Genomic DNA, 142,400 nt, shown 5'->3' with positions numbered 1-142,400 from the left:
TCGCAGATTGCTGCTGGCTGCAGCGAAGCTGGACTGCCTCCTGTCTCTGGTCCCCCGCAGCTTATGGCTGTTGAGTGGGGACCCCTGTTCTCTGGCTTCTCCCTGGCTCGGGAGGCCGCCCTAATCCACTGTAAAGTGGGTGACCATGCTTTCTTAGGCTGGGTCACCCACTGAGACCTTCTGAGGGGTGTCTCCGGAGCTCCCTGATTTCTGCTACTGGACCTGCTCTACAGGGGTCCCAGAACTCTCCTTTCCTGTTCCCTGGCTTAAACAGCTTACTCTGAATATGAATGGCTCCTCCCCCCACACAAGCCACAGTGCTTGCCTGTGAACTCGTGCCTGCTGTGGGCTGAGGATTCCTATTCTCTTCCCGCAGTCTCATCTCGCTCCTCTTTACTTCTATAATTTGGTACTTTAGGAATTCTACCTCGTTCCTTGCATGGCTTTTTCCCTCGCTAGCTTCTTGGGTGAGGTGTGTGATTTCCTCCTGTAGCCTCATCTCACAGTCCCTTGCCTCTGTGACTTCCTGCAAAAGGCGCTCGATAAATGACTGGCATTTTGTGACCTCTAGTGTGAGGCGTGCATTCTCCCGCACCCTCATTCCACTAGCTCTGGCCTCATACACCTCTCTGAGGTGTTCTACCTCGGCCTGGCATTTTTCAAGCTGTGACTCCCGATCCTTCGCCTCTTCAACCTCCTCCTGCTCCCTCTTCTCACCCTTTCTAACCCAGCCACCTATACCTTGATAGGTCAGCCTACGCGCTGCTGCCAACATCCGCAGGGCTACCCACATACTGAAAACAACGAGAGAAACAAGAGCTGATGCTTTCTCCAGATCCAGACCACTTATTAAATCAAAAACTGCCTCCACTCCTACCTGGCTCGCCATTGTAAGGGTTTGGGGGCTTCTTTCAACCGGTTTAAAGTAATTTTCCTGGTCTTGCAGGACCAATTCCAATAAAACCAAGTTTATTACAGCAGTTACGAATCGCTACCCCTCCTTTAGTTCTGAGTGGAGGAACTTACAATTAATGATATTAAAACGGAACAAGTGGTTTGGGTGAGAGAAAAAAATCAAGTTTTATTACCTAAGTAAACTACAATCAAAATATTAAACTATCCCACACGCACACAGTAATTACAGTGAAACTATATAACAGGGGGTTGCAGATGGCGAAAACGAGGGATACAATGGCTACAATGTTATTTAAACAATCTTAGCAATACCCTTAAATCACCACCCCTTAACTCCTGTTAGGTTGCTTTGTTGAGGAGTCAGAACATTCTGCTCACCTGTGGTCCAGCGAAGTAAGAGAGCGAGATAGCTTCTCAGCCGCTATCTTTATACCTGGTGAGGCCCCTGCCGTTCTGCCTTGCAAGGGCTGTGTGCAAAATTCCCCACCCAAGGAGTCCAATACACAAGAGAAAGCTGTGATTGGCTAACTCAAAGTGGTTAGACTGGGTTAATGTGTCTTCCGGAGCTCCCTGGGCTGAAACAAAAGAGAATGCAACAGCCCTATTGTCCAGAATGCTAAGTGATTTAGACCCATTCAATGTACAGAAGTCTCTTCTGCAGTTTAGATGTATCCACTCGATATACAAACAAATGCTAATAGCATTCAATTGCTTTGTAAACAAAGCATTGTCCTTTGTCTTCATTGAACCTTACTTTCAGACACAGAAAGCTGCATTCCAAGCCTCTTTTGTCTTCGGCCATGTGGTGCGACAGCCATTTTTATCCCTGGAAATTTAAAATTGATCTTCAGAACTGTAAATTATTGCGAATTCTTACATCGGTGCCTTGAACAGTGCAACATCATCTGGGCAAACTCCAACAATCACCACAAGGGGGAGTAGGGCAGATGTTAGCAGCAAAAAACAAGCTGACCTTGTTCTGTGATCCAGGAATAATTGAACCTTCCAAAGTACACGAAGTAAGATGGAGCACACTCCCGACCTCGCTTTTGTCACCTCTGATAATGGATGAAACTTCAGAGGGAGGTGATGGCGGCGATCCCGAGCTTGCAGCAAAGATCAGTGCAAGTGACAATAGCGGCTGCTGTCCAACCCAGGACAAAAAAGTACCTGCCGAGATTCAGCTTCAGAAAGTTTGAGTGGGAAGGTCATAACTCTGAATTGGACGAATCCATCTGTAATATTAATCCGACACACGAGCAATATTGAGAATCTGTCACCCTGGTGTGTAAGATTTTCCAAAATTACATCCTAGCAGATATGGGAAATATATACAACTGAGCATCTGGAATAAACAATCAAAAATATCAGAGTTTCACTCAGGATAATGTGTCGTATGGCAGGTTGTCAGCTTGACATAGAAAGAAGCGTCATGGGTTAATTGGTACAGAATAAGAGAGAGAAAGAGTGTGTGGGACAGAGAGAGAATGAAAGACGGATAGAACGAGATAGGGAGAGACGAAATGAGAGAGTCAGTGAAAGAGAGAGGGGAGACAGAGGGAGAAAGAAAAATTGAGATTGAGAGACAGAGAGAGAGAAAAACGAGAACTATATATATCAGAGACAACTCTGTGCAGAAGGAACAGCCTTTGCAAGATAAGGTAGGTGAAGTAGAAATAATTCACTGTCTTCCTGCAGAACCGACTTTAGACAAGAGACTCTTAGGTGAAAATTATATGACATGATTTTAGGAGTGTATAATTTTTAAATAGCTAAGCAGCTGGGGGATCTCCATGGATACAGAAATATACTGTAAAGGTACTGCCCCCGAATCAGAGATAAGAGATGTGAGGTGCTGTCCAGTGACCCTGAGCAGGTTGAGGTGGACCTTCTGCTTGAACCGCTGCAGTCCATGTAGTGATGCAGCTTCCACAGGGCTGTTAGGGCGGCACTTCTAAGGTTTGGACCGAGTTACTATGCATCAAATGTGACGGGATAATTTTTTCCCAATGTTACCAATATTTTGTAATGAGTCAAACCAATTCAGTAATTTATTTATCTAAAATATGCAGCATTATACAATATTGCTAAAATTATTCACCACATTTATCATTCACTAAACCATTAATTGATTCAACAATTGGATCAGTGTTTCAATGATTTATTAATTATAGTCCCGCCTTACTTAGAGTCACACTTTAAACAGTGGTGACACTTAAATAACAAATGCACTGGTTACACAACGATTGCAGTCAATTACACTTGTTTCTGTTTCCAAGTTCAATGAAGGGAAACGAAGAGAAGAATATCCACCACTCTGAGAATCCAACCACCAATGTCGTCAGTTAAAAATAAAAATATCTTTACTGCTGTGCCGTAATGTTTCTATTTCCCCAGCTCTCCGTTCCTTCAGTCTCCGGGCTCACTGTCCATGCAATGTCCAGAATATAACCATTAAAGCACAGAACATTATATTATCAATAAGTATATCGCAAAAGGAAGAGGGAGGACAGTTAGGGCGTGATATTCCCAGAATTTCTGAAACTGACCCGTAATCTGTAAAATAATCACCTCCGGACAAACGCAGCAACTGAGCAGACCCGCAAGGAGAGCAGTAATACAAAGGGACACGGACTTATACAATCAATAATCGGTTACAATGGCTCACCGGGAACTCCACGGGCGGCAAGGATAACTTCAGAAATCACTTATACCAGTTACACTGAAAATGGACACGCGATTAATGGAACTCCCATTGCAGAAATGATGATGACTTGGGAGCTTGACGCACAGTTACACAGGGGCACAGGAGGAGGTCATTCAGCCCCACAAGCCTTTTCCGACATTGCATTAGATCCTGGCTGATCTGCACCTTAACTCCATTTACCCGTCTTGGTTCCAAATCTCTTGATACCCATACCATAAAAAGTTGTATCCATCACAGTCTTCAATATTTCAATTGACCGAACATTGACAGACTTTTGGGAAAACGAGTTCCAGATTCCCACTGCCCTTTGTGTGAGAAAGTGTTTCCTGATTTCCCTCCTAAATGGCATAGCTCTCATTTTAAGATCATGTACCTCGTTCTCCAATCTCCACCATAGGAAACAGTTTCTCTACATCAACGTTATCGAATCTCTTTATCATTTTAAATAACTCGAATATAACACCCCTCAACATTCTAAACACAAGGAATACAAACGAAGTTTCTGCAACCTGTCCTCACAATTTAACCCTTTAAGCCCCGGTGTAATTCTGGTGAACCTGCGCTGAACTCCCTCCAAGACAAATACATGTTTCCTGTGGTGCGGTGCCCTAAACTGAACCTCGTGCTCCAGATGGGGTCGGACCAAGGTTCGATATAAAACTGAAGCATCACTTGCTCACTTTCTAATTTAAACACGTTTGTGAAAAAAAACAAAATCCCATCAACATTTATCCCTACTTTGTGTCTCCTTCCTCGCAAGCAACTACCGACCCGTCTCACAAGGTTACCTCCAATTCTGTGCGATCTCACTTTTGTTAATAATTTCTGTGCGAAACCTTAACTGAAGCAGTGAAATAACTGACTCTGTATTACAACTTGAGAATATGGGGACCAACATTCCATTGCATCGTGTGCTGACGATATTTACAGTTAAAATTACCCCCGCTGACAGGACATTGAATGGAGATAACAATTGGAGCTTTTGCTGGACATTATAAGTGCATTATGATCTCAATGAACATATCACCCAAGGAAGATGGCGGGCAGGGAGGATGTGATATTCAATTAAATTCTGACATTGATTTGGAAAAAGCAAAACAAATTCTTCAGAAGGAACAGAAAAGGTATCGGACATGTACAAAGACCAGTTACATGCATACACCCTGATTCACAAAGTCAGTAAATTCATAATAAGTTAGCGGGAACACCAAATATCGCTTGTAGAACGGGAACATGGCAAACAGATATACAATACATTCCACTTTATTTATCTCTGAGAAATGATGGGAACTCTTGGTGCGGGACACCGAGCCACAATGGATCCTGTGAGCTGTAATATTCAGAGAAAGACTTATTAAGACAAGAGCCAAGCTTCCAATGGGAGCATTAGGCTGCATTGTCCCTGAGATTTGTGAGAGTCAGTGGGACAGTGAGACAACTCACTTCACTATGTCCTTACTGAGTAACATCTTTAAACAGACCTGGCTGAGTTTTAAAACCAATAGCAAAATATTGGAGTTTGATACCGATCACATTTGTTCAAAAAGCAACCTGGAACTTTTGGTAGCAGCGGGTGTTGGGAACTCATTCCACTGAATGTGAGATTTCAGTTTCCCAGCTGAAGGGGAGAATTTGATTCCTTGTAACGTAAGAGTTAAAATACACCAGTTTCATACCCAGGGCTCAGTCACACTAAACTATGAATCTGAGCTAGAGGAATGTTACACAGACACAGATTACAGGGCGATATGATCAAAGTGTTTAAAATGATGGAAGGATGGGAGAAGGTAGATAGAAGCAGATTGATTCCAACAAATGATGGGGTCAAGAACGAGGCGTCATAGATACAAGATTGAATAGAAGACATTCGGAACATTTGGAAAAGAGAGCAGGAGAAACTTCTTTACAAAGAGAGTAGGGACTCGGTGGAATTCAGTTCCAGAGTTAGTGGTTGAGGCAGAAGCTATGCTCAGTTTCAGAGTAGAGTGGATAGGTGGATGGAGGAAGAGGAGATGAAGGGATATTGGGGACAGGCTGGGTAAATGTGTTTACAAATATCTTCTAACTGTAAGGATCAGAAGGGAACTAAATATAACTTGGTAGCGAGCAGCGGCTTGACCCGGCAGACAATCTGGCTGAGAGTTCAGCCGGTGTTATATCAACATGCAAGTGTATGAGCTGAACGATAAAAGTGTCCGGTTTGTATAAAGGGATCAGAACCCGGCTTCTGATCGGTGATCTGGGTAAAATGCGGGTGATGGAAGCTGAAACGGATTTTTCAAATGGGGACAAAGCCAGGACAGTTTCACAGAGCGCCGTTGCTTTGTTTCAACCGCTCTCTCAGTGCATTGGATTCCCGGTCTGAGCTGCTGGAAGGGATGTGGCAGGAATGAGCTGCCCCCCCACAGGCTGAAGGCAGCACAATGCCCGCCCGGTGGGTGAAGAGGAGTCTGAGAACAGGCTAGTGACCGGTCAGGGGAGAAGACCAGGGGGAGAGTCTGTGTCCCTGCATGGAGCAGAAACCCACCCTCGGCATGGATTGTGATCACCAGGAACAATATCCAGCACTTTGCTGGAAACAGACCGGGAAGAGCAGGGAGATTCTGATTAATGAGACTGAACAAATCCCTGTGCTGACTGTCCGGATTCCCAGGTATATGTCCAGGAGCAGCCATCAGTCGACCGGTCCCCAGCGGGAGTCAGAGGGGGAGAAACTGGAGCATTTTACAGCAGAGTGAATGTTCAGTAAAATATAGACCTTGTCAGGTATTACCGAATGTAGCCAGAAAAAAGGGGAGGAGAGAAAATCCGGCCGGGCATGAAAACAATGGAATTAAAATATTCCATGGAATCACACATTGCACGAGTTCTCAATTAAAACGGAATAATTGGAAAGACATTAAATGCAGAAAATAATCTGCAGTTTTTATGGGGTTTAAAGAATCTTAAAAATACAAAACATTATCAGTCAATGAACGAGGTACAGCGGGCAATACAGTCGCTGAATTTCTGCCTTTCAATTGACTTGTGAAAACATTGAGAAAAGGACACTTACCGAGATAAGAGCAGAAACAGAGTTAACCCTGATTCACAACTTTAGTAATGGAATATAATCTCTTACCGAGGATTCCAATGGCTGCTATAATCGGATAGTAAATCATTACTGTCTGTATATCTGGTGGTAAGATGGTAAATGGATACACGATGTACAGAACTCTCATTCTGTCTGAGAAGTGATGGTGACTCTTGGCACTGGACACAGGGCTCAACTGAGTCTGTGAGATGAGAGTCTAAGGGAAAACCATTTATAATTGAGGGACACTTCCCGTGGGATCAGGAAGCATCAGGAGTAATGACGTTACTTCCAGTCATTTGGGCAGCGCGTCAACTCCCTTCACTGTAATGTTTGTGCTGCGCTAATTAGACACAAATTGATATTGCAAGTGTTTTGAAATGAAACCGCTGAAAGATTGGAATAATATTTTGCTCACATTTCTCTCTGTCAATGTACTGAAAGCCGGGCTCTGACGGCATCGCTGCAACACCTTAAACAGAAGCAGCTTCAGATTCCCCTCTGTGACGTCACACGGCTCACTCCTGACGATGCACCAACTGAATTCCCCCAATTCTCAAACATCTTTCGATGTTTACACCGCCCCCGGCGCTCCAAACTCAGCCCTTTGAATGTGGGAGTTTAGGCTGGCAATTGAATGAGGAATTTTAGTATTCAGGACGGGAAGAGGTCATAAGAACATAAGAAATAGGAGCAGGAGTAGGCCAATCGGCCCCTCGAGCCTGCTCCGCCATTCAATAAGATCATGGCTGATCTGATCCTAACCGCCAATCCACTATCACAGAACCATCTCCTGAATCTAACAGAATTAGACACACGAAATAGGAGCAGGATCAGGCTACACGGCCCCTGGGCCCGCTCCGCTATGCACAGGGCCATGACCGATCCGAACCTAGACTCATGCCCAAATTCCTGCCCGCTCCCCGTAACCCTTAATTCCCTTTGTCCTTTGTCTTCATTGAACCTTACTTTCAGACACAGAAAGCTGCATTCCAAGCCTCTTTTGTCTTCGGCCATGTGGTGCGACAGCCATTTTTATCCCTGGAAATTTAAAATTGATCTTCAGAACTGTAAATTATTGCGAATTCTTACATCGGTGCCTTGAACAGTGCAACATCATCTGGGCAAACTCCAACAATCACCACAAGGGGGAGTAGGACAGATGTTAGCAGCAAAAAACAAGCTGACCTTGTTCTGTGATCCAGGAATAATTGAACCTTCCAAAGTACACGAAGTAAGATGGAGCACACTCCCGACCTCGCTTTTGTCACCTCTGATAATGGATGAAACTTCAGAGGGAGGTGATGGCGGCGATCCCGAGCTTGCAGCAAAGATCAGTGCAAGTGACAATAGCGGCTGCTGTCCAACCCAGGACAAAAAAGTACCTGCCGAGATTCAGCTTCAGAAAGTTTGAGTGGGAAGGTCATACCTCTGAATTGGACGAATCCATCTGTAATATTAATCCGACACACGAGCAATATTGAGAATCTGTCACCCTGGTGTGTAAGATTTTCCAAAATTACATCCTAGCAGATATGGGAAATATATACAACTGAGCATCTGGAATAAACAATCAAAAATATCAGAGTTTCACTCAGGATAATGTGTCGTATGGCAGGTTGTCAGCTTGACATAGAAAGAAGCGTCATGGGTTAATTGGTACAGAATAAGAGAGAGAAAGAGTGTGTGGGACAGAGAGAGAATGAAAGACGGATAGAACGAGATAGGGAGAGACGAAATGAGAGAGTCAGTGAAAGAGAGAGGGGAGACAGAGGGAGAAAGAAAAATTGAGATTGAGAGACAGAGAGAGAGAAAAACGAGAACTATATATATCAGAGACAACTCTGTGCAGAAGGAACAGCCTTTGCAAGATAAACATAGACATAGAGATAGGAACAGGAGTAGGCCATTCGGCCCTTCGAGCCTGCTCCGCCATTCAATGAGATCATGGCTGATCTTCGTCTGAGATCATAGCTGATCTTACCAGTTCAGTACCCCGTCCCCGCCTTTTCTCCGTAACCCTTAATCCCCTTAGCCTTCAGAAATATATCCAATTCTCTCTTGAAAATATTTATTGAATTAGCCTTCACAGCCCTCTGTGGCAGGGAATTCCACAGGCTCACCACTCTTTGAGTGAAGAAATTCTTCCTCATCTCTGTTTTAAATGATTTGCCCGCTATTTTTAGACTGTGGCCCCTGGTTCTGTGCTCCCCTGCCATTGGAAACATTCTCTCTGAATTCAGCCTGTCCAGGCCTGCCATAATTTTATATGTTTCGATGAGATCCCCTCTCAATCTTCTAAACTCCAGTGAGTACAAGCCCAAACTATTCAATCTCTCCTCGTAGGTCATTCCCGCCATTCCAGGTATCAGCCTGGTGAATCGCCGCTGCACTCTTTCCATGGCAAGAACATCCTTCCGCAGATGGGGCGACCAAAACTGTACACAATACTCCAGATGCGGTCTCACCAGCACCTTGTACAGCTGTAGTAAGGTATCCCTATTCCTATACTCGAACCCCCTTGATATGAAGGCCAACATACCATTTGCCTTCTTAATCGCCTGTTGCACCTGCATGCTCTCCTTCAGTGACTGGTGCACAAGAACACCCAGGTCCCTCTGCACTTCCCCATCTCCCAATCTATTGCCATTTAGATAATAATCCACCTCCTGTTTTTACCCCCAAAGTGGATAACCTCGCATTTATCCACATTATAGTGCATCTGCCACGTATCCGCCCATTCCCCCAACCTGTCCAAATCGCACTGTAGCCTCCTGACATCCTCATCAGAGCCCACCCCTCCTCCTAGTTTAGTGTCGTCAGCGAATTTGGAAATATTGCATCCAATTCCCTGATCCAGATCATTTATATATATTGTGAACAGCTGGGGTCCCAGGACAGATCCTTGCGGCACCCCGCTGGTCACTGCCTGCCACTCCGAAAACGAGCCGTTTATTCCAACTCTCTGTTTTCTATCCGCCAGCCAGTTCTCTATCCACGTTAATACTTTGCCCCCAATCCCATGAGCCTTAATTTTGCATGATAATCTTTTGTGTGGAACCTTATCGAAGGCTTTCTGGAAGTCAAGGTACACCACATCCACTGGCTCTCCCCCATCTATTTTACCAGTTACTTCCTCAAAAAATTCCAGCAGATTAGTCAAACACGATTTACCCTTTGTAAATCCATGTTGACTCTGTCCGATCCTTTCCCCATTTGTCAAGTGCTCCGCTATTTTATCCTTAATAATGGACTCTAGCATTTTGCCCACAACCGATGTAAGGCTTACTGGTCTATAATTCCCTGCTTTCTCTCTACCCCCCTTTTTAAATATTGGGGTAACATTAGCTACCCTCCAATCCATGGGTACTGTTCCTGAGTCAATGGAGTTCCGGAAGATGATCCTTAGAGCATCTGCTATCTCCAGGGCCACCTCCTGAAGTACCCTAGGATGTAGTTTATCAGGCCCCGGGGATTTGTCGGCCTTCAGTCCCCTCTACTTACCCAACACCATATCCCTAGAGATACTAATTTCTGTCAGCTCCTCCCTATCATTAGTCCCTATGTTTGTCGATATTCCTGGGAGGTTATTTGTGTCCTCCTTTGTGAATACAGAACCAAAGTATGAGTTTAATTGGTCTGCCATTTCCTTATTCTCCATTATATATTCTCCCGAATCGGACTGCAAGGGACCCACTTGGGATTTTACCAGTCTTTTCCTCCTGATATACCGATAAAAGCTTTTGCAGTCTGTCTTTATGTTTGCTGCAAGTTTACTTTTGTATTCTATTTTCCCCTTCCTGATTAATCCCTTTGTCCTCTTTTGCTGTATCCTGTACTGCCCCCAATCTTCCTGTCTGGTGCTTTTTTTTGCCAGTTGATATGCCCTTTTTTTTGATTTTATGCTGTCCCTAATTTCCCTCGTTATCCACGGTTGAGTCACCTTTTTAGGTTTATTTTTATGCCAAACCGGTATAAACATGTTCTGGAATTCTTCCATTCTATCTTTGAATGCTTGCCATTGTCTATCCACTGTCAATCCCCCCAGAAACACCACCCAATCAATCTTACCCAATTCCCGTCTCATACCCTCGTAATTCCCTTTATTTAAGTTCTGGACCTTAGTCTCTGATTCAATTTCCTCACTCTCCATCTCGACTGAGAGCTCGATCATATTATGATCGCTCTGACCCAAGGGGCCTCGGACAAGAAGATTGCTGATAAGTCCCTTCTCACTGCACAATACCCAGTCTAAGGTAGGTGAAGTAGAAATAATTCACTGTCTTCCTGCAGAACCGACTTTAGACAAGAGACTCTTAGGTGAAAATGATATGACATGATTTTAGGAGTGTATAATTTTTAAATAGCTAAGCAGCTGGGGGATCTCCATGGATACAGAAATATACTGTAAAGGTACTGCCCCCGAATCAGAGATAAGAGATGTGAGGTGCTGTCCAGTGACCCTGAGCAGGTTGAGGTGGACCTTCTGCTTGAACCGCTGCAGTCCATGTAGTGATGCAGCTTCCACAGGGCTGTTAGGGCGGCACTTCTAAGGTTTGGACCGAGTTACTATGCATCAAATGTGACGGGATAATTTTTTCCCAATGTTACCAATATTTTGTAATGAGTCAAACCAATTCAGTAATTTATTTATCTAAAATATGCAGCATTATACAATATTGCTAAAATTATTCACCACATTTATCATTCACTAAACCATTAATTGATTCAACAATTGGATCAGTGTTTCAATGATTTATTAATTATAGTCCCGCCTTACTTAGAGTCACACTTTAAACAGTGGTGACACTTAAATAACAAATGATCTGGTTACACAACGACTGCAGTCAATTACACTTGTTTCTGTTTCCAAGTTCAATGACGGGAAACGAAGAGAAGAATATCCACCACTCTGAGAATCCAACCACCAATGTCGTCAGTTAAAAATAAAAATATCTTTACTGCTGTGCCGTAATGTTTCTATTTCCCCAGCTCTCCGTTCCTTCAGTCTCCGGGCTCACTGTCCATGCAATGTCCAGAATATAACCATTAAAGCACAGAACATTATAATATCAATAAGTATATCGCAAAAGGAAGAGGGAGGACAGTTAGGGCGTGATATTCCCAGAATTTCTGAAACTGACCCGTAATCTGTAAAATAATCACCTCCGGACAAACGCAGCAACTGAGCAGACCCGCAAGGAGAGCAGTAATACAAAGGGACACGGACTTATACAATCAATAACCGGTTACAATGGCTCACCGGGAACTCCACGGGCGGCAAGGATAACTTCAGAAATCACTTATACCAGTTACACTGAAAATGGACACGCGATTAATGGAACTCCCATTGCAGAAATGATGATGACTTGGGAGCTTGACGCACAGTTACACAGAGGCACAGGAGGAGGTCATTCAGCCCCACAAGCCTTTTCCGACATTACATTAGATCCTGGCTGATCTGCACCTTAACTCCATTTACCCGTCTTGGTTCCAAATCTCTTGATACCCATACCATAAAAAGTTGTATCCATCACAGTCTTCAATATTTCAATTGACCGAACATTGACAGACTTTTGGGAAAACGAGTTCCAGATTCCCACTGCCCTTTGTGTGAGAAAGTGTTTCCTGATTTCCCTCCTAAATGGCATAGCTCTCATTTTAAGATCATGTACCTCGTTCTCCAATCTCCACCATAGGAAACAGTTTCTCTACATCAACGTTATCGAATCTCTTTATCATTTTAAATAACTCGAATATAACACCCCTCAACATTCTAAACACAAGGAATACAAACGAAGTTTCTGCAACCTGTCCTCACAATTTAACCCTTTAAGCCCCGGTGTAATTCTGGTGAACCTGCGCTGAACTCCCTCCAAGACAAATACATGTTTCCTGTGGTGCGGTGCCCAAAACTGAACCTCGTGCTCCAGATGGGGTCGGACCAAGGTTCGATATAAAACTGAAGCATCACTTGCTCACTTTCTAATTTAAACACGTTTGTGAAAAAAAACAAAATCCCATCAACATTTATCCCTACTTTGTGTCTCCTTCCTCGCAAGCAACTACCGACCCGTCTCACAAGGTTACCTCCAATTCTGTGCGATCTCACTTTTGTTAATAATTTCTGTGCGAAACCTTAACTGAAGCAGTGAAATAACTGACTCTGTATTACAACTTGAGAATATGGGGACCAACATTCCATTGCATCGTGTGCTGACGATATTTACAGTTAAAATTACCCCCGTTGACAGGACATTGAATGGAGATAACAATTGGAGCTTTTGCTGGACATTATAAGTGCATTATGATCTCAATGAACATATCACCCAAGGAAGATGGCGGGCAGGGAGGATGTGATATTCAATTAAATTCTGACATTGATTTGGAAAAAGCAAAACAAATTCTTCAGAAGGAACAGAAAAGGTATCGGACATGTACAAAGACCAGTTACACACATACACCCTGATTCACAAAGTCAGTAAATTCAGAATAAGTTAGCGGGAACACCAAATATCGCTTGTAGAACGGGAACATGGCAAACAGATATACAATACATTCCACTTTATTTATCTCTGAGAAATGATGGGAACTCTTGGTGCGGGACACCGAGCCACAATGGATTCTGTGAGCTGTAATATTCAGAGAAAGACTTATTAAGACAAGAGCCAAGCTTCCAATGGGAGCATTAGGCTGCATTGTCCCTGAGATTTGTGAGAGTCAGTGGGACAGTGAGACAACTCACTTCACTATGTCCTTACTGAGTAACATCTTTAAACAGACCTGGCCGAGTTTTAAAACCAATAGCAAAATATTGGAGTTTGATACCGATCACATTTGTTCAAAAAGCAACCTGGAACTTTTGGTAGCAGCGGGTGTTGGGAACTCATTCCACTGAATGTGAGATTTCAGTTTCCCAGCTGAAGGGGAGAATTTGATTCCTTGTAACGTAAGAGTTAAAATACACCGGTTTCATACCCAGGGCTCAGTCACACTAAACTATGAATCTGAGCTAGAGGAATGTTACACAGACACAGATTACAGGGCGATATGATCAAAGTGTTTAAAATGATGGAAGGATGGGAGAAGGTAGATAGAAGCAGATTGATTCCAACAAAGGATGGGGTCAAGAACGAGGCATCATAGATACAAGATTGAATAGAAGACATTCGGAACATTTGGAAAAGAGAGCAGGAGAAACTTCTTTACAAAGAGAGTAGGGACTCGGTGGAATTCAGTTCCAGAGTTAGTGGTTTTGGCAGAAGCTATGCTCAGTTTCAGAGTAGAGTGGATAGGTGGATGGAGGAAGAGGAGATGAAGGGATATTGGGGCAGGCTGGGTATATGTGTTTACAAATATCTTCTAACTGTAAGGATCAGAAGGGAACTAAATATAACTTGGTAGCGAGCAGCGGCTTGACCCGGCAGACAATCTGGCTGAGAGTTCAGCCGGTGTTATATCAACATGCAAGTGTATGAGTTGAACGATAAAAGTGTCCAGTTTGTATAAAGGGATCGGAACCCGGCTTCTGTTCGGTGATCTGGGTAAAATGCGGGTGATGGAAGCTGAAACGGATTTTTCAAATGGGGACAAAGCCAGGACAGTTTCACAGAGCGCCGTTGCTTTGTTTCAACTGCTCTCTCAGTGCATTGGATTCCCGGTCTGAGCTGCTGGAAGGGATGTGACAGGAATGAGCTGCCTCCCACAGGCTGAAGGCAGAACAATGCCCGCCCGGTGGGTGAAGAGGAGTCTGAGAACAGGCTGGTGACCGGTCAGGGGAGAAGACCAGGGGGAGAGTCTATATCCCTGCATGGAGCAGAAACCCACCCTCGGCATGGATTGTGATCACCAGGAACAATATCCAACACTTTCCTGGAAACAGACCGAGAAGAGCAGGGAGATTCTGATTAATGAGACTGAACAAATCCCAGTCCTGACTGTCCCGATTCCCAGGTATATGTCCAGGAGCAGCCATCAGTCGACCGGTCCCCAGCGGGAGTCAGGGGGAGAGAAACTGGAGCATTTTACAACAGAGTGACTGTTCAGTAAAATACAGTCCTTGTCAGATATTACCGAATGTAGCTGGAAAAAAGTGGAGGAGAGAAAATCTGGCCGGGCATGGAAACAATGGAATTAAAATATTCCATGGAATCACACATTGCACGAGTTCTCAAGTAAAACTGAATAATTGGAAAGACATTAATTGCAGAAAATAATCTGCAGCTTTTATGGGGTTTAAAGAATCTTAAAAATGCAAACAATTATCAGTCAATGAACGAGGTACAGCGGGAAATACAGTCACTGAATTTCTGCCTTTCAATTGACTTGTGAAAAACATTGAGAAAAGGACACTTACCGAGATAAGAGCAGAAACAGAGTTAACCCTGATTCACAACTTTAGTAATGGAATATAATCACTTACCGGGGATTCCAACGGCTGCTATAATCGGATAGTAAATCATTACTGTCTGTATATCTGGTGGTAAGATGGTAAATGGATACACGATGTACAGAACTCTCATTCTGTCTGAGAAGTGATGGTGACTCTTGGCACTGGACACAGGGCTCAACTGAGTCTGTGAGATGAGAGTCTAAGGGAAAACCAATTATAATTGAGGGACACTTCCCATGGGATCAGGAAGCATCAGGAGTATTGACGTTACTTCCAGTCATTTGGGCAGCGCGTCAACTCCCTTCACTGTAATGTTTGTGCTGCGCTAATTAGACACAAATTGATATTGCAAGTGTTTTGAAATGAAACCGCTCAAAGATTGGAATAATATTTTGCTCACATTTCTCTCTGTCAATGTACTGAAAGCCGGGCTCTGACGGCATCGCTGCAACACCTTAAACAGAAGCAGCTTCAGTTTCCCCTCTGTGACATCACACGGCTCACTCCTGTCGATGCACCAACTGAATTCCCCCAATTCTCAAACATCTTTCAATGTTTACACCGCCCCCGGCGCTCCAAACTCAGCCCTTTGAATGTGAGAGTTTAGGCTGGCAATTGAATGAGGAATTTTAGTATTTAGGACGGGAAGAGGTCATAAGAACATAAGAAATAGGAGCAGGAGTAGGCCAATCGGCCCCTCGAGCCTGCTCCGCCATTCAATAAGATCATGGCTGATCTGATCCTAACCGCCAATCCACTATCACAGAACCATCTCCTGAATCTAACAGAACTAGACACACGAAATAGGAGCAGGATCAGGCTACACGGCCCCTGGGCCCGCTCCGCTACGCATACGGCCATGACCGATCCGAACCTAGACTCATGTCCAAATTCCTGCCCGCTCCCCATAACCCTTAATTCCCTTTACTTCTAGGAAACTGTCTATTTCTGTTTTAAATTTATGAAATGATGTAGCTTCTACAGCTTTTTGGGGCAGCATATTCCATGGACCTACCACCCTCTGAGTGAAGTAGTTCCTCCTCATCTCAGTTTTGAAAGAGCAGCCCCTTATTCTAAGACTCTGCCCCCTAGTTCTAGTTTCACCCATCATCGGGAACATCTTCCCCGCATCCACCCGATCCAACCCCTTCACAATCTTATATGTTTCAATAAGATCGCCTCTCCTTCTTCTGAACTCCAATGAGTAGAGTCCCAATCTACTCAACCTCTCCTCATATGTCCATTCCCTCATCCCCGGGATTAACCGAGTGAACCTTCTTTGTACTGACTCGAGAGCAAGTATGTCCTTTCTTAAGTATGGAAACCAAAACTGTGCACAGTATTCCAGGTGTGGTCTCACCAATACCTTGTACAACTGAAGCAATACCTCTCTATTTTTATATTCTATCCCCTTAGCAATGAAAGCCAACATTCCATTGGCCTTCTTAATCACTTGCTGCACCTGCATACTAACCTTTTGAGTTTCGTGCACCAGGACCCCCAGATCCCTTTGTACTTCAGTACTTTCCACTTTATTGCCATTAAGATAATAACTTTCTCTACGATTTTTCCTGCCAAAGTGCATAACCTCACACTTTCCAGTATTGTATTCCATCTGCCAAATCTCTGCCCACTTACTTAGCCTGTCTATGTCCCCTTGCAGGTTTTTTATGTCCTCCTCACTCACTACTTTCCCTCCCATCTTAGTATCATCTGCAAACTTTGATATGTTACACTCGGTCCCCTCCTCCAAATCGTTAATATAGATTGTAAAGAGTTGGGGACTCAGCACTGACCCCTGCAGAACACCACTAGTTACTGATTGCCAGTCTGAGAATGAACCATTTATCCCAACTCTCTGCCTTCTGTTAGATAGCCAATCCTCTATCCATGCCAGAATATTACCCCCAATCCCGTGATTTTTTATCTTAAGCAATAATCTTTTGTGTGGCACCTTGTCAAATGCCTTTTGGAAGTCTAAATACACTACGTCCACTGGTTCCCCTTTATCGACCCTATACGTTACTTCCTCAAAGAACTCCAGCAAATTTGTCAAACATGACTTCCCCTTCATAAAACCATGCTGACTTTGTCCTATTAAATTATGATTATCCAAATGTCCTGTTACTGTCTCCTCAATAATGGACTCCAAAATTTCACCTAGCACAGATGTTAGGCTAACCGGTCTATAGTTTCCAGCCTTCTGTCGACTGCCCTTTTTAAATAAGGGTGTTGCATTAGCAGTTTTCCAGTCTGCCGGGACCTTTGCCGAGTCCAGGGAGTTTTGGAAAATTATTAGCAATGCATCCACAATCCCGACCGCCACTTCCCTCAAGAGCCTAGGATGTAAGCCATCAGGTCCAGGTGATTTATCCGCCTTGATTCCCATTATTTTACCGAGTACCACTTCCTTAGTGATTTTGATTGTGTTTACTTCCTCCCCCCCTTTAGCCCCCTGTTTGTCCAGTGTTGGGATATTCTTAGTGTATTCTACTGTAAAGACTGATGTAAAATATTCATTCAGTGTTTTTGCCATCTCCATATTTCCCACCATTAATTTCCCAGTCTCATCCTCTAAGGGACCAACATTTACTTTAGCCACCCTTTTTCTTTTCATATAACTATAAAAACTCTTACTATCTGTTTTTATATTTTTTGCTAATTTACTTTCATAATCTATCTTCCCTTTCTTAATCAATCTTTTTGTTATTTTTTGCTCTCTTTTAAAGTTTTCCCAATCCTCTATCCTCCCACTAGATTTGGCTACCTTATATGCCCTTGTTTTTAGTCGAATACTATCCTTAATTTCTTTACTTCGCCACAGATGGCTGTCTTTTCTTTTACACCCTTTTCTTCTCAGTGGAATATATTTTTTTGGAAGTTGTAAAATAACTCCTTAAATGTACACCACTGATCATGTATCGTCTTACCCTTTAATCTATTTTCCCAATCCACTCTACTCAATTCCACTCTCATACCTTCATAGTCTCCTTTATTCAAGCTTAGCATGCTTGTTTGAGATCCAACCTTCTCACCCTCTAATTGAATATGGAATTCAACCATGTTATGGTCACTCATTCCAAGGGGATCCTTTACTAGGACATTTTTAATTAATCCCATCTCGTTACACAGGACCAGATCTAAGGTTGCTTGCCCCCTGGTCGGTTCAGTTACTTACTGCTCAAGAAACCCATCCCTAATACACTCAATGAACTCATCCTCAAGGCAGCCCTGCCCAATTTGATTTGTCCAATTAATATGATAGTTAAAATCCCCCATAATTATAGATGTTCCCTGTTTACAAGCCTCAACTATTTCGTGATTGATACTCCGTCCAACAGAGTTGCCACTGTTCGGCGGCCTATAGACTATGCCCACTAGTGTTTTTTTCCCCTTATTATTCCTTACCTCCACCCAAACTGTTTCATTTTCCTGGTCTTTTGACCCAATATAATTTCTCTGTATTACAGTGATTCCTTCCTTAATTAACATAGCCACCCCACCTCCCCTTCCTTCCTGCCTGTCCTTCCTGATCGTTAAATAACCTGGTATGTTTAATTCCCAGGCATTGTCACCCTGCAGCCATGTTTCTATAATGGCCACAAGATCATACCCATATGTAGTTATTTGTGCCATTAACTCGTCTATTTTGTTACGAATGCTATGTGCATTCAGATAGAGAACTTTCAAAGATGTTTTGTGACACTTAGTTCCTGCTTTTGCCCTTTTTTTTACTTTACCTTTTACTCCATACCTTCTGCCCCTTCCTGATACGCTCTGGTTTTTAATTTCCCCACTGCTACCTAAGTCTATGACCTTCTCTGTTGTCATTTTTATTATTTGCTCTCTATGAACCTCCCCCCCACTAGTTAGTTTAAAGCCTTCTCTACAGCCCTAGTTATATGATCCGCCAGGACTCTAGTCCCAGCACTGGCCAAGTGAAGCCCTTCCCAATGGAACAGCTCCCTCCTGCCCCAGTACTGGTGCCAGTGTCCCAGGAAGCAAAACCCATTTCTCCCACACCAGTCTTTGAGCCACGCATTTAACTCTCTAATTTTATTTGTCCTAGCCAAATTCGCTCGTGGCTCAGGTAATAATCCAGAGATTATTAACCTTGTAGTTCTGCTTTTTAATTTGGCCCCTTGCTGCTCAAACTCCCTCAGCAGAACCTCCTTCCTTGTCCTATCTATGTCGTTGGTACCAACATGGGCCACGGCAACTGAATCCTCCCCCTCCCACTCCAAGTTTCTCTCCAGTCCAGAGGAGATGTCCTTGACCCTGGCACCGGGCAGACAACACAGCCTTCAGGACTCTCGCTCTCGGCTGCAAAGAAATCTATCTATCCCCCTAACGATACTATCCCCTACCACTACAACATTTCTTTTAACTCCCCCCACTTGAATGGTCCCCTGCTTCACGGTGCTGTGGCCAGGTTGCTCATCCTCCCTGCAGTCCCTGCTCCTGTCCCCACAGGGAGTAAGAACCTTGAACCTGTTGGACAAGTGCAAGGGCTGCGGCTCCTCCAACACTACCTCCTGGATCCCCGTACCTGCCTCACTTCTAGTTACACCATCCTGACCCTGGCCACGGACTACATCTGAGTTAATTAATCTAATTGGTGTGACTACCTCATGATACACAGAGTCCAGGTAACTCTCCCCCTCCCTGATGTGTCTCAGTGTTTGAAGCTCGGACTCCAGCTCTTCAACACAGAGCCGGAGTTCCTCGAGCAGCAACACTTACTGCAAATGTGATCACCGTGAGCATCAATTGTGTTCACCAGCTCCCACATATTGCAGCAGCAACACATCGCCTGATCTCCCATTCTATGTAATTAATTACATTTATTAATATTATTCTTAAATATCCTCTGCCCCGATATTAGATGGTGAATATCACACCTCATAAACTATAAACCAAAGAGATTTAAGCTTAAAAGGGAGAAATACTTACCAACCAATCACTTACCCGCTTTCTGGTGACATCACACTTGGATTACTTTTTACCTCTCTCCTTCCAGACTGGAGACTGGTGAACCTACCTGGGTCTCTGGGACTTTTATAGCCCCGCTCTGCCGCTCAGGATTCCCGCCGACGCTGTGAGGCCTTACCTGGTCTCTTGGGTTTTTATAGCCCCGCTCTGCCGCTCAGGATTTCTGCTGACGCTGTGAGGCCTTACCTGGTCTCTGGGACTTTTATAGCCCCGCTCTGCCGCTCAGGATTCCCGCCGACGCTGTGAGGCCTTACCTGGTGTCTGGGACTTTTATAGCCCCGCTCTGCCGCTCAGAATTCCCGCCGACTCTGTGAGGCCTTACCTGGTCTCTGGGGACTTTTATAGCCCCGCTCTGCCGCTCAGGATTCCCGCCGACGCTGTGAGGCCTTACCTTGTCTCTGGGGACTTCTATAGCCACGCTCTGCAGCTCAGGATTCCCGCCGACGCTGTGAGGCCTTAGCTGGTCTCTGGGGACTTTTATAGCCCCGCTCTGCCGCTCGAGATTGCACCAACACCTGGAATAAAATAAATGTAAAATCTCAGGTACAAAGATGTAACCATGGACACGGGCTCGAATAATCCTCGGTTTCACTGAAATCCACATTCTATAAAGGTTACAGGTGATGTAAAAGCAGAACCCTTACAGTTTTAAGAGGGATAACCCGGGTGTAGCATACTGTATAATATTGAAATAGGTTGGGCCACACTTGGAGCAGAATCTCTGTGGAAATCTCTTTCCCCCAGGATTCGGTGGGCTGCGCTGGGGTTTAGAGTTTCTGCTCAGTTCATTATTTTCTATTATTATCCATTCCCGGAGGTTTAACTTTGATCTTTTCAGTGATATTATCGAAGGTCAGGCCATGGAACACAGGTGCATTCAGACCAGGAGTAGGTCATTCAGCGTCTCGGGCCTGCTCCGCCATTCAATTTGATCATGGCTGATCTGCAGCTGAGCTCCGTTTCCCCAGCTTTGCTACTTATCTCTTCATATCCTCACCTTACAACAATGTATCGATCACAACCATGAAAGCTCCAGATAATCCCGAGCATGGGTCAGAGTTTCAAATTCCCACCTGCAATCGTGTGACAAAGTGCATCTTGATTTCGCTCCTGAATGACATAAATCTAATATTAAGCGTATTGCATAGAATTACATATAATATACAGCAGAGAAACAGGCCATTCAGCTCAACTGGTCCACGCTGGTATTTCTGCTCTACCAGTCTCCTCTCAGCCCATCACCATGGCCTTCTAGTCATTTCACCCTCATGTGTTTATCTAGCTTCCCCTTAAATACATCTGTGCATCTCGATTCAACTAATGATTTTGGTAGCGAGTTCGACAATACATCCCCTTGTTCATGATTCTTGCACCAGACGCAATTGTTTCCCGGTATCTACCCTATTGAATCGTTAGACATTTTGAGCACCTCTTACAGGTCAGCCCGCAATCTCCTTTACTCAAGGGAATGGATGCCATATTTTTGCAACCTGTCCTCATGATTTAACCCTTTTAGCTCAGGTAAATTTCAGGTGATTCTGCGCTCCACCCACTCCAAGGCCGATATATAATCAGTGAGGGCCTCGGGAGTCAGGAGAAGAAAGGAAGACTGGAGAATGTGATTGGTGGGGGATATTGTGGCCTCGTGTGAAGAGAAGATCAATGGGGGTCGAAGGATGGGGAGACTAGAGAATGGGAGGTCAGAGAGAGGATAATGGGGTCAGCCAGAGGGGGAATGAGGGTCATGACAGGGAAATGGGATTAGGGAGAGTGGGCAAGAGGGTCAACAGCAGGTAAATGGGGTCCGAGAGAGGGGGGAAGAGGGTCAGCAGCAGGTAAATGGGGTCAGAGAGAGGGGGAACAGAGTCAACAGCAGATAAATGGGGCCAGAGAGAGGGGGAAGTGGGTCAACAGCAGGTAAATGGGGTCTGAGAGAGGGGGGAAGAGGGTCAGCAGCAGGTAAATGGGGCCAGAGAGAGGGGGAAGAGGGTCAGCAGCAGGTAAATGGGGTCCGAGAGAGGGGGGAAGAGGGTCAGCAGCAGGTAAATGGGGTCCGAAAGAGGGGGAACAGAGTCAGCAGTAGGTAAATGGGGTCTGAAAGAGGGGGAACAGAGTCAGCAGTAGGTAAATGTGGTCAGAGAGAGGGGGAAAGAGGGTCAGCAGCAGATAGATGGGGCCAGAGAGAGGGGGAAGAGAGTCAGCAGCAGGAAAATGGGGTCAAAGGGAGGGTGGAGGAGGGTCAGCTGTAGGTGAATGGAGTCAAAGAGAGGGGGAAGAGGGTCAGCAGCAGGTAAATGGGGTCAGAGACAGGGGGAAGCGGGCCAGCAGCAGGTCAATGGGGTCAGAGAGAGGGAGAAGAGGGTCAGCAGCTGATAAACGGTGTCAGAGAGAGGGGAAGAGGGTCAGCAGCAGGCACATGGGGTCAGAGGGAGGGGTGAAGAGGGTCAGCAGCAGGTTAATGGGTCAGTGACAGGGGCAAGAGGGTCAGCAGCAGGTAAAGGGGGTCAGAAAGTGGGGGAAGAATGCCAGCAGCAGGTAAATGGGGTCAGAGAGAGGGGGAAGAGGTTCAGCAGCAGGTAAATGGGTAAGAGGGGGGAAGAGGTCAGCAGCAGGTAAGTGGGGTCAGAGAGAGGGGGAAGAGGGTTAACAGCAGGTTAATGGGGTCAGAGGGAGGGGGAAGAGGGTCAGCAGTAGGTAAATGGGGTCAGAGAGAGGGGGAAGAAGGTCAGCAGCAGGTAAATGGGTCAGAAAGGGGGAAGAGGGTCAGCAGCAGGTAAATGGGTCAGAGAGGGGGAAGAGGGTCAGCAGCAGGTAGGTGGGGTCAGAGAGAGGGGGAAGAGGTTCAGCAGCAGGTAAGTGGTGTCAGTGTGAGTGGGAAGAATGTCAGCAGCAGGCAAATGGGGTCAGAGAGAGGGGGAAGAGGGTCACCAGCCGCTAAATGGGATCAGAGAGAGGGGGAAGAGGGTTAGCAGCAGGTAAATGGGGTCAGAGAGAGGGGGGAAGAAGGTCAGCAGCACGTAAATGGAGTCAGAGAGAGGGGGAAGAGGGTCAGCAGTAGGTAAATGGGGTCAGTGTGAGGGGGCAGAGGGTCAGCAGCAGGTAGATGTGGCCAGAGAGAGGGGGAAGAGGTTCAGCAGCAGGTAAATGGGTCTCAGAGAGGGGGTTGGGGGTCAGCAGCAGGTAGATGGGGCCAGAGAGAGGGGGAAGTGGGTCAGCAGCAGGTAAGTGGGGTCAGAGAGAGGGGGAAGAGTGTCAGCTGCAGTTAAATGGGGTCAGAGAGAGGGGGAAGAGGGTCAGCAGCAGGTAAATGGGGTCAGAGAGAGGGGGAAGAGGGTCAGCAGCTGATAAATGGGATCAAAGAGAGGGGAAGAGGGTCAGCAGCAGGTACATGTGTCAGAGAGAGGGGAAGAGGGTTAGCAGCAGTTAAATGGGTCAGAGAGAGGGGAAGGAGGTCAGCAGCAGGTAAATGGGTTCAGAGAGAGGGGGAAGAGGATCAGCTGCAGGTAAATGGGGTCAGAGAGTGGGGAAACTCCAGAGGGCTGTGGATGCTCAGTCGATCACCATCTTCGAGACTGAGATCGATAGATATCTGGGCACTAAGTGAATCAAGGGATATGGAGATCGGGAGGGAAACTGAAGTTGTGGTAGAAGCTCAGCCATGATCTTATTGAATGGCGGAGCAGGCTCGATGTGCTTTATGACCTACTTCTGCTCCTTTTTCTTACGTTCTTATGAAACGTGGCAGCCAATTGGTGCACTGCAAGCTCCCACAAACGGCAATGTGATAATGACCAGGTAATTTGTTGTTATGAGTGGATTGAGGGATAGGTAAGGCCTCACAGCGTCGGCGGTAAACCTGAGTGGCAGAGCGGGGCTATAAAAGTCCCAGAGACCAGGTAAGGCCTCACAGCGTCGGCGGGAATCCTGTGCGGCAGAGCGGGGCTATAAAGTCCCCAGAGACCAGGTAAGGCCTCACAGCGTCGGAGGGAATCCTGAGCAGCAGAGCGGGGTATAAAAGTCCCAGAGACCAGGTAAGGCCTCACAGCGTCGGCGGGAAACCTGAGCGGCAGAGTGGGGCTACAAAAGTCCCAGAGACCAGGTAAGGCCTCACAGTGTCGGAGGGAATCCTGAGCAGCAGAGCGGGGTATCAAAGTCCCCAGAGACGAGGTAAGGCCTCACAGCGCCGGAGGGAAACCTTAGCGGCAGAGCGGGGCTATAAAAGTCCCAGAGACGAGGTAAGGCCTCACAGCATCGGCGGGAAACCTGAGCAGCAGAGCGGGGCTATAAAAGTCCCAGAGACCAGGTAAGGCCTCACAGCGTCAGCGGGAATCCTGAGTGGCAGAGCAGGGTGTAAAAGTCCCAGAGACCAGGTAAGGCCTCACAGCGTCGGCGGGAATCCTGAGTGGCAGAGCAGGGTGTAAAAGTCCCAGAGACCAGGTAAGGCCACACAGCATTGGCGGGAATCCTGAGCGGCAGAGCGGGGCTATAAAAGTCCCAGAGACTAGGTAAGGCCTCACAGCGTCGGCGGGAAAGCTGAGCGGCAGAGCGGGGCTATAAAAGTCCCAGAGACCAGGTAAGGCGTCACAGCGTTGGCGGGAATCCTGAGCGGCAGAGCGGGGCTATAAAAGTCCCAGAGACCAGGTAAGGCGTCACAGCGTCGGCGGGAAACCTTAGCGGCAGAGCGGGGTATCAAAGTCCCCAGAGACCAGGTAAGGCCTCACAGTGTCAGCGGGAAACCTGAGCGGCAGAGCGGGGCTACAAAAGTCCCCAGAGACCAGGTAAGGCCTCACAGTGCCGGCGGGAAACCTGAGCGGCAGAGCGGGGCTATAAAAGTCCCAGAGACCAGGTAAGGCCTCACAGCGTCGGCGGGAAGCCTGAGCAGCAGAGCGGGTATAAAAGTCCCAGAGACCAGGTAAGGCCTCACAGCGTCGGCGGGAAACCTGAGCGGCAGAGCGGGGCTACAAAAGTCCCCAGAGACCAGGTAAGTCCTCACAGCATCGGCGGGAAACCTGAGCGGCAGAGCGGGGTATAAAAGTCCCCAGAGACCAGGTAAGGCCTCACAGCATCAGCGGGAAACCTGAGCGGCAGACCGGGGCTACAAAAGTCCCCAGAGACCAGGTAAGGCCTCACAGCATCCGCGGGAAACCTGAGCGGCAGAGCGGGGTATAAAAGTCCCCAGAGACCAGGTAAGGCCTCACAGCGTCGGCGGGAAATCTGAGCGTCAGAGCGGGGTATAAAAGTCCCAGAGACCAGGTAAGGCCTCACAGCGTCGGCGGGAATCCTGAGCGGCCGAGCGGGGCTATAAAAGTCCCAGAGACCAGGTAAGGCCTCACAGCGTCGGCGGGAATCCTGAGTGGCTGAGTGGGGTATAAAAGTCCCAGAGACCAGGTAAGGCCTCACAGCATCAGCGGGAATCCTGAGTGGCAGAGCGGGGTATAAATGTTCCAGAGACCAGGTAAGGCCTCACAGCGTTGGCGGGAAACCTGAGCGGCAGAGCGGGATATAAAAGTCCCAGTAGACCAGGTAAGGCCTCACAGCGTCGGCGGGAAACCTGAGCGGCAGAGCGGGGTATAAAAGTCCCCAGAGACCAGGTAAGGCCTCACAGCATCGGCGGGAATCCTGAGCGTCAGAGCAGGGTATAAAAGTCCCAGAGACCAGGTAAGGCCTCACAGCGTCGGCGGGAAACCTGAGCGTCAGAGCAGGGTATAAAAGTCCCAGAGACCAGGTAGGTTCACCAGTCTCTGAACTCGGAGGGAAGGAGAGAGGTAAAAAGTAATCCAAGTGTGACGTCACCAGAAAGCGGGTAAGTGATTGGTTGGTAAGTATTTCTCCCTTTTAAGATTAAATCTCCTTGGTTTATAGTTCTAAGGTATGATATTCACCATCTAGAATCGGGGCAGAGGATATTTAAGAATAATTATAATAAATTTAATTAATTACATAGAATGGGAGATCAGGTGATGTGTTGCTGCTGCAATATGTGGGAGCTGGTGAACACCATTGATGCTCACGGTGATCACATTTGCAGTAAGTGTTGGCTGCTCGAGGAATTCCGGCTCCGTGTTGAAGAGCTGGAGTCCGAGCTTCAAATACTGGACACATCAGGGAGGGGGAGAGTTACCTGGAATCTGTGTATCACGAGGTAGTCACACCAATTAGATTAATTAATGCAGATGCAGTCCGTGGCCAGGGTCAGGATGGTGTGACTAGAAGTGAGGCAGGTACGGGGATCCAGGAGGTAGTGTTGGAGGAGCCGCAGCCCTTGTCCAACAGGTTCGAGGCTCTTACTCCCTGTGGGGACAGGAGCAGGGACTGCAGGGAGGATGAGCAACCTGGCCACAGCACCGTGGAGCAGGGGGTCATTCAAGTGGGGGGAGTTAAAAGAAATGTTGTAGTGGTAGGGGATAGTATCGTTAGGGGGATAGATAGAGTTCTTTGCAGCCGAGAGCGAGAGTCCCGAAGGCTGTGTTGCCTACCCGGTGCCAGGGTTAAGGACATCTCCTTTGGGCTGGAGAGAAACTTGGAGTGGGAGGGGGAGGATCCAGTTGTCGTGGTCCATGTTGGTACCAACGACATAGATAGGACAAGGAAGGAGGTTCTGCTGAGGGAGTTTGAGCAGCTAGAGGCCAAATTAAAAAGCAGAACCACAAGGGTAATAATCTCTGCATTATTACCTGAGCCACGAGCGAATTTGGCTGGGACAAATGGCTCAAAGACTGGTGTGGGAGAAATGGGTTTTGCTTCCTGGGACACTGGCACCAGTACTGGGGCAGGAGGGAGCTGTTCCGTCGGGACGGGCTTCACTTGGCCAGTGCTGGGACTAGAGTCCTGGCGGATCATATAACTAGGGCTGTAGAGAGGGCTTTAAACTAACTAGTAGGGGGGAGGTTCCGAGAGAGCAAATAATAAAAATGACAACAGAGAAGGTCATAGACTTAGTTAGCAGTGGGGAAATTAAAAACCAGATCGTGTTCGGAAGGGGCAGAAGGTATGGAGTAAAAGGTAAATTAATAAAAAGGGCAAAAGCAGGAACTAAGTGTCACAAAACATCTTTGAAAGTTCTCTATCTGAATGCACGTAGCATTCGTAACAAAATAGATGAGTTAATGGCACAAATAACTTGTGGCCACTGCAGAAACATGGCTGCAGGGTGACAATGCCTGGGAATTAAACATACCAGGTTATTTAACGATCAGGAAGGACAGGCAGGAAGGAAGGGGAGGTGGGGTGGCTATGTTAATAAAGGAAGGAATCACTGTAATACAGAGAAATGATATTGGGTCAAAAGATCTGGATAATGAAACAGTTTGGGTGGAGGTAAGGAATAATAAGGGGAAAAAAACACAATGGCCTCCGAACAGTGGCAACTCTGTTGGACTGAGTATCAATCAGGAAATAGTTGAGGCTTGTAATAAGGGAACATCTATAATTATGGGGGATTTTAACTATCATATTAATTGGACAAATCAAATTGAGGATGAGTTCATTGAATGTATTAGGGATGGGTTTCTTGAGCAGTATGTAACTGAACCGACCAGGGGGCAAGCAACCTTAGATCTGGTCCTGTGTAATGAGACGGGATTAATTAAAAATGTCCTAGTAAAGGATCCCCTTGGAATGAGTGACCATAACATGTTTGAATTCCATATTCAATTAGAGGGTGAGAAGGTTGGATCTCAAACAAGCATGCTAAGCTTGAATAAAGGAGACTATGAAGGTATGAGAGCGGAATTGAGTAGAGTGGATTGGGAAAATAGATTAAAGGGTAAGACGATACATGATCAGTGGTGTACATTTAAGGAGTTATTTTACAACTTCCAAAAAAATATATTCCACTGAGAAGAAAAGGGTGTAAAAGAAAAGACAGCCATCCGTGGCTAAGTAAAGAAATTAAGGATAGTATTCGACTAAAAACAAGGGCATATAAGGTAGCCAAATCTAGTGGGAGGATAGAGGATTGGGAAAACTTTAAAAGACAGCAAAAAATAACAAAAAGATTGATTAAGAAAGGGAAGATAGATTATGAAAGTAAATTAGCAAAAAATATAAAAGCAGATAGTAAGAGGTTTTATAGTTATATGAAAAGAAAAAGGGTGGATAAGTAAATGTTGGTCCCTTAGAGGATGAGACCGGGAAATTAATGGTGGGAAATATGGAGATGGCAAAAACACTGAATGAATATTTTACATCAGTCGTTACAGTAGAAGACACTAAGAATATCCCAACACTGGACAAACAGGGGGCTAAAGGGGTGAAGGAGCTAAACACGATCAAAATCACTAAGGAAGTGGTACTCGGTAAAATAATGGGAATCAAGGCGGATAAATCACCTGGACCTGATGGCTAACATCCTAGGGTCTTGAGGGAAGTGGCGGTAGGGATTGTGGATGCATTGGTAATAATTTTCCAAAAATCCCTGGACTCGGCAAAGGTCCCGGCAGACTGGAAAACTGCAAATGTAACACCCTTATTTAAAAAGGGCAGTAGACAGAAGGCTGGAAACTATAGACCGGTTAGCCTAACATCTGTGGTAGGTAAAATTTTGGAGTCCATTATTAAGGAGACAGTAACAGGACATTTGGATAATCATAATTTAATAGGACAAAGTCAGCATGGTTTTATGAAGGAGAAGCCATGTTTGACAAATTTGCTGGAGTACTTTGAGGAAGTAACGTATAGGGTGGATAAAGGGGAACCAGTGGACCTAGTGTATTTAGACTTCCAAAAGGCATTTGACAAGGTGCCACACAAAAGATTATTGCTTAAGATAAAAAATCACGGGATTGGGGGTAATATTCTGGCATGGATAGAGGATTGGCTATCTAACAGAAGGCAGAGAGTTGGGATAAATGATTCATTCTCAGACTGGCAATCAGTAACTAGTGGTGTTCTGCAGGGGTCAGTGCTGGGTCCCCAACTCTTTACAATCTATATTAACGATTTGGAGGAGGGGACCAAGTGTTACATATCAAAGTTTGCAGATGATACTAAGATGGGAGGGAAAGTAGTGAGTGAGGAGGACATTAAAAACCTGCAAGGGGACATAGACAGGCTAAGTAAGTGGGCTGAGATTTGGCAGATGTAATACAATACTGGAAAGTGTGAGGTTATGCACTTTGGCAGGAAAAATCGTAGAGCAAGTTATTATCTTAATGGCAAGAAACTGGAAAGTACTGAAGTACAAAGGGATCTGGGGGTCCTGGTGCACGAAACTCAAAAGGTTAGTATGCAGGTGCAGCAAGTGATTAAGAAGGCCAATGGAATGTTGGCTTTCATTGCTAGGGGGATAGAATATAAAAATAGGGAGGTATTGCTTCAGTTGTACAAGGTATTGGTGAGACCGCACCTGGAATACTGCGTACAGTTTTGGTTTCCATACTTAAGAAAGGACATACTTGCTCTCGAGTCAGTACAAAGTAGATTCACTCGGTTAATCCCGGGGATGAGGGGATGGACATATGAGGAGAGGTTGAGTAGATTGGGACTCTACTCATTGGACTTCAGAAGAATGAGAGGCGATCTTATTGAAACATATAAGATTGTGAAGGGGTTGGATCGGGTGGATGCGGGGAAGATGTTCCCGATGATGGGTGAAACTAGAACTAGGGGGCATAGTCTTAGAATAAGGGGCTGCTCTTTCAAAACTGAGAGGAGGAGGAACTACTTCACTCAGAGGGTGGTAGGTCCATGGAATATGCTGCCCCAAAAAGCTGTAGCAGCTACATGATTACATAAATTTAAAACAGAAATAGACAGTTTCCTAGAAGTAAAGGGAATTAAAGGTTACGGGGAGCGGGCAGGAATTTGGACATGAGTCTAGGTTCGGATCGGTCATGGCCCTGTGGGTAGAGGAGCGGGCCCAGGGGCCGGGTAGCCTGGTCCTGCTCCTATTTCATGTGTCTAACTCTGTTAGATTCAGGAGATGGTTCTGTGATAGTGGATTGGCGGTTAGGATCAGATCAGCCATGATCTTATTGAATGGCGGAGCAGGCTCGAGGGGCCGATTGGCCTACTCCTGCTCCTATTTCTTATGTTCTTATGTTCTTATGTAACTTCCCTGCTCTTTTTTGAAATAGTGCCGTATGTGATATTTACGCCCACCTGAGAGGGCAGACGGGGCTTGGGTTTAACGTCTCAACTAAAACACGGCAACTCCGGCAGTGCAGCACTCCCTCAGTGCGGCACTGGAGAGCTCAAGATCTGAACCAATATCTTTCTGATTCAGGGTGTCATCAACTGAGCTACGGCTGACACACGGCCTCCCTGAAGGCTCGCTTCATTGTATCGAAACGAAGCTGGAGCTTCCCGGATTGTTGGAACCGACAGATTGCAGGTGTCCTGTTGAGCAAAAGAATGTCTCTGAGAAGAAGGTGAAGCCAATTGGGTAAATTAAAGGAAGTGGTGAATCAGTGACCTGCCAGACACCCAATCAACGAATGATGGATTGAACCAAATATAGGAAAGAAGGAACACTACACGTACCTGTTGGGTAATTCTTCAACATCGTAAAACCATCCCAAATAATTCTCCCAGTGTCCTGGCCGGTATTTCCACCTTACGGTAATTTCACGGAAACTTTGACTATAAATCAGAAAATAGTCAGAAGAGGGCAGCGTGAATCTACATTGCAGCTGAATGTATTGTCATGTATTGTGTTTAAAGTTACCTCACACTATTTATAAAATGGGGCGTACAGTTAAGATGAAGTGGGACCGTTGGATGTGGATTCAACTGTGGCTGCTGCCTAACAATAATTGCCTTCAGTGTGTACAGTGAGCAGAAAGGAATTGCTGCTGTTTCTTCACATTTCCCATTGCACTCATTGTCATTCTGCTTTAACAGAGCGAGCTTGGATCTCCGGATATATTTAAACAATAAACCTCGGGGCTGATAGAATGATAATACAATAATATGAACATCACGTGTTTTCAATGGAGAAGTGTTTTCCACCTGCCGTGGGGAGAGAGTTTGGTGAAGACAGCGTTGGGTGAATCTGCTAAACTGAGTGGTGATGGGAAGTTGGTGAGAGTGGGACTTCGGTGCAAAGGGGGAAGGAGCTGCTCAGTAACTTAAATCAAGGAACAACAGTAAATACACAAAAATAGTCTAACTAATTAGATCTGGAGATAAAATTAAAATTAACTAAGTTCAGGATAGCAACATTAAAGGAATCTGAATTGCATTAAATAAAAATCGGATGTACATCATTAATTAAATAATAAGTAGGAGTAAGGGGTGCTAAACTAATATATATATAGAATAATAGAATAGAATCATAGAAGTTTACAGCACTGAAGGGGCCATTCGGCCCATCGTGCCAGTGCCGGCTCTTTGAAAGAGCTGTAAAATTTGAACCCAGACCCCATCGTTTTCCTCTTAACCCTGGAAATCAGTTCCCTTCAAATACAGGTCCATTGTAATCAAGATCAAGGGGAGCTGAGACCCGTTGCCTGCAATCCTTGTGGCAATTAGCACTTCCAGAAAGTTTCCTGTGTCCTGGACAACCACGTGTGCAGGAAGAGCCCCAGATGCTCGAGCTCAGGGTTTCTGAGACTGAGGAGCGGTGGGCGTAACTGCTGGGCATTCGGGAGTCTGGCAATTCCCCGCAGAAAAGTTGCAGGAGGTGGTAACCTCGCAGCTACAGAGAGTTCAGGTGGGGAGTAAGTGGGTGGCCAGCCGGCAGATTAGGAAGAGGCAGGCCCTGCAGGAATCCCCCGCGAATCTGGCACTCTCAACCCGGTTTTCCGTGCTGATACTGGTGACGGTGATGACACCCCGGGGGAGTGCATCCCAGGGCAAAGAGCTTGGTGAAGGGAGAGTTGGGTGAATCTGCTAAACGGCTTCGTGGGGCAAATGGCTGCACAGGGGGGCGCAGCAAAACGAATACATTCAGTAGTCCTTGGGGATTCGATATTCAGGGGGATAGATACGCGTTACAGCATCCGTCATCGTGAGTCCCGCAGGGTGTGTTGCCTCCCTGATGCCAGGGTGATGGACATCACTAGTAGGGTGCATAACATTTTGAGAGGGGCAAATGAACAGCCAGCAGCCATGATCCAAGTTGGAACCAACGACGAAGATAGGAAACGGGCTGTGGTCCTACAGACAGATTTTCCAGAGCAAGGGAGGAAGTCAAGCTGCAGGATGAAAAAGGTACTAATCTCTGGACTACTCCCAGTGTCACGTCCTGGAGTGTATATGAGAAGTAAGATAAGACATGTTTACGTGTGGCTGGAGAACTGATGCTGATGTGATGTGTAAGACTTTCTGATTGTCTGACAGCTTATAGAGTTCAGACTCGTGGAACAGACAACACAAAACCCAATGAATCTGTGAACCTTCTTTTACTGAAAAATCTACAAGAGGTTCCAAGTAATTACCAGAATACAAACTGTAATCAATTCATGAACTTATCACAAGCAAGTATCTAAAATCATTTACTTTAAGCTCATAATAATTATAAGCAAAACCACATACTTACAACACCTGGTTGGGTATTGGAGCCGGGGGTCCGTGGGTGAATGGTTGGGCATTGGATTCGGGGGTCCGTGGGTGAATGGTTGGGTATTGGAATCGGGGGTCTGTGGGTGAATTTTTGGGTATTGGAGCCGGGGGCAATGGATGAATAGTTGGGTATTGGAGCGGAGGGGCAGTGGGTGAATGGTTGGGTATTGGAGTCGGGGGTCCGTGGGTGAATGGTTGGGTATTGGAGTCGGGGGTCCGTGGGTGAATGGTTGGGTATTGGAGTCGGGGGTCCGTGGGTGAACGGTTGGGTATTGGAATCGGGGGTCCGTGGGTGAATGGTTGAGTATTGGAGCCGGGGGCAATGAATGAATGGTTGGGTATAGGAGTGGAGGGGCAGTGGGTGAATGGTTGGGTATTGGAGTCGGGGGTTCGTGGGTGAATGGCTGGATATTTGAGCCGGGGGGCAGTGGGTGAATGGTAGGGTATTGGAGCCGGGGGGGGTGCTGTGGGTGAATGGTTGGGTATTGGAGTCGGGGATTCGTGGGTGAATGGTTGGGTATTGAAGTCGGGGGCAGTGGGTGAATGGTTGGGTATTGGAGTCTGGGGTCCTTGGGTGAATGGTTGGGTATTGGAGTGGAGTTGCAGTGGGTGAATGGTTGGGTATTGGAGTCGGGGGCCCGTGGGGGAATGGTTGGATATTTGAGCCGGGGGGCAGTGGGTGAATGGTGGGGTATTGGAGCCGGGGGGAGTGCTGTGGGTGAATAGTTGGGTACTGGAGTCGGGGGTCCGTGGGTGAATATTTGGGTATTGGAGTCGGGTGTACGTGGGTGAATGGTTCGGTATTGGAGCCGGGGGTCAGTGGGTAAATGGTTGGGTATTGGAGCCGGGGGCAGTGGGTGAATGGTTGGGTATTGGAGTCGGGGGTCCTAGGGTGAATGGTTGGGTACTGGAATCGTGGGTCCGTGGGTGAATGGTTGGGTATTGGAGCCGGGGGCAGTGAGTGAATGGTTGGGTATTGGAGCGGAGGGGCAGTGGGTGAATGGTTGGGTATTGGAGTCGTGGGTCCGTGGGTGAATAGTTGAGTATTGGAGCCGGGGGTCCGTGGGTGAATGGTGGGGTATTGGAGTCGGGGGCGGGGGGCAGTGGATGAATGGTTGGGTATTGGATCCGGAGGTCATGATTGTCTATTGGAGCCGAGGGGGCAGTGGGTGAATGGCTGGGTAATGGAGCTGAGGGGGCATTGGGCGAAGGTTTGGGTACTGGAGCCGGGGGCAGTGGGTGAATGCTTGATTACTGGAGCCGTAGAGCAGTGGGTGAATTGTTGGGTAGTGTTACCAGGGGGCAGTGTTTGAATGCTTGGATACTGGAGCCGGGGGGGGGGCATGGATGGTGAAGTGGGGGGATGGTTGAGTATTGAAGCCGAGGGACAATTGTTGCGCATTGGAGCCGGGGACAATGGTTGTGTATTGGAGCCGGGGGCAATGGTTGGGTATTGGAACTGGCGGCAATGGTACGGTATTGGAGCCGGGGTCAATGGTTGGGTATTTGAACCGTGGGCAATGGTACGGTATTGGAGCTGTGGGGGGAGCAGTGTTTGGGTATTGGATCCAACGGGCAGTGATTGAGTATTGTAGCTGTGGTGGGAGCAGTGGTTGTGTATTGGATCCAGCGGGCAGTGGTTGAGTATTGTATCTGTGGTGGGAGCAGTGTGTATGTATTGGAGCCGGGGGCAATGGTTGGGTTTTGGAGCTGGGGGGCAATGGTTGAGTACTGTAGCCGGGGGGCAATGGTTGGGTATTGTAGCTGTGGAGGGAGCAGTGGTTGGGTTTTGGAGCCGTGGGGCAATGGTTGGTTACTGTAGCTGTGGTGGCAGCAGTGGTTTTGTATTGGAGTCTTGGGGCAATGTTTGGGTATTGTAGCTGTGGTGGGAGCAGTGGTTTTGTTTTGGAGCTGGGGGGTAATGGTTGGGTATTGTAGCGGTGGGGGGAGCAATGGTTGGGTATTGGAGCCGGGGGCAATGGTTGGGCATTGTAGCTGTGGGGGAGCAATGGTTGGTTTTGGAGCCGGGTGGCAATGGTTGGGCATTGTAGCTGTGGGGGGAGCAGTGGTTGGGTATTGGAGCCGGGGGCAATGGTTGGGTATTGGAGATGGGGGGCAATGGCTGGGTTTTGTAGCTGTGGTGGGAGCAGTCGTTGGGTATTGAGCTGGGGGGCACTGCCAGGTGCAATAAGATGACCATTAGTTCCTTGGCTGAAAGTGAGGAAAAGATGCAACTGCAGCTTAAGATAACATTGCTAAAGGAGACCCAGATGTTCGAGGACCATGGAGGGGAGATTCGACAGGTTTTGTTCTCAGTGATGGAACAATGAACATAGAATGCAGGACAGAATTAGTGCACCATCGAACTGGATGGTCAGGCTTCAAGTGACGCCTCAAAGGGAGATGCTTGTAGCATGTATGGTGTATTCCTTCTTTCCCCCATACAACAGGGATTGGGTGATATCAAGAACAACCTAATCCCCAATAAACAGCTGGCAGAATGGAAGGTGTGGACGTCATGCTTTCCATAGTGAGCTCAGGAGGTTGGACAGTGTCTGGGATACGTCTCACCCATGCCATGTTAAACTTAAGGGTCTGGGAGGGATCATTCCTGCCATGACAATACAAGCGACCCATGGATCCATAAAAGTATGGTCAGTAGAATCAGTTCGGAAACTGGAGGAGAAATTGCATAATGAATATCATCCCTTCCCACCGTACCTGGAGCAAATAAATGAATGAAGGACAGCACCAGACATGGCAGGATGTTCTTTACTCAAAGGATGTGTCGATATCACCTGGGAGAAGTTAATGAAACACTATGGGGGTTTTGTTTGGAATAAAGAAACAACAAATTGCACCATGTCTGGAACAAGCTGGCACCAGAGATAAGCTAATGCTAGATGTGTCGCACAGGGGCGATATTGTGTCGCTTCGCACCTCAACCTCCCAGTCACTCACTCCTCTTTCTGCTTTGAACCGACCCCGGTCACCAAGATAGATCATGAGATCCTGATACCAGTGACCAAGCATGATGTTACTAACATCACAGTGCACGGTGATACGCTCTCAGACACTGACAAAATATTGATTGGATTTGGAGATTCGCTGGACGCCCCACCACCATCCCACACACGACACTAAAACTAAAAGAGATTATAGAACGAAGTGATATCTCAGTAAAACACCTGCACCAACTACACCAGGAAAATGAAAACCTGCTAACAGAGAGAGAGGGGGTGGGAAGGAAATCACGTTGGGAACAGGTCAATATCATCTCGATACACCCGTTGGTCAGAATTATTTCACAACTGTTAGTTATTTTCCAATGCCGTCCACTGGACCCGGTCATCATCCTTTACATATTGCTTAGACAAAGCCTTACACAATTGAAGAGGAAAAACAAGAAGCCGGGTCAGCAGAGAGCTCTCCCAAGCCTGGAGTGCGGGGGAACTCAGGAATAATTATCAACCAATCAAATAAGACCAAAGGAACCGTTGGAGCCGTGCGGACATGTTCGCAGTGCTGACATCAATGTAACAGTAATCGACTGCAAACTCCAAGCAGATCAACGGTAAAGACAGAAAGAAAGTTAATTGGCTCAGAGTGATTGATGAAATTCTGGGTCTAAAGGTGGGAAATGTTTGAATGATTTAAGATGATTTATGTTAGAATGCTTTAAGATGATTCACTGGTCCAACTATTCCAGCACCCTTTCACTTAGGTTTGCATTATTATAGCAACATGGGAGATCGAAGCAGATTCAATGGTAACTTTCAAAAGTGAATTGGAAAAATACTTGACGGGCAAAAATTTGCAGGGTTCTGTGGAAGTGCAGGGCAGTGACTCTAATTGGACAGATCTTTCACAAATCGGGCACAAATCTGATGGGCCGAATAGCCTCCTTCAGCTCTGTGTCACTCTAGGATGCTCAATCCTCTGCCTCGGTGTGGTTTATTTAGTCCTGTGGGATACAAATAGTAATGTTCTTGACCAGGTGACTTCAGATAAAGACATTTAGCAAAGGATTGGGAAAATCAATGGACTGTGGAACATTCAATGGATCTTGAAACTCACGGGTTGGCGGACCTGCTTAATTATTACAATCCAACATCATGATGGGCTGCTCGGAACAACAGGAGGTCAACAACTTTTATGAAGACACGGACAGGGGTTGAACCCGCACTTCTCGCTTCACAGGAGTGGTGCATTACCGCTTGATAACACAGCTTCGTATCCAAAGCACTGATGTTACTTTTTCTACAGTGAAATAATGCGGATGCTGGAAATCTGAAAAGCAAACTGAAATTGCTGTACACACTCAGCAGGTCAGGCAGCATTAGTGGACAGAGAAACAGAGTTAGTGTTTCAGGTCGATAACATTTCATCCGAACTGGGAGAAGTTTGAGATGTGAGCAGGGAAAGGGGGCGGGGAGGAAAGAACAAAATGAAAGGCCTCTGAGAGGGTGGAAGGCAGGAGTGATTACATGACAAAAGGGAAAGGGGATGGGAATGAGCCACGAAAAGAAAAAATATGCGCCGAGAGGAAGTGTAAAAGGGAAAAGCAGAATCATTACCAAAAGCGACTGTCCAAAAAAAATGGGAGCAGTGTTTAGAATGTGAAATTACTGAGCTCAGTGTTGAGTCCGGAAGGCTGTAAAGTGCCTATTCGAAAGATGAGGTGCTGTTACTCGAGCTTCCATTGAGCTTCATTAGAACAGTGTAGGAAGCCGAGGAGAGAGAGGTCAGAGCGAGAGCTGGGCGGGGAATTAAAATGACCAGCGAAGAGAAGCTCAGGTTCATGCTTGCAGACTGAATTGAGGAGTTCTGCAAAGTGATCACCCAATCTATGTGTGGTCTCCCCAACGTAGTGGAGTCTGCGGCGAATACAGTTTACTAAATTGCAAAAAGTACAGGTAAATCGTGGTTTCACCTGGAAGGTGTGTTTGGTTCCCTGGACAATGAGAAGGGAAGAGGTAAAATGGCCGGTTTTGCATCTCCTGCGCTTGCACAGGCAGGTGCTGTGGGAAGGGAAAGGGGTGGTGGGTGAGAGATGAGTGGACCAGAGTGTCGCAGAGGGAATGGTCTCTTCCGAATGCTGAAGGGGGATGATGGGAAAGATGTGTTTGGTGGTGGGATCACGCTGGAGGTGGTGGAAATGGCGGAGGGTGATCCGTTGAATGTGGAGGCTGGTGGGATGAAAGGTACGCACAAGGGGACCCCTATCGTGCTTCTGGGAGGGAGGGGAATGGGTGAGAGCCGAAGTGAGGGAAATAGAACGGGCACGGTCGAGGGTCCTGTCCACCGTGGTGGAGGCGATTCCTCGGTTGAGGGAAAAGTAAAACATATCGGAAGGTGGCATCATCAGAAGAGAAACTGAGAATAAGAAATAAGAATCAAGGTGGGAGGAAGTGTCGTCAAGTTAGCTGTGGAAGAAGCTGGGCTTATTTGGTTGATGTGAGTGGTTTCAAAGGAGAAGTAGTTCAATGTATGTTCAATACAAGTTCAGCCAGGCGGAGGAGGGTGCTAGTGATAGGGATTGTGTTGGTCTCCATTCAGGGAAGAAGCCGTCCTGCTGGAGGTGTAGAGGGAATAGATGCCCATAGTGAAAAGCAGGAAACTGGAGAGTAACTGATGTTATATTTTTCCACAGCAGCATTAAAATCAATGGCATTATCAATGGATTTGTATTTTGATGTGAAAGGAATTTGTTGAATTGTGTACAACTGTGCATTGCTGTTTATATCACCAGGATGGCCGAGTGGTTAAGGCGTTGGACTTAAAATCTAATGGGCGTTTGTCCGCGTAGGTTCGAACCCCACTCCTAGTAGATGCTCAGGTAATGGAATTGAACATAAAAACTAATAATATTTTTGGTTTGAAAACGCTTATGATCTCTGCAAGGGATTGTGCCATATTTATAATTCACCCTTCAAGACAGCGTTTCTTCATTTCCAATTGGTGTTCTGAACATAGGAACAGGAGGCCATTCAGCACCTTGAGCCTGTTCACCATTCACTGAATTCCTGTCTGAGCTGTGTCTTAACTCCATCCATCAGCGTTGGCTCCAAATCATTTTAACGCATGTCTAGCAAAAACCTACCCATCTCAGATTAAATTATTAGTTGAGCTGGCATATACTGCTATTTTGTGAGAGAGAGTTCGACACTGCTACCAATCTTCGCGTGAAGAAATGTTTGCTAACTCCTTTCCCGAATGGCCTTGAAGTAACCAAATTACTATTATACTTTAGTTTTTTAGGTCAGGATATGTATAATGTAGCACCAATGTACAAGGTGGAGATAATGAGTTAATCCATACCCTGAGTTAAATGATATATGGGCCTGTATATTGCATTTACCCAGCTAAGCTTTAAAAATATGGTTAAATGACTTCGAATGCTGAGAAATTAAACTGCAGGGCAACTCGTGGGAAGATTAGTGGAGGATGTCTGTTCGGCCAGGTGAGGCAACACATACGAGATAACACACCTAAGAATTCGTTTGTTGTAAACTCACAACAGGGTTCCATTACATCAAAGTATGGTGGGACTAATCAGAATGTGCTTGCTTTGCAGAAGTAACCCGAGAGAAGGTCAGAATCTGCGCTTTGCAGAAATTGAACGAGGACTGTTATCTTAAGAAAACATGCAACGAGCAAACCACCTGACCAGAGACAAACGGACGGTTGTAAAGCAATAGATTAAAATGAGGCCACAGTCACCGATAATAGGACTGTGCATTTATAGGTGGCAGGAAGGATTAAATGTCACGGTTTATAATTGCCATTTAGCAATAAATGTGTATATGCTGATAAGCTTTGCACCCGCCCCTAGGGCAGGGGTTTGATTTTTGTACAATTGTGAACGTTGCTGGGATATCGGTGGAGTCGGATTTAGACAGCGATCTGAAAGGTTCTCCACAGGCCTGCGAGTAAAGACCGTTTTGAACCATAACTCTGAGTCTGTCATCTTTTCCGGGGATGGTGTTAGCGTCGAACTTGCATATCACTTGGTCCACAAAACACCTACAACAGGCCTGCCTCTGATTTTATGATTATGTCCCCTTGTCCGAGACTCCTGCAACAATGGCAAAAAAGGTTTCTCTCTATCTACCTTATCAACTTGTTTCTAAATCTTAAAAACGTCAATCAAATCCCCACAACCTTCTATATTGCAGGAAGTACAAGCCCAGTTTATGTAATCTCTGCTCATATTTTAACCCTTGGAGCGCTGGTAACGATCTGGTGAATGTGCACTTCACTTCCTCCAAGGTCAATCTATCCTTTTTAACAGGCAGTGCCCAGAACTGTACACAGAAATCCAGATGCGGTCTAACCAGATCTTTGTATAGCTGTAGAATAACTTCCTCTCCTTTATATTCTAGCCCCTCGTTATAAAGCTTAACATGCTATGAGATTTTTATAATTATTTCTGTACCTGACTGCTACATTTTAGTGGTCTGTGTACATGAACCCGAAATCCCTTTGGAACTCCACTGTTCCAAGCTGTACACCATGTAATTAATTCTCTGATCTACTTTTTTGGTCTAAAATGAAAAACGACATACTTACCTGCTTTGAAATCCACCAGCCACTGTTTCGCCCATTCACTTAATCTATCAATATATCTTTGTTATTATATGCTGCTGCCTACACGACTTACCGTACCACCAACCTTTGCATCATCGGCAAACGTGGATATATGGCTCTCTATTGTGTTTTCTAAGTCATTAATGACTATAGAAGGAACCATTTATTTAATATCAACATTTATAAACGGGCCATGATGCGACACCCTGGCAGGGTCTGTGGGGAGAGGAAGGTAGGGTTAAGGTTTCAGCTAGATGACCATCTTCACCTATAAATAAACATCACGCAAGTGTTAGTAGTTTTTAAAGAGTAAAAAAGAGAACTTGCACTCCTATTGCACCTTTCACGACTTTGGGACGTCCAAATTGCTCACCAATGCTCAGTTTGAGTCCCCACAGGACCACTAGAGTCCAGACCTCATTACAGCCTTGATCCTAACATGGACAAAGGAGCTGACTTCTAAAGGTGAGATGAGAGTGATTGCTCTTAGCATCAAAACAGCTTTAGACCAAGTTTTTTTTATCAAGGAGCCCGAGCAAAATTGAAGACAATGGAATCTGTGGGGGGACGGGCACGGGGTGGGGGGAACCGCCACTGCTGGAGACATACCTAGCATAAAGAAAGATGCTTGTGGTTGTTGGAGGCCAATCATATCAGCACCGGGCCATCACTGCAGGAGTTAATCTTCACCTGCTTCATCAATGACCGTCCCTCTATCAGAAGATCAGAAGTGTGGAAGTTCAGCCATGATTGCACAGTGTTCAGTTCCATTCTCATCTCATCAGATAATGAAGCAATCCTGGACTGCATGCAGCAAGACCTGGGCAACATTCAGGCTTGGGCTGATATGTGGAAAGTAACAATCGCCCTACACAAGTGCCAAAGCTTCTTCTACAGTACCTCCCAAAACCGCGATCTGCACCTCCTAGAAGGACAAGAGCAGTTAGTGCATTGCAATACCACCACGTGCAAGTTCCCCTCCAGGGCATGCACCATCCTGACTTGGAAATATATCGTCATTTCTTCATTGTCGCTGAGTCAAAGTCCAGGAGCTCCTTCCCTAACAGCACCGTGGGTACCTTCACCTCACGGACTGCAGTGGTTCAAAAAGAGGCTCATCACAACCTTCGCAAGGACAATTAGGGATGTGCAATAAATGATGGTTTTGCCAGCGACATCCACATTCCATGAATGGCGAATTTAAAAAAATTGCTTTAAAGAAAATTAGGTCCATTTTGAAGCATGGTCACTGCTTATAATTTAGGAACGACGGACTTCGACTCTGGTCAAAAGACTTATCCAGCCTGTTCCCACTTTCCAGCTATTGGTCCATAGCCTTGCAGATTATGGCACATCAAGTGCATATCCACGTACATTTCAAATATGGTGAGTGTTTCTGCCTCTACCACCATTTCATGTAGTGAGTTCCAGACCACCATCACCCTTTGGATGAACAAAGTTCTCCGCAACTCCCCTCTAATCCTTCTACCAACAACTTTAAATCTATGCATCCTTGTTATTGACCTCTCTGCTAACTGAAATAGGTGCTTCCTATCCACTCTAGCTCGGCCCCTCATAATTTTATGTACCTCAATTAAGTCTCCCCTCCGCCGCCTCTGTTCCAAAGAAAATAACTCCAGCCTATCCAATCTTTCCACAAAGCCAAAATTCTCCATTGCTGGCAACACCCAGAGGACAACAGAGGACACAGATTGAATGTAATTGGAAAAAGAATGAGATGGGAGGTGAGGAGATTTTTTTTTACACTGCGAGTTATTATAATCTGTAATGCTCTGCCTGAAATGGTGGTGGAAGCAGATTCAATAGTAACTTTCAAAAGGGAATTGGATAAATACTTGAATTGGAAAATGTTGCAGGTGTATGTGGAAAGAGCTGGGAATAATTGGACTGCTCTTTCAAGAGCACGACGGGGCAAATGGCCTCCTTCTGTGATGTATGATTCTCTGATTCTCTGAAAGGATTCATGTAAATGAGGCTGTTATTTGCTGGCTCCACTATCTCATTTTATTACTGAATACAAAAGCCAGTTCTGTTTCAAGCTCATTCAAATGAATCGGGGTTCGGTACCAATGAAGCTCAAGTCAACATCTGAAGTACGGCATGTTGGCCAAGTGTATAAGGCGTCGGTTACATAATTCCAACAATCATGGGTTCGACCCCCCTCTGCGCCTGGGAAGATTTGATCGCATTTAATTTGACATTTTTAAGGTTTCTCCTTTTTATCTCTTTTAAAACCATTCATAATTTTGAACATTTCAAACAACTCTCCTCTTGACATTCTCTGCTCTAAGGAGAAAAATTCCAGCTTCTCCAGTGTCCGCATAAATGAGGTCCCCCATCCTTGGTACCATTCCAGTGAATCTGTTCTGCACTCTCTAGAAAGCCTTGACATCTTTCCTAAAGTGTGGCGCCCAGAATTGAACGTAATACTCCAGCTGAGGCCTCAGCAGTGCTTTATAAATATTTCACGTAATTTCCTTGCTTTTATGCTATATTCATCTATTAATAAAAGAAAGGATCCCAAATCGCTTTTCACAGCTTTCTCAACTTGTCCTGCCACCTTAAAAGACTTGTTTGCGCACACCCCATGTGTTCCTGTTTCTGCACCCTCTTTCAAATTGTAACATTTAGAGCTGGTTAATAAATTGCAGGGGAGGGCATTCTGAGCGGCTTGGGGCCAGTGATCTACAGAGGGAGCCGATTAAAGGAAATAATCGGCCCCATTAAAGTTGTAACATTTAGTTTATTTTGCCGCTCCTCATTCTTCTGGCCAAAATATTTCACCTTGCATTTCTCTGCGTTAACTTTCATCTGCCATGTGTCTGCCCATTTCACCAGTCTCTTTCTGTTCATATTCCCCCTTTGTAGCTCTTACTATCTGCTGCGTGCCCCTTTGCTGTTTTTTGTAACTTTCCCATTCAACTGGATCTGTGCAATGTTTTGCATTTGTGTTTGCTTTTTCTTTTCTTTCAATGCGGTCTGTTAACTCTTTAGCCGTCCATGTCTGTATTTTGGCCAGTAGAGTTCTTGCCCCTCAAATGTATAAACTGATTCTGTTTCATAGCAAATTATTTTAGAACACCTCCCACTGATCTTCTGTCATTTTACCTATGAAAAGGTTTGCCCAGTTTCCTGCGGACAGGCTCTGTCTTGTCGAAGTCGGCCTTACCGAAATATAGAACCTTTGTAGCTGTTTCGCATGTCTCCCTTCCAAACATTGCGTTGAACTCAATCATGTTATGATCACTATTAAATACATTTTCACTCACGCTATGTCTGATGAATAAATCTAGCTTGTTACAATTACTAAATCTAATGTGGCATGCCCCCTCGTTGGTTCTAGGACATATTGTTGTAGAAAACTATCCAGGGCACACTCAATAGTTAACTACCTTTCTGATAGGTGCTAGTCTGCTTATCACAATCTATATGAAAGTTAATATCCCCCATTAGTACCACTCTGCCTTTACGACGCCCCTGTCTATCCGCTGCATTTAAAATTCAGACCTGCGACCAGGGAGCCTACACACAAACCCCACTTTCTTAATCCCTCAGTCTTTAATTCTTGCCTATTTCTTAATTCTACCCATAAATTCTCCACTGTCTGTTTACCTCTCGTTATATCCTCCCTTAACATTGAATTGATTTCATCCTGAATCACTAAGGTTACTCCTCCCCCTGCACCATTTCCCTATCTATCATGTAGGCCTCCAGCAGTACTTCCGCCCCTTTGTATTCCCGCCATCTTGAGATTAAGGCTAATATTCCATGAACCTTGCATTTTTTTGTACGTGTCCGGTAGTTTGAAGTAATTACTGTACGTGGACTTTTAAATCTCTCTGCTCCTCCTCAGTTCCTAACTTCTCACCATTTTGAAATTACTCTAATCCACCTTTCTTAGTTCGAAGGTGGATGATCCGCACATTGAACCCCGTTAGCCACATTTTTGCCCATTCACTTAACCCATCAATGTTCCTTTGCAAATTTCTGCTCCCACCTACACTACTTACTGTGCCGCCTAACTTAGTGTCGTCAGCAAACTTGTATATACGATGGAAGTCATCGAACTGTGAAAGAAGGCTGGGAACGGGAATAGAACTGCGGGCTGACATGACAGGGCGTTGGTATTCGCAATGTACAAAATACAGTCTCCAATGCTCCGCTTATCTGCATCAGACTGAAAGTAATTTGTAATACATGTTCGATCCTTATTGGTCGCTGTAACCTGATGCTGTAGCTCGGTGAATTAGTGGTTCAGTCTGGAAAGGGTTGTGTCTCTGTTGCACAATCAGTTAACATGGTCGGCCGTGAGCACAAAAAATAATGGTTCCACGAACGATCGGGTAATCTTTCCCTTATTGTCTCGCAGCTTCAGGTTTCACCGTGTGTTTTGACTGAAAGAAAATGTGCTGCAAACATTGCCAGCTGGGCAGGGCTGACATTCCCACCATTTACCCTGCGATCGGATAGCAGGTACATCAAAAATGTATAAAAGCCTGAGATTGGCTTCACGGAAATCAGAATTCGTATTAGCAGCCAAGGCCACGAACGGCCGGATGGGAGGCTGCACTGGTTGCAGGAGAGCTGGTTCGCTGTGACATGGATATTTCCAGTGAGCCAGACCAAACTCTCTTCATATCTCCACAATGAAAGTCACACCGTTCATTTTGGAAAAGCAAAATGATACTTACATTCTGACTGGTTTCAATTGATATTTGAGAGATCATTATAATATCCTGCAGCGTGGCCTCGGTTAATAACAACTGTTCGAAGCTGCATTTCAGACACGGCAACAAATCCATCATTTTGTTGCTGTTTTCCAGAACCCCGAAAGAGCGAGGCCGCGAAAGACAACTCTCTTCAATCACCAGCTGCTGGCAGAAAGCAGCGAATGTGGCTTCAGACAGTCCATTATAGCCCATCTCTGGGGAACAAGATCCCACTGAAGCAGAGTTTTGCAGAGCTTTGGATCTCTTGCCTATATGTGACGTCGTGGAGGTCGATAATATAGAATGAATGAATATTTCAACACAGAAGTGGGCATTCGGCCCATCGTGCCTGTGCTGGCTCTTTGAAAGTGCAAACCAATTAATCCCACTCCCCTGCGATTTCAGTATTCTTTTTAAAGTATTTATTCAATTACCTTTTGAAAGTTAGTATTGAATCTGCTTCCACTACCCTTTCTGGCAGTGCATTACAGATCATAAAAATCACTGTGTATTAATGTTCCCTCATCTCTACACATAACAGAAGTCTTTCATCCCTTGTGCCATTCTAGTAAATGTCTACTGCAGACTCTCTGAGGCCTTGACATCCTTCCTCACTGTGGTGCCCAGAATTTGCCACAATACTGAAGCTTGTGCCTCAATGGTGTTTTATGAAATTTGAGCATAGATTCCTAGCTTTTGTACTTTATTTCCCTATTTATAAAATCAAGGATCCCGAATGCCGAATACTGTCCTGCTCAATATTTACAACGTTGCCAACCCATCAGCAAACTTTGAAATTTGCTCCCGATACCCAAGTCCAGGTCATTCATATAACAAGAAAAGCGATGGTGATAATACCCACCGCTGTGGGACCCCACTGCAGCGAATGCAGCGCATTGCTGTCCATCCTTGGGAAGTACAATACAATATGGCCCAGCGAAGCCTCCTCATACACCGAGCACAGCGACAGTAATATCCATGGAGATTGAATCCAGGTCACTCGGCCTTCCAGCAACAGTTGGTGAGGACCGAATGAAATGAAACATTTTACTTGCCTCAGTGAGGAAATCACTGGATAATGTTGCAGGAATAAAAACAGAAAATGCTGGAAATACTCAGCAGGTCAGGCAGCATCTGTGAACGGAGAAACCGAGTTAACATTTCAACAGAAATGGAAAAAAAGTAGGAAATGGAACAGATTTTTAAGCAAGTGCAGGAGCCGGGAATGGGGGGAGGGAATGAAAGAACATAAGGGAATGTCTGTGTTAGGATAGGAGGCAGGAAAGGGTAAGAGGCATTAAGATACATTAACCGATATTCAAGGCAAAATGCGATGGTAATGGGTCAGATTAAGAAACAAAAGATGGCTCTAGACGAGGTGTAAATGGCGCTGGCAGAAGGAAAGACAGCTGCCATGTGGGAGCAAAGAAAACAAAACACAAATAAACAAAAAAAAAGCGTGGAAAAAATATATATGTTCGGGCCGAGGTTATGGTCTGAAATTGTTGAACTCTATGTTGAGTCCAGAAGGCTGTAAAGTGCCTAATGGAAAGATGACGTGCTGTGCCTCGAACTTACGTTGAGCTTCAGTGGAACAATGTAAGAGGCCTAGGACAGTGAGGTCTAATTGGGATTGTAGCAGAGAATTAAAGCAACAGGCGACCAGAAGCTCCGGGTCACCCTTACAGACTGAAAGCAGGTGTTCCACAAAGTGGTCACCCAATCTGTGTTTCGTCTCCCCAATGTACAGAAGACTGTTTCGTGAGCATCGAATGCACTATACTAAATTGCAAGAAGTACAAGTAAATCGCTGTTTCACCTGGAAGGGGTGTTTGGGTCCCTGGACAGTGGGAAGGGGGTAGTATAAGGGCAGGTGTTGCATCTCCTGTGCTTGCACAGAAAGGTCCCAGGTGAAGGGGAAGGGGTGCTGGGGGTGATAGAGGAGTGGATTAGGGTGTCTCGGAGGGAGCGGTCCCTTCGGAATCCTGAAAGGGGAGCTGAGGGGAACATGTGTTTGGTGGTGGGATCAAGCTGGAGGTGGCAGAAATGGTGGAGGATGATCCGTTGAATGTGGAGGCTGGTGGGGTGAAAGGCGAAGAGAAGTGGAACCCTATGGTGGTTGTGGGAGGGAGGGGCAGAGGTGAGGGCAGAAGTGCGGGAGATAGAACGAACATGGTCAAGGGCCATGTCAACCACAGTAGAGGGGAATTCTCGGTTGAGGAAAAAGGAAGACATGTCGGAAGCACTGTTATGGAAGGTGGAATCGGCAGAGCAGATGCGGTGCAGATGGAGAAACTGGGAGAATGGAATAGAGTCCTTACAGGAAGCGGGGTGGGAGGAAGTGTAGTCCAGGTAGCTGTGGGAGTCAGTGGGCTTGTAGTGAATGTTTGTCAATAACCTATCCCCAGAGATGGAGACGGAGAAGTCGAGGAAGGGAAGGGAAGAGTCGGAGATGGACCATGTGAAGGTGAGGGAAGGGTGGAAATTGGAAGCAAAGTGAATAAAATTTTCTAGTTCAGGGCGAGAGCAGGAAACAGCACCAATGCAGTCATCAATGTACTGGAAAAAGAGGTGAGGGAGGGTACCTGAGTAGGATTAGAACAGGAAGTCAGGATGGCCGAGCGTTTTAAGACGTTTAACATAGAAACATAGAAACATAGAAGATAGGAGCAGGAGTAGGCCATTCGGCCCTTCGAGCCTGCTCCGCCATTCAATGAGATCATGGCTGAACATCCAAATTCAGTACCCTGTCCCTGCCTTCTCCCCATATCCCTTGATCCTTTTAGCCTTAAGAAATATATCCAACTCTCTCTTGAATATATTTAATGAACTGGCCTCCACCGCCCTCTGTGGCAGAGAATTCCACAGGTTCACCACTCTCTGGGTGAAAAAATTCCTCCGCATTTCAGTCCTAAATGGCTTACCCCTTATCCTTGGACTATGACCACTGTTTCTGGACTCCCCAGCCATCATAAACATCCTTCCTGTATCTCGTCTGTCCAGGCCTGACAGAATTGTATAGGGTTCCATGAGATCCCCTCTCAATCTTCTAAGCTCCAGTGAGTATAAGCCCAATCGACACAATCTCTCCTCATACGTCATTCCTGCCATCCCAGGTATCAGCCTGGTGAATCTTCGCTGCACTCCTTCCATGGCAAGAACGTCCTTCCTCAGGTAAGGCGATCAAAACTGCACACAATACTCAAGGTGCGGTCTCACCAAGGCCCTGTACAACTGCAGCAAGACATCCTTGTTCCTGTACTCGAACCCTCTTGCTACGAAGGCCAACATACCATTTGCCTTCTTAACCGCCTGTGGACAACCGTTGCAGTCCGTGTGGTGAAGGCACTCCCACAGTGTTGTTAGGGAGGATGTTCCAGGATTTTGACCCAGCGACAATGAAGGATTGGTGCTACATTTCCAACTGAGGATGGTGTGTGTCTTGGAGGGGAACTTGAAAGTGATGGTGTTCCCATGCTGTTGCTGACCTTGTCCTTCTAGGTGGGAGAGTTCACGGGTTTGAGGGGTGCTGCCGAAGAAGCCTTGGTGAGTTGCTGCAGTGAATCTTGCAGATGGTACACACTGCAGCCACGGTACACCGGTGGTGGAGGGAGTGAATGTATAAGGTGGTAAATGGGGTGCCAGTCAACCTGGCTGCTTTGTACTGTTGTCGAGCTTCTTCATTGTTGTTGGAGGTGCACTCATCCAGGCAAGTGGAGAGTATACCCTCACACACATGACTTGTGCCTTGTAGATGGTGGAAAGGCTTTAGGGAGTGAGGATGTGCGACATTCGCCACAGAATACCTAGACTCTGACCTGCTCTTGTAGCCACAATGTTCAGCGGTTCCCAGACACGGCTCAGGCCGGGGACAGCAGCGGCTGGATTAGAGAGCGGGGATCCTGCGCTGTTGTTGAGGTGGTCCGGCTGCTGCTGCCTCCGCCTCTCGCACTCCGAGAGCCCGGGCGGCGGTCCACACCGATCTCCCTTCTCTGGACCCGGTGTCTCTTGCAAACTGTGGACCTAGTGGCGGAACGGCCGCGTATCTGCATTTGCAGTAAAATGCTGTTTGTTTGAATCACTGCGGGATCACTGAGCTTTCATAGTGTTTGGTCCTCAGTTTATATCAGAGAAGCGTTTGAAGTATTTAATGTCCAGTTTTGGGGCAATAACTATTTTCAGAATTAAATGCGCTTTTTCTGTTACTTTTGATTAAACTCTCAGTTTTTCTGTTCGAGAGTGTTTTGTAAATTTTATATCGGAACAATGTTTAAAGGATGTGATGCGCTCACTTATTGTAGAATAACACTCTTTCCCACTTGATAGAGTTTACTGATGCGGTAACAGAGAGGGTTGATGAGGGCAATGCGGTTGACGTGGTGTACATGAACTTCCAAAAGGCGTTTGACTATGTGTCACATAATAGGCTTGCCAACAAAGTTAAAGCCCATGGAATAAAAGGGACAGTGGCAGCATGAATACGAAATTGGCTAAGTGCAGGAAACAGAGAGTTGAGGTGAATTGTTGTTTATCGGACTTGAGGAAGGTGTACAGTGGTGTTCCCCTGGGGTCGGTTCTAGGACCACTGCTTTTCTTGATATATATTAATGACTTGGGCGTGGGTGTTCAGGTCACAATTTCAAAAGTTGCAGCTGATGCAAAACATGGAAGTATAGTGAACAGTGAGGAGGATAGTGATAGAGTTCAAGAGGTCATAGACAGGCTGGGGGAATAGGCGGACACGTGGCAGGTGAAATTTAACATTGAAAATTGCGATTGATACATTTTGGTAGAAATAATGAGGAGAGGAAATGTAAACTAAAGGGTACAATCCTAAAGGGAGTGCATGAACAGAGAGACCAGTGGGTGTATGTGCACAAATCGTTGAAGGTGGCAGGGCAGGTGGAGAAAGCAGTTGAAAAAAACTTACAGGATCCCGGGCTTCCTAAATAGAGGTATAGTGTACAAAAGCGTGGAAATTATGATGCTCCTGTATAAAACACTGGTTCTGCGCCAACTGGAGTATTGTGTCCAATTGTGGGCACCACAATTTAGGAAGGATGTGAAGGCCTTAGTAATGGTACAGAAAAAGATTTACAAGAATGATTCCAGGGATGGAGAGACTTCAGTTACGTGGATAGTCTGGCGAAGCTGAGGTTGTTCTCTTTGGAGCAGAGAAGATTGAGTGGAGATTTGATAAAGGTGTTCAACATCATGAAGGTCTGGACAGAGTAGATAGAGAGAAACTGTTCCCATTGCCAGAAATGTCGAGAACCAGAGGGCACATAAGATTGGCAAAAGAACCAAAGGCGACATAAGAACAAACTTTTTTTATGCAGCGAGTTGTTAGGATGTGGAATGCACTGCCTGAAAAGTTGGTGGAGGCAGATTCCATCACAGCTTTCAAAAGGGAATTGGATAAGTAACTGAAGGAAAAAAATGCCGGGCTCCGGGGAAAGGGCGGGAGCATGGGAGTAGCTGAAGTGCTCTTGCTGAGAGCCGGCACGGGCTCGATGTGCCGAATGGCCTTCTTCCGCGCTGTAACCATTCCAGTCTATGATTCTGTGAAAGGCGCTATACATATTCAAGTTGTTGTTGTATTACGGTTTGTTATAATATTCGTAACATGCAAAATCCAAACTTTACAAAATTAAATCCACACAAAATGCCACGGGGAATTTATTTTGAATAACATCCATTGCACCTTGCAACACATCTTTACATTTATGTGTCTTTCCTCCGTTTGCTGATAAACGTTTATCTTGCGGCCTGTTCTCGTTAATGGTCACAAGCAGGAACAGATAGACACAGCGTGTCTGACCGCCCCGAGATGTGCCAAAGGCATCATAGAGTCATAACGGCACAGCAGGAGGCCAATCGGCTCATAGAGTTGGTGCCGGCTCTCTGTAGAGCAATCCAGTCCATCCCATTCCCCCACTCTATCCCCGTAGCCTGCAAGTTAATTTCCCTCAGGTGCCTATCCAGTCTCCCATTGAAAACGTTGAGTATCTCTGCTTCCACCGCTTGTGCCGGCAGCGAATTCCAGGTCATCACCACTCGTTGCATAAAAAAGTTTTCCGCTTCTACTGATAGTTTGTCAGCTTCCACCTGCTTAGTAAACACCAATACAAAGTACTCATTGAGTATTCTAGCCTTGCCCTGCGCCTCTAAGCATACATCACCTTCTATTTCCCTAACAGGCCCCACCCCTCCTCTTACTACCGGCATACTGTGTACATGCCGGTAGAAGATTTTTGAGTTCCCCTTTATGTTAACCGCCATTCTACTCTCATGTTCTCTTTGCCAATCTTATTTCCATCTTCAGTTCCCCTCTCAACTTATTGTATTTGTTCTGGCTCTCCGTTGCAGAATTCACCTGTCATACATCATAAACCCTCTTTTCTGTTTCATCATCTTCTCTATCTCCCTCTTCATCCAAGGGGCCCTTGCTTCGGTTCCCTTACCCTTCCCTCTTGTTGGAATGTATCTAGCTTGTACTTGGAAAATTTCCTCCTTAAAGATCACCCATTGTTCCATTACAGATTTTCCTGTCTGTCTTTGGTTCCATTTTATCCTGGCTGGATCCTTTCGCATCCCATTGAAGTTAACCCAATTCCACTTTAGAAAATCCACTCTAGATTGTTCCTTGCTCCTCTCCATTGCTAATCTAGATCTTATGATCCGATGATCACTCATACCCAAGTGTCCTCCCACAGACACTTGGTCGACCTGCTCCATTTCATTCCCCAGCACCAGATCCAGAAATGCTTCCCTCCTAATTGAGCCAAGAACATATTGGTCAAGGAAATTCTCCTGAACACGTTTCAGAAATTCCTCCCCCTCCTTTCCCTTTACCCTAGCATTATCCCAATCGGTATTTGGGTAATTAACGCCCCCCGATATCACCACTTTATAGCTCTATAGCATCAGTTTAGGACAAATGCATCAAATCAAATGTTCACCCGTCACAGAGAGAAATAAAAACAGAGAAAAGGGTAGAAGGAGATAGGGAAACAAATCTAAATACAGAAAATATAAATATTTCCCATCCTTGATTTCTCTCTATTACAACCCAATACTCCAGTGGCGGATAAATAACTTCAGTGTACATTGCTCAGTTCGAGAATCGGAACAAAGAAAAAGACACAAAATAACTAAAAATGGCCGAAACCAGGGACCTTAGGGTATTCAGTCGAACGCTCTCCCAATTGAGGTATTCTGGCCCCTCGGTAATGAAGCTTTGTGTCAATCTTTCAGAAGAAAATCTAACCCCGGGTGGACGCCGCTCATTCCTCACTCCGGGGGAATGGGACCCGACCAGATCTCGGAGCTCAGGTAATGTTAATGATCTGCTGAAGCATTTATAAACACAGAAAACTGACACACCAGTGGAGACCTCACAGTGTTGGGCACGGAGTGGAATACACTGAAGTTTTTTTTGTAACATTTACAGAGCACACTAACCCCGAGCTGCAGGGGAAATTATATGAAGTTCAATGTTCAGCAGCGAGATGCTGGAGAGATAAGAGTCCCGAATCAGGGAGAAAGTTTCTGATACCGCTGCTGAATTTCATTTATGTCAAACACTCCCTGAACTCACTGCAGGAATTCAGAGCTGGGGATCGCCTGTGAAATCAGCCTAATAAATAAAATAATACACTCGCCCAACGTGGGGCTCGGACCCACGACCCTGAGATTAAGACTCTCATGCACTACCGACTGAGCAAGCCGGGCCCACACACTATTTCACACTCTCTGCCTGTTATTGCAGAGCGGCAGCTGTTGGCTCCGCCCCAGGGGCCCGTCTTGATCTACAAACCATGAACCAGCTTCCTCTCAATTCCCAGGTTTATCAGTAAACTGACCCACACAAGCCCGAGAGAGCGATGGATTCCTCTCATTGATCGACAATAAAACTCAGATTTTCTGCTCTTTTCACCTTCCAAACATTCACATCCATTTTGCTCAGTATTTATTTCGCTTTCCTTTTTATGCTGTTTCTGCTTTTCTTTGTAAACATTTCATTGTAATTATTTATGAGAGGGAAGAAATGAACAGAAGAGATTTACTGGAATGGTTCCAGGAATGAGGGACTTCAGTTATGTGGAGAGACTGGAGAAGCTGGGGTTGTTTAGAGCAGAGACGGCTACGAGGAGATTTGACAGAGGTGTTCAAAATCATGAACGATTTTGAAATCGTAAATAAGGAGAAACTGTTTCCAGTGGCAGAAGGGTCGGTAACCAGAAACTACAAATTGAATCTCATTGGTAATAGAACCAGAGGTGACATAACGGACCATTGCTTCATACGGCGAGTTGTTGTGATCTGGAATGCACTGTCTGAAAGGATGGTGGAAGCAGATTCAATAATAACTTTCAAAAGGAAATTGGATTAATACTGGAAGGGAAATATTTACATGGCAATAGAAAAATATCAGGGTATTGGAACTAATGGAGAGTTCCAACAAAGTGGCAGCACAGGCGCGATGGAATGTCCCAGGCTTCATTTCTGCCTGCACTGAGATCGATTATCTCACCCAGTGTGCTGCCGGGCTCCACAGAATGTAGGAAGGGCCGATGTTCCTACACTGGCCTGTGCTTCATCAGCTGATCTCACCCGGCATCATATTGAGCCGCACAAAGCAGGATGGGCCCAGGATTCATCATCGGCCTGTGGTGTGTTAGATCATCTCATGATGTGTGCTACTGAGCCATCCAATTCAGTAAACTCTCTGTATACATCCCCGGTTTGTGCTGAGTTAGCATATATCACCCGCTGTGGTACCGAGCCCCAAACAGACCAGGATAGGCCCAGGATCATTCCACGGCTTGTGGTGCGTTCGCTGATCTTATTTGGTGAGTTACTGAGCCTAAAGAAGAGGAAAGATCCAGGCTTCATCTCTGGTCTAAGCTGAATTCACTGACCTCATCTGCTGTCTGGGCCTGTGTTGGGCAACTGTCCGAGTAGTAGGTCATGGTCTGTGCAGGAGTTGTTCAGGTCTTTGTAGAAGCTACCTGGGCCTGTGTAAGATATTACTGGGTTTGTGCTGGAGCTACCTGGGTCTGTGTAACAGCTGTATGTGTCAGGGTAGGAGCTGTCTGGGCCTGTATGTTGTATTTGAGTCTGTGTAAGAGCGGTTTATTTCAGGGTGGGAGCTGTCTGTGCCGGAGTAGGAGCTGTCAGGTTCTGTATATTATATCTGGGTCTGTGTAAGAGCTGTCTGTGTCAGGGCAGGAGCTGTCTGGTCTGTATGTTATATCTGGGTCTCTGTAAGTGATGTCTGTGTCAGGGTAGGAGCTGTCTGGGTCTGTATGTTATATCTGGGTCTATGTAAGAGCTGTCTGTGTCAGGGAAGGAGCTGTCTCGTCTGTATGTTATATCTAGATCTGTGTAAGCGCTGTCTGTGTCAGGGTAGGAGCTGTCTGTGACTGTGCGTTATATCTGAGTCTGTGTACGAGCTGTCTCTGTCAGGGGAGGAGCTGTCTGGCTCTGTATCTTTTATCTGAATCAGTGTAATTTCTTTCTAGGTTTGTGTAGAAACAACCAGGGCTTATGAAGAAGCTGGTGAAAGGCAGTCAACCAGCAACATTAACTGTTTCTCTCTCCACAGATGCTGCAAGACCTGCTCAGTATATCCAGCATTTACTGCTTTTATTTCAGATTTCCAGCATCAGCAGCATTTTGCTTTGGTTTCTATGAAGAAGATGTCTGGGTCTGTGTAGGAATGTCTGGGTCTGTGCAGGAGCTGTCTGGATTTTTGTATGAATGTCTGGGTCTGTGTAGAAGCTGTCTGGGTCTGTGTAGGAATATCTGGGCCCGTGTAGGAACATTCTGTGCCTTTCTTGGAACTGTCCGTTCCCTGCAGGAAATGTCCATGGCTGTATATGGGGCTCATGTATAGATGCTGGCTGTGTTATTGTAGGAATTGTCTGCGTCTATGTAGGAGCGAATGAATCAGTGCAGGATTTCTTGGATCTGTACAGATACTCCCTGAATCGGGGTAGGAGCTATCTGTGTCTGCGTAGGAACGTCTGTGCCATTGATGGTGCACCCTCACAGGCACAGGCTTTCCTAGACGGGCCCAGACAGCTCCTACCCTGACACAGGGAGCACCAGCAAAGGCACAGACTTTCCTAGACGGACACAGGCAGCTCCTACCCTGACACATGAAGTACCACCACAGGCAGACTTTCCTACACGGACCCAGGCAGCTCCTACCCTGACACATGAAGCACCACCACAGGCACAGACTTTCCTACACGGACCCAGGCAGCTCCTACCCTGACACATGAAGCACCACCACAGGCACAGACTTTCCTACACGGACGCAGGCAGCTCCTACCCTGACACATGAAGCACCACCACAGGCACAGACTTTCCTACATGGAAAGATAGGAGCTGACTGGGTCTACACAGGAAAGTCTGTGCTTGTGCTGGTGCTCTCTGTGTCAGGGTAGGAGCTGCCTGTGTCCGTCTAGGAAGTGGGTTAGTGCAAATATTCCGGATCAAAGGCAATCTCTACGGCCTACACTTTCTATCAACGAGTTTTTTTCTGGAAGTTGAATGCGATATTCAACCAGTTCTGGATTTTCATCTCACTGAAGTAGATAAATGAACGAAAGACTTGAATTTATTGGGCGCCTTTTCTCACCACCGGACGTCCCAAGCACTTTACAGCCAATGAAGTACTGTTGTACATCACTGTTGTAATTTAGGAAACATGGTAGCCAATTTGCACACATCGAGCTCCCACAAACAGCAATGTGATAATGACCAGATCATCTGCTATTTTTTGTTATGTTGATTGAGGTATAAAAATTGGCCAGAATGATTGATGTCCCAGGTTTATTCAGTATACAGACAGTCATTAAGATAAATAATGATTGAGCCTGGGAAGGACACCGTTTTCACACCTACCCACAATGATCACAAGCTCCTTGAGGAAGGCCATTCAGCCCATTCTAATACAGCCCTCCAGAGCAACTGTAGTCTTCACCTCATTGCTTAATCCAGTTTTCTCCAAAATCATTCAGTGGTTTTCACCACCACCGCTCTGCTGGAGTCCATTCTAAGAGTTGATCATTCTCCTGATATCAGTCCTAAAAAAGTTCCCTTTCACTTTTGAGGCAGTTTCTCCTTGTTATTTCTCCCACAATGTAAGCTGGTATTCCACACGAGTTACTTTCTTGTAGGTCGCTGCAATACCAAATCGCAGATGCCTCCGTTCTAGGCTGAAAATTTCGATTATAACTCCCAGCGAGTAGGGTTAAAATCTTTCCACCCGTGTATGTTTGTTCTACAGTATCCAGGTGTGTCTGGTACTGCTGCTGCCTCCTCTGGCCGCTGTGCAGTATTTTACAACCTTGTACTGCTGCTCCCTCCACTGGCCGGTGTGCAGCATTGCACCACCTGCTCCCTCTGCTGGCTGCTGCGCAGTATTGCTGTGTACGGTTGAACCTGGTACAACTTCGACCTCCTCTGCTTCCAGCTGTGCCAGAACTGGGCGAGGAGAATGGAGGGTGGAGTTGCTTCCTGAGAAGCGACCCTACAGAATAGGAGTGAAAGATGATTTCTTAATCCAGTCTGCTGACAGCTAATGTAGGGTAATGTTATCTGAGAAGGAAGAGAACAGGATTCACGACCTTAGAGCGCGAGTAGTCCTTTCAACCTTCTACCTGCTCCGACATTACATTAGATCATGGCTGATCTGCACCACACCTACATATAACTTGATCCCCTTTCCTAACAACAACGCGTCGATCTCAGTCTTGGTAGCAACAATTGACCCTCAGCATCCACGGACTTATCGGGGAGAGAGTTCCCGATTCCTACAAACCTTTATGTGAAAAGATGCTATCGGATTTGACTTTTGAATGGACTGGCTGTAGTTTTAAGTTTTTCCCCTTTGTACTTTTTTCCTCGTCAGAGGAAGTTGTTTAACTCTATCTACACTATTAAACCTTTTAATACTTAAAACACCATGATCTGATCACACATCAGTCTTCTAAATTCAAGAGAACAGAAGCCAAATTAATCATCATAATGGAACCCTGTACGCCTCGGTATTAATCTGGTAAATCTGCGCTGCACCATTCCAAGGCCAATATATCCTTCCTGCGTACGGTACCCAGAAGAGAACACAACCAACTTGACGATTCCAATGGACGCCTGGCCGGCCTTCTACGTTCTATCCTTCGGAAAACTCAAGTAATTCTGCCTGCCCGTTTCCTTACTCACACCAAGTCCCGTCCAGCCATCACCCCTGCGCTTACTGACCTGGATTGGCAGGGCAACAATTTCTGTGTGAATAACTGGGAGAATCGGACATTATAGGCTCGTGGGAGGCTATTGAAACCCGGAGCGAACCAGGACCTTTTCATTTTGAGTCTAACTTTAGAAAAAAACATAATCGCTGAATGGCAGCTTATGATCAATTATGATTATGGAGCCTGACATTGCTGGGAAATAACGATGCATTAAAGGCGTGCGTCATTATTAATACATAAATGTGCCAGCAAGCACGAGGCGAGATGTGTTGCGCTGCACTATAAACTGATGGTTTTTCACTACAAATGGGAACATATTGCACGTGTCCGTGATTTGTACATGAGACCTCTCACATATCAATCAGTGAAACCCCATAGCGAGAATCACACCACCAAAACAACGAGCCGCTGGCACCGTAGTCGTTCAGCCATTATAGAATTTCTCTGCCACCAACACCCCATCAGCCGGCCTTTCAGACAGCTTGTGTCCATTTCATCTCGGTTTCTGTTCGGGGAAATTCCTCTCTGACCCATCTAGGTGAGCGGAATTAGCCCAGGAAATCACCCTGGCCCTGTATTCCTCGCAGGACCGAGCTGTTGTACGAGGTGAATCTGCCCCAGTCAGAAACAGGTCCAGCTCTCGCTTGAAGAAATTCAGCGAATCGGTGTCCGCTGCCCGAGCCGGCAGATTGTTCCAGAGTTCCACTATTCTCTGGGAAAGGAACCACCTCCAGACATCTGATCAAGATCTGGCCTTATACAACTTAAAATTGTCACACTGGTCCTCCCTCAAATATTTAATTGGAACGAATTGTGAACTGGAACTAAAGCTACTCTTCATCATCTTATAAACATCGATCAGATCAACCCTCAGTCTAGGCTTCTGTAAAGTGTCGACACGCAACTCGTTCAGCCGATCTTGACAACTAAACTGCTTTATACTGGGAATTAGTCTAGTGGTTTTCCTCTGCACACTTTCCAAAACAGGTTGGCCTTTACCTCAAGAGGGCTGGAATACTAAAGAGGAGGATGATATTCTCCAGTTTACAAAGTTCTAGGTGGCCCACATCTGGAGTATTGTGTTCTGTTCTGGGCACAGCATGCAGGAAGGATATATTGGCCTTGGAGTTGTGCAGCGCAGATTTCCCAGATTAACACCGAGACTTACAGCGTTAAATTATGAGGATTGATTGTATAAAGCTGCCTTTTGTTCACGTGAGTTTAAAAGATTGAGGGGTGATCGGATTGTGGTGTTTAACATGTTAAATGGATTAATAGGGTACATGGAGATCAACTATTTCCTCTGGTTGTGGAATCAAAGACAAGGGTCATAACCTCAAAATTAGAGCCGGGCCATTTAGACATTAAATCCGAAAGCAACTTCTCTCTCATAGGTTTTAGAAATCCAGAACTCCCTATCCGAAAAGGCTTTGGATGCTGGGGGTCAATTGTTGCTTCCAAGACTGAGATCTGTCGGGGTTGGGGAGCCACGGGGCCGTATAAATACGAGGCCGTGCTCTCCGGGCGAGGTAGGTTCTGGACCCAAGTGCAGAAACCAGACAAAAGACAAATATACAGTACTTTGTTTGAACTTTACTAAATTCACACATAACCAGATTAACACAAGAGACACAGCAATATACATAAGAACTAGAGACAAGAGAACTCGAGACAGAAACATAAAAACTAGAGACAAGTTACAAGACAGCTAGTCAAGATAGGAACTCAGGACAGCTTCCATGAGGAAGCCCACTTGTCTATACTGAGCTTGCGACAAGCTACCACAAGGGGCAACCGGCTTGCTGAGGCTAAACTCCAGACAAGCTACCCCAAGGGTAATCGGCTTACCAATGCAAAGCTCAAGACAAGATCCCAACGGCTCCCACATAGCAACACGCTAGTCCAAACAGCACCTTACCAAGACAAGCAGCTCAACAGAACAAGACTTAAATACATCTTAAATCCAGAGACAAGAACACAGACTTAGATACATAGCTCGAGAGAACTAGAACACAGACTTAGGTACATAGCTCGAGAGAACTAGAACACAGACTTAGATACATAACTCGAGAGAACTATGGCACAGACTTAGATACATAACTCGAGAGAACTAGAACACAGACTTAGATACATAGCTCAAGAGAACTATGGCAGCCAGCTTGTGAAGGCAAGCTGCCATAGAGGAAAGGCTAGTCACACAGAGAACCTAGTCAAGACAAGGAACATTGACAAGACTAACTCCCTGGTTCACCCTAGTGAGGACTGAGCAAAGAGTGAAATAACAACAGAACTTATATACCAAGAAAACCAGGTGCCACCCATAAACAGCAAACAGGCTGTTTAAAAACTAACACAGGGTTAGGAACAATTAACACCAGAGACTAGGACAATTAACAAAGGAACAAAACAAGTGAAGGCGCCATCTAGAGGTTACAAAAAGGAACTGACTGGCACCCTCACAGATCTACACGGTGTTGCTGGGAAGGGAATCAAGTTATATGGAGGAAAAGAAGAAAAATGGAAGAGAACTGCAGATAGCCCATTTCTTATCCAAGCTGTCACCGACCCACCTATTCCACGAGCCTCAATTTTGTCAACTAGCCTTCTATATGGTACTTTGTCAATTGCCTTCTGTAAATCAATGTAGACAACATCCATTGCATTCCCTTCACCAATCCTCCCTGTTACTTCATCAAAAAATTCAATTAGATTACGCAAACACGATCTGCCCTTTACAAATCCGTGTTGGCTCTCCTTAATTAGCTTAAACCTCTCCATGTGCCCGTTAATTTTAGACTGGATTATTGTTTCTAAAGCTTTACCCGCCACTGATGTTAAAGTGGCCGGCCTGTAGTTGTTAAGCTTGTCCTTAGACTTTTTCTTGAACAATGCTGCCACATTTGCCAATATCCAATCCTCTGGCACTTCCACCGCATCTAGGGAAGATTGTAAAATTATGGCAAGCACTTCCGCTAGCTCCTCCCCCAATTCCCTTAGCAACCTGGCATGCAGGCCATCTGGACCAGGCGACTTATCCACTGTAAGAAGACCCAGCCTATCTAGTACATCCTGTTTATCAATTTTCACCCCTTCCATTGCTTGTACCTTTTCCACTTCTACTGATATTTTGTCAGCATCGACCTCCTTAGCAAACACAGATACAAATGACTCATTGAGTATTCTAGCCTTGCCCTGCGCCTCTAAGCATATATCACCTTCATTGTCCCTAATAGGCCCCACCGTGCCTCTTACTACCCGCTTACTGTTCACATTCTGGTAGAAGAATTTTGGGTTTCGCTTTTATGTTAACCGCCATTCTACTCTCATATTCTCTCTTTGCCAACCTTATTTTCATCTTCATTTCCCCTCTCAACTTATTGTATTTGGTCTGCTTCACCGTTGAAGAATTCACCTGACATTCATCATACACACTCTTTTTTTGTTTCATCATCTTCTCTATCTCCTTCATCATCCAAGGAGCCCTTGCTTTGGTTCCCTTACCCTTCCCTCTTGTTGGAATGTATCTAACCTGTATTTGGAACATCTCCTCCTTAAAGTTCACCCATTGTTCCGTTACAGCTTTACTGTTATCCTTTGGTTCAATTTTAATCTGGCTGGATCCTTTCGCTTCCCATTGAAGTTGCCCTATTCCAATTTAGAAGTTCCACTCTAGATTGTTCCTTGCTCCTCTCCATTGCTAATCTAAATCTTATGATACAATGATCACTCCTACACAATTGTTCTCCCACAGACACTTGGTCGACCTGGCACACCTCATTCTCCAGCATCAGATCCAACAAAGCCTCCTTCCTACTTGGGCCAAGAACATATTGGTCAAGGAAATTCTCCTGAACGCATTTCAGAACTTCCTCCTCCTCCTTTCCCTTTACTCTGGCATTATTCCAATCGATATTTGGGTAATTAAAGTCCCCCAATATCACCACTCTATAGCTCTTGCATATCTCTGCGACTTCCCTGCAGATTTGCTCCTCTGCCTCCCTCTCACTATTTGGGGGCCTGTAGAATAACACCAATACCGTGATCACACCTATTTTGCTTCTCAACTCTAACCAAATGGATTCTGTCCCTGGCCCCTCAAGAACATCTTCCCTTTCCAACACTACAATGTCTTCCTTAATCAGCACTGTCACCCCATCTCCCATTTTTCCTTCCATATTATTTCTGAACACCTTGTCTCCTTGAATATTAAATGCCAAGTCCTTACCGTTTTTAAGCCATGTTTCGGTTGTTGCCGCAACATCATTTTGCCACACGACTAATTGTGCTTGCATTCACCAACCTTATTCACCACACTTTGTGCTTTTATGTACATGCATTCTAAACCAATTTTTAACTTTTTCGTAGTCTTGCTTAGTCGGCTCCTATCTAAAATTGTACTTCTTCCTCCTCTAGTACTACTTTCATCTCTAGGACTATCCAACACACTCAATTTTTATGCACCTTATTCCTCTTTTGTACTCCTATATTCTGGTGCCCATCCCTCTGCCAAGCTAGATTAAACACTCCCCAACAGCACTAGCAAACCACCCCACGTGAATATTGGTTCTGGCTCTCGAGGTGTAACCCATTCAGCTTGTACAGATCCCACCTTCTCCAGAAATGGTGCCAATGCCTCAGGAATCTAATCCCCCTCCCTCCTGCACCATCTCTCCAGCCAGGCATATAGGGCAAGGAATGGTGTAACTTCGTGGCCAATGTCTCTACTCAAATGCTTCTTCGCTGCCACAGTGAAATAACGCAACATTTTCAGTACAGTTGACTATTCCAGAGTATATTATATCAGGATGCTGAGACAGACGACAATGCTGAGCTATTAATTCTGCAATATCTTATTTGATAATATAAGTCGTAGATTCAAAACTAGTTTTGTAAAGAGAGTCTAATATTGTTGACTTGAACTAGTCAGCAATGTTCGCACGGCAGTTGGATGCCTGTGTCCAGTTGGAAAGCTGTCTGAAAGAACATGCAGTCTGGCAGAGCTGGACGTCCAGCAGATTGACTTTTCTGCTTAGCAGACGATGAGCCTCCTTCTTGAAAATATTTCGTCAGTCCATCTCAGAGGGGATTAAGCATCATTAATGTGGAATGTGACTGGGGCCGATTGTGTGACAGGAAGTGTAGGGGCAGTTTCCCATCCTTCAAGAACATTAATGATTCAGTTGCAGAATTTGATTGCACCACTCGCCATTCAGCCCAAGGATGAGCCAAGCTGATCCCGTCGAGTTAAAGCGATTCTGCCAGTCAGTTAATTCAGGGGAATTTCAAGATCAATAAGAAATCAGATAATAATAATCGCATCACATAATGGATAAGGTGTTTAACTTTGATGTGTATTATAATGTTATCAGAAATTTGTAGTTTCCAGTCTTCCACGGTCGGTTTGCACACTGGGTTCCAACCTGGATCGGACCTGTTTTACATCTGACCATTTCTAACAATCACTGACATCATGTAACGGAAATATCTAAATTTATTTTGTGCACAGAAGCTGGCTGTACTTTTTCAACGTTGTGGATCCGGGTGTAATGGGCAGGACTTGCGGTGAAGAGGACTTACGTGCACATTGTTTCTGTTTGGATGTCATCTTTTTTTATCTCCGTTATTTCACTCCAGTCGAACGAACTGACGGAAGAAGGAAAAAGTGCTCTCTCTGATTCACGATCTCTGTCTCACCTTCATTCGAGAAGGTGAAGAATTCCAATGGTCCGTGTTAATTTAAAGAAGATATGAACAATGAAGGGGCCAAGACCAGTGGTTTGGACGAGATTAGAATTGAAAGCTAATTTTATGTAAGATTCAGTCAAATGCTGGGAAGGTTTATCAGCATCAAACATTCAACACAATAAATAAGCACAATGGATTAGAATTCCATCGTCTTAACCTCTCGTCTCCCGTCTACATCAACTCAGCCATTCCATTTCCTGCTTTTTGCATCCAAACAGAAATACGCCACAGGGACGTCCCCTTTACTGCTTGTCCTGCCCGTGCACCTAGATCGACAATGCTGAAAATGTAGAATCAGCTTCTGCATTCAAAATGCATTCCGATCTTCAGGAAGGCAGTAATGTCCCTGATCGAAAGATGAGGTGTGCACCCCTTTTAGTCAGACCAGGAAGGCTGGTCAAGCCGGTTTGATTCCCGGCCAGTACAGAACCCTGTACGGTTTGAATTCAGCACCCATAGGACCAATTCACCAGCCAGCTTCTCACATCCTTTCAGCGCTAGAGAAAGCAGGACTGACTAATATTCAGGGAAGAGGGTGTTTCAAGAAGATTGACGCTGAATGTAAGTTTATCCCAATTCAGGCGAGCTCATGGGTGCAGAAAGCAAAATGTAAAGTTCCTGCATTGGCCGGAATCGAACACGGAGTCCAAGACGTCCAATGATACACCGAGCAGAATACACCTGGGAGACTTTAACTTTTCTCAGTTGGTTGGTTTTCAGTTGCTTCTGTGAAGCTCTATGATTTCGAAAGATATGGGCAAAATGACAAGAAATCGCATGTTTTTAATGGAAAGTAATTTTGTTTTCTGCAATGTCGATTGGCTGTAAGAAGCTGAGTTTTGACTAAAATTTAGCGGGGCTCGTCCGGGATTTGAACCCGGGATTTCTCGCAACTATAAAACACCAAAGCAAGAATCTGAGCAAACCCGTTTTAGACAGACATAGAATGATCCATGACTGGCAGCAATCCTGATTACGATTAGCAACAACGTCAGACGCCTTATCCATCAGGCCAAGAAAATGTCTCGTGCAATCAGGTTATTTTGCTTCCAAAGGCCAGCCCTGCTTTCGAAATACTTGTCTGTCGAGCGGTCCCGCAGGTCTAAATGTATCGACTGGTTTCAAAGCATCAATTCAGATTGCTGCGAATGGGACATGTGCCGCCAGGGACAGTGGTGGTAGCAGAGCAAACTTAACAGTGTAAATAGGTGAAAGTGAATGTTAGATTAAGGTAATGCCGCAGGAAAGTGACAAAGAAACGGAAGGAGGAAACTAAAGAAGGTCTATAGATTGTGGACGGAAGAAAAAGCTGGGAGAAGAGGCGGGTTTGAATTATGGAGCATCAAGCTCAGTCGTGTGAGAGCGCGGGGTTTGAAGGAGTAAATAGGTTCTCACCATCAATAAAAAAAATGCAGTTTGATGTAGTGAAGATTGATTTTTCGCTGTGTTCTATCAGCAGGCGCCACAGAGAACAGCATATAAAAAGCGAGCTATACCATGATTTGGATTTGAACCGAGTTTGCTATGGCCACATTGCGGAGTACTAGACCATTATACGATCCTGGCGTCACACATCAACTGCTTCAGCGCTACCCCAACCACAGCCAATTCACGAATGGTGCTGCTTAGAAAAGGTAGATTTTTGGTGAAGATGCCAAAATCAGTACTGACAGAAATTTTGACAGCGGTGAAATTTGACCCACGTTCCACAGCGACTGGAGCCGTAATCCAGAATGGGAACTCGTGCAACCGCAGTTACATTTAAAAGGATTGTAGCCCTTTCACAAGAGAAGAAACGACCCCCTGGAGATTCATTAGGACAAAAAAGCCTCATGGGAGTTAAACCCAGAATTTACTAGGTACCCAGCTAAGACACGGAACCAAATCAAACCTCAACTAACCCACCTCCTCTCACTGATATCTATCAGCTACCTGTCACTGCCTCTTGGAGCCTGAGGCTGTTTTGTATTGATTAATCTCTCCTGTCTATTCCGCCAGGTATTCCGATGTTGTCTTTATCTCACTGTGTTTATCTCAGTTTCAATCTGCGGGTTGATTCTAAATGAATAGCTGTGTCTGTGTCTTACATGAAATAAATGAGGGGTCAGACAATTCTTCCTCTGACACTGGGGAACTAATGAGCCAACATTTATAACAAGATATTGTTTATTGTGATGCACCAATTACATTGTTCCATTTTGCATTATATAGGTTCAATTCTGAGCAAAAAAATTGTGATCCCAACGTGTTTCCAATAGGCCGCTTTTTAATTTGACGTCACAGGCACCACCATTACACTCAAGGTGATTCATCTATATATATAAAAGAGCTCTTCTGTCTGTCCCGATGTCTGTCTGTCTGTCTGTCCGTCCGTTCTCTATACGTTTGAAAGTTACAGAGCGTACCGACGCGCGTGCCACGTCAAAAGAAAGCTTGCGATTCCGGACCGGTCATAGGCGTATTTACGTTTCGGCCGGACAAAAAACGTGCCCGCAGTATCCAAAAAACGTTCAGCGTTCCGCTCATTAGCATCTCATTAGCGACCGTGTGACATCGAGGTCGACCAATCGTACGGCGGCTTCCTGGCGCGTGCCATCCTACAGTTGCGTGTTGAGTGACTTGACGATTGACCAATCCTACGCTTCGATGACCTGACGGTCGACCAATCGGTGCGTGTGTGGGCGGGCCTTATCGTTCTGAACCGAGGTGAGTGGCCGCCATCTTGCTTCCATTCTTTTTCCTGCTTTCTGCGTCTTTCTTTTCAAATATACATTTCCAGCAAAATAAAATTGAATTTATTAAATTGTTGTAAAAAAAACTTCATTCATTTGTAAATAATTTTTCTAACCTGAACATTCCTTTTCCTACATATTCCCGTTTTTTTGTTAGGCCTGAAAGCCTGGGCCTTTCTTGCCCAGCCAGGCCCGAGCTAGGGCTTCTGCTAAGCTCCTCACCAACCCCCCCACCCGCCCCCCCGGCCCCCCGTCACGTTACCCGGGGCAACGGCGTCAGCCACGAGGTTCAGGGTGCGCGCGCAGCAGGAGCAGCTGAGACGCGACGTCTCTCTGTTCCGCGCTCGGCTCGGGCGGCGGGCGGGTCTCTCAGCCGCAATCGGCGATCTGGAGGGCGGGGCTCCGGAGAGCGGGAGGGCGGGGCTCCGGAGAGTGGGACGCCGCTGCTCGGGAGGGCGGGGGGCGGGGCTCGGGACATCGGGGGGGCGGGGGGCGGGACATTGGGAGATCGGGGGGGCGGGAGATCGGGGGGCGGGACATCGGGAGATCGCGGGGCGGGACATCGGGAGATCGCGGGCCCGGACTACAGATCGGGGGGGGCGGGGCTCGGGAGATCGGGGGGGCCACCCTCAGGGGGGGCGGGGCTCCGGAGATCGGGGGGGGGCGGGGCTCCGGAGATCGGCGGGGGCGGGGCTCGGGGGGTCGGGGGTCGGGGCTGCGGAGATCGGGGGGGCGTGGCTACGGAGATCGGGGGGGCGGGGCTCGGGAGATCGGGGGGCGGGGCTCGGGATATCAGGGGGGGCGGTGCTCGGGCGATCGGGGGGGCGGGGCTCGGGAGATCGGGGGAGGCGGGGCTCGGGAGATGGGGGGGCGGGCCTCGGGTGATTGGGGGGGCGGGGCTCGGGGACTCTCCCCCTGTCCTCCCCCCTCCCCTGCTCCAACACCCTCCCCCTTCCCCCTCCCCTTCCCCCCTAGCCCCTCCCCTCCCCCTCCTCCCCTCCCCCCTCCCCCCCCTCCTCCCCTCCCCCCCTCCCCCCCTTCCCCCTCCCCCCTCCCTCGCCTTCCCCCCTCCCTTTCCGCTCCCCCCTTCCCCCTCTTCCCCCCCTCCCCTTCCCCCCTTCCCCTCCCCTTCCCCCCCTCTTCCCCCCTCCCCTTCTTCCCCCGTCTTCCCCCCCTCTTCCCCCCAGTCGCTCTCTCTCTTCCCCCCAGTCGCTCTCTCTCTTCCCCCAGTCGCTCTCTCTTCCCCCCCAGTCGCTCTCTCTTCCCCCCCAGTCGCTCTCTCTTCCCCCCGCTCTCTCTCTTACCCCCAGTCGCTCTCTCTTCCCCCCCAGTTGCGCTCTCTCTTCCCCCCAGTCACTCTCTCTCTTCCCCCCAGTCGCTCTCTCTCTTCCCCCCAGTCGCTCTCTCTTCCCCCCAGTCGCTCTCTCTTCCCGCCCCCAGTCGCTCTCTCTTCCCCCCCCAGTCGCTCTCTCTTCTCCCCCAGTCAAATTCAAATTCAAATTCAAATCGCTTTATTGGCATGATAAGGTACATCTTATGTTGCCAAAGCATCAAAATACATTTATGGTTGAACACATAAACGCAGTTCTATTCATACAGTGTATAAACAGTTATATCCCTGAGTGTATAAATATACATTCGCATTATTTATATATACTCTTTTCTTAGTTTACTGGTTGTCCCCTCTGTTCATGGCAAGCTGTAACATAGTGTGCCGCCAGTGTTATACATCTTCTCTCCTCCCCCAGTAGGTATGGGAGTTTTTGGTTGTCATTCAGGTTTCTGAATTGAGGGCATATTTGTCAGAATTTTTGGTAGAAATTCTCCCTGATGCCCTGATATTTTCCACAGACTGTGAGGAAGTGCATCTCTGTCTCCACTACTCCCTGACTGCAGTGAGAGCATATCCTGTCCTCTCTTGGCAGCCTGGTCTGTCTGTGTCTGCCTTTTTCGATCGCTGGGCTATGTTCGCTAAGTCTGTACCTTGCCAAGGTTCTTCTCAGTTTGTTATCCTTTACCATGGTCAGGTAATCAGCTATGTTGTATTGTCTGTTTAGGGCCAGGTAGCAATTGAGTTTGCTTTGGGTTTTTGTTGTTTCTGCCCAATAGGTCAGATATTTTTCCTTTTGCTTAGCGACGATTGTGTTGGGTCGAATTCTTTCTGTTACGCTGTCACTGTCCTGGGGCTCGTTATTGTTAGTAGTGTTAGTAGTTACTTCACTGAGTCCCCAGGACTAGTTGACTGAGGGTATTCTTCTTTATGGTCAGCTCTTGGCATTTCAGGGCGTCGTAGTGATAGCATTGGGGGTTGCTCATTTGTAGGTGATTCCAAAATTTGGTGGCTCTTTTTTGGATAGTGATTATTAATGGATATTGGCCTAGTTCCACCCTGCATGCATTGTTTACTGTTTTCCTTTGAGTCCGGAGGATACTTTTACAGAATTCTGCATGTAGGATCTCAATTGGGTGTTTGTCCCATTTTGCAAATTCTTGTTGTGCTGGCGGTCCCCATACCTCACTGCCATCGAGTGCAATTGGTTCAATTACTGATTTGAAATTTTTTAGCCAAATGCTAATTGGGATATCTATTTGGATTGATTTTTTAATGGCATAGAAAGCCCTTCTTGCTTTCTCTTTCAGTTCATTCACAGCCAGTTTGAAGTTTCCCGTAGAACTGATTTTTAAGCCAAAGTATGTGTAGTTAGTGGTTTGTTCAATTTTGGTTGTTCCTAGTGTGAAATTTGTTTTGGGTCCCTGATGTTTGGATCTTTGCTGGAACACAAGGACTTTGGTTTTTTGGGGATTTATTGTCAGTGCCCAAGTCTGGCAGTACGACTCCAGCAGGTCCAGGTTCAGCTGTAGACCCTCCTTAGTTGGTGACAGCAGAACCAGGTCGTCTGCATAGAGGAGGAATTTAACCTTGGATTCATATAGGGTGAGGCCGGGTGCTGTAGATTGTTCAAGTAGTTTTGCCAATTCATTTATGTAAATATTAAAGAGTGTCGGTGAGATTGGCGAGCCCTGCGTCACCCCCCGCCCCTGTGGGAAGTATTTTGTTTGTTTGTCCCCAATTTTAACTGCACATTTGTTGTTTGTATACATTGACTTAATTACATCATATGTTTTTCCCCCTACCACGCTTTCGATAAGTTTCAGGAATAAACCGTCATGCCAGATGGAGTCGAAAGCCTTCTGGAAATCTATAAAGCATGCGTAGATTTTGCTTTTGTTATTGTGAACTTCCCCCCCAGTCGCTCTCTCTTCCCCCCCCAGCCACTCTCTCTCTTCCCCCCCAGTCGCTCTCTCTCTTCCCCCCCAGTCGCTCTCTCTCTTCCCCCCCGCTCTCTCTCTCTCCCCCCCACACTCTCTCTTCCCCCCCCGCTCTCTCTCTTCCCCCCCCGCTCTCTCTCTTCACCCCCAGTCGCTCTCTCTTCCGCCCCAGGCGCTCTCTCTTCCCCCCCAGTCGCTCTCTCTTCCCCCCCAGTCGCTCTCTCTTCCCCCCCAGTCGCTCTCTCATCCCTCCCCCAGTCGCTCTCTCTTCCCTCCCCCAGTCGCTCTCTCTTCCCTCCCCCAGTCGCTCTCTCTTCCCTCCCCCAGTCGCTCTCTCTTCCCTCCCCCAGTCGCTCTCTCTTCCCCCCCGCCAGTCGCTTTCTCTTCCCCCCCCAGTCGCTCTCTCTTTCCCCCCCAGTCGCTCTCTCTTTCCCCCCAGTCGCTCTCTCTTCCCCCCAGTCGCTCTCTCTTCCCCCCAGTCGCTCTCTCTTCCCCCCCAGTCGCTCTCTCATCCCTCCCCCAGTCGCTCTCTCTTCCCTCCCCCAGTCGCTCTCTCTTCCCTCCCCCAGTCGCTCTCTCTTCCCTCCCCCAGTCACTCTCTCTTCCCTCCCCCGTCGCTCTCTCTTCCCCCCCGCCAGTCGCTCTCTCTTCCCCCCCCAGTCGCTCTCTCTTTCCCCCCCAGTCGCTCTCTCTTTCCCCCCAGTCGCTCTCTCTTCCCCCCCAGTCGCTCTCTCTTCCCCCCCAGTCGCTCTCTCTTCCCCCCAGTCGCTCTCTCTTCCCCCCCCCGTCGCTCTCTCTTTCCCCCCCAGTCGCTCTCTCTCTCTCTCTGCCTCCCAGTCTCTCTCTCTCTCTCTCTCTCTCCCGTCTCTCTCCCCCAGTCTCTCTCTCTCCCCCAGTCTCTCTCTCTCCCCTGTCTCTCTCCTCTCTCTCCCCCAGTCTCTCTCTCTCCCTCCCCCCAGTCTCTCTCTCTCTCTGCCTCCCAGTCTCTCTCTCTCTCTCTCTCCCATCTCTCTCCCCCAGTCTCTCTCTCTCCCCCAGTCTCTCTCTCTCCCCTGTCTCTCTCCTCTCTCTCCCCCAGTCTCTCTCTCTCCCCTCCCCCCAGTCTCTCTCTCTCTCTCCCCCAGTCTTTCTCTCTCTGTCCCCCAGTCTCTCTCTCTCTCTCCCCCAGTCTCTCTCTCTCTCTCCCCCAGTTTCTCTCTCTCTCCCAGTCTCTCTCTCCCCCCCAGTCTCTCTCTCTCCCCCCAGTCTCTCGCTCTCCCCCAGTCTCTCTCTCTCCCCCAGTCTCTCTCTCTCCCCCCAGTCTCTCTCTCTCCCCCCCAGTCTCTGTCTCTCCCCCCCAGTCTCTGTCTCTCCCCACCAGTCTCATCTCTCTCCCCCCAGTCTCTGTCGTCTCTCCCCCCCAGTCTCTGTCTCTCCCCCCCAGTCTCTCTCTCTCCCCCCCAGTCTCTCTTTCCCCCCAGTCTCTCTCTCTCCCCCCAGTCTCCCTCTCTCCACCCAGTCTCTCTCTCTCTCCCCAGTCTCTCTCTCCCCGCAGTCTCTCTCTCTCTCACCTCCAGTCTTTCTCTCCCCCAGTCTCTCTCTCCCCCAGTCTCTCTCTCTCTCTCTCCCCAACTCTCTCCCTCTCCCCCCAGTCTCTCTCTCTCTCTCTCCCCCACTCTCTCCCTCTCCCTCCACTCTCTCCCTCTCCCCCCAAGTCTCTCTCTCTCCCCATCTCTCTCTCTCTCCCCTCAGTCTCTCTCTCTCTCTCCCCCCACCACCCGGTCTCTCTCTCTCCCCCCGTCGCTCTCTTGCTCTCTCTATCTCCCCAGTCTCTCTCTCTCTCCCCAGTCTCTCTCTCCCTTCGCCCATCTCTCTCTCTCTCCCCCAGTCTCTCTCTCTCTCTCCCCGTCTCTCTCCCCCAGTCTCTCTCTCTCTCCCCCTCAGTCTCTCTCTCTCTCTCTCTCCCCATTCTCTCTCTCTCTTTCCCCATTCTCTCTCTCTCTTTCCCCAGTCTCTCTCCTCTCTCTCCCCCCGTCTCTCTACTCTCTTTCTCTCCCTCATCTCTCTCTCTTTCCTCCAGTCTCCCTCTCTCCCCCTCAGTCGCTCTCTCTCTCCCCCTCAGTCTCTCTCTCTCTCTCTCTCTATCTCCCCATTCTCTCTCTCTATCTCCCCATTCTCTCTCTCTCTCCCCAGTCTCTCTCCTCTCTCTCCCCCCAGTCTCTCTCTCTCACACTCCCAATCTCTCTCTCTCACACTCCCAATCTCTCTCACACTCCCAATCTCTCTCTCTCACACTCCCAACCTCTCTCTCTGACACTCACAATCTCTCTCTCTCTCACACTCCCAATCTCTCTCTCTCTCACTCCCAGTCTCTCTCTCTCACACTCCCAATCTCTCTCTCTCTCACACTTCCAATCTCTCTCTCACGCTCCCAATCTCTCTCTCACACTCCCAATCTCTCTCTCACACTCCCAATCTCTCTCTCTCTCACACTTCCAATCTCTCTCTCTCACACTCCCAATCTCTCTCTCTCTCTCACACTCCCAGTCTCTCTCTCTCACGCATTCCCAGTCTCTCTCTCACACTCCCAGTCTCTCTCTCTCACACTCCCAATCTCTCTCTCTCACACTCCCAATCTCTCTCTCTGACACTCACAATCTCTCTCTCACACTCACAATCTCTCTCTCTCACACTCCCAATCTCTCTCTCTCTCACACTCCCAATCTCTCTCTCACACTCCCAGTCTCTCTCTCTCTCTCACACTCCCAATCTCTCTCTCTCTCACTCCCAGTCTCTCTCTCTCACACTCCCAATCTCTCTCTCTCTCACACTTCCAATCTCTCTCTCACACTCCCAATCTCTCTCTCTCTCACTCCCAATCTCTCTCTCTCACACACTCCCAGTCTCTCACTCTCTCTCTCTCTCTCTCCCAATCTCTCTCTCTCTCACACTCCCAATCTCTCTCTCTCACACTCCCAATCTCTCTCTCTCACACTCCCAATCTCTCTCTCTCTCTCTCCTTCCCTCTCTCTCTCTCCTTCCCTCTCTCTCTCTGTCTCTCTCTCCTTCCCTCTCTTTCTCTCTCCTTCCCTCTCTCTCCTTCCCTCTCTCTCCTTCCCTCTCTCTCTCTCCTTCCATTTCTCTCTCTCTTTCCTTCCATCTCTCTCTCTCTCTCCTACCCCTCTCTCTTTCTCTCTCTCCTTCCCTCTCTCTCTCTCCTTCCCTCTCTCTCTCTCTCTCTTTCCCTCTCTCTCATTCCCTCTCTCTCTCTCTCTCTCTCCTTCCCTCTCTCTCTTCCCCCCAGTCGCTCCCTCTCTCTCCTCAAACAACAACAACATGCCCTCAAAAAGCATCGGCACCGCCGGGCTCCCCCAGCTAGTAACTAATAAACAGAGAAGTCAAGCACTGAAAGGGTATTTGTAGAAAGCGTTGTGAGACTGTGGAATGCAATGGCCCAGCAAGCAGCAGATTTAAAACAAGGTTTAAAAACCGGCAGCCTGTGGGAGGAAGGGGGCAGAGAGGCAAGAGAGACACAGGAAAGATCAACTTGGAAACTATTGGCCCCGAATCCACTTTAAATCCCCCCACTGTATTTAAACCCATTTAATGTCAGATTCACAAATTGATGCATGTGAGCAATATAGGACATTTATCGCTGTCTCTGGTCTAAAATAACTGCTTTATTATTTGATCCCACCCGCTGTGTTTAGGCTCTACCCTGAATATTTATCTCCGACCTAGAATCAGTTTGTAATCTGGAGACAAGGTTTCTGCAGCCGGCGGGCAGGGAGCAGAGGCTGCGGCTGATCTGTGTCATGTGGGAGCAGAACACAATGTTTCTGCTGTTTATTTTCATTACCCTGCAGAATATTCCATACTGTTCTCAACATCTTACATACCGTTAAATATCGGAAGTTTCCTTTTATTGTAATGATCGCTGCGATTCTTCTGGACTTGCTGAATTTGCAGCAAATTAAATATCACGAAACCGTCATCGCCAACAATAAACAGGGTCAGCGATTTGAGAATTTAGTATCTTGGAGCCGACTTTTTCGCGGCTGCGATGGCCGAGTGGTTAAGGCGGTGGACTTCAAATCCAATGGGGTTTCTCCGCGCAGGTTCGAACCCTGCTCGCAGCGGGTTTTCTCATTATGATAATTAATTACTTCAAATAAATTATTTTCTTCAATCTGCTCCCTCTGGGAGGATTTTGGAATTTTCAATGCCGGTTTTAAGGAAACTAAAGGATTGCCGAAACAACTGGATCATTTGCTTCAAGAAAGTTTGCTGACCGAATTCCAAACGTTTTCTGCAGATTGTCTGGAAGCGCCAGATAAGGAGGCCTCGACAGTCTCTGAGGTACCTTCACATACACTCGGTGCTGTCCGGTAGCATCAGTCTGTGTAACCATGGGAGAGAGAGAATGGAAAGTCACTGGAAGGCTTGTTTCTGTCAGCAGCAATGGTACAAGAGCAGCCATTCTAAAGTGAAAAGCAGAACACATTCCAGGAGACAGGCCAGGAGACAGACAAACGGAGTGGAGATCTGGAAGACTGACCAGAAAAAAAACAAGGAGGACACCAACTCATAATTCATCTCTCCCTCTCCCGAAGCAGAAGAATTGAACATTCTGAGTTTGGAGTTGCACCACTGAGGTTGTACAAGTCTCTCTCTGTAACACTTGTATTATTATGTCAATAAAACGATTTGTTTGAAAAGTTTGAAGCTTCATTTCCCATGGAATTTTCTGAATCGGGCTGCATTGGTTCCGAAGGCCGGCTCTGCTTTCGCAGAGCTTGACTGTCGGGAGGTCCCGCAGGTCTAAATGTATCGACTGGTTTCAAAGCACCAACTCAGATTGGGGCGTATGGGACATGTGGCCCAGGAAGAGTGGTGGTAGCAGAGCACACTTAGCAGTTTAAGTGGCTGAAAGTGAATGTTAGATTAAGGAAATACCGCAGGAAAATTATAATGAAATTGAAGGGGGAAAGTAAAGGAGAGGTATTGATTGTGGAAGGAAGAAAAGTCTGCGTTTTGTTTCGGTTTGGAGCCGAAGATGCTGCGGCCAGAATGCGGATAATTAATCACTATACGAGGATTATTAATCTCTGTACGAGCACGGCACCACACATCAACAACTGGAGCTCTGCAAAGTATCGCATGGCACTGCATAGGAAACATGGATTTTTGGTGAATAGTCCAAAATCAGCACCGCCATAAATACAGAAGCGGTGAAATTCAACGCAGGCCTCGCAGCCACTGGAGCCTTCATCCAGAATGGGAACTGTTGCAGGCACAGTTACATTTAAAAGAATTGCAGCCTTTTTACACGAGAAGAAACTCACCCCTGGAGATTCTTTAAAAGATTACCTCGCTGGGAATCGACCCCAGAATGTCATGTTCACTAGACAAACGCTTTGACCAGCTAAGCCACAGGACCGAATGCTGATGCAATTCCTCGCCCCCACTCACTGATGTCTATCAGCTTCCGGTCACTGTTTTCTGGACTCTCAGGCCGTTTCTTATTTCTCCAGCTCTCTTGTCCATTCCGCCATATGTCCCATTGCTCTCCGTATCTCCCGCTTAATTTATCTCAGTGTCAATCTGTGAGGTGATTCTGAATGATTACCCTATGTTTGTGTCTTATATGAAATAAATGGGAGGATCAGACAACTCTTCCTCTGACACTGGGGAACAAATAAGGCAACAGTTATAACACGATATTGTTTACTGTGATGCAGCAAATACAATATTCCATCTAAAAAGTTTCAGTTTCGATTCTGTGCAAAAGAAACTGTGACTCCAACGTGTTTCCAATAGGCTGCCTTTTAATCTGACGTCACAAACGCCACCATTGCACCTCAAGGTGATTCATAACTAATAAACAGAGAAGTCAAGCACTGAAAGGGTATTTGTAGAAAGGGTTGTGAGACTGTGGAATGCACTGGCCCAGCAAGCAGCAGATTTAAAACAAGGTTTAAAAACCGGCAGCATGTGGGAGGAAGGGGGCAGAGAGGCAAGAGAGACACAGGAAAGATCAACTTGGAAACTATTGGCCCCGAATCTACTTTAAATCCCCCCACTGTATTTCAACCCATTTAATGTCAGATTCACAAATTGATGCATGTGAGCAATATAGGACATTTATCGCTGTCTCTGGTCTAAAATAACTGCTTTATTATTTGATCCCGCCAGCTGTGTTTAGGCTCTACCCTGAACATTTATCTCCGACCTAGAATCAGTTTGTAATCTGGAGGCAAGGTTTCTGCAGCCGGCGGGCAGGTAGCATAGGCTGTGGCTGATCTGTGTCATGTGGGAGCAGAACACAATGTTTCTGCTGTTTATTTTCATTACCCTGCAGAATATTCCATACTGTTCTCAACATCTTACATACCGTTAAATATCGGAAGTTTTCTTTTATTGTAATGATCGCTGCGATTCTTCTGGACTTGCTGAATTTGCAGCAAATTAAATATCACGAAACCGTCATCGCCAACAATAAACAGGGTCAGCGATTTGAGAATTTAATATCTTGGAGCCGACATTTTTGCGGCTGCGATGGCCGAGTGGTTAAGGCGTTGGACTTGAAATCCCTATGCGGTTTCCCCGCGCAGGTTCGAGCCCTGCTGGCAGCGGGTTTTCTCATTATGATAATTAATTACTTCAAATATATTATTTTATTCAATGTGCTCCCTCTGGGAGGATTTTGGAATTTTCAATGCCGGTTTTAAGGAAACTAAAGGATTGCCGAGAGAACTGGATCACTTACTTCAAGAAGGTTTGCTGACCGAATTCCAAAAGTTTTCTGCAGATTGTCTGGAAGCTCCAGATAAGGAGGCCTCGACAGTCTCTGAGGTACCTTCACATACACTCGGTGCTGTCCGGTAGCATCAGTCTGTGTAACCATGGGAGAGAGAGAATGGAAAGTCACTGGAAGGCTTGTTTCTGTCAGCAGCAATGGTACAAGAGCAGCCATTCTAAAGTGAAAAGCAGAACACATTCCAGGAGACAGGCCAGGAGACAGACAAACGGAGTGGAGATCTGGAAGACTGACCAGAAAAAAAACAAGGAGGACACCAACTCATAATTCATCTCTCCCTCTCCCGAAGCAGAAGAATTGAACATTCTGAGTTTGGAGTTGCACCACTGAGGTTGTACAAGTCTCTCTCTGTAACACTTGTATTATTATGTCAATAAAACGATTTGTTTGAAAAGTTTGAAGCTTCATTTCCCATGGAATTTTCTGAATCGGGCTGCATTGGTTCCGAAGGCCGGCTCTGCTTTCGCAGAGCTTGACTGTCGGGAGGTCCCGCAGGTCTAAATGTATCGACTGGTTTCAAAGCACCAACTCAGATTGGGGCGTATGGGACATGTGGCCCAGGAAGAGTGGTGGTAGCAGAGCACACTTAGCAGTTTAAGTGGCTGAAAGTGAATGTTAGATTAAGGAAATACCGCAGGAAAATTATAATGAAATTGAAGGGGGAAAGTAAAGGAGAGGTATTGATTGTGGAAGGAAGAAAAGTCTGCGTTTTGTTTCGGTTTGGAGCCGAAGATGCTGCGGCCAGAATGCGGATAATTAATCACTATACGAGGATTATTAATCTCTGTACGAGCACGGCACCACACATCAACAACTGGAGCTCTGCAAAGTATCGCATGGCACTGCATAGGAAACATGGATTTTTGGTGAATAGTCCAAAATCAGCACCGCCATAAATACAGAAGCGGTGAAATTCAACGCAGGCCTCGCAGCCACTGGAGCCTTCATCCAGAATGGGAACTGTTGCAGGCACAGTTACATTTAAAAGAATTGCAGCCTTTTTACACGAGAAGAAACTCACCCCTGGAGATTCTTTAAAAGATTACCTCGCTGGGAATCGACCCCAGAATGTCATGTTCACTAGACAAACGCTTTGACCAGCTAAGCCACAGGACCGAATGCTGATGCAATTCCTCGCCCCCACTCACTGATGTCTATCAGCTTCCGGTCACTGTTTTCTGGACTCTCAGGCCGTTTCTTATTTCTCCAGCTCTCTTGTCCATTCCGCCATATGTCCCATTGCTCTCCGTATCTCCCGCTTAATTTATCTCAGTGTCAATCTGTGAGGTGATTCTGAATGATTACCCTATGTTTGTGTCTTATATGAAATAAATGGGAGGATCAGACAACTCTTCCTCTGACACTGGGGAACAAATAAGGCAACAGTTATAACACGATATTGTTTACTGTGATGCAGCAAATACAATATTCCATCTAAAAAGTTTCAGTTTCGATTCTGTGCAAAAGAAACTGTGACTCCAACGTGTTTCCAATAGGCTGCCTTTTAATCTGACGTCACAAACGCCACCATTGCACCTCAAGGTGATTCATAACTAATAAACAGAGAAGTCAAGCACTGAAAGGGTATTTGTAGAAAGGGTTGTGAGACTGTGGAATGCACTGGCCCAGCAAGCAGCAGATTTAAAACAAGGTTTAAAAACCGGCAGCATGTGGGAGGAAGGGGGCAGAGAGGCAAGAGAGACACAGGAAAGATCAACTTGGAAACTATTGGCCCCGAATCTACTTTAAATCCCCCCACTGTATTTCAACCCATTTAATGTCAGATTCACAAATTGATGCATGTGAGCAATATAGGACATTTATCGCTGTCTCTGGTCTAAAATAACTGCTTTATTATTTGATCCCGCCAGCTGTGTTTAGGCTCTACCCTGAACATTTATCTCCGACCTAGAATCAGTTTGTAATCTGGAGGCAAGGTTTCTGCAGCCGGCGGGCAGGTAGCATAGGCTGTGGCTGATCTGTGTCATGTGGGAGCAGAACACAATGTTTCTGCTGTTTATTTTCATTACCCTGCAGAATATTCCATACTGTTCTCAACATCTTACATACCGTTAAATATCGGAAGTTTTCTTTTATTGTAATGATCGCTGCGATTCTTCTGGACTTGCTGAATTTGCAGCAAATTAAATATCACGAAACCGTCATCGCCAACAATAAACAGGGTCAGCGATTTGAGAATTTAATATCTTGGAGCCGACATTTTTGCGGCTGCGATGGCCGAGTGGTTAAGGCGTTGGACTTGAAATCCCTATGCGGTTTCCCCGCGCAGGTTCGAGCCCTGCTGGCAGCGGGTTTTCTCATTATGATAATTAATTACTTCAAATATATTATTTTATTCAATGTGCTCCCTCTGGGAGGATTTTGGAATTTTCAATGCCGGTTTTAAGGAAACTAAAGGATTGCCGAGAGAACTGGATCACTTACTTCAAGAAGGTTTGCTGACCGAATTCCAAAAGTTTTCTGCAGATTGTCTGGAAGCTCCAGATAAGGAGGCCTCGACAGTCTCTGAGGTACCTTCACATACACTCGGTGCTGTCCGGTAGCATCAGTCTGTGTAACCATGGGAGAGAGAGAATGGAAAGTCACTGGAAGGCTTGTTTCTGTCAGCAGCAATGGTACAAGAGCAGCCATTCTAAAGTGAAAAGCAGAACACATTCCAGGAGACAGGCCAGGAGACAGACAAACGGAGTGGAGATCTGGAAGACTGACCAGAAAAAAAACAAGGAGGACACCAACTCATAATTCATCTCTCCCTCTCCCGAAGCAGACGAATTGAACATTCTGAGTTTTGAGTTGCACCACTGAGGTTGTACAAGTCTCTCTCTGTAAAACTTGTATTATTATGTCAATAAAACGATTTGTTTGAAAAGTTTGAAGCTTCATTTCCCAAGGAATTTTCTGAATCGGGCTGCATTGGTTCCGAAGGCCGGCTCTGCTTTCGCAGAGCTTGACTGTCGGGAGGTCCCGCAGGTCTAAATGTATCGACTGGTTTCAAAGCACCAACTCAGATTGGGGCGTATGGGACATGTGGCCCAGGAAGAGCGGTGGTCGCAGAGCACACTCAGCAGTTTAAGTGGCTGAAAGTGAATGTTAGATAAAGGAAATACCGCAGGAAAATTACAATGAAATTGAAGGGGGAAAGTAAAGGAGAGCTATTGATTGTGGAAGGAAGATAAGTCTGCGTTATGTTTCGGGTTGGAGCCGAAGTTGCTGCGGCCAGAATGCAGATTAATAATCACTATACGAGCACGGCACCACACATCAACAACTGGAGCTCTGCAAAGTATCGCATGGCACTGCTTAGGAAACATGGATTTTTGGTGAAGAGTCCAAAATCAGCACCGCCAGAAATAGAGAAGTGGTGAAATTCAACGCAGGCCTCGCAGCGACTGGAGCCTTCATCCAGAATGGGAACTGGTGCAGGCACAGTTACATTTAAAAGAATTGTAGCCTTTTCACACGAGAAGAAACTCACCGCTGGGGATTCTTTAAAAATAAGCCCCGCTGGGAATCGAACCCAGAATCTGTTCGCTTACTAAACATACGCTTTGACCAGCAAAGGCACGGGAAAGAATGCTGGCGCAATTTCTCGCCCCCACTCACTGATGTCGATCAGCGTCCAGTCAATGTCTTCTGGACTCTCGGGCCGTTTCTTATTTCTCCAGCTCTCTTGTCCATTCCGTTTATTTTCATTACCCTGCAGAATATTCCATACTGCTCTCAACATCTTACATACCGTTAAATATCGGAAGTTTTCTTTTATTGTAGTGATCGCTGCGATTCTTCTGGACTTGCTGAATTTGCAGCAAATTAAATATCACGAAACCGTCATCGCCAACAGGGTCAGCGATTTGAGAATTTAGTATCTTGGAGCCGACATTTCTGCGCTTGCGATGGCCGAGTGGTTAAGGCGTTGGACTTAAAATCTAATAGAATTTCCCCGCGCACGTTCGAACCCTGCTCGCAGCGGGTTTTCTCATTATGATAATTAATTACTTCAAATAAATTATTTTCTTCAATTTGCTCCCTCTGGGAGGATTTTGGAATTTTCAATGCCGGTTTTAAGGAAACTAAAGGATTGCCGAGAGAACTGGATCACTTACTTCAAGAAGGTTTGCTGACCGAATTCCAAAAGTTTTCTGCAGATTGTCTGGAAGCTCCAGATTAGGAGGCCTCGACAGTCTCTGAGGTACCTTCCCATACACTCGGTGCTGTCCGGTAGCATCAGAATGTGTAACCATGGGAGAGAGAGAATGGAAAGTCACTGGAAGGCTTGTTTCTGTCAGCAGCATTGGTACAAGAGCAGCCATTCTAAAGTGAAAAGCAGAACACATTCCAGGAGACAGGCCAGGAGACAGACAAACGGAGTGGAGATCTGGATGACTGACCAGAAAAAAAACAAGGAGAACACCAACTCATAATTCATCTCTCCCTCTCCCGAAGCAGAAGAATTGAACATTCTGAGTTTGGAGTTGCACCACTGAGGTTGTACAAGTCTCTCTCTGTAAAACTTGTATGATAATGTCAATAAAACGATTTGTTTGAAAAGTTTGAAGCTTCATTTCCGCAGGAATTTACTTGTATAATCGGGCTGCATTGCTTCCGAAGGCCGGCTCTGCTTTCGCAGAGCTTGACTGTCGAGTGGTCCCGCAGGCCTAAATATATCGACTGGTTTCAAAGCACCAACTCAGATTGGGGCGTATGGGACATGTGGCCCAGGAAGAGCGGTGGTCGCAGAGCACACTTAGCAGTTTAAGTGGCTGAAATTGAATGTTAGATTAAGGAAATACCGCAGGAAAATTACAATGAAATTGAAGGGGGAAAGTAAACGAGAGCTATTGATTGTGGAAGGAAGAAAAATCTGCGTTATGTTTCGGTTTGGAGCCGAAGTTGCTGCGGCCAGAATGCAGATTATTAATCACTATACGAGCACGGCACCACACATCAACAACTGGAGCTCTGCAAAGTATGGCAAGGCACTGCTTATGAAACATGGAATTTTGGTGAAGAGTCCAAAATCAGCACCGCCAGAAATACAGAAGCGGTGAAATTCAACGCAGGCCTCGCAGCGACTGGAGCCTTCATCCAGAATGGGAACTGGTGCAGGCACAGTTACTTTTAAAAGAATTGTAGCCTTTCCACACGAGAAGAAACTCACCCCTGGAGATTCTATAAAAATAGGCCCCGCTGGGAATCGAACCCAGGATCGCCTGTTTACTAGACAGACGCTTTGACCAGCTAAGCCACGGTCCCAATGCTGGCGCAATTTCTCGCCCCCACTCACTGATGTCTATCAGCTTCCGGTCGCAGTCTTCTGGACTCTCAGGCCGTTTCTTATTTCTCCAGCTCTCTTGTCTATTCCGCAATATGTCCCATTGCTCTCTGTATCTCCCGCTTAATTTATCTCAGTGTCAATCTGTGAGGTGATTCTGAATGATTACCCTATGTTTGTGTCTTATATGAAATAAATGGGGGGATCAGAGAACTCTTCCTCTGACACTGGGTAACAAATAAGCCAACAGTTATAACACGATATTGTTTACTGTGATGCAGCAAATACAATATTCCATCTTAAAAGTTTCAGTTTCAATTCTGGGCAAAAGAAACTGTGACTCCAACGTGTTTCCAATAGCCTGCCTTTTAATCTGACGTCACAAACGCCACCATTGCACCTCAAGGTGATTCATAACTAATAAACAGAGAAGTCAAGCACTGAAAGGGTATTTGTAGAAAGGGTTGTGAGACTGTGGAATGCACTGGCCCAGCAAGCAGCAGATTTAAAACAAGGTTTATAAACCGGCAGCCTGTGGGAGGAAGGGGGCAGAGAGGCAATAGAGCCCCAGGAAAGATCAACTTGGAAACTATTGACCCCGAATCTACTTTAAATCCCCCCAATGCATTTCAACCCATTTAATGTCAGATTCACAAATTGATGCATGTGAGCAATATAGGACATTTATCGCTGTCTCTGGTCTAAAATAACTGCTTTATTATTTGCTCCCACCCGCTGTGTTTAGGCGCTTCCCTGAATATTTATCTCCGACCTAGAATCAGTTTGTAATCTGGAGACAAGGTTTCTGCAGGCGGCGGGCAGGGAGCAGAGGCTGCGACTGATCTGAGTCATGTGTGAGCAGAACACAATGTTTCTGCTGTTTATTTTCATTACCCTGCAGAATATTCCATACTGTTCTCAACATCTTACATACCGTTAAATATCGGAAGTTTTCTTTTATTGTAATGATCGCTGCGATTCTTCTGGACTTGCTGAATTTGCAGCAAATTAAATATCAGGAAACCGTCATCGCCAACAATAAACAGGGTCAGCGATTTGAGAATTTAGTATCTTGGAGCCGATATTTCCGCGGCTGCGATGGCCGAGTGGTTAAGGCGTTGGATTTGAAATCGAATGAGGTTTTCCCCGCGCAGGTTCGAGCCCTGCTCCCAGCGGGTTTTCTCATTATGATAATTAATTACTTCAAATAAATTATTATCTTCAATCTGCTCCCTCTGGGAGGATTTTGGAATTTTCAATGCCGATTTTAAGGAAACTAAAGGATTGCCGAGACAACTGGATCACTTACTTCAAGAAGGTTTGCTGACCGAATTCCAAAAGTTATCTGCAGATTGTCTGGAAGCTCCAGATAAGGAGGCCTCGACAGTCTCTGAGGTACCTTCCCATACACTCGCTGCTGTCCGGTAGCATCGGTCTGTGTAACCGTGGGAGAGAGAGAATGGAAAGTCACTGGAAGGCTTGTTTCTGTCAGCAGCAATGGTACAAGAGCAGCCATTCTAAAGTGAAAAGCAGAACACATTCCAGGAGACAGTCCAGGAGACAGACAAACGGAGTGGAGTTCTGGAAGACTGACCAGAAAAAAAACAAGGAGGACACCAACTCATAATTCATCTCTCCCTCTCCCGAAGCAGAAGAATTGAACATTCTGAGTTTTGAGTTGCACCACTGAGGTTGTACAAGTCTCTCTCTGTAAAACTTGTATTATTATGTCAATAAAACGATTTGTTTGAAAAGTTTGAAGCTTCATTTCCCAAGGAATTTTCTGAATCGGGCTGCATTGGTTCCGAAGGCCGGCTCTGCTTTCGCAGAGCTTGACTGTCGGGAGGTCTCGCAGGTCTAAATGTATCGACTGGTTTCAAAGCACCAACTCAGATTGGGGCGTATGGGACATGTGGCCCAGGAAGAGTGGTGGTAGCAGAGCACACTTAGCAGTTTAAGTGGCTGAAAGTGAATGTTAGATTAAGGAAATACCGCAGGAAAATTATAATGAAATTGAAGGGGGAAAGTAAAGGAGAGCTATTGATTGTGGAAGGAAGAAAAGTCTGCGTTATGTTTCGGTTTGGAGCCGAAGTTGCTGCGGCCAGAATGCAGATTATTAATCACTATACGAGCACGGCACCACTCATCAACAACTGGAGCTCTGCAAAGTATCGCATGGCACTGCTTAGGAAACATGGATTTTTGATGAAGAGTCCAAAATCAGCACCGCCAGAAATACAGAAGCGGTGAAATTCAACGGAGGCCTCGCAGCCACTGGAGCCTTCATCCAGAATGGGAACTGGTGCAGGCACAGTTACATTTAAAAGAATTGTAGCCTTTTCACACGAGAAGAAACTCACCCCTGGAGATTCTATAAAAATAGGCCCCGCTGGGAATCGAACCCAGGATCTCCTGTTTACTAGACAGACGCTTTGACCAGCTAAGCCACGGGACCGAATGCTGGCGCAATTTCTCGCCCCCACTCACTGATGTCTTCTGGACTCTCAGGCCGTTTCTTATTTCTCCAGCTCTCTTGTCCATTCCGCCATATGTCCCATTGCTCTCTGTATCTCCCGCTTAATTTATCTCAGTGTCAATCTGTGAGGTGATTCTGAATGATTACCCTATGTTTGTGTCTTATCTATATATATAAATCGGTACTTCTGTCTGTCATTCTGTCTGTCATTCTGTCTGTCATTCTGTCATCGCCTGTGCGTCTGTCGGGCTATGTGCTCGAAAGTTACAGGGCGTACCTACGCGCGCGTTACCTCCAAAGAAAGCTTACGCTTCAGAGACGGTTTTAAGCGTATTTACTTTTCAGTCGGACGAAAAGTGTTCGCGCCTTATGCAAAAAACCTTCAGCAAGAAACCTTCAAAATTAAACTCATTATCTGCTAGCATTGATTGACTGACATCAAGGTTCCACCAATCCTGTTCCGTCACGATTGACCAATCCTACAGTACGGTCCCCTGATGGTTGGCCAATCGGTGTGTGTGTGGGCGGGACTATTCGTTTTCATCTCGGGGATGTGGCAGCCATTCTTTCACTAAGCTTCCAGCTCAAATGACTTCAGCTTCCAGCTATAACGACTTTCAAAGTTAGTATCTCTTTTAAAAGTAACATAAGATTTACCAAAAACGTTTTATAAGTACTTTCACTTTCATTTTTCAACCTTTTAAAAGGTAGACATACAGGGACACAGACAGGGCCCTAAGCCTGCCACTCGATTTAAAATGTTGCCCAGCACCAGATTCACAAAGGGACACAGACAGGGCCCCAAAGCCATAAGTAGTTTCACTTTCATTTTGCAAGCTTTTAAAAGGTAGACAGACAGGGACACACACAGGGCCCTAAAGCCTGCCACTCGATTTAAAATGTTGCCCAGCACCAGATTCACAAAGGGACACAGACAGGGCCCCAAAGCCTGGCACTCGATTTAAACCGCCTGCCCCAAAACAGCCCCGGCAACGCCGGGCTCCCCAGCTAGTATGAAATAAATGGGGGGATCAGACAACTCTTCCTCTGACACTGGGGAACAAATAAGCCAACAGTTATACCACGATATTGTTTACTGTGATGCAGCAAATACAATATTCCAGCTTAAAAGTTTCAGTTTCAATTCTGTGCAAAAGAAACTGTGACTCCAACGTGTTTCCAATAGCCTGCCTTTTAATCTGACGTCACAATCGCCACCATTGCACCTCAAGGTGATTCATAACTAATAAGCAGAGAAGTCAAACACTGAAAGGGTATTTGTAGAAAGGGTTGTGAGACTGTGGAATGCACTGGTCCAGCAAGCAGCAGATTTAAAACAAGGTTTAAAAACCGGCAGCCTGTGGGAGGAAGGGGGCAGAGAGGCAAGAGAGACACAGGAAAGATCAACTTGGAAACTATTGACCCCGAATCTACTTTAAATCCCCCCACTGTATTTAAACCCATTTAATGTCAGATTCACAAATTGATGCATGTGAGCAATATAGGACATTTATCGCTGTCTCTGGTCTAAAATAACTGCTTTATTATTTGATCCCACCCGCTGCGTTTAGGCTCTACCCTGAATATTTATCTCCGACCTAGAATCAGTTTGTAATCTGGAGACAAGGTTTCTGCAGCCGGCGGGCAGGGAGCAGAGGCTGTGGCTGATCTGTGTCATGTGGGAGCAGAACACAATGTTTCTGCTGTTTATTTTCATTACCCTGCAGAATATTCCATACTGTTCTCAACATCTTACATACCGTTAAATATCGGAAGTTTTCTTTTATTGTAATGATCGCTGCGATTCTTCTGGACTTGCTGAATTTGCAGCAAATTAAATAACGCGAAACCGTCATCGCCAACAATAAACAGGGTCAGCGATTTGAGAACTTAGTATCTTGGAGCCGATATTTTCGCGGCTGCGATGGCCGAGTGGTTAAGGCGTTGGACTTGAAATCCACTGGGGTTTCCCCGCGCAGGTTCGAGCCCTGCTCGCAGCGGGCTATCTCATTATGATAATTAACTACTTCAAATAATTTATTTTCTTCAATCTGCTCCCTCTTGGAGGATTTTGGAATTTTCAATGCCGGTTTTAAGGAAACTAAAGGATTGCCGAGACAACTGGATCACTTACTTCAAGAAGGTTTGCTGACCGAATTCCAAAAGTTATCTGCAGATTGTCTGGAAGCTCCAGATAAGGAGGCCTCGACAGTCTCTGAGGTACCTTCCCATACACTCGCTGCTGTCCGGTAGCATCAGTCTGTGTAACCGTGGGAGAGAGAGAATGGAAAGTCACTGGAAGGCTTGTTTCTGTCAGCAGCAATGGTACAAGAGCAGCCATTCTAAAGTGAAAAGCAGAACACATTCCAGGAGACAGTCCAGGAGACAGACAAATGGAGTGGAGATCTGGAAGACTGACCAGAAAAAAAACAAGGAGGACACCAACTCATAATTCATCTCTCCCTCTCCCGAAGCAGAAGAATTGAACATTCTGAGTTTTGAGTTGCACCACTGAGGTTGTACAAGTCTCTCTCTGTAAAACTTGTATTATTATGTCAATAAAACGATTTGTTTGAAAAGTTTGAAGCTTCATTTCCCAAGGAATTTTCTGAATCGGGCTGCATTGGTTCCGAAGGCCGGCTCTGCTTTCGCAGAGCTTGACTGTCGGGAGGTCTCGCAGGTCTAAATGTATCGACTGGTTTCAAAGCACCAACTCAGATTGGGGCGTATGGGACATGTGGCCCAGGAAGAGTGGTGGTAGCAGAGCACACTTAGCAGTTTAAGTGGCTGAAAGTGAATGTTAGATTAAGGAAATACCGCAGGAAAATTATAATGAAATTGAAGGGGGAAAGTAAAGGAGAGCTATTGATTGTGGAAGGAAGAAAAGTCTGCGTTATGTTTCGGTTTGGAGCCGAAGTTGCTGCGGCCAGAATGCAGATTATTAATCACTATACGAGCGCGGCACCACACATCAACAACTGGAGCTCTGCAAAGTATCGCATGGCACTGCTTAGGAAACATGGATTTTTGATGAAGAGTCCAAAATCAGCACCGCCAGAAATACAGAAGCGGTGAAATTCAACGGAGGCCTCGCAGCCACTGGAGCCTTCATCCAGAATGGGAACTGGTGCAGGCACAGTTACATTTAAAAGAATTGTAGCCTTTTCACACGAGAAGAAACTCACCCCTGGAGATTCTATAAAAATAGGCCCCGCTGGGAATCGAACCCAGGATCTCCTGTTTACTAGACAGACGCTTTGACCAGCTAAGCCACGGGACCGAATGCTGGCGCAATTTCGCGCCCCCACTCACTGATGTCTTCTGGACTCTCAGGCCGTTTCTTATTTCTCCAGCTCTCTTGTCCATTCCGCCATATGTCCCATTGCTCTCTGTATCTCCCACTTAATTTATCTCAGTGTCAATCTGTGAGGTGATTCTGAATGATTACCCTATGTTTGTGTCTTATCTATATTTTTAAATCGGTACTTCTGTCTGTCATTCTGTCTGTCATTCTGTCATCGCCTGTGCATCTGTCGGGCTATGCGCTCGACAGTTACAGGGCGTACCTACGCGCGCGTTACCTCCAAAGAAAGCTTAGGCTTCAGAGACGGTTTTAAGCGTATTTACTTTTCAGTCGGACGACAAGTGTTCGCGCCTTATGCAAAAAACCTTCAGCAAGAAACCTTCAAAATTAAACTCATTATCTGCTAGCATTGATTGACTGACATCAAGGTTCCACCAATCCTGTTCCGTCACGATTGACCAATCCTACAGTACGGTCCCCTGATGGTTGGCCAATCGGTGTGTGTGTGGGCGGGACTATTCGTTTTCATCTCGGGGATGTGGCAGCCATTCTTTCACTAAGCTTCCAGCTCAAATGACTTCAGCTTCCAGCAATAACGACTTTCAAAGTTAGTATCTCTTTTAAAAGTAACATAAGATTTACCAAAAACGTTTTATAAGTACTTTCACTTTCATTTTTCAACCTTTTAAAAGGTAGACATACAGGGACACAGACAGGGCCCTAAGCCTGCCACTCGATTTAAAATGTTGCCCAGCACCAGATTCACAAAGGGACACAGACAGGGCCCCAAAGCCATAAGTAGTTTCACTTTCATTTTGCAAGCTTTTAAAAGGTAGACAGACAGGGACACACACAGGGCCCTAAAGCCTGCCACTCGATTTAAAATGTTGCCCAGCACCAGATTCACAAGGGGACACAGACAGGGCCCCAAAGCCTGGCACTCGATTTAAACCGCCTGCCCCAAAACAGCCCCGGCAACGCCGGGCTCCCCAGCTAGTATGAAATAAATGGGGGGATCAGACAACTCTTCCTCTGACACTGGGGAACAAATAAGCCAACAGTTATACCACGATATTGTTTACTGTGATGCAGCAAATACAATATTCCAGCTTAAAAGTTTCAGTTTCAATTCTGTGCAAAAGAAACTGTGACTCCAACGTGTTTCCAATAGCCTGCCTTTTAATCTGACGTCACAATCGCCACCATTGCACCTCAAGGTGATTCATAACTAATAAGCAGAGAAGTCAAGCACTGAAAGGGTATTTGTAGAAAGGGTTGTGAGACTGTGGAATTCACTGGTCCAGCAAGCAGCAGATTTAAAACAAGGTTTAAAAACCGGCAGCCTGTGGGAGGAAGGGGGCAGAGAGGCAAGAGAGACACAGGAAAGATCAACTTGGAAACTATTGACCCCGAATCTACTTTAAATCCCCCCACTGTATTTAAACCCATTTAATGTCAGATTCACAAATTGATGCATGTGAGCAATATAGGACATTTATCGCTGTCTCTGGTCTAAAATAACTGCTTTATTATTTGATCCCACCCGCTGCGTTTAGGCTCTACCCTGAATATTTATCTCCGACCTAGAATCAGTTTGTAATCTGGAGACAAGGTTTCTGCAGCCGGCGGGCAGGGAGCAGAGGCTGTGGCTGATCTGTGTCATGTGGGAGCAGAACACAATGTTTCTGCTGTTTATTTTCATTACCCTGCAGAATATTCCATACTGTTCTCAACATCTTACATACCGTTAAATATCGGAAGTTTTCTTTTATTGTAATGATCGCTGCGATTCTGCTGGACTTGCTGAATTTGCAGCAAATTAAATATCACGAAACCGTCATCGCCAACAATAAACAGGGTCAGCGATTTGAGAACTTATTATCTTGGAGCCGATATTTTCGCGGCTGCGATGGCTGAGTGGTTAAGGCGTTAGACTTGAAATCCACTGGGGTTTCCCCGCGCAGGTTCGAGCCCTGCTCGCAGCGGGCTATCTCATTATGATAATTAACTACTTCAAATAATTTATTTTCTTCAATCTGCTCCCTCTTGGAGGATTTTGGAATTTTCAATGCCGGTTTTAAGGAAACTAAAGGATTACCGAGACAACTGGATCACTTACTTCAAGAAGGTTTGCTGACCGAATTCCAAAATTTATCTGCAGATTGTCTGGAAGCTCCAGATAAGGAGGCCTCGACAGTCTCTGAGGTACCTTCCCATACACTCGCTGCTGTCCGGTAGCATCAGTCTGTGTAACCGTGGGAGAGAGAGAATGGAAAGTCACTGGAAGGCTTGTTTCTGTCAGCAGCAATGGTACAAGAGCAGCCATTCTAAAGTGAAAAGCAGAACACATTCCAGGAGACAGTCCAAGAGACAGACAAACGGAGTGGAGATCTGGAAGACTGATCAGAAAAAAATCAAGGAGGACACCAACTCATAATTCATCTCTCCCTCTCCCGAAGCAGAAGAATTGAACATTCTGAGTTTTGAGTTGCACCACTGAGGTTGTACAAGTCTCTCTCTGTAAAACTTGTATTATTATGTTAATAAAACGATTTGTTTGAAAAGTTTAAAGCTTCATTTCCCAAGGAATTTTCTGAATCGGGCTGCATTGGTTCCGAAGGCCGGCTCTGCTTTCGCAGAGCTTGACTGTCGGGAGGTCTCGCAGGTCTAAATGTATCGACTGGTTTCAAAGCACCAAATCAGATTGGGGCGTATGGGACATGTGGCCCAGGAAGAGTGGTGGTAGCAGAGCACACTTAGCAGTTTAAGTGGCTGAAAGTGAATGTTAGATTAAGGAAATAACGCAGGAAAATTATAATGAAATTGAAGGGGGAAAGTAAAGGAGAGCTATTGATTGTGGAAGGAAGAAAAGTCTGCGTTATGTTTCGGTTTGGAGCCGAAGTTGCTGCGGCCAGAATGCAGATTATTAATCACTATACGAGCACGGCACCACACATCAACAACTGGAGCTCTGCAAAGTATCGCATGGCACTGCTTAGGAAACATGGATTTTTGATGAAGAGTCCAAAATCAGCACCGCCAGAAATACAGAAGCGGTGAAATTCAACGGAGGCCTCGCAGCCACTGGAGCCTTCATCCAGAATGGGAACTGGTGCAGGCACAGTTATATGTAAAAGAATTGTAGCCTTTTCACACGAGAAGAAACTCACCCCTGGAGATTCTATAAAAATAGGCCCCGCTGGGAATCGAACCCAGGATCTCCTGTTTACTAGACAGACGCTTTGACCAGCTAAGCCACGGGACCGAATGCTGGCGCAATTTTTCGCCCCCACTCACTGATGTCTATCAGCTTCCGGTCACTGTCTTCTGGACTCTCAGGCCGTTTCTTATTTCTCCAGCTCTCTTGTCCATTCCGCCATATGTCCCATTGCACTCTGTATCTACCGCTTAATTTATCTCAGTGTCAATCTGTGAGGTGATTCTGAATGATTACCCTATGTTTGTGTCTTATCTATATATATAAATCGGTACATCTGTCTGTCATTCTGTCTGTCATTCTGTCTGTCATTCTGTCATCGCCTGTGCGTCTGTCGGGCTATGCGCTCGAAAGTTACAGGGCGTACCTACGCGCGCGTTACCTCCAAAGAAAGCTTACGCTTCAGAGACGGTTTTAAGCGTATTTACTTTTCAGTCGGACGAAAAGTGTTCGCGCCTTATGCAAAAAACCTTCAGCAAAAAACCTTCAAAATTAAACTCATTATCTGCTAGCATTGATTGACTGACATCAAGGTTCCACCAATCCTGTTCCGTCACGATTGACCAATCCTACAGTACGGTCCCCTGATGGTTGGCCAATCGGTGTGTGTGTGGGCGGGACTATTCGTTTTCATATCGGGGATGTGGCAGCCATTCTTTCTCTAAGCTTCCAGCTCAAATGACTTCAGCTTCCAGCTATAACGACTTTCAAAGTTAGTATCTCTTTTAAAAGTAACATAAGATTTACCAAAAACGTTTTATAAGTACTTTCACTTTCATTTTTCAACCTTTTAAAAGGTAGACATACAGGGACACAGACAGGGCCCTAAGCCTGCCACTTGATTTAAAATGTTGCCCAGCACCAGATTCACAAAGGGACACAGACAGGGCCCCAAAGCCATAAGTAGTTTCACTTTCATTTTGCAAGCTTTTGAAAGGTAGACAGACAGGGACACACACAGGGCCCTAAAGCCTGCCACTCGATTTAAAATGTTGCCCAGCACCAGATTCACAAAGGGACACAGACAGGGCCCCAAAGCCTGGCACTCGATTTAAACCGCCTGCCCCAAAACAGCCCCGGCAACGCCGGGCTCCCCAGCTAGTATGAAATAAATGGGGGGATCAGACAACTCTTCCTCTGACACTGGGGAACAAATAAGCCAACAGTTATACCACGATATTGTTTACTGTGATGCAGCAAATACAATATTCCAGCTTAAAAGTTTCAGTTTCAATTCTGTGCAAAAGAAACTGTGACTCCAACGTGTTTCCAATAGCCTGCCTTTTAATCTGACGTCACAATCGCCACCATTGCACCTCAAGGTGATTCATAACTAATAAGCAGAGAAGTCAAGCACTGAAAGGGTATTTGTAGAAAGGGTTGTGAGACTGTGAAATGCACTGGTCCAGCAAGCAGCAGATTTAAAACAAGGTTTAAAAACCGGCAGCCTGTGGGAGGAAGGGGGCAGAGAGGCAAGAGAGACACAGGAAAGATCAACTTGGAAACTATTGACCCCGAATCTACTTTAAATCCCCCCACTGTGTTTAAACCCATTTAATGTCAGATTCACAAATTGATGCATGTGAGCAATATAGGACATTTATCGCTGTCTCTGGTCTAAAATAACTGCTTTATTATTTGATCCCACCCGCTGCGTTTAGGCTCTACCCTGAATATTTATCTCCGACCTAGAATCAGTTTGTAATCTGGAGACAAGGTTTCTGCAGCCGGCGGGCAGGGAGCAGAGGCTGTGGCTGATCTGTGTCATGTGGGAGCAGAACACAATGTTTCTGCTGTTTATTTTCATTACCCTGCAGAATATTCCATACTGTTCTCAACATCTTACATACCGTTAAATATCGGAAGTTTTCTTTTATTGTAATGATCGCTGCGATTCTTCTGGACTTGCTGAATTTGCAGCAAATTAAATATCACGAAACCGTCATCGCCAACAATAAACAGGGTCAGCGATTTGAGAATTTAGTATCTTGGAGCCGACATTTTCGCGGCTGCGATGGCCGAGTGGTTAAGGCGTTGGACTTGAAATCCAATGGGGTTTCCCCGCGCAGGTTCGAGCCCTGCTCGCAGCGGGCTATCTCATTATGATAATTAACTACTTCAAATAATTTATTTTCTTCAATCTGCTCCCTCTTGGAGGATTTTGGAATTTTCAATGCCGGTTTTAAGGAAACTAAAGGATTGCCGAGACAACTGGATCACTTACTTCAAGAAGGTTTGCTGACCGAATTCCAAAAGTTATCTGCAGATTGTCTGGAAGCTCCAGATAAGGAGGCCTCGACAGTCTCTGAGGTACCTTCCCATACACTCGCTGCTGTCCGGTAGCATCAGTCTGTGTAACCGTGGGAGAGAGAGAATGGAAAGTCACTGGAAGGCTTGTTTCTGTCAGCAGCAATGGTACAAGAGCAGCCATTCTAAAGTGAAAAGCAGAACACATTCCAGGAGACAGTCCAGGAGACAGACAAACGGAGTGGAGATCTGGAAGACTGATCAGAAAAAAAACAAGGAGGACACCAACTCATAATTCATCTCTCCCTCTCCCGAAGCAGAAGAATTGAACATTCTGAGTTTTGAGTTGCACCACTGAGGTTGTACAAGTCTCTCTCTGTAAAACTTGTATTATTATGTCAATAAAACGATTTGTTTGAAAAGATTGAAGCTTCATTTCCCAAGGAATTTTCTGAATCGGGCTGCATTGGTTCCGAAGGCCGGCTCTGCTTTCGCAGAGCTTGACTGTCGGGAGGTCTCGCAGGTCTAAATGTATCGACTGGTTTCAAAGCACCAACTCAGATTGGGGCGTATGGGACATGTGGCCCAGGAAGAGTGGTGGTAGCAGAGCACACTTAGCAGTTTAAGTGGCTGAAAGTGAATGTTAGATTAAGGAAATACCGCAGGAAAATTATAATGAAATTGAAGGGGGAAAGTAAAGGAGAGCTATTGATTGTGGAAGGAAGAAAAGTCTGCGTTATGTTTCGGTTTGGAGCCGAAGTTGCTGCGGCCAGAATGCAGATTATTAATCACTATACGAGCACGGCACCACACATCAACAACTGGAGCTCTGCAAAGTATCGCATGGCACTGCTTAGGAAACATGGATTTTTGATGAAGAGTCCAAAATCAGCACCGCCAGAAATACAGAAGCGGTGAAATTCAACGGAGGCCTCGCAGCCACTGGAGCCTTCATCCAGAATGGGAACTGGTGCAGGCACAGTTACATTTAAAAGAATTGTAGCCTTTTCACACGAGAAGAAACTCACCCCTGGAGATTCTATAAAAATAGGCCCCGCTGGGAATCGAACCCAGGATCTCCTGTTTACTAGACAGACGCTTTGACCAGCTAAGCCACGGGACCGAATGCTGGCGCAATTTCTCGCCCACACTCACTGATGTCTATCAGCTTCCGGTCACTGTCTTCTGGACTCTCAGGCCGTTTCTTATTTCTCCAGCTCTCTTGTCCATTCCGCCATATGTCCCATTGCTCTCTGTATCTCCCGCTTAATTTATCTCAGTGTCAATCTGTGAGGTGATTCTGAATGATTACCCTATGTTTGTGTCTTATCTATATTTTTAAATCGGTACTTCTGTCTGTCATTCTGTCTGTCATTCTGTCATCGCCTGTGCGTCTGTCGGGCTATGCGTTCGAAAGTTACAGGGCGTACCTACGCGCGCGTTACCTCCAAAGAAAGCTTACACTTCAGAGACGGTTTTAAGCGTATTTACTTTTCAGTCGGACGAAAAGTGTTCGCGCCTTATGCAAAAAACCTTCAGCAAGAAACCTTCAAAATTAAACTCATTATCTGCTAGCATTGATTGACTGACATCAAGGTTCCACCAATCCTGTTCCGTCACGATTGACCAATCCTACAGTACGGTCCCCTGATGGTTGGCCAATCAGTGTGTGTGTGGGCGGGACTATTCGTTTTCATCTCGGGGATGTGGCAGCCATTCTTTCACTAAGCTTCCAGCTCAAATGACTTCAGCTTCCAGCAATAACGACTTTCAAAGTTAGTATCTCTTTTAAAAGTAACATAAGATTTACCAAAAACGTTTTATAAGTACTTTCACTTTCATTTTTCAACCTTTTAAAAGGTAGACATACAGGGACACAGACAGGGCCCTAAGCCTGCCACTCGATTTAAAATGTTGCCCAGCACCAGATTCACAAAGGGACACAGACAGGGCCCCAAAGCCATAAGTAGTTTCACTTTCATTTTGCAAGCTTTTAAAAGGTAGACAGACAGGGACACACACAGGGCCCTAAAGCCTGCCACTCGATTTAAAATGTTGCCCAGCACCAGATTCACAAGGGGACACAGACAGGGCCCCAAAGCCTGGCACTCGATTTAAACCGCCTGCCCCAAAACAGCCCCGGCAACGCCGGGCTCCCCAGCTAGTATGAAATAAATGGGGGGATCAGACAACTCTTCCTCTGACACTGGGGAACAAATAAGCCAACAGTTATACCACGATATTGTTTACTGTGATGCAGCAAATACAATATTCCAGCTTAAAAGTTTCAGTTTCAATTCTGTGCAAAAGAAACTGTGACTCCAACGTGTTTCCAATAGCCTGCCTTTTAATCTGACGTCACAATCGCCACCATTGCACCTCAAGGTGATTCATAACTAATAAGCAGAGAAGTCAAGCACTGAAAGGGTATTTGTAGAAAGGGTTGTGAGACTGTGGAATGCACTGGTCCAGCAAGCAGCAGATTTAAAACAAGGTTTAAAAACCGGCAGCCTGTGGGAGGAAGGGGGCAGAGAGGCAAGAGAGACACAGGAAAGATCAACTTGGAAACTATTGACCCCGAATCTACTTTAAATCCCCCCACTGTATTTAAACCCATTTAATATCAGATTCACAAATTGATGCATGTGAGCAATATAGGACATTTATCGCTGTCTCTGGTCTAAAATAACTGCTTTATTATTTGATCCCACCCGCTGCGTTTAGGCTCTACCCTGAATATTTATCTCCGACCTAGAATCAGTTTGTAATCTGGAGACAAGGTTTCTGCAGCCGGCGGGCAGGGAGCAGAGGCTGTGGCTGATCTGTGTCATGTGGGAGCAGAACACAATGTTTCTGCTGTTTATTTTCATTACCCTGCAGAATATTCCATACTGTTCTCAACATCTTACATACCGTTAAATATCGGAAGTTTTCTTTTATTGTAATGATCGCTGCGATTCTTCTGGACTTGCTGAATTTGCAGCAAATTAAATATCACGAAACCGTCATCGCCAACAATAAACAGGGTCAGCGATTTGAGAACTTAGTATCTTGGAGCTGACATTTTCGCGGCTGCGATGGCTGAGTGGTTAAGGCGTTAGACTTGAAATCCAATGGGATTTCCTCGCGCAGGTTCGAGCCCTGCTCGCAGCGGGCTATCTCATTATGATAATGAACTACTTCAAATAATTTATTTTCTTCAATCTGCTCCCTCTTGGAGGATTTTGGAATTTTCAATGCCGGTTTTAAGGAAACTAAAGGATTGCCGAGACAACTGGATCACTTACTTCAAGAAGGTTTGCTGACCGAATTCCAAAAGTTATCTGCAGATTGTCTGGAAGCTCCAGATAAGGAGGCCTCGACAGTCTCTGAGGTACCTTCCCATACACTCGCTGCTGTCCGGTAGCATCAGTCTGTGTAACCGTGGGAGAGAGAGAATGGAAAGTCACTGGAAGGCTTGTTTCTGTCAGCAGCAATGGTACAAGAGCAGCCATTCTAAAGTGAAAAGCAGAACACATTCCAGGAGACAGTCCAGGAGACAAACAAACGGAGTGGAGATCTGGAAGACTGATCAGAAAAAAATCAAGGAGGACACCAACTCATAATTCATCTCTCCCTCTCCCGAAGCAGAAGAATTGAACATTCTGAGTTTTGAGTTGCACCACTGAGGTTGTACAAGTCTCTCTCTGTAAAACTTGTATTATTATGTCAATAAAACGATTTGTTTGAAAAGTTTGAAGCTTCATTTCCCAAGGAATTTTCTGAATCGGGCTGCATTGGTTCCGAAGGCCGGCTCTGCTTTCGCAGAGCTTGACTGTCGGGAGGTCTCGCAGGTCTAAATGTATCGACTGGTTTCAAAGCACCAACTCAGATTGGGGCGTATGGGACATGTGGCCCAGGAAGAGTGGTGGTAGCAGAGCACACTTAGCAGTTTAAGTGGCTGAAAGTGAATGTTAGATTAAGGAAATACCGCAGGAAAATTATAATGAAATTGAAGGGGGAAAGTAAAGGAGAGCTATTGATTGTGGAAGGAAGAAAAGTCTGCGTTATGTTTCGGTTTGGAGCCGAAGTTGCTGCGGCCAGAATGCAGATTATTAATCACTATACGAGCACGGCACCACACATCAACAACTGGAGCTCTGCAAAGTATCGCATGGCACTGCTTAGGAAACATGGATTTTTGATGAAGAGTCCAAAATCAGCACCGCCAGAAATACAGAAGCGGTGAAATTCAACGGAGGCCTCGCAGCCACTGGAGCCTTCATCCAGAATGGGAACTGGTGCAGGCACAGTTACATTTAAAAGAATTGTAGCCTTTTCACACGAGAAGAAACTCACCCCTGGAGATTCTATAAAAATAGGCCCCGCTGGGAATCGAACCCAGGATCTCCTGTTTACTAGACAGACGCTTTGACCAGCTAAGCCACGGGACCGAATGCTGGCGCAATTTCTCGCCCCCACTCACTGATGTCTATCAGCTTCCGGTCACTGTCTTCTGGACTCTCAGGCCGTTTCTTATTTCTCCAGCTCTCTTGTCCATTCCGCCATATGTCCCATTGCTCTCTGTATCTCCCGCTTAATTTATCTCAGTGTCAATCTGTGAGGTGATTCTGAATGATTACCCTATGTTTGTGTCTTATCTATATATTTGAATCGGTACATCTGTCTGTCATTCTGTCTGTCATTCTGTCTGTCATTCTGTCATCGCCTGTGCGTCTGTCGGGCTATGCGCTCGAAAGTTACAGGGCGTACCTACGCGCGCGTTACCTCCAAAGAAAGCTTACGCTTCAGAGACGGTTTTAAGCATATTTACTTTTCAGTCGGACGAAAAGTGTTCGCGCCTTATGCAAAAAACCTTCAGCAAAAAACCTTCAAAATTAAACTCATTATCTGCTAGCATTGATTGACTGACATCAAGGTTCCACCAATCCTGTTCCGTCACGATTGACCAATCCTACAGTACGGTCCCCTGATGGTTGGCCAATCGGTGTGTGTGAGGGCGGGACTATTCGTTTTCATCTCGGGGATGTGGCAGCCATTCTTTCACTAAGCTTCCAGCTCAAATGACTTCAGCTTCCAGCTATAACGACTTTCAAAGTTAGTATCTCTTTTAAAAGTAACATAAGATTTACCAAAAACGTTTTATAAGTACTTTCACTTTCATTTTTCAACCTTTTAAAAGGGAGACATACAGGGACACAGACAGGGCCCTAAGCTTTCCACTCGATTTAAAATGTTGCCCAGCACCAGATTCACAAAGGGACACAGACAGGGCCCCAAAGCCATAAGTAGTTTCACTTTCATTTTGCAAGCTTTTAAAAGGTAGACAGACAGGGACACACACAGGGCCCTAAAGCCTGCCACTCGATTTAAAATGTTGCCCAGCACCAGATTCACAAAGGGACACAGACAGGGCCCCAAAGCCTGGCACTCGATTTAAACCGCCTGCCCCAAAACAGCCCCGGCAACGCCGGGCTCCCCAGCTAGTATGAAATAAATGGGGGGATCAGACAACTCTTCCTCTGACACTGGGGAACAAATAAGCCAACAGTTATACCACGATATTGTTTACTGTGATGCAGCAAATACAATATTCCAGCTTAAAAGTTTCAGTTTCAATTCTGTGCAAAAGAAACTGTGACTCCAACGTGTTTCCAATAGCCTGCCTTTTAATCTGACGTCACAATCGCCACCATTGCACCTCAAGGTGATTCATAACTAATAAGCAGAGAAGTCAAGCACTGAAAGGGTATTTGTAGAAAGGGTTGTGAGACTGTGGAATGCACTGGTCCAGCAAGCAGCAGATTTAAAACAAGCTTTAAAAACCGGCAGCCTGTGGGAGGAAGGGGGCAGAGAGGTAAGAGAGACACAGGAAAGATCAACTTGGAAACTATTGACCCCGAATCTACTTTAAATCCCCCCACTGTATTTAAACCCATTTAATGTCAGATTCACAAATTGATGCATGTGAGCAATATAGGACATTTATCGCTGTCTCTGGTCTAAAATAACTGCTTTATTATTTGATCCCACCCGCTGCGTTTAGGCTCTACCCTGAATATTTATCTCCGACCTAGAATCAGTTTGTAATCTGGAGACAAGGTTTCTGCAGCCGGCGGGCAGGGAGCAGAGGCTGTGGCTGATCTGTGTCATGTGGGAGCAGAACACAATGTTTCTGCTGTTTATTTTCATTACCCTGCAGAATATTCCATACTGTTCTCAACATCTTACATACCGTTAAATATCGGAAGTTTTCTTTCATTGTAATGATCGCTGCGATTCTTCTGGACTTGCTGAATTTGCAGCAAATTAAATATCACGAAACCGTCATCGCCAACAATAAACAGGGTCAGCGATTTGAGAACTTAGTATCTTGGAGCCGACATTTTCGTGGCTGCGATGGCCGAGTGGTTAAGGCGTTGGACTTGAAATCCAATGGGGTTTCCCCGCGCAGGTTCGAGCCCTGCTCGCAGCGGGCTATCTCATTATGATAATTAACTACTTCAAATAATTTATTTTCTTCAATCTGCTCCCTCTTGGAGGATTTTGGAATTTTCAATGCCGGTTTTAAGGAAACTAAAGGATTGCCGAGACAACTGGATCATTTACTTCAAGAAGGTTTGCTGACCGAATTCCAAAAGTTATCTGCAGATTGTCTGGAAGCTCCAGATAAGGAGGCCTCGACAGTCTCTGAGGTACCTTCCCATACACTCGCTGCTGTCCGGTAGCATCAGTCTGTGTAACCGTGGGAGAGAGAGAATGGAAAGTCACTGGAAGGCTTGTTTCTGTCAGCAGCAATGGTACAAGAGCAGCCATTCTAAAGTGAAAAGCAGAACACATTCCAGGAGACAGTCCAGGAGACAGACAAACGGAGTGGAGATCTGGAAGACAGATCAGAAAAAAAACAAGGAGGACACCAACTCATAATTCATCTCTCCCTCTCCCGAAGCAGAACAATTGAACATTCTGAGTTTTGAGTTGCACCACTGAGGTTGTACAAGTCTCTCTCTGTAAAACTTGTATTATTATGTCAATAAAACGATTTGTTTGAAAAGTTTGAAGCTTCATTTCCCAAGGAATTTTCTGAATCGGGCTGCATTGGTTCCGAAGGCCGGCTCTGCTTTCGCAGAGCTTGACTGTCGGGAGGTCTCGCAGGTCTAAATGTATCGACTGGTTTCAAAGCACCAACTCAGATTGGGGCGTATGGGACATGTGGCCCAGGAAGAGTGGTGGTAGCAGAGCACACTTAGCAGTTTAAGTGGCTGAAAGTGAATGTTAGATTAAGGAAATACCGCAGGAAAATTATAATGAAATTGAAGGGGGAAAGTAAAGGAGAGCTATTGATTGTGGAAGGAAGAAAATTCTGCGTTATGTTTCGGTTTGGAGCCGAAGTTGCTGCGGCCAGAATGCAGATTATTAATCACTATACGAGCACGGCACCACACATCAACAACTGGAGCTCTGCAAAGTATCGCATGGCACTGCTTAGGAAACATGGATTTTTGATGAAGAGTCCAAAATCAGCACCGCCAGAAATACAGAAGCGGTGAATTTCAACGGAGGCCTCGCAGCCACTGGAGCCTTCATCCAGAATGGGAACTGGTGCAGGCACAGTTACATTTAAAAGAATTGTAGCCTTTTCACACGAGAAGAAAATCACCCCTGGAAATTCTATAAAAATAGGCCCCGCTGGGAATCGAACCCAGGATCTGCTGTTTACTAGACAGACGCTTTGACCAGCTAAGCCACGGGACCGAATGCTGGCGCAATTTCTCGCCCCCACTCACTGATGTCTATCAGCTTCCGGTCACTGTCTTCTGGACTCTCAGGCCGTTTCTTATTTCTCCAGCTCTCTTGTCCATTCCGCCATATGTCCCATTGCTCTCTGTATCTCCCACTTAATTTATCTCAGTGTCAATCTGTGAGGTGATTCTGAATGATTACCCTATGTTTGTGTCTTATCTATATATTTGAATCGGTACATCTGTCTGTCATTCTGTCTGTCATTCTGTCTGTCATTCTGTCATCGCCTGTGCGTCTGTCGGGCTATGCGCTCGAAAGTTACAGGGCGTACCTACGCGCGCGTTACCTCCAAAGAAAGCTTACGCTTCAGAGACGGTTTTAAGCATATTTACTTTTCAGTCGGACGAAAAGTGTTCGCGCCTTATGCAAAAAACCTTCAGCAAAAAACCTTCAAAATTAAACTCATTATCTGCTAGCATTGATTGACTGACATCAAGGTTCCACCAATCCTGTTCCGTCACGATTGACCAATCCTACAGTACGGTCCCCTGATGGTTGGCCAATCGGTGTGTGTGAGGGCGGGACTATTCGTTTTCATCTCGGGGATGTGGCAGCCATTCTTTCACTAAGCTTCCAGCTCAAATGACTTCAGCTTCCAGCTATAACGACTTTCAAAGTTAGTATCTCTTTTAAAAGTAACATAAGATTTACCAAAAACGTTTTATAAGTACTTTCACTTTCATTTTTCAACCTTTTAAAAGGGAGACATACAGGGACACAGACAGGGCCCTAAGCTTTCCACTCGATTTAAAATGTTGCCCAGCACCAGATTCACAAAGGGACACAGACAGGGCCCCAAAGCCATAAGTAGTTTCACTTTCATTTTGCAAGCTTTTAAAAGGTAGACAGACAGGGACACACACAGGGCCCTAAAGCCTGCCACTCGATTTAAAATGTTGCCCAGCACCAGATTCACAAAGGGACACAGACAGGGCCCCAAAGCCTGGCACTCGATTTAAACCGCCTGCCCCAAAACAGCCCCGGCAACGCCGGGCTCCCCAGCTAGTATGAAATAAATGGGGGGATCAGACAACTCTTCCTCTGACACTGGGGAACAAATAAGCCAACAGTTATACCACGATATTGTTTACTGTGATGCAGCAAATACAATATTCCAGCTTAAAAGTTTCAGTTTCAATTCTGTGCAAAAGAAACTGTGACTCCAACGTGTTTCCAATAGCCTGCCTTTTAATCTGACGTCACAATCGCCACCATTGCACCTCAAGGTGATTCATAACTAATAAGCAGAGAAGTCAAGCACTGAAAGGGTATTTGTAGAAAGGGTTGTGAGACTGTGGAATGCACTGGTCCAGCAAGCAGCAGATTTAAAACAAGCTTTAAAAACCGGCAGCCTGTGGGAGGAAGGGGGCAGAGAGGTAAGAGAGACACAGGAAAGATCAACTTGGAAACTATTGACCCCGAATCTACTTTAAATCCCCCCACTGTATTTAAACCCATTTAATGTCAGATTCACAAATTGATGCATGTGAGCAATATAGGACATTTATCGCTGTCTCTGGTCTAAAATAACTGCTTTATTATTTGATCCCACCCGCTGCGTTTAGGCTCTACCCTGAATATTTATCTCCGACCTAGAATCAGTTTGTAATCTGGAGACAAGGTTTCTGCAGCCGGCGGGCAGGGAGCAGAGGCTGTGGCTGATCTGTGTCATGTGGGAGCAGAACACAATGTTTCTGCTGTTTATTTTCATTACCCTGCAGAATATTCCATACTGTTCTCAACATCTTACATACCGTTAAATATCGGAAGTTTTCTTTCATTGTAATGATCGCTGCGATTCTTCTGGACTTGCTGAATTTGCAGCAAATTAAATATCACGAAACCGTCATCGCCAACAATAAACAGGGTCAGCGATTTGAGAACTTAGTATCTTGGAGCCGACATTTTCGTGGCTGCGATGGCCGAGTGGTTAAGGCGTTGGACTTGAAATCCAATGGGGTTTCCCCGCGCAGGTTCGAGCCCTGCTCGCAGCGGGCTATCTCATTATGATAATTAACTACTTCAAATAATTTATTTTCTTCAATCTGCTCCCTCTTGGAGGATTTTGGAATTTTCAATGCCGGTTTTAAGGAAACTAAAGGATTGCCGAGACAACTGGATCATTTACTTCAAGAAGGTTTGCTGACCGAATTCCAAAAGTTATCTGCAGATTGTCTGGAAGCTCCAGATAAGGAGGCCTCGACAGTCTCTGAGGTACCTTCCCATACACTCGCTGCTGTCCGGTAGCATCAGTCTGTGTAACCGTGGGAGAGAGAGAATGGAAAGTCACTGGAAGGCTTGTTTCTGTCAGCAGCAATGGTACAAGAGCAGCCATTCTAAAGTGAAAAGCAGAACACATTCCAGGAGACAGTCCAGGAGACAGACAAACGGAGTGGAGATCTGGAAGACAGATCAGAAAAAAAACAAGGAGGACACCAACTCATAATTCATCTCTCCCTCTCCCGAAGCAGAACAATTGAACATTCTGAGTTTTGAGTTGCACCACTGAGGTTGTACAAGTCTCTCTCTGTAAAACTTGTATTATTATGTCAATAAAACGATTTGTTTGAAAAGTTTGAAGCTTCATTTCCCAAGGAATTTTCTGAATCGGGCTGCATTGGTTCCGAAGGCCGGCTCTGCTTTCGCAGAGCTTGACTGTCGGGAGGTCTCGCAGGTCTAAATGTATCGACTGGTTTCAAAGCACCAACTCAGATTGGGGCGTATGGGACATGTGGCCCAGGAAGAGTGGTGGTAGCAGAGCACACTTAGCAGTTTAAGTGGCTGAAAGTGAATGTTAGATTAAGGAAATACCGCAGGAAAATTATAATGAAATTGAAGGGGGAAAGTAAAGGAGAGCTATTGATTGTGGAAGGAAGAAAATTCTGCGTTATGTTTCGGTTTGGAGCCGAAGTTGCTGCGGCCAGAATGCAGATTATTAATCACTATACGAGCACGGCACCACACATCAACAACTGGAGCTCTGCAAAGTATCGCATGGCACTGCTTAGGAAACATGGATTTTTGATGAAGAGTCCAAAATCAGCACCGCCAGAAATACAGAAGCGGTGAATTTCAACGGAGGCCTCGCAGCCACTGGAGCCTTCATCCAGAATGGGAACTGGTGCAGGCACAGTTACATTTAAAAGAATTGTAGCCTTTTCACACGAGAAGAAAATCACCCCTGGAAATTCTATAAAAATAGGCCCCGCTGGGAATCGAACCCAGGATCTGCTGTTTACTAGACAGACGCTTTGACCAGCTAAGCCACGGGACCGAATGCTGGCGCAATTTCTCGCCCCCACTCACTGATGTCTATCAGCTTCCGGTCACTGTCTTCTGGACTCTCAGGCCGTTTCTTATTTCTCCAGCTCTCTTGTCCATTCCGCCATATGTCCCATTGCTCTCTGTATCTCCCACTTAATTTATCTCAGTGTCAATCTGTGAGGTGATTCTGAATGATTACCCTATGTTTGTGTCTTATCTATATATATAAATCGGTACTTCTGTCTGTCATTCTGTCTGTCATTCTGTCTGTCATTCTGTCATCGCCTGTGCGTCTGTCGGGCTATGCGCTCGAAAGTTACAGGGCGTACCTACGCGCGCGTTACCTCCAAAGAAAGCTTACGCTTCAGAGACGGTTTTAAGCGTATTTACTTTTCAGTCGGACGAAAAGTGTTCGCGCCTTATGCAAAAAACCTTCAGCAAAAAACCTTCAAAATTAAACTCATTATCTGCTAGCATTGATTGACTGACATCAAGGTTCCACCAATCCTGTTCCGTCACGATTGACCAATCCTACAGTACGGTCCCCTGATGGTTAGCCAATCGGTGTGTGTGTGGGCGGGACTATTCGTTTTCATCTCGGGGATGTGGCAGCCATTCTTTCACTAAGCTTCCAGCTCAAATGACTTCAGCTTCCAGCTATAACGACTTTCAAAGTTAGTATCTCTTTTAAAAGTAACATAAGATTTACCAAAAACGTTTTATAAGTACTTTCACTTTCATTTTTCAACCTTTTAAAAGGTAGACATACAGGGACACAGACAGGGCCCTAAGCCTGCCACTCGATTTAAAATGTTGCCCAGCACCAGATTCACAAAGGGACACAGACAGGGCCCCAAAGCCATAAGTAGTTTCACTTTCATTTTGCAAGCTTTTAAAAGGTAGACAGACAGGGACACACACAGGGCCCTAAAGCCTGCCACTCGATTTAAAATGTTGCCCAGCACCAGATTCACAAAGGGACACAGACAGGGCCCCAAAGCCTGGCACTCGATCTAAACCGCCTGGCCCAAAACAGCCCCAGCAACGCCGGGCTCCCCAGCTAGTATGAAATAAATGGGGGGATCAGACAACTCTTCCTCTGACACTGGGGAACAAATAAGCCAACAGTTATACCACGATATTGTTTACTGTGATGCAGCAAATACAATATTCCAGCTTAAAAGTTTCAGTTTCAATTCTGTGCAAAAGAAACTGTGACTCCAACGTGTTTCCAATAGCCTGCCTTTTAATCTGACGTCACAATCGCCACCATTGCACCTCAAGGTGATTCATAACTAATGAGCAGAGAAGTCAAGCACTGAAAGGGTATTTGTAGAAAGGGTTGTGAGACTGTGGAATGCGCTGGTCCAGCAAGCAGCAGATTTAAAACAAGGTTTAAAAACCGGCAGCCTGTGGGAGGAAGGGGGCAGAGAGGCAAGAGAGACACAGGAAAGATCAACTTGGAAACTATTGACCCCGAACCTACTTTAAATCCCCCCACTGTATTTAAACCCATTTAATGTCAGATTCACAAATTGATGCATGTGAGCAATATAGGACATTTATCGCTGTCTCTGGTCTAAAATAACTGCTTTATTATTTGATCCCACCCGCTGCGTTTAGGCTCTACCCTGAATATTTATCTCCGACCTAGAATCAGTTTGTAATCTGGAGACAAGGTTTCTGCAGCCGGCGGACAGGGAGCAGAGGCTGTGGCTGATCTGTGTCATGTGGGAGCAGAACACAATGTTTCTGCTGTTTATTTTCATTACCCTGCAGAATATTCCATACTGTTCTCAACATCTTACATACCGTTAAATATCGGAAGTTTTCTTTTATTGTAATGATCGCTGCGATTCTTCTGGACTTGCTGAATTTGCAGCAAATTAAATATCACGAAACCGTCATCGCCAACAATAAACAGGGTCAGCGATTTGAGAACTTACTATCTTGGAGCCGACATTTTCGCGGCTGCGATGGCCGAGTGGTTAAGGCTTTGGACTTGAAATCCAATGGGGTTTCACCGCGCAGGTTCGAGCCCTGCTCGCAGCGGGCTATCTCATTATGATAATTAATTACTTCAAATAATTTATTTTCTTCAATCTGCTCCCTCTTGGAGGATTTTGGAATTTTCAATGCCGGTTTTAAGGAAACTAAAGGATTGCCGAGACAACTGGATCACTTACTTCAAGAAGGTTTGCTCACCGAATTCCAAAAGTTATCTGCAGATTGTCTGGAAGCTCCAGATAAGGAGGCCTCGACAGTCTCTGAGGTACCTTCCCATACACTCGCTGCTGTCCGGTAGCATCAGTCTGTGTAACCGTGGGAGAGAGAGAATGGAAAGTCACTGGAAGGCTTGTTTCTGTCAGCAGCAATGGTACAAGAGCAGCCATTCTAAAGTGAAAAGCAGAACACATTCCAGGAGACAGTCCAGGAGGCAGACAAACGGAGTGGAGATCTGGAAGACTGACCAGAAAAAAAACAAGGAGGACACCAACTCATAATTCATCTCTCCCTCTCCCGAAGCAGAAGAATTGAACATTCTGAGTTTTGAGTTGCACCACTGAGGTTGTACAAGTCTCTCTCTGTAAAACTTGTATTATTATGTCAATAAAACGATTTGTTTGAAAAGTTTGAAGCTTCATTTCCCAAGGAATTTTCTGAATCGGGCTGCATTGGTTCCGAAGGCCGGCTCTGCTTTCGCAGAGCTTGACTGTCGGGAGGTCTCGCAGGTCTAAATGTATCGACTGGTTTCAAAGCACCAACTCAGATTGGGGCGTATGGGACATGTGGCCCAGGAAGAGTGGTGGTAGCAGAGCACACTTAGCAGTTTAAGTGGCTGAAAGTGAATGTTAGATTAAGGAAATACCGCAGGAAAATTATAATGAAATTGAAGGGGGAAAGTAAAGGAGAGCTATTGATTGTGGAAGGAAGAAAAGTCTGCGTTATGTTTCGGTTTGGAGCCGAAGTTGCTGCGGCCAGAATGCAGATTATTAATCACTATACGAGCACGGCACCACACATCAACAACTGGAGCTCTGCAAAGTATCGCATGGCACTGCTTAGGAAACATGGATTTTTGATGAAGAGTCCAAAATCAGCACCGCCAGAAATACAGAAGCGGTGAAATTCAACGGAGGCCTCGCAGCCACTGGAGCCTTCATCCAGAATGGGAACTGGTGCAGGCACAGTTACATTTAAAAGAATTGTAGCCTTTTCACACGAGAAGAAACTCACCCCTGGAGATTCTATAAAAATAGGCCCCGCTGGGAATCGAACCCAGGATCTCCTGTTTACTAGACAGACGCTTTGACCAGCTAAGCCACGGGACCGAATGCTGGCGCAATTTCTCGCCCCCACTCACTGATGTCTATCAGCTTCCGGTCACTGTCTTCTGGACTCTCAGGCCGTTTCTTATTTCTCCAGCTCTCTTGTCCATTCCGCCATATGTCCCATTGCTCTCTGTATCTCCCGCTTAATTTATCTCAGTGTCAATCTGTGAGGTGATTCTGAATGATTACCCTATGTTTGTGTCTTATCTATATATTTGAATCGGTACATCTGTCTGTCATTCTGTCTGTCATTCTGTCTGTCATTCTGTCATCGCCTGTGCGTCTGTCGGGCTATGCGCTCGAAAGTTACAGGGCGTACCTACGCGCGCGTTACCTCCAAAGAAAGCTTACGCTTCAGAGACGTTTTTAAGCGTATTTACTTTTCAGTCGGACGAAAAGTGTTCGCGCCTTATGCAAAAAACCTTCAGCAAAAAACCTTCAAAATTAAACTCATTATCTGCTAGCATTGATTGACTGACATCAAGGTTCCACCAATCCTGTTCCGTCACGATTGACCAATCCTACAGTACGGTCCCCTGATGGTTGGCCAATCGGTGTGTGTGTGGGCGGGACTATTCGTTTTCATCTCGGGGATGTGGCAGCCATTCTTTCACTAAGCTTCCAGCTCAAATGACTTCAGCTTCCAGCTATAACGACTTTCAAAGTTAGTATCTCTTTTAAAAGTAACATAAGATTTACCAAAAACGTTTTATAAGTACTTTCACTTTCATTTTTCAACCTTTTAAAAGGTAGACATACAGGGACACAGACAGGGCCCTAAGCCTGCCACTCGATTAAAAATGTTGCCCAGCACCAGATTCACAATGGGACACAGACAGGGCCCCAAAGCCATAAGTAGTTTCACTTTCATTTTGCAAGCTTTTAAAAGGTAGACAGACAGGGACACACACAGGGCCCTAAAGCCTGCCACTCGATTTAAAATGTTGCCCAGCACCAGATTCACAAAGGGACACAGACAGGGCCCCAAAGCCTGGCACTCGATTTAAACCGCCTGCCCCAAAACAGCCCCGGCAACGCCGGGCTCCCCAGCTAGTATGAAATAAATGGGGGGATCAGACAACTCTTCCTCTGACACTGGGGAACAAATAAGCCAACAGTTATACCACGATATTGTTTACTGTGATGCAGCAAATACAATATTCCAGCTTAAAAGTTTCAGTTTCAATTCTGTGCAAAAGAAACTGTGACTCCAACGTGTTTCCAATAGCCTGCCTTTTAATCTGACGTCACAATCGCCACCATTGCACCTCAAGGTGATTCATAACTAATAAGCAGAGAAGTCAAGCACTGAAAGGGTATTTGTAGAAAGGGTTGTGAGACTGTGGAATGCACTGGTCCAGCAAGCAGCAGATTTAAAACAAGGTTTAAAAACCGGCAGCCTGTGGGAGGAAGGGGGCAGAGAGGCAAGAGAGACACAGGAAAGATCAACTTGGAAACTATTGACCCCGAATCTACTTTAAATCCCCCCACTGTATTTAAACCCATTTAATGTCAGATTCACAAATTGATGCATGTGAGCAATATAGGACATTTATCGCTGTCTCTGGTCTAAAATAACTGCTTTATTATTTGATCCCACCCGCTGCGTTTAGGCTCTACCCTGAATATTTATCTCCGACCTAGAATCAGTTTGTAATCTGGAGACAAGGTTTCTGCAGCCGGCGGGCAGGGAGCAGAGGCTGTGGCTGATCTGTGTCATGTGGGAGCAGAACACAATGTTTCTGCTGTTTATTTTCATTACCCTGCAGAATATTCCATACTGTTCTCAACATCTTACATACCGTTAAATATCGGAAGTTTTCTTTTATTGTAATGATCGCTGCGATTCTTCTGGACTTGCTGAATTTGCAGCAAATTAAATATCACGAAACCGTCATCGCCAACAATAAACAGGGTCAGCGATTTGAGAACTTAGTATCTTGGAGCCGACATTTTCGCGGCTGCGATGGCCGAGTGGTTAAGGCGTTGGACTTGAAATCCACTGGGGTTTCCCCGCGCAGGTTCGAGCCCTGCTCGCAGCGGGCTATCTCATTATGATAATTAACTACTTCAAATAATTTATTTTCTTCAATCTGCTCCCTCTTGGAGGATTTTGGAATTTTCAATGCCGGTTTTAAGGAAACTAAAGGATTGCCGAGACAACTGGATCACTTACTTCAAGAAGGTTTGCTGACCGAATTCCAAAAGTTATCTGCAGATTGTCTGGAAGCTCCAGATAAGGAGGCCTCGACAGTCTCTGAGGTACCTTCCCATACACTCGCTGCTGTCCGGTAGCATCAGTCTGTGTAACCGTGGGAGAGAGAGAATGGAAAGTCACTGGAAGGCTTGTTTCTGTCAGCAGCAATGGTACAAGAGCAGCCATTCTAAAGTGAAAAGCAGAACACATTCCAGGAGACAGTCCAGGAGACAGACAAACGGAGTGGAGATCTGGAAGACTGACCAGAAAAAAAACAAGGAGGACACCAACTCATAATTCATCTCTCCCTCTCCCGAAGCAGAAGAATTGAACATTCTGAGTTTTGAGTTGCACCACTGAGGTTGTACAAGTCTCTCTTTGTAAAACTTGTATTATTATGTCAATAAAACGATTTGTTTGAAAAGTTTGAAGCTTCATTTCCCAAGGAATTTTCTGAATCGGGCTGCATTGGTTCCGAAGGCCGGCTCTGCTTTCGCAGAGCTTGACTGTCGGGAGGTCTCGCAGGTCTAAATGTATCGACTGGTTTCAAAGCACCAACTCAGATTGGGGCGTATGGGACATGTGGCCCAGGAAGAGTGGTGGTAGCAGAGCACACTTAGCAGTTTAAGTGGCTGAAAGTGAATGTTAGATTAAGGAAATACCGCATGAAAATTATAATGAAATTGAAGGGGGAAAGTAAAGGAGAGCTATTGATTGTGGAAGGAAGAAAAGTCTGCGTTATGTTTCGGTTTGGAGCCGAAGTTGCTGCGGCCAGAATGCAGATTATTAATCACTATACGAGCGCGGCACCACACATCAACAACTGGAGCTCTGCAAAGTATCGCATGGCACTGCTTAGGAAACATGGATTTTTGATGAAGAGTCCAAAATCAGCACCGCCAGAAATACAGAAGCGGTGAAATTCAACGGAGGCCTCGCAGCCACTGGAGCCTTCATCCAGAATGGGAACTGGTGCAGGCACAGTTACATTTAAAAGAATTGTAGCCTTTTCACACGAGAAGAAACTCACCCCTGGAGATTCTATAAAAATAGGCCCCGCTGGGAATCGAACCCAGGATCTCCTGTTTACTAGACAGACGCTTTGACCAGCTAAGCCACGGGACCGAATGCTGGCGCAATTTCTCGCCCCCACTCACTGATGTCTTCTGGACTCTCAGGCCGTTTCTTATTTCTCCAGCTCTCTTGTCCATTCCGCCATATGTCCCATTGCTCTCTTTATCTCCCGCTTAATTTATCTCAGTGTCAATCTGTGAGGTGATTCTGAATGATTACCCTATGTTTGTGTCTTATCTATATATATAAATCGGTACTTCTGTCTGTCATTCTGTCTGTCATTCTGTCATCGCCTGTGCGTCTGTCGGGCTATGCGCTCGAAAGTTACAGGGCGTACCTACGCGCGCGTTACCTCCAAAGAAAGCTTACGCTTCAGAGACGGTTTTAAGCGTATTTACTTTTCAGTCGGACGAAAAGTGTTCGCGCCTTATGCAAAAAACCTTCAGCAAAAAACCTTCAAAATTAAACTCATTATCTGCTAGCATTGATTGACTGACATCAAGGTTCCACCAATCCTGTTCGGTCACGATTGACCAATCCTACAGTACGGTCCCCTGATGGTTGGCCAATCGGTGTGTGTGTGGGCGGGACTATTCATTTTCATCTCGGGGATGTGGCAGCCATTCTTTCACTAAGCTTCCAGCTCAAATGACTTCGGCTTCCAGCTATAACGACTTTCAAAGTTAGTATCTCTTTTAAAAATAACATAAGATTTACCAAAAACGTTTTATAAGTACTTTCACTTTCATTTTTCAACCTTTTAAAAGGTAGACATACAGGGACACAGACAGGGCCCTAAGCCTGCCACTCGATTTAAAATGTTGCACAGCACCAGATTCACAAAGGGACACAGACAGGGCCCCAAAGCCATAAGTAGTTTCACTTTCATTTTGCAAGCTTTTAAAAGGTAGACAGACAGGGACACACACAGGGCCCTAAAGCCTGCCACTCGATTTAAAATGTTGCCCAGCACCAGATTCACAAAGGGACACAGACAGGGCCCCAAAGCCTGGCACTCGATTTAAACCGCCTGCCCCAAAACAGCCCCAGCAACGCCGGGCTCCCCAGCTAGTATGAAATAAATGGGGGGATCAGACAACTCTTCCTCTGACACTGGGGACCAAATAAGCCAACAGTTATACCACGATATTGTTTACTGTGATGCAGCAAATACAATATTCCAGCTTAAAATTTTCAGTTTCAATTCTGTGCAAAAGAAACTGTGACTCCAACGTGTTTCCAATAGCCTGCCTTTTAATCTGACGTCACAATCGCCACCATTGCACCTGAAGGTGATTCATAACTAATAAGCAGAGAAGTCAAGCACTGAAAGGGTATTTGTAGAAAGGGTTGTGAGACTGTGGAATGCACTGGTCCAGCAAGCAGCAGATTTAAAACAAGGTTTAAAAACCGGCAGCCTGTGGGATGAAGGGGGCAGAGAGGCAAGAGAGACACAGGAAACATCAACTTGGAAACTATTGACCCCGAATCTACTTTAAATCCCCCCACTGTATTTAAACCCATTTAATGTCAGATTCACAAATTGATGCATGTGAGCAATATAGGACATTTATCGCTGTCTCTGGTCTAAAATAACTGCTTTATTATTTGATCCCACCCGCTGCGTTTAGGCTCTACCCTGAATATTTATCTCCGACCTAGAATCAGTTTGTAATCTGGAGACAAGGTTTCTGCAGCCGGCGGGCAGGGAGCAGAGGCTGTGGCTGATCTGTGTCATGTGGGAGCAGAACACAATGTTTCTGCTGTTTATTTTCATTACCCTGCAGAATATTCCATACTGTTCTCAACACCTTACATACCGTTAAATATCGGAAGTTTTCTTTTATTGTAATGATCGCTGCGATTCTTCTGGACTTGCTGAATTTGCAGCAAATTAAATATCACGAAACCGTCATCGCCAACAATAAACAGGGTCAGCGATTTGAGAACTTAGTATCTTGGAGCCGACATTTTCGCGGCTGCGATGGCCGAGTGGTTAAGGCGTTGGACTTGAAATCCACTGGGGTTTCCCCGCGCAGGTTCGAGCCCTGCTCGCAGCGGGCTATCTCATTATGATAATTAACTACTTCAAATAATTTATTTTCTTCAATCTGCTCCCTCTTGGAGGATTTTGGAATTTTCAATGCCGGTTTTAAGGAAACTAAAGGATTGCCGAGACAACTGGATCACTTACTTCAAGAAGGTTTGCTGACCGAATTCCAAAAGTTATCTGCAGATTGTCTGGAAGCTCCAGATAAGGAGGCCTCGACAGTCTCTGAGGTACCTTCCCATACACTCGCTGCTGTCCGGTAGCATCAGTCTGTGTAACCGTGGGAGAGAGAGAATGGAAAGTCACTGGAAGGCTTGTTTCTGTCAGCAGCAATGGTACAAGAGCAGCCATTCTAAAGTGAAAAGCAGAACACATTCCAGGAGACAGTCCAGGAGACAGACAAACGGAGTGGAGATCTGGAAGACTGACCAGAAAAAAAACAAGGAGGACACCAACTCATAATTCATCTCTCCCTCTCCCGAAGCAGAAGAATTGAACATTCTGAGTTTTGAGTTGCACCACTGAGGTTGTACAAGTCTCTCTTTGTAAAACTTGTATTATTATGTCAATAAAACGATTTGTTTGAAAAGTTTGAAGCTTCATTTCCCAAGGAATTTTCTGAATCGGGCTGCATTGGTTCCGAAGGCCGGCTCTGCTTTCGCAGAGCTTGACTGTCGGGAGGTCTCGCAGGTCTAAATGTATCGACTGGTTTCAAAGCACCAACTCAGATTGGGGCGTATGGGACATGTGGCCCAGGAAGAGTGGTGGTAGCAGAGCACACTTAGCAGTTTAAGTGGCTGAAAGTGAATGTTAGATTAAGGAAATACCGCATGAAAATTATAATGAAATTGAAGGGGGAAAGTAAAGGAGAGCTATTGATTGTGGAAGGAAGAAAAGTCTGCGTTATGTTTCGGTTTGGAGCCGAAGTTGCTGCGGCCAGAATGCAGATTATTAATCACTATACGAGCGCGGCACCACACATCAACAACTGGAGCTCTGCAAAGTATCGCATGGCACTGCTTAGGAAACATGGATTTTTGATGAAGAGTCCAAAATCAGCACCGCCAGAAATACAGAAGCGGTGAAATTCAACGGAGGCCTCGCAGCCACTGGAGCCTTCATCCAGAATGGGAACTGGTGCAGGCACAGTTACATTTAAAAGAATTGTAGCCTTTTCACACGAGAAGAAACTCACCCCTGGAGATTCTATAAAAATAGGCCCCGCTGGGAATCGAACCCAGGATCTCCTGTTTACTAGACAGACGCTTTGACCAGCTAAGCCACGGGACCGAATGCTGGCGCAATTTCTCGCCCCCACTCACTGATGTCTTCTGGACTCTCAGGCCGTTTCTTATTTCTCCAGCTCTCTTGTCCATTCCGCCATATGTCCCATTGCTCTCTTTATCTCCCGCTTAATTTATCTCAGTGTCAATCTGTGAGGTGATTCTGAATGATTACCCTATGTTTGTGTCTTATCTATATATATAAATCGGTACTTCTGTCTGTCATTCTGTCTGTCATTCTGTCATCGCCTGTGCGTCTGTCGGGCTATGCGCTCGAAAGTTACAGGGCGTACCTACGCGCGCGTTACCTCCAAAGAAAGCTTACGCTTCAGAGACGGTTTTAAGCGTATTTACTTTTCAGTCGGACGAAAAGTGTTCGCGCCTTATGCAAAAAACCTTCAGCAAAAAACCTTCAAAATTAAACTCATTATCTGCTAGCATTGATTGACTGACATCAAGGTTCCACCAATCCTGTTCCGTCACGATTGACCAATCCTACAGTACGGTCCCCTGATGGTTGGCCAATCGGTGTGTGTGTGGGCGGGACTATTCATTTTCATCTCGGGGATGTGGCAGCCATTCTTTCACTAAGCTTCCAGCTCAAATGACTTCGGCTTCCAGCTATAACGACTTTCAAAGTTAGTATCTCTTTTAAAAATAACATAAGATTTACCAAAAACGTTTTATAAGTACTTTCACTTTCATTTTTCAACCTTTTAAAAGGTAGACATACAGGGACACAGACAGGGCCCTAAGCCTGCCACTCGATTTAAAATGTTGCACAGCACCAGATTCACAAAGGGACACAGACAGGGCCCCAAAGCCATAAGTAGTTTCACTTTCATTTTGCAAGCTTTTAAAAGGTAGACAGACAGGGACACACACAGGGCCCTAAAGCCTGCCACTCGATTTAAAATGTTGCCCAGCACCAGATTCACAAAGGGACACAGACAGGGCCCCAAAGCCTGGCACTCGATTTAAACCGCCTGCCCCAAAACAGCCCCAGCAACGCCGGGCTCCCCAGCTAGTATGAAATAAATGGGGGGATCAGACAACTCTTCCTCTGACACTGGGGACCAAATAAGCCAACAGTTATACCACGATATTGTTTACTGTGATGCAGCAAATACAATATTCCAGCTTAAAATTTTCAGTTTCAATTCTGTGCAAAAGAAACTGTGACTCCAACGTGTTTCCAATAGCCTGCCTTTTAATCTGACGTCACAATCGCCACCATTGCACCTGAAGGTGATTCATAACTAATAAGCAGAGAAGTCAAGCACTGAAAGGGTATTTGTAGAAAGGGTTGTGAGACTGTGGAATGCACTGGTCCAGCAAGCAGCAGATTTAAAACAAGGTTTAAAAACCGGCAGCCTGTGGGATGAAGGGGGCAGAGAGGCAAGAGAGACACAGGAAACATCAACTTGGAAACTATTGACCCCGAATCTACTTTAAATCCCCCCACTGTATTTAAACCCATTTAATGTCAGATTCACAAATTGATGCATGTGAGCAATATAGGACATTTATCGCTGTCTCTGGTCTAAAATAACTGCTTTATTATTTGATCCCACCCGCTGCGTTTAGGCTCTACCCTGAATATTTATCTCCGACCTAGAATCAGTTTGTAATCTGGAGACAAGGTTTCTGCAGCCGGCGGGCAGGGAGCAGAGGCTGTGGCTGATCTGTGTCATGTGGGAGCAGAACACAATGTTTCTGCTGTTTATTTTCATTACCCTGCAGAATATTCCATACTGTTCTCAACACCTTACATACCGTTAAATATCGGAAGTTTTCTTTTATTGTAATGATCGCTGCGATTCTTCTGGACTTGCTGAATTTGCAGCAAATTAAATATCACGAAACCGTCATCGCCAACAATAAACAGGGTCAGCGATTTGAGAACTTAGTATCTTGGAGCCGACATTGTCGCGGCTGCGATGGTCGAGTCGTTAAGGCGTTGGATTTGAAATCCAATGGGGTTTCCCCGCGCAGGTTCGAGCCCTGCTCGCAGCGGGCTATCTCATTATGATAATTAACTACTTCAAATAATTTATTTTCTTCAATCTGCTCCCTCTTGGAGGATTTTGGAATTTTCAATGCCGGTTTTAAGGAAACTAAAGGATTGCCGAGACAACTGGATCACTTACTTCAAGAAGGTTTGCTGACCGAATTCCAAAAGTTATCTGCAGATTGTCTGGAAGCTCCAGATAAGGAGGCCTCGACAGTCTCTGAGGTACCTTCCCATACACTCGCTGCTGTCCGGTAGCATCAGTCTGTGTAACCGTGGGAGAGAGAGAATGGAAAGTCACTGGAAGGCTTGTTTCTGTCAGCAGCAATGGTACAAGAGCAGCCATTCTAAAGTGAAAAGCAGAACACATTCCAGGAGACAGTCCAGGAGGCAGACAAACGGAGTGGAGATCTGGAAGACTGACCAGAAAAAAAACAAGGAGGACACCAACTCATAATTCATCTCTCCCTCTCCCGAAGCAGAAGAATTGAACATTCTGAGTTTTGAGTTGCACCACTGAGGTTGTACAAGTCTCTCTCTGTAAAACTTGTATTATTATGTCAATAAAACGATTTGTTTGAAAAGTTTGAAGCTTCATTTCCCAAGGAATTTTCTGAATCGGGCTGCATTGGTTCCGAAGGCCGGCTCTGCTTTCGCAGAGCTTGACTGTCGGGAGGTCTCGCAGGTCTAAATGTATCGACTGGTTTCAAAGCACCAACTCAGATTGGGGCGTATGGGACATGTGGCCCAGGAAGAGTGGTGGTAGCAGAGCACACTTAGCTGTTTAAGTGGCTGAAAGTGAATGTTAGATTAAGGAAATACCGCAGGAAAATTAGAATGAAATTGAAGGGGGAAAGTAAAGGAGAGCTATTGATTGTGGAAGGAAGAAAAGTCTGCGTTATGTTTCGGTTTGGAGCCGAAGTTGCTGCGGCCAGAATGCAGATTATTAATCACTATACGAGCACGGCACCACACATCAACAACTGGAGCTCTGCAAAGTATCGCATGGCACTGCTTAGGAAACATGGATTTTTGATGAAGAGTCCAAAATCAGCACCGCCAGAAATACAGAAGCGGTGAAATTCAACGGAGGCCTCGCAGCCACTGGAGCCTTCATCCAGAATGGGAACTGGTGCAGGCACAGTTACATTTAAAAGAATTGTAGCTTTTTCACACGAGAAGAAACTCACCCCTGGAGATTCTATAAAAATAGGCCCCGCTGGGAATCGAACCCAGGATCTCCTGTTTACTAGACAGACGCTTTGACCAGCTAAGCCACGGGACCGAATGCTGGCGCAATTTCTCGCCCCCACTCACTGATGTCTATCAGCTTCCGGTCACTGTCTTCTGGACTCTCAGGCCGTTTCTTATTTCTCCAGCTCTCTTGTCCATTCCGCCATATGTCCCATTGCTCTCTGTATCTCCCGCTTAATTTATCTCAGTGTCAATCTGTGAGGTGATTCTGAATGATTACCCTATGTTTGTGTCTTATCTATATATATAAATCGGTACATCTGTCTGTCATTCTGTCTGTCATTCTGTCTGTCATTCTGTCATCGCCTGTGCGTCTGTCGGGCTATGCGCTCGAAAGTTACAGGGCGTACCTACGCGCGCGTTACCTCCAAAGAAAGCTTACGCTTCAGAGACGGTTTTAAGCGTATTTACTTTTCAGTCGGACGAAAAGTGTTCGCGCCTTATGCAAAAAACCTTCAGCAAAAAACCTTCAAAATTAAACTCATTATCTGCTAGCATTGATTGACTGACATCAAGGTTCCACCAATCCTGTTCCGTCACGATTGACCAATCCTACAGTACGGTCCCCTGATGGTTGGCCAATCGGTGTGTGTGTGGGCGGGACTATTCGTTTTCATCTCGGGGATGTGGCAGCCATTCTTTCACTAAGCTTCCAGCTCAAATGACTTCAGCTTCCAGCTATAACGACTTTCAAAGTTAGTATCTCTTTTAAAAGTAACATAAGATTTACCAAAAACGTTTTATAAGTACTTTCACTTTCATTTTTCAACCTTTTAAAAGGTAGACATACAGGGACACAGACAGGGCCCTAAGCCTGCCACTCGATTTAAAATGTTGCCCAGCACCAGATTCACAAAGGGACACAGACAGGGCCCCAAAGCCATAAGTAGTTTCACTTTCATTTTGCAAGCTTTTAAAAGGTAGACAGACAGGGACACACACAGGGCCCTAAAGCCTGCCAATCGATTTAAAATGTTGCCCAGCACCAGATTCACAAAGGGACACAGACAGGGCCCCAAAGCCTGGCACTCGATTTAAACCGCCTGCCCCAAAACAGCCCCGGCAACGCCGGGCTCCCCAGCTAGTATGAAATAAATGGGGGGATCAGACAACTCTTCCTCTGACACTGGGGAACAAATAAGCCAACAGTTATACCACGATATTGTTTACTGTGATGCAGCAAATACAATATTCCAGCTTAAAAGTTTCAGTTTCAATTCTGTGCAAAAGAAACTGTGACTCCAACGTGTTTCCAATAGCCTGCCTTTTAATCTGACGTCACAATCGCCACCATTGCACCTCAAGGTGATTCATAACTAATAAGCAGAGAAGTCAAGCACTGAAAGGGTATTTGTAGAAAGGGTTGTGAGACTGTGGAATGCACTGGTCCAGCAAGCAGCAGATTTAAAACAAGGTTTAAAAACCGGCAGCCTGTGGGAGGAAGGGGGCAGAGAGGCAAGAGAGACACAGGAAAGATCAACTTGGAAACTATTGACCCCGAATCTACTTTAAATCCCCCCACTGTATTTAAACCCATTTAATGTCAGATTCACAAATTGATGCATGTGAGCAATATAGGACATTTATCGCTGTCTCTGGTCTAAAATAACTGCTTTATTATTTGATCCCACCCGCTGCGTTTAGGCTCTACCCTGAATATTTATCTCCGACCTAGAATCAGTTTGTAATCTGGAGACAAGGTTTCTGCAGCCGGCGGGCAGGGAGCAGAGGCTGTGGCTGATCTGTGTCATGTGGGAGCAGAACACAATGTTTCTGCTGTTTATTTTCATTACCCTGCAGAATATTCCATACTGTTCTCAACATCTTACATACCGTTAAATATCGGAAGTTTTCTTTCATTGTAATGATCGCTGCGATTCTTCTGGACTTGCTGAATTTGCAGCAAATTAAATATCACGAAACCGTCATCGCCAACAATAAACAGGGTCAGCGATTTGAGAACTTAGTATCTTGGAGCCGACATTTTCGCGGCTGCGATGGCCGAGTGGTTAAGGCGTTGGACTTGAAATTCACTGGGGTTTCCCCGCGCAGGTTCGAGCCCTGCTCGCAGCGGGCTATCTCATTATGATAATTAACTACTTCAAATAATTTAATTTCTTCAATCTGCTCCCTCTTGGAGGATTTTGGAATTTTCAATGCCGGTTTTAAGGAAACTAAAGGATTGCCGAGACAACTGGATCACTTACTTCAAGAAGGTTTGCTGACCGAATTCCAAAAGTTATCTGCAGATTGTCTGGAAGCTCCAGATAAGGAGGCCTCGACAGTCTCTGAGGTACCTTCCCATACACTCGCTGCTGTCCGGTAGCATCAGTCTGTGTAACCGTGGGAGAGAGAGAATGGAAAGTCAATGGAAGCTTGTTTCTGTCAGCAGCAATGGTACAAGAGCAGCCATTCTAAAGTGAAAAGCAGAACACATTCCAGGAGACAGTCCAGGAGACAGACAAACGGAGTGGAGATCTGGAAGACTGACCAGAAAAAAAACAAGGAGGACACCAACTCATAATTCATCTCTCCCTCTCCCGAAGCAGAAGAATTGAACATTCTGAGTTTTGAGTTGCACCACTGAGGTTGTACAAGTCTCTCTTTGTAAAACTTGTATTATTATGTCAATAAAACGATTTGTTTGAAAAGTTTGAAGCTTCATTTCCCAAGGAATTTTCTGAATCGGGCTGCATTGGTTCCGAAGGCCGGCTCTGCTTTCGCAGAGCTTGACTGTCGGGAGGTCTCGCAGGTCTAAATGTATCGACTGGTTTCAAAGCACCAACTCAGATTGGGGCGTATGGGACATGTGGCCCAGGAAGAGTGGTGGTAGCAGAGCACACTTAGCAGTTTAAGTGGCTGAAAGTGAATGTTAGATTAAGGAAATACCGCAGGAAAATTATAATGAAATTGAAGGGGGAAAGTAAAGGAGAGCTATTGATTGTGGAAGGAAGAAAAGTCTGCGTTATGTTTCGGTTTGGAGCCGAAGTTGCTGCGGCCAGAATGCAGATTATTAATCACTATACGAGCGCGGCACCACACATCAACAACTGGAGCTCTGCAAAGTATCGCATGGCACTGCTTAGGAAACATGGATTTTTGATGAAGAGTCCAAAATCAGCACCGCCATAAATACAGAAGCGGTGAAATTCAACGGAGGCCTCGCAGCCACTGGAGCCTTCATCCAGAATGGGAACTGGTGCAGGCACAGTTACATTTAAAAGAATTGTAGCCTTTTCACACGAGAAGAAACTCACCCCTGGAGATTCTATAAAAATAGGCCCCGCTGGGAATCGAACCCAGGATCTCCTGTTTACTAGACAGACGCTTTGACCAGCTAAGCCACGGGACCGAATGCTGGCGCAATTTCTCGCCCCCACTCACTGATGTCTTCTGGACTCTCAGGCCGTTTCTTATTTCTCCAGCTCTCTTGTCCATTCCGCCATATGTCCCATTGCTCTCTGTATCTCCCGCTTAATTTATCTCAGTGTCAATCTGTGAGGTGGTTCTGAATGATTACCCTATGTTTGTGTCTTATCTATATTTTTAAATCGGTACTTCTGTCTGTCATTCTGTCTGTCATTCTGTCATCGCCTGTGCGTCTGTCGGGCTATGTGCTCGAAAGTTACAGGGCGTACCTACGCGCGCGTTACCTCCAAAGAAAGCTTACACTTCAGAGACGGTTTTAAGCGTATTTACTTTTCAGTCGGACGAAAAGTGTTCGCGCCTTATGCAAAAAACCTTCAGCAAGAAACCTTCAAAATTAAACTCATTATCTGCTAGCATTGATTGACTGACATCAAGGTTCCACCAATCCTGTTCCGTCACGATTGACCAATCCTACAGTACGGTCCCCTGATGGTTGGCCAATCGGTGTGTGTGTGGGCAGGACTATTCGTTTTCATCTCGGGGATGTGGCAGCCATTCTTTCACTAAGCTTCCAGCTCAAATGACTTCAGCTTCCAGCAATAACGACTTTCAAAGTTAGTATCTCTTTTAAAAGTAACATAAGATTTACCAAAAACGTTTTATAAGTACTTTCACTTTCATTTTTCAACCTTTTAAAAGGTAGACATACAGGGACACAGACAGGGCCCTAAGCCTGCCACTCGATTTAAAATGTTGCCCAGCACCAGATTCACAAAGGGACACAGACAGGGCCCCAAAGCCATAAGTAGTTTCACTTTCATTTTGCAAGCTTTTAAAAGGTAAACAGACAGGGACACACACAGGGCCCTAAAGCCTGCCACTCGATTTAAAATGTTGCCCAGCACCAGATTCACAAAGGGACACAGACAGGGCCCCAAAGCCTGGCACTCGATTTAAACCGCCTGCCCCAAAACAGCCCCGGCAACGCCGGGCTCCCCAGCTAGTATGAAATAAATGGGGGGATCAGACAACTCTTCCTCTGACACTGGGGAACAAATAAGCCAACAGTTATACCACGATATTGTTTACTGTGATGCAGCAAATACAATATTCCAGCTTAAAAGTTTCAGTTTCAATTCTGTGCAAAAGAAACTGTGACTCCAACGTGTTTCCAATAGCCTGCCTTTTAATCTGACGTCACAATCGCCACCATTGCACCTCAAGGTGATTCATAACTAATAAGCAGAGAAGTCAAGCACTGAAAGGGTATTTGTAGAAAGGGTTGTGAGACTGTGGAATGCACTGGTCCAGCAAGCAGCAGATTTAAAACAAGGTTTAAAAACCGGCAGCCTGTGGGAGGAAGGGGGCAGAGAGGCAAGAGAGACACAGGAAAGATCAACTTGGAAACTATTGACCCCGAATCTACTTTAAATCCCCCCACTGTATTTAAACCCATTTAATGTCAGATTCACAAATTGATGCATGTGAGCAATATAGGACATTTATCGCTGTCTCTGGTCTAAAATAACTGCTTTATTATTTGATCCCACCCGCTGCGTTTAGGCTCTACCCTGAATATTTATCTCCGACCTAGAATCAGTTTGTAATCTGGAGACAAGGTTTCTGCAGCCGGCGGGCAGGGAGCAGAGGCTGTGGCTGATCTGTGTCATGTGGGAGCAGAACACAATGTTTCTGCTGTTTATTTTCATTACCCTGCAGAATATTCCATACTGTTCTCAACATCTTACATACCGTTAAATATCGGAAGTTTTCTTTTATTGTAATGATCGCTGCGATTCTTCTGGACTTGCTGAATTTGCAGCAAATTAAATATCACGAAACCGTCATCGCCAACAATAAACAGGGTCAGCGATTTGAGAACTTAGTATCTTGGAGCCGCCATTTTCGCGGCTGCGATGGCTGAGTGGTTAAGGCGTTAGACTTGAAATCCAATGGGGTTTCCCCGCGCAGGTTCGAGCCCTGCTCGCAGCGGGCTATCTCATTATGATAATTAACTACTTCAAATAATTTATTTTCTTCAATCTGCTCCCTCTTGGAGGATTTTGGAATTTTCAATGCCGGTTTTAAGGAAACTAAAGGATTGCCGAGACAACTGGATCACTTACTTCAAGAAGGTTTGCTGACCGAATTCCAAAAGTTAACTGCAGATTGTCTGGAAGCTCCAGATAAGGAGGCCTCGACAGTCTCTGAGGTACCTTCCCATACACTCGCTGCTGTCCGGTAGCATCAGTCTGTGTAACCGTGGGAGAGAGAGAATGGAAAGTCACTGGAAGACTTGTTTCTGTCAGCAGCAATGGTACAAGAGCAGCCATTCTAAAGTGAAAAGCAGAACACATTCCAGGAGACAGTCCAGGAGACAGACAAACGGAGTGGAGATCTGGAAGACTGATCAGAAAAAAATCAAGGAGGACACCAACTCATAATTCATCTCTCCCTCTCCCGAAGCAGAAGAATTGAACATTCTGAGTTTTGAGTTGCACCACTGAGGTTGTACAAGTCTCTCTCTGTAAAACTTGTATTATTATGTCAATAAAACGATTTGTTTGAAAAGTTTGAAGCTTCATTTCCCAAGGAATTTTCTGAATCGGGCTGCATTGGTTCCGAAGGCCGGCTCTGCTTTCGCAGAGCTTGATTGTCGGGAGGTCTCGCAGGTCTAAATGTATCGACTGGTTTCAAAGCACCAACTCAGATTGGGGCGTATGGGACATGTGGCCCAGGAAGAGTGGTGGTAGCAGAGCACACTTAGCAGTTTAAGTGGCTGAAAGTGAATGTCAGATTAAGGAAATAACGCAGGAAAATTATAATGAAATTGAAGGGGGAAAGTAAAGGAGAGCTATTGATTGTGGAAGGAAGAAAAGTCTGCGTTATGTTTCGGTTTGGAGCCGAAGTTGCTGCGGCCAGAATGCAGATTATTAATCACTATACGAGCACGGCACCACACATCAACAACTGGAGCTCTGCAAAGTATCGCATGGCACTGCTTAGGAAACATGGATTTTTGATGAAGAGTCCAAAATCAGCACCGCCAGAAATACAGAAGCGGTGAAATTCAACGGAGGCCTCGCAGCCACTGGAGCCTTCATCCAGAATGGGAACTGGTGCAGGCACAGTTACATTTAAAAGAATTGTAGCCTTTTCACACGAGAAGAAACTCACCCCTGGAGATTCTATAAAAATAGGCCCCGCTGGGAATCGAACCCAGGATCTCCTGTTTACTAGACAGACGCTTTGACCAGCTAAGCCACGGGACCGAATGCTGGCGCAATTTCTCGCCCCCACTCACTGATGTCTATCAGCTTCCGGTCACTGTCTTCTGGACTCTCAGGCCGTTTCTTATTTCTCCAGCTCTCTTGTCCATTCCGCCATATGTCCCATTGCTCTCTGTATCTCCCGCTTAATTTATCTCAGTGTCAATCTGTGAGGTGATTCTGAATGATTACCCTATGTTTGTGTCTTATCTATATATATAAATCGGTACTTCTGTCTGTCATTCTGTCTGTCATTCTGTCATCGCCTGTGCGTCTGTCGGGCTATGCGCTCGAAAGTTACAGGGCGTACCTACGCGCGCGTTACCTCCAAAGAAAGCTTACGCTTCAGAGACGGTTTTAAGCGTATTTACTTTTCAGTCGGACGAAAAGTGTTCGCGCCTTATGCAAAAAACCTTCAGCAAAAAACCTTCAAAATTAAACTCATTATCTGCTTGCATTGATTGACTGACATCAAGGTTCCACCAATCCTGTTCCGTCACGATTGACCAATCCTACAGTACGGTCCCCTGATGGTTGGCCAATCGGTGTGTGTGTGGGCGGGACTATTCATTTTCATCTCGGGGATGTGGCAGCCATTCTTTCACTAAGCTTCCAGCTCAAATGACTTCGGCTTCCAGCTATAACGACTTTCAAAGTTAGTATCTCTTTTAAAATAACATAAGCTTTACCAAAAACGTTTTATAAGTACTTTCACTTTCATTTTTCAACCTTTTAAAAGGTAGACATACAGGGACACAGACAGGGCCCTAAGCCTGCCACTCGATTTAAAATGTTGCCCAGCACCAGATTCACAAAGGGACACAGACAGGGCCCCAAAGCCATAAGTAGTTTCACTTTCATTTTGCAAGCTTTTAAAAGGTAGACAGACAGGGACACACACAGGGCCCTAAAGCCTGCCACTCGATTTAAAATGTTGCCCAGCACCAGATTCACAAAGGGACACAGACAGGGCCCCAAAGCCTGGCACTCGATTTAAACCGCCTGCCCCAAAACAGCCCCAGCAACGCCGGGCTCCCCAGCTAGTATGAAATAAATGGGGGGATCAGACAACTCTTCCTCTGACACTGGGGACCAAATAAGCCAACAGTTATACCACGATATTGTTTACTGTGATGCAGCAAATACAATATTCCAGCTTAAAAGTTTCAGTTTCAATTCTGTGCAAAAGAAACTGTGACTCCAACGTGTTTCCAATAGCCTGCCTTTTAATCTGACGTCACAATCGCCACCATTGCACCTCAAGGTGATTCATAACTAATAAGCAGAGAAGTCAAGCACTGAAAGGGTATTTGTAGAAAGGGTTGTGAGACTGTGGAATGCACTGGTCCAGCAAGCAGCAGATTTAAAACAAGGTTTAAAAACCGGCAGCCTGTGGGATGAAGGGGGCAGAGAGGCAAGAGAGACACAGGAAACATCAACTTGGAAACTATTGACCCCGAATCTACTTTAAATCCCCCCACTGTATTTAAACCCATTTAATGTCAGATTCACAAATTGATGCATGTGAGCAATATAGGACATTTATCGCTGTCTCTGGTCTAAAATAACTGCGATGGCCGAGTGTTTAAGGCGTTGAACTTGAAATCCAATGGGGTTTCCCCGCGCAGGTTCGAGCCCTGCTCGCAGCGGGCTATCACATAATGATAATTAACTACTTCAAATAATTTATTTTCTTCAATCTGCTCCCTCTTGGAGGATTTTGGAATTTTCAATGCCGGTTTTAAGGAAACTAAAGGATTGCCGAGACAACTGGATCACTTACTTCAAGAAGGTTTGCTGACCGAATTCCAAAAGTTATCTGCAGATTGTCTGGAAGCTCCAGATAAGGAGGCCTCGACAGTCTCTGAGGTACCTTCCCATACACTCGCTGCTGTCCGGTAGCATCAGTCTGTGTAACCGTGGGAGAGAGAGAATGGAAAGTCACTGGAAGGCTTGTTTCTGTCAGCAACAATGGTACAAGAGCAGCCATTCTAAAGTGAAAAGCAGAACACATTCCAGGAGACAGTCCAGGAGACAGACAAACGGAGTGGAGATCTGGAAGACTGATCAGAAAAAAAACAAGGAGGACACCAACTCATAATTCATCTCTCCCTCTCCCGAAGCAGAAGAATTGAACATTCTGAGTTTTGAGTTGCACCACTGAGGTTGTACAAGTCTCTCTCTGTAAAACTTGTATTATTATGTCAATAAAACGATTTGTTTGAAAAGTTTGAAGCTTCATTTCCCAAGGAATTTTCTGAATCGGGCTGCATTGGTTCCGAAGGCCGGCTCTGCTTTCGCAGAGCTTGACTGTCGGGAGGTCTCGCAGGTCTAAATGTATCGACTGGTTTCAAAGCACCAACTCAGATTGGGGCGTATGGGACATGTGGCCCAGGAAGAGTGGTGGTAGCAGAGCACACTTAGCAGTTTAAGTGGCTGAAAGTGAATGTTAGATTAAGGAAATACCGCAGGATAATTATAATGAAATTGAAGGGGGAAAGTAAAGGAGAGCTATTGATTATGGAAGGAAGAAAAGTCTGCGTTATGTTTCGGTTTGGAGCCGAAGTTGCTGCGGCCAGAATGCAGATTATTAATCACTATACGAGCACGGCACCACACATCAACAACTGGAGCTCTGCAAAGTATCGCATGGCACTGCTTAGGAAACATGGATTTTTGATGAAGAGTCCAAAATCAGCACCGCCAGAAATACAGAAGCGGTGAAATTCAACGGAGGCCTCGCAGCCACTGGAGCCTTCATCCAGAATGGGAACTGGTGCAGGCACAGTTACATTTAAAAGAATTGTAGCCTTTTCACACGAGAAGAAACTCAGCCCTGGAGATTCTATAAAAATTGGCCCCGCTGGGAATCGAACCCAGGATCTCCTGTTTACTAGACAGACGGCTTTGACCAGCTAAGCCACGGGACCGAATGCTGGCGCAATTTGTCGCCCCCACTCACTGATGTCTATCAGCTTCCGGTCACTGTCTTCTGGACTCTCAGGCCGTTTCTTATTTCTCCAGCTCTCTTGTCCATTCCGCCATATGTCCCATTGCTCTCTGTATCTCCCGCTTAATTTATCTCAGTGTCAATCTGTGAGGTGATTCTGAATGATTACCCTATGTTTGTGTCTTATCTATATATATAAATCGGTACTTCTGTCTGTCATTCTGTCTGTCATTCTGTCTGTCATTCTGTCATCGCCTGTGCGTCTGTCGGGCTATGCGCTCGAAAGTTACAGGGCGTACCTACGCGCGCGTTACCTCCAAAGAAAGCTTACGCTTCAGAGACGGTTTTAAGCGTATTTACTTTTCAGTCGGACGAAAAGTGTTCGCGCCTTATGCAAAAAACCTTCAGCAAAAAACCTTCAAAATTAAACTCATTATCTGCTAGCATTGATTGACTGACATCAAGGTTCCACCAATCCTGTTCCGTCACGATTGACCAATCCTACAGTACGGTCCCCTGATGGTTGGCCAATCGGTGTGTGTGTGGGCGGGACTATTCGTTTTCATCTCGGGGATGTGGCAGCCATTCTTTCACTCAGCTCCCAGCTCAAATGACTTCAGCTTCCAGCTATAACGACTTTCAAAGTTAGTATCTCTTTTAAAAATAACATAAGATTTACCAAAAACGTTTTATAAGTACTTTCACTTTCATTTTTCAACCTTTTAAAAGGTAGACATACAGGGACACAGACAGGGCCCTAAGCCTGCCACTCGATTTAAAATGTTGCCCAGCACCAGATTCACAAAGGGACACAGACAGGGCCCCAAAGCCATAAGAAGTTTCACTTTCGTTTTGCAAGCTTTTAAAAGGTAGACAGACAGGGACACACACAGGGCCCTAAAGCCTGCCACTCGATTTAAAATGTTGCCCAGCACCAGATTCACAAAGGGACACAGACAGTGCCCCAAAGCCTGGCACTCGATTTAAGCCGCCTGCCCCAAAACAGCCCCGGCAACGCCGGGCTCCCCAGCAAGTATGAAATAAATGGGGGGATCAGGCAACTCTTCCTCTGACACTGGGGAACAAATAAGCCAACAGTTATAACACGATATTGTTTACTGTGATGCAGCAAATACAATATTCCATCTCAAAAGTTTCAGTTTCAATTCTGTGCAAAAGAAACTGTGACTCCAACGTGTTTCCAATAGCCTGCCTTTTAATCTGACGTCACAAACGCCACCATTGCACCTCAAGGTGATTCATAACTAATAAACAGAGAAGTCAAGCACTGAAAGGGTATTTGTAGAAAGGGCTGTGAGACTGTGGAATGCACTGGCCCAGCAAGCAGCAGATTTAAAACAAGGTTTAAAAATCGGCAGCCTGTGGGAGGAAGGGGGCAGAGAGGCAAGAGAGACACAGGAAAGATCAACTTGGAAACTATTGGCCCCGAATCTACTTTAAATCCCCCCACTGTATTTCAACCCATTTAATGTCAGATTCACAAATTGATGCATGTGAGCAATATAGGACATTTATCGCTGTCTCTGGCCTAAAATAACTGCTTTATTATTTGATCCCACCCGGTGTGTTTAGGCCCTGCCCTGAATATTTATCTCCGACCTAGAATCAGTTTGTAATCTGGAGGCAAGGTTTCTGCAGCCGGCGGGCAGGGAGCAGAGGCTGTGGCTGATCTGTGTCATGTGGGAGCAGAACACAATGTTTCTGCTGTTTATTTTCATTACCCTGCAGAATATTCCATACTGTTCTCAACATCTTACATACCGTTAAATATCGGAAGTTTTCTTTTATTGTAATGATCGCTGCGATTCTTCTGGACTTGCTGAATTTGCAGCAAATTAAATATCACGAAACCCTCATCGCCAACAATAAACAGGGTCAGCGATTTGAGAATTTAATATCTTGGCACCGACGTTGCAGCGGCTGCGATGGCCGAGTGGTTAAGGCGTTGGATTTGTAAATCCAATGGAGTTTCCACGCGCCGGTTTCGAGCCCTGCTCGCAGCGGGTTTTCTCATTCTGATAATTAATTACTTCGAATAAATTATTTTCTTCAATCTGCTCCCTCTGGGAGGATTTTGGAATTTTCAATGCCGGTTTTAAGGAAACTAAATGATTGCCGGGAGAACTGGAACACTTACTTCAAGAAGGTTTGCTGACCGAATTCCAAAAGTTTTCTGCAGATTGTCTGGAAGCTCCAGATAAGGAGGCCTCGACAGTCTCTGAGGTGCCTTCACATACACTCGGTGCTGTCCGGTAGCATCAGTCTGTGTAACCATGGGAGAGAGAGAATGGAAAGTCACTGGAAGGCTTGTTTCTGTCAGCAGCAATGGTACAAGAGCAGCCATTCTAAAGTGAAAAGCAGAACACATTCCAGTAGACAGGCCAGGAGACAGACAAACGGAGTGGAGATCTGGAAGACTGACCAGAAAAACAATAAGGAGGACACTTACACATAACTCATCTCTCCCTCTCCCGAATCAGAAGAATTGAACATTCTTAGTTTTGAGTTGCACAACTGAGGTTGTACAAGTCTCTCTCGGTAAAAGTTGTATTATTATGTCAATAAAACGATTTTTTTGAAAAGTTTGAAGCTTCATTTCCCGAGGAATTTTCTTGTATCATCGGGCTGCATTGGTTCCGAAGGCCGGCCCTGCTTTCACAGAGCTTGACTGTCGAGAGGTCCCGCAGGTCTAAATGTATCGACTGGTATCAAAGCACCTACTCAGATTGGCGCGTATGGGACATGTGGCCCAGGAAGAGCGGTGGCAGCAGAGCACCCTTAGCAGTTTAAGTGGCTGAAAGTGAATGTTAGATTTAGGAAATACCGCAGGAAAATTACAATGAAGTTGAAGGGGGTAATTAAAGCAGGGCTATTAATTGTGGAAGGAAGAAAAGTCTGCGTTATGTTTCGGTTTGGAGCCGAAGTTGCTGCGGCCAGAATGCAGAGCATTAATCACTATACGAGCACGGCACCACACATCAACAACTGGAGCTCTACAAAGTATCGCATGGCACTGCTTGGGAAACATGGATTTTTGGTGAAGAGTCCAAAATCAGCTCCGCCAGAAATACTGAAGCGGTGAAATTCGACCCAGGCCTCGCAGCGACTGGAGCCTTCATCCAGAATGGGAACTGGTGCAGACACAGTTACATTTAAAAGAATTGTAGCCTTTTCACACGAGAAGAAACTCACCCCTGGAGATTCATTAAAGAAAGGCCACGCTGGGAATCGAACCCAGGATCTCCTCTTCAATTAGACAGACGCTTTGACCAGCTAAGACACGGGGTAGACTGCTGACACAACTTCTCGCCACCACTCACTGATGTCTATCAGTTTCACGGTCACTGTCTTCTGGACTCTCAGGCCGTTTCTTATTTCTCCAGCTCTCTTGTCCATTTCGCCATGTGTCCCATTGCTGTCTGTCTCTCCCGCTTAATTTATCTCAGTGTCAATCTGTGAGGTGATTCTGAATGTTTGTGTCTTATATGAAATAAATGGGGGGATCAGACAACTCTTCCTCTGACACTGGGGAACAAATAAGCCAACAGTTATAACACGATTTTGTTTATTGTGCTGCAGCAAATACAATATTCCATCTTAAAAGTTTCAGTTTCAAATCTGTGCAAAAGAAACGTTGACTCCAACGTGTTTCCAATAGGCTGCCTTTTAATCTGACGTCACAAATGCCACCATTGCACCTCAAGGTGATTCATAACTAATAAACAGAGAAGTCAAGCACTGAAAGGGTATTTGTAGAAAGGGTTGTGAGACTGTGGAATGCATTGGCCGAGCAAGCAGCAGATTTAAAACAAGATTTAAAAACCGGCAGCCTGTGGGAGGAAGGCGGCAGAGAGGCAAGCGAGACACAGGAAAGATCAACTTGGAAACTATTGGCCTCGAATCTACTGTAAATACCCCCACTGTATTTAAACCCATTTAATGTCAGATTCACACATTGATGCATGTGAGCAATATAGGACATTTATCGCTGCCTCTGGTCTAAAATAAATGCTTTATTATTTGATCCCACCCGCTGTGTTTAGGCTCTACCCTGAATATTGATCTCCGACCTAGAATCAGTTTGTAATCTGGAGACAATGTTTCTGCAGCCGGCGGGCAGGGAGCAGAGGCTGTGGCTGATCTGTGTCATGTGGGAGCAGAAGTACGACGCCAACGTTAAAAAGGGGCTCACGAGGGACCTTTCGCAAATTTCAATCTACAATCCCTCAAGCGAGATTCATACCCATTCACTGAAGTGTCACTCTGTCTGGAATACAGACCGAATCAACTGATTATCAAATGTATATTCAAATAGGTTTGTCATGTATTGTCCATTGCATTTTAACTGATTTAGGTAAGCAGAGTATTGGAGACAGCAGTTTTGCATTCCCAATACCAATGCTCTGTCACGCGTGCCCGCAGTTGCATTTCCATTCCAAACCGTCTTTTTACTGTCAATGATTTGCCCGGAATGTGCTTGGAGAAGTGTTAGAATCGCAGTACAGCCCTTCTCAATGTCGCTTCCTCTAAATTTCCGCTGATGATTTTCACCAGTGTAAGATTCATCAGCTTGAGCTACTGTTTAATTTGTTCTCGGCATTAACTGTGCTGATCCTTTAACTTGTCCCACTGCACGTCATCTCCAAATTTGTCGATTGTACCTCGAGGGCACTTTTCGTACGTAAATCTGCAACATCTGCCAGAGAACGATTCAGGTTCAGCTGTTCCAAAACAATGAGTCGGTCATATTACCTACACGCTACAGATGTAAACCTCTGCGCTCCTCTGCTTCAATGATATCTTGTTACGCAGCGATGGGCAGTTTACGCTCTCTGAGGTTGCAATTGCTGCTTTCCACCAGCAGAGGGCGCTTGGAGAGAGCGGGGCCGGACAGGCGGCCTGAATGTTGCTGCTGTCGCGGCCACACTCACTCTGGGAGCTGGGGAACAGCAAACAAACTCATGGGTTTGTTACCGCATCTGAAATGCAGCTCCTAACTGTTGCTATTGACCGAGGCATCGTTGCAGGATCCTGTAATGATCTCTCACACTGTCGGTATCTCTGTAGAGTTTAATTGTGTGCAGAACTCTTGTCCATTTCGCCATGTGTCTCATTGCTATCTGTATCTACCGCTTTGTTTATATCTGTGTCAATCTGTGAGGTGATTCTGAATGATTACCCTGTGTTTGTGTCTTACATGAAATAAATGAGGAGATCAGACCATCCTTCCTCTGACACTGGGGAGCTAATGAGCCAGCCTTTATAACAAGATATGTTTTATTGTGATGCAGCAAATACAATAGTCCATCTTGGAAGATTCCGGTTCAATTCTGTGCAAAAGAAACTGTGACCCCAACGTGTTTCCAAATCGCCGCCTTTTAATTTGACGTCAGAAACGCCACCATTGCACCTCAAGGTGCTTCATAACTAATAAACAGAGAAGTCAAGCAGTGAAAGGGTATTTGTAAAAAGGCTTGTGGGACTGTGGAATTCTCTGGCCCAGAGAAGCAGAAATAAAACAAGGTTTAAAAACCGTCAGCGTGTGGGAGGAAGGGGAGAGTGAAATAACGAGCCACAGGTAAGATCACCTTAGAAACCATTGGCTCAGAATCTGCTTTAAATCCCCCTACTGTATTGAAACACATTTAATGTCATATTCACACATTGATGCATTGAGATTTAACGCTGTCTCTGATCTAAAATATCTGCTTTATGTATGTGAAATTCTCATTGCCGAGATTAAACAATCAGTGCAAGGTTAGTGGTTCTTTGGTCTAGGGGTGTGGTTGTCATTTTGGGAATTCACATCAATTAAAATGCAAGAGGTACCGGGTCCAAATCCTGGACGCGCCCCAACATTTTAATAGAACCACTTTCCTCGGCCTGGAGACATTCCACAAATCTTCAAATAATAACTGCCAGAAAAACAGCTTGTGTTCAGTACATCGCAATAAAACGGCAATTTTATTCTTTAAAGCAGGAATTCCGTCCCAGAAGTGCTGAAACTGTGAGGTCAATGTGTAAGTCCGTTTGTTTCCAGAAGCCTGCTCCATATTTTCCACATTGTCAATCTGGGAGCTCGGCAGGACATGCGGTAAAGGGGACTTTATTAAAGGTTGTTTCTACCATTTGGAAACAGAAATACTGAACTAACGAGCCACAGGTAAGATCACCTTAGAAACCATTGGCTCCGAATCTGCTTTAAATCCCCCTACTGTATTTTGTATCAGTCTTTACAGTAGAGGACACTAAAAATATCCCAACACTGGACAAACAGGGGGCAATGGGGGGGGGGAGGAGCTAAACACGATTAAAATCACTAAGGAGATGGTACTCAGTAAAATAATGGGACTTAAGGCGGATAAATCCCCCGGACCTGATGGCCTACATCCTAGGGTCTTGAGAGAAGTGGCGGTAGGGATTGTGGATGTATCGGTGATTATTTTCCAGATCTCCCTGGACTCAGGAAAGGTCCCAGCAGATTAGAAAACTGCTAATGTAACACCCTTATTTAAGAAGGGAAGTAGACAAAAAGCTGGAATCTATAGACCAGTTAGCCTAACATCTGTGGTTGGCAACATTTTGGAGTCCATTATTAAGGAAAGAGTAACAGAGCATTTGCATAAACATAATTTAATAGGACAGAGTCAGCATGGTTTTACGAAGCGGAAGTCATGTTTGAGCAATTTGCTCGAATTCTTTGAGGATGTAACATACAGGGTGGATAAAGGGGAACCAGTGGATGTAGTGTATTTGGACTTCCAAAAGGCACTTGACAAGGTTCCACACAAAAGATTACTGATCAAGATAAAAAAATCACGGGGTTGGGGGTAATATACTGGCATGGGTGGAAGATTTGCTATCTAACAGAAAACAAAGAGTTGGTATAAATGGTTCGTTCTCGGGCTCGCAATCAGTAACTAGTGGTGTTCCGCAGGGGTCAGTGCTGGGACCCCAACTCTTTACAATCTATATTAACGATTTGGAGGAAGGGACCGAGTGCAACATATCCAAGTTTGCCGACGATACAAAGATGAGAGGGAAAGCATTGAGTGAGGAGGGCATAAAAAACCTGCAAAAGGACGTAGACAGGCTAAGTGAGTTGGCAGAGATTTGGCAGATGCAACATAATGTTGGAAACTGTGAGGTTATGCACTTTGGCCGAAAAAATCAAAGAGCAAGTTATTATCTAAATGGAGAGAAACTGCAAAGTGCTACAGTACAAAGGGATCTGGGGGTCCTGGTGCATGAAACACAAAAAGTTAGTATGCAGGTGCAGCAGGTGATCAGGAAGGCCAATGAAATCTTGGCTTTTATTGCAAGGGGGATGGAGTAAAAAACAGGGAAGTCTTGCTGCAGTTACACAGGGTATTGGTGAGGCCACACCTGGAATACTGCGTGCAGTTTTGGTTTCCATATTTAAGAAAAGATATACTTGCTCTCGAGGCGGTTCAGAGAAGGTTCACTCGGTTGATTCCAGAGATGAGGAGGTTGATGTATGAGGAAAGGTTGAGTAGGTTGGGACTCTACTCATTGGAGTTCAGAAGAATGAGAGGCGATCTTATCGAAACATATAAGATTGTGAGGGGACTTGATCGGGTGGATGCGGTGAGGATGTTTCCACTGATGGGTGCGACTAGATCTAGGGGGCATAATCTTAGAATAAGTTGCTGCCCTTTCAAAACTGAGATGAGGAGAAACTTCTTCACTCAGAGGGTAGTAAATCTATGGAATTTGCTATCCCAGAGAGCTGTGGAAGCTGCAACATTAAATAAATTTAAAATGGAGATAGACATTTTCCTAGCAGATAAGGGAATTAGGGGTTACGGGGAGAGGGCAGGGAAGTGGACGTGAGTCTACATTCAGGTCAGCCATGACTCTATTGAATGGCAGAGCAGGCCCGAGGGTCCGTATGGCCTACTCCTGCTCCTATTTCTTATGTATTGAAACACATTTAATGTCATATTCACACACTGATGCATTAGAGCAATGAGATTTAACGCTGTATTTGACCTAAAATATCTGCTTTATGTATGTGAAATTCTCATTGCCGAGATTAAACAATCAGTGCCAGGCCTGCTTTTAACATGGTAAGTGGTGAATTAAATAAAATTAAAACTTTTTTCCACAGGTTTATTATTTTTAAATACTTAAATGAAAGGTAAGTTTATTTTAAGCCGCGTTAAAAACAGTAATTATTTTTTTCAAAATTTAATTTTTTTTTAAAATAGTTATTTTATGTAATTTATAGTTATTTTAAAATTGTGATGTTTTCTAAAAAAATGTTGAAGTTTTAGTTAGGTTTTCGGGCAGATCTCTATTCATTGATTTGACAGGTCTTCCTGTCAAATCTGATAATAAAGATTCCGTGCTACGATTGGCTCTCCATTGCCCACGTGATCCCAGGGGACTCTTCGAACTAATGGCGCCACTGGGACATGCAAGCACTGCGCGCCAGCAGCTGGAGCAGGCCCAGAATCAGAATCCCACGCGGGCCCACAGCACAACGGCAGGCGCGCTAGGTAACTGCAGGTCGGGGGCTTCCACGCACGGGAAGCCTCCGACCCGAATTTCTGGCCCATAGTAGGCCCAGAGATTCGGGTCCCAACGCGTGAGTATGCACGGGGTACTCACGCGTAGATCCGATGGAAGGGCCGATATCTTGCATGCACCGCGCATGCGCGGGAAACCGGCACTTCCGATCCTCTGAACGAAGTGGTTCAGAGGTGGAACGCGCGCGCAGGGGAGGCGGCGCGTGCGCTTTGAACATAGTTTTTTTTTACAGGTTTTCACGCAAGGGTAAGCCTGTAGGATTTACACATTTGAAAAGCAGGCGTAAGGCCTGCTTTTTAAACGTAAGTGGTCAATTAATTGAAATGAAAACATTTTTTCCAGAGGTTTATTATTTTTAAATACTTTAAAGTAAGGTAAGTTTATTTTTAGCCCCGTTTTTTTCTAAAATTATTTTTTTCAAAAATTTAAATTATTTTTAAAATAGCTATTTAATGTAATTTAAAGTTTATTTAAAAAGTGTGATGATTTGTTAAAATGTATTTGAAGGTTAACTACTGTTTTGGGGACCGGAGTATTCATAAGTTTGACAGGTCTTTCTGTCAATCTTATGAATGGGCTTTTCCCTCCTCGGATTGGCTGCCCATGGCTCACGTTATCCAAGGGGACGCATCGCACTAACTATGCCGCTGGAACACGCAAGCACAGCGCGCCGGGAGCTGGACCGGGCCACAGAGAGGAAATCCACGGAGCCCTAAAGCTCAACTGCCGGCGCGCAAGGTAAGTGTAGGTCGGGGGTTTGCACCCACGGGAAGCCCCCGGCCCGAATTTCTGGGACACATAAAGACAAACAATTACAGTACTTTTAGCAATCAATCACCTGTGATGGATGTAAGTATATTTGTGTATGTCCATGTTAGATACAAATGTATTTGTGAGTTGCTATTGTGTTAGATGTAAATGCTTTTGCACCTCTGTTCATTACAAATATATTTAGACATATCTGTATTATTTATTAATGTATTGGGTGGGGGAATCAGTGTAAGTTATAAATCTATTTCTCAGCGCTACAATTGTCCAGGCCGGCCCCTTTCTACAGTCTTATTGCCCCCACGTGGGAGACGGCAGACCACCTGTTACATTCGGATTCAACTTTTGCTTTTATTGATAATTAGAAAATGTGAGGTTTAGAAAGTAATAACTCTGCATCCATCAGCCTCTCTGATACCTCTTTACCGTCCCTTATTCTGTCTGATAGGTCCTGAGTGCACCCTAACCGCTCTAGAACCCCCTGAGCATCTCTTACCCTGTTTGGTAATTCCGCAGTGTCCTTTAGAATGTCTGGTACATCCGGAGCGTCCCTTGCCCTGTCTGGTACATCAAGAGCGTCCCTTGCCCTCTCTGGTACATCGGGAGCGTCCCTTAATCTGTATGATACATCCGGAGCGTCCTTTACCCTGGCTGGTACATCCGGAACGTCCCTTACCCTATCTGATACATCCGGAGCGTCCCTTACACTGTCTGTTACATCAGGAGCATGCCTTACACTGTCTGATCTATCCGGAGCGTCCTTACTCTGTGTGATACATTCGCAGAGTCCTTTACCCTGTTTGGTACATCCGGAGCGTCCCTTACACTGTCTGGTAAATCTGGAGAGTCCCTTAAACTGTCTGGCACATTTGGAGCGTCCCTTACCCTGTCTGTTACATCCGTAGCGTCCCTTACCCAGTCTGTTACATCCGGAGCGTCCCTTCCTCTCTTTGTTCCCTACTGAGCGTGCATTATGCATTTTGATAACCAGTTTGCAAAAATTGCATATTTCACATTTCACGCTTCATCCGCAGCCATGTACTGCTTCCCATCGCTCACGCTCCTCAACTGTCTAGGGAAAAGCGCCAACTACCAGCTAAAAAAAAAAACAGTTCTTCAGTTAATCTCCCCAGTTCACTTCATTCCCCAAGGAATTTACTTGTAAAATCGGGCTGCTTTGGTTCCAAAGGCCGAACCTGCATTCCTGCAGCTTGTCTGTCGAGCGGTCCCTCAGGTCTAAAGGTATCGACTTGAGTTTGGGGCGAATGGGACATGTGCCCCAGGAATAGCGGTGGGTGCAAAGCACACTTAGCGGTACGAGTAGGTGAAAGTGAATGTTAGATTAAGGTAATACCACAGGAAAGTTACAACGAAATTGAAGGAGGAAAGTAAAGGAGGGCTATTGATTGTGGAAGGAAGAAAAACCTGTATTATGACTCGGATTCGAAGCGAAGTTGCTGCGGCCACAACGCAGAGTACGAACAACTATACGATCACGGTGCCACATATCAGCAACTGTTTGCGGTTTCCTGCCCCATTGCAAAATGAGCCTGAATTTGATGTTAACTCTGTGTATCGTCATCATACCAGTTCCAGTCCTAACCTCATCTTTCTGCAGATTTATTAAAATCTATTTGATGGAAACTCTCTAACATATAATAAAATCGCCCATTTAAACGCTGTGAGTTAAAACAGGCGTTTTAATGTTGAGGGAAATATTTACAGAAACAGAACAACTCCTGCAGCAATAGAAATCGAGTCAGTGCCCAGCTCTGCTGTTCGGGGCAATCCTCGCCACCTCGTGTTTCATTTTCACATCGATGGGAAAACTGAGAGCGAACTCCAATCTACACGGGCTCTACACTGGTTAAGAGACAGACAACAAAGAGTAGGGATAAACGGGTCTTTTTCAGGATGGCAGGCTGTAACTAGTGTGGTCACTCAATGGTCGTGCTTGGGCCCCAGCTATTCACAATCTATATCAATGATTTAGATGAGGGGACTAAATGTAACATTTCCAAATTTGCTCAAGATACAATGCTAGGTGGCAGTGTCAGTTGTGAAGAGGATGTGAAGAGGCTTCAAGGGAATCTGGACAGGCTCAGTGACTGGGCGAGAACATGGCAGATGGAATATGACGTGGATAAATGTGAAGTTATCCACTTTGGTAGAAAAAACAGGAAGGCAGAGTATTTCCTGAATGGTGAAAAATTGGGGAATGCAGATGCTCAAAGGGACATGGGTGTCCTTGTATATGAGTCACTGAAAGTGAATGCGTAGGTGCAGCAAGCCATTCGGTTGGCAAATGGTATGCTGGCCTTCATTACAAGAGGATTTGTGTATAGGAGTAAAGAAGTCTTACTCCAAGTATATAGGGCATTGGTGAGGCCACACCTGGAGTACTGTGTACAATTTTGGTCTCCTTTCCGAAGGAAGGATATACTTGCCATAGAGGGGGTGCAACGAAGGTTCACGAGATTGATTACTGGGATAGCGGGACTGTCCTATGAGAAGAGATTGAGTAAACTAGACCTCTATTCTCTTGAATTCAGAAGAATGAGAGGGGATCTCATTGAAGCATACAGAATTATTTCAGAGCTTGATAAAGTGGATGCTGGGTGGATGATTCCCTAGGCTGGGGAGTCTAGAACCAGTGGCCACCGTCTCAGGATAAAGGATAGGCCATTCAGGACTGAGATGAGAAGACACTTCTTCACACAGAGGGTGGTGAATATTTGGAATTCTCTACCCCAGAGGGCTGTGGAGGCTCAGTCATTGGGTATATTCAAAATAGAAGTCGATAGATTTCTGACGAGTAAGGGCATCAAGGGATATGGTGATAGGGCCGGTGAATGGAGTTGAGGCAGAACATCAGCCCTGATCTCATTGAATGGCTGAGCAGGCTCGAAGGGCCGAATGGCCTACTCCTGCTCCAATTTCTTATGTTCTTATGTTCTTACACCGTTTGAAATATTAACTGAAAAAGCAAATGACGAGGGAGCTGGCAGAAAGGGTTAACTTTATCCTTTGGAAATGAATTTAATTTCAAACTTTTATCGATCTTAGACCAGCGCAGTTTACTCATTCGCACCAAGTCTGTACATTTTATTTCTGTAAAACTTTATTCCTGCTGCCGCTCTTCATAAAGAACACAGGGCCTTGCGCCACGGGCATTCAAAGAAATTTCAACTCTTTCCATGTATCCTATATTTGTTTCAATTACACATTTCAACAGAACTCTTAAGATTAAGACAGAACACTTCCGATCTAACTGCACCATAACAGCGGGCCAATAGTTCACAGTCAAACCCCCATTGGCAGCTTGGTAGCGCTGCCCGTCGCTCACGCACTGCAAGAGTTTTCGGAAAAGTGCCAACCAGCATCAAGACAAAACCCAGTTCTTCAGTTAACAAGATATCACAAGATTCTCCAATGAAATTTCGTGAACAATTCGGCCGCTGTTCTTCTAAAGGCCAGTCATGCTTTTGCAGCGCTTATCTGTCAAGCGGTCAAACAGATCTAAATGTATCGACTGGTTGTACACTGGTGCAAATGGAGCATGTGCCCCAATGAACAGCGGTGGTAGCAGAGAGAACTTAACCACGTAAGCACATGAAGTGAATGTTAGATTAAGGTAATACGGCAGGCAAGTGACAATGAAATGGAAGGAGTGAAGTAAAGAATTGCTACTGATTGTGGAAGAAGAAAAAGCTGGGAGAAGAGGCGGGTTTGAATTATGGAGTATCAGGCTCAGGCATGTGAGAGTGCGGGGTTTTAAATGAGTAAATAGGTTTTCACCTCCAAAAAAACATCTTTTTTCATGTGGTAAGATTTGATTTATCAGTCTGTTCCATTAGCAGGTGCCGCAGAGGACGGCAGATATAAAGCGAGCTGTGATGTGATTTAAATTTGAACCGAGGTTACTGCGGCCACAATGCAGGGCACTAACCATGATATGATCACAGCACCACACGTCAGCTTCGCGTATTTTTTCTGTCCACAGCATAGTTGCACACGGCACGGATATTTTTGCTGTTAAATATGAATAAAATGTGCCGTATGTTTGCAGCGGTTGAGGTTTCTGTCCTGTTACTGTCATAGGAGCAGAGAAATAGGAGGAGGCCATTTAGGACCTCGAGCCTGCTCCGCTATTCAATTAGATCATGGCAGATCTGTATCTTAACTCCATCTACCTGCGATGATTCCATAATCCTTCACATCCTCGCCGCACATAAATTTATCGATCTCATTTTGAAATTGTCAATTGACCCCAGCCTGACCAGTTGTTTTGGGAATAGAATTCCAGATTTCCACTGCCCTCTGTGTGAAGAAGAGATTCCTTACATCATCCCTGAACGGGGGAGCTCTAACTTTACTGCTTCGCCCCATTGTGCTGGACCCTCCTACCAGAGGAAATAGATTCCCTCTCTCTTGCACCTATGTGTTTGCAGTTCTGACCGAAGTCCACACTCCAGAACATTAACTGTCCTTCTGATCCTGTCCCTCTAATTTGGATTTTGAGCCCATGCCTCTTTCCCTGATAATTCTTTGCGCCCTGCCCCTGCAATTTGATTTGTTGTAGATCACTGGCAGCAGGCGGCAGAAGCGACAGGAGCTGGTGGGGGGTTGAAAATCTTCATGTGTCACAAAGTCAGAATGTGTGAAGCGGTGTTTCAGAATATGACTATATATAGAATAAAATCTAAATGTTTAAGACACAACTGGATTTCAGGAACCCGTCTCACTCCAGATCATAAGGCCTCCTGTTGCTACTTTTACATCACATGTATGTCTCAATAAATGGAATCCCCTCATAATAAACACTCTCACCTTTCACAGTTTAGCGGACGAGATTCTCGGAGCGATGTGTGTGACCCTCTCATTTATGCGTTTGTACAAATTTCGGGAAAAGACGGAGTTGGAAATAATTTACAGGGAAATCATTTAAACTTATCTTCAAGGCTCGCGTCACCCACAGAGAAGCACAAACTCACGGATTCAGAGCTGTAATATACAGTAGGCTCCATGGCGCATTGGATAGCGCCTTGGACGTCTAGTTAATTATTGGAATAAAACATTCAAAAGTGGTGGGTTAAAGTCGTTGTTTAGTCAGGTTTTTGGTGACGACATTTTGCAGCAACACCACAACTCGTTCACTGATGTCCTTCAAGAGATTCGCGTGCAAAGTTAAAGTACATGGGATTGGGGGTAATGTACTGACTTGGATAGAGAACTGGTTGGCAGACAGTAAGCAAAGATTTGGAAAAACCGGGTCTTTTTCCGTGTGGCAGGCAATGACTAGTTGGGTACTGCAGGGATCGGTGCTAGGACCCCAGCTATTCACAATATATATTAATGATCTAGATGAGTGAACTAGATGTAATATCTCCAAGTTTGCAGACGACACAAAGCAAGGTGGGCAATTGTGTTCTGAGGAGGATGCAGAGAAACTCCAGTATGATTTGGACAGGTTGGGTGATTGGGCAGATGCATGGCAGCTGCAGTATAATGTGGATAAATGCGAGGTTATCCACTCTGGTGGAAAAAACAGAAAGACAGGTTATAATCTGAACGGCAATAGATTGGGACAAGGGGAAGTGCAGCGATATCTGGGTGCTTTGTGCAACAGTCGCTGAAGGTAAGCATGCAGGTGCAGCAGGCCGTTAAGAAGGCAAATGGTATGTTGGCCTTGAGAGCGAGAGGTTTCGAGTACAGGAGCAAGGATGTCTTGCTGCAATTGTACAGGGCCTTGATGAGACCACACCTTGAGTATTGTGTGCCGTTTTGGTCACTTTATCTGAGGAAGGATCTTCTAGCCATGGAGCGAATGCAGCGAAGATTCACCAGACTGATACCTGGGAAGGCAGGAATGATGTACGAAGAGAGAGTGGGTCGACGAGGCTTATATTCGCTAGAATTTAGAAGAATGAGAGGGGATCTCATTGAAGCTTGTTAAATTCTAGCAGGACTAGACAGACTAGATGCAGGAATGATGTTCCCGATGGCGGGGGTCCAGAAACAGGGGTCATAGTCTAAGGATAAAGTGTAAGCCATTTAGGACTGAGATGAGGAGGAATTTCTTCACCCAGAGAATGGTGAACCTGTAGAATTCTGTACCACAGAAGGCAGTTGAGGACAATTCATTAAATATTTTCAAAGAGTTAGATATATTTCTTAAGGCCAAAGGGATTAAGGGATATGCGGAGAAAGCATGGACAGGGTACTGAATTTGGATGATCTGCCACGATCTCATTAAATGGCGGAACAGGCTCGAGGGGCCGAATGGCCAACTCCTGCTCCTATCTTCTATGTTTCTATATTTCAAGAACTGGGAATCGCCAATGAGGCCGCTTGAATTGTGATTAATTAACATGTCAGCTTCAATCTGCGCACCTCCTGGCAACATTTTCTTTACTCCACGTGTGTTGTGTGGACAAACCCTGTGCATTCTGTCCTCTGGAGCTCAAACATTCTCTGGAGAAAAGACAATCCGACCTTCTGGAACGGTACAAAGACATCATTTGAGCCTGGGAATCTCTCCCATATCAATCACTGAAACCCCGCGAGCGTGAATCAAACCCCAAGTCCAACGAGCCGCTGGAAACGAAGCCGTAAGATTTCGCTATCACCCACTGCTGATCAGCCATCGTTTCAGAGCGCTTCTGTCCATCCAATCCGCTTTCTTACACAATGTTCAACAATATCAAGCGGTTCACTAAATATTCCAAGTCAACAATATTAGTCTCAATTCACCAGATTCGGTTGGAAAGTGCGAATTTTACTTTTCTGAATTACTTTCCTTGCCGTCTCAGTCATTATTTATTTCTTTACTCTTTTCTGCTGGTGTTGCAGGTTCGGGGCAATTCCATCCGGGGAAATATTTTTTTCCAATGAATGACACAAAGCGCAATTTGCTGTGAGGCCGAAATAGCTCAGTTGGGAGAGCGTTA

The 142,400-nt window shown here is 45.7% G+C and overlaps 30 non-coding genes across 30 annotated transcripts; 16 read left to right on the top strand and 14 right to left on the bottom strand.

The window, feature by feature from the left end:
• Positions 1-38,330: 38,330 nt before the first annotated feature.
• Positions 38,331-38,413, top strand: trnal-uaa (transfer RNA leucine (anticodon UAA)). The gene has a single exon. It is a non-coding gene; the product is annotated as a tRNA-Leu (tRNA).
• Positions 38,414-82,100: 43,687 nt separating this feature from the next.
• trnas-uga (transfer RNA serine (anticodon UGA)) lies at positions 82,101-82,183 on the top strand. Its single transcript has one exon. It is a non-coding gene; the product is annotated as a tRNA-Ser (tRNA).
• A 1,206-nt stretch (positions 82,184-83,389) lies between these two features.
• Positions 83,390-83,463, bottom strand: trnat-agu (transfer RNA threonine (anticodon AGU)). Its single transcript has one exon. It is a non-coding gene; the product is annotated as a tRNA-Thr (tRNA).
• A 1,939-nt stretch (positions 83,464-85,402) lies between these two features.
• trnas-uga (transfer RNA serine (anticodon UGA)) lies at positions 85,403-85,484 on the top strand. The gene has a single exon. It is a non-coding gene; the product is annotated as a tRNA-Ser (tRNA).
• A 1,206-nt stretch (positions 85,485-86,690) lies between these two features.
• trnat-agu (transfer RNA threonine (anticodon AGU)) lies at positions 86,691-86,764 on the bottom strand. Its single transcript has one exon. It is a non-coding gene; the product is annotated as a tRNA-Thr (tRNA).
• A 1,927-nt stretch (positions 86,765-88,691) lies between these two features.
• Positions 88,692-88,773, top strand: trnas-uga (transfer RNA serine (anticodon UGA)). The gene has a single exon. It is a non-coding gene; the product is annotated as a tRNA-Ser (tRNA).
• A 1,206-nt stretch (positions 88,774-89,979) lies between these two features.
• trnat-agu (transfer RNA threonine (anticodon AGU)) lies at positions 89,980-90,053 on the bottom strand. The gene has a single exon. It is a non-coding gene; the product is annotated as a tRNA-Thr (tRNA).
• Positions 90,054-92,013: 1,960 nt separating this feature from the next.
• Positions 92,014-92,095, top strand: trnas-uga (transfer RNA serine (anticodon UGA)). The gene has a single exon. It is a non-coding gene; the product is annotated as a tRNA-Ser (tRNA).
• Positions 92,096-93,301: 1,206 nt separating this feature from the next.
• On the bottom strand, positions 93,302-93,375 carry trnat-agu (transfer RNA threonine (anticodon AGU)). Its single transcript has one exon. It is a non-coding gene; the product is annotated as a tRNA-Thr (tRNA).
• A 1,948-nt stretch (positions 93,376-95,323) lies between these two features.
• Positions 95,324-95,405, top strand: trnas-uga (transfer RNA serine (anticodon UGA)). Its single transcript has one exon. It is a non-coding gene; the product is annotated as a tRNA-Ser (tRNA).
• Positions 95,406-96,611: 1,206 nt separating this feature from the next.
• Positions 96,612-96,685, bottom strand: trnat-agu (transfer RNA threonine (anticodon AGU)). Its single transcript has one exon. It is a non-coding gene; the product is annotated as a tRNA-Thr (tRNA).
• Positions 96,686-98,645: 1,960 nt separating this feature from the next.
• Positions 98,646-98,727, top strand: trnas-uga (transfer RNA serine (anticodon UGA)). The gene has a single exon. It is a non-coding gene; the product is annotated as a tRNA-Ser (tRNA).
• A 1,206-nt stretch (positions 98,728-99,933) lies between these two features.
• trnat-agu (transfer RNA threonine (anticodon AGU)) lies at positions 99,934-100,007 on the bottom strand. Its single transcript has one exon. It is a non-coding gene; the product is annotated as a tRNA-Thr (tRNA).
• A 1,960-nt stretch (positions 100,008-101,967) lies between these two features.
• trnas-uga (transfer RNA serine (anticodon UGA)) lies at positions 101,968-102,049 on the top strand. Its single transcript has one exon. It is a non-coding gene; the product is annotated as a tRNA-Ser (tRNA).
• A 1,206-nt stretch (positions 102,050-103,255) lies between these two features.
• Positions 103,256-103,329, bottom strand: trnat-agu (transfer RNA threonine (anticodon AGU)). Its single transcript has one exon. It is a non-coding gene; the product is annotated as a tRNA-Thr (tRNA).
• Positions 103,330-105,289: 1,960 nt separating this feature from the next.
• On the top strand, positions 105,290-105,371 carry trnas-uga (transfer RNA serine (anticodon UGA)). The gene has a single exon. It is a non-coding gene; the product is annotated as a tRNA-Ser (tRNA).
• Positions 105,372-106,577: 1,206 nt separating this feature from the next.
• On the bottom strand, positions 106,578-106,651 carry trnat-agu (transfer RNA threonine (anticodon AGU)). The gene has a single exon. It is a non-coding gene; the product is annotated as a tRNA-Thr (tRNA).
• A 1,960-nt stretch (positions 106,652-108,611) lies between these two features.
• Positions 108,612-108,693, top strand: trnas-uga (transfer RNA serine (anticodon UGA)). Its single transcript has one exon. It is a non-coding gene; the product is annotated as a tRNA-Ser (tRNA).
• Positions 108,694-109,899: 1,206 nt separating this feature from the next.
• Positions 109,900-109,973, bottom strand: trnat-agu (transfer RNA threonine (anticodon AGU)). Its single transcript has one exon. It is a non-coding gene; the product is annotated as a tRNA-Thr (tRNA).
• Positions 109,974-111,900: 1,927 nt separating this feature from the next.
• On the top strand, positions 111,901-111,982 carry trnas-uga (transfer RNA serine (anticodon UGA)). Its single transcript has one exon. It is a non-coding gene; the product is annotated as a tRNA-Ser (tRNA).
• A 1,206-nt stretch (positions 111,983-113,188) lies between these two features.
• trnat-agu (transfer RNA threonine (anticodon AGU)) lies at positions 113,189-113,262 on the bottom strand. The gene has a single exon. It is a non-coding gene; the product is annotated as a tRNA-Thr (tRNA).
• Positions 113,263-115,189: 1,927 nt separating this feature from the next.
• trnas-uga (transfer RNA serine (anticodon UGA)) lies at positions 115,190-115,271 on the top strand. The gene has a single exon. It is a non-coding gene; the product is annotated as a tRNA-Ser (tRNA).
• Positions 115,272-116,477: 1,206 nt separating this feature from the next.
• On the bottom strand, positions 116,478-116,551 carry trnat-agu (transfer RNA threonine (anticodon AGU)). Its single transcript has one exon. It is a non-coding gene; the product is annotated as a tRNA-Thr (tRNA).
• A 1,960-nt stretch (positions 116,552-118,511) lies between these two features.
• On the top strand, positions 118,512-118,593 carry trnas-uga (transfer RNA serine (anticodon UGA)). The gene has a single exon. It is a non-coding gene; the product is annotated as a tRNA-Ser (tRNA).
• Positions 118,594-119,798: 1,205 nt separating this feature from the next.
• trnat-agu (transfer RNA threonine (anticodon AGU)) lies at positions 119,799-119,872 on the bottom strand. Its single transcript has one exon. It is a non-coding gene; the product is annotated as a tRNA-Thr (tRNA).
• A 1,927-nt stretch (positions 119,873-121,799) lies between these two features.
• Positions 121,800-121,881, top strand: trnas-uga (transfer RNA serine (anticodon UGA)). The gene has a single exon. It is a non-coding gene; the product is annotated as a tRNA-Ser (tRNA).
• Positions 121,882-123,087: 1,206 nt separating this feature from the next.
• On the bottom strand, positions 123,088-123,161 carry trnat-agu (transfer RNA threonine (anticodon AGU)). Its single transcript has one exon. It is a non-coding gene; the product is annotated as a tRNA-Thr (tRNA).
• Positions 123,162-124,725: 1,564 nt separating this feature from the next.
• Positions 124,726-124,807, top strand: trnas-uga (transfer RNA serine (anticodon UGA)). The gene has a single exon. It is a non-coding gene; the product is annotated as a tRNA-Ser (tRNA).
• Positions 124,808-126,013: 1,206 nt separating this feature from the next.
• Positions 126,014-126,088, bottom strand: trnat-agu (transfer RNA threonine (anticodon AGU)). The gene has a single exon. It is a non-coding gene; the product is annotated as a tRNA-Thr (tRNA).
• Positions 126,089-128,048: 1,960 nt separating this feature from the next.
• Positions 128,049-128,132, top strand: trnat-ugu (transfer RNA threonine (anticodon UGU)). The gene has a single exon. It is a non-coding gene; the product is annotated as a tRNA-Thr (tRNA).
• The last annotated feature ends 14,268 nt before the right edge of the window (positions 128,133-142,400 follow it).

This window comes from Somniosus microcephalus, unplaced genomic scaffold, assembly GCF_052327205.1.
Source record: "Somniosus microcephalus isolate GS21.2 unplaced genomic scaffold, FLI_Smic_1.0 unresolved_chr1, whole genome shotgun sequence".
Lineage (NCBI taxonomy): Eukaryota > Metazoa > Chordata > Chondrichthyes > Squaliformes > Somniosidae > Somniosus > Somniosus microcephalus.
This window is presented reverse-complemented; position numbering and strand designations above follow the sequence as displayed.